Here is a 144,179-nt window from a genome sequence, read left to right on the forward strand (position 1 = left end):
TGCACACACGCTAGAAACTTAACCAACGAGAGGGGGGCAATATAGTTTACATTTTTGTTCATTTCAATCATTATTATTAAATATTTCTGTCACAATGGAACTAATTTTCTGTTTTTTTAAAGGAAGCTCGTAGTTGAAAGTGACTATGTTTATGACTTAATAACTCTTGAACCACCCGGTAGATCTAGATCAAATTTTAAACGAAGACAAGTTTCGGGCCTGGGATGTTTTTTATCATTTCACTTTGACGGGGAGAGATGTAACTTTGGGAAGAGGGAGGGTCAAATATTTAAAAATGATCGAAAATGTCATACATTAGTGTCGAAACAATAGTTTTCGGGGTCTCTGAGATGAACAGTGACATTTCCGATGGCGTTTAAATCCAAATTCATCCCCACAACTTTGGGGAGGGATATATATATAATTAAAATGACCGATATTAGTGCCGTATCCACAGTTTTCGGGTTCGCTGAGATGACACTTCCGATGTCGTTTAAATCCAAATTCAGCCCCGCAACTTGGGGGAGGGGAAGATATATAAATATGATGTAAAATAACAGATATTAATGTTTAGTCCATAGTTTCCGAGATCGCTGAGATGAACAGTGACACTTCCGATGTCGTTTAAACCCAAATTCAGCCCCCATTGCCCTTCATGTCCAAAATGAAACCTATTCTCCCCGTGTGAAGAACGGATAGTCTTCTAGTAAATAAATAAATAAATAAATATAAATAGTGTAAAAAACACAATAACTCGGTGATAGAGAAGATACAAAGCGAGATACAAAGCGAGTTATTATTTTTTTAAATCCTAGGTTTTGTGAGTTTGTGATGATTATGTCAATCTGTATACTTTTATATCGGTCCGCTTTGTCCCTTTGTCCAATTGGCAGTACACGGTAACAATTTTATTTCAGTATAATTTCCCCCTCACAACAAAGTTCTTGCTCCTACATTGTAGACTATTGACACTAAATTTACAAATAAAATAGAATGTAACTATATTTTTAAAATGCTTGGCAACATTGCTGTTTGGAACGCAACACTGACACTTTTAGTAAACTGTACAACAGCCGAATATGTAATCCTTGTCACTTCGCAAAGAAAAATAGAATTAAAAAAAAAAAAAAAGATTAAGGAAAAAATTGTAAAATAAAACACGGACAGCAATCGTGTATGGAATAGCTTCCAGTACAGGTAACTCTGTGTGGTGTACTCATGTACACACGTCCCATCTTCTAAATACGAATACAAAAATGCTAAAGTATTATTCTTAAAAGTAATACCAAAGAAAAAAGTAAAGAATATTTAGTTTCTATTTACCAGATAGCGACAGCAACTTTTCCAAGATTATAATCTGCATTCTAAATTTCAATAGAAATAAATGACTGTTAAATTTTGATTAATATTTGTTTTAAACCATATTCACAATGTTTCTTGTAAGCAGTGATGTCATATTCGGTTTACTTTCCTCAAAGACAACTCGTGAGGGAATTCACATCTGTAAAAATTATAGTTTTTTTTTTATCTCTTCAAACTAAGAGGAAAATGTTTTCTAATGTTCTACCTGTTATATACAACAATTTGTGTATGTATGAAGAGAGTTTTCGTCTTTTTGTTTGAAGTGAAAAAAAAAAACAACTTATTTTTACCAGCATGACTTCCCTCATGAGCCGTCTCTGGTTTAGAGCCCGGATTTCTATGCACAAACAAACCCCGAAATATACATGCAAATATACATTAAAATTTTTAACATATGCACTGAAATATATACTAAGAAAATAAAATTTCAATATCTTATTAAAATATATCACCTTAATGACCTCTGTTGCTTGAACTACGAACGTATTCCGTAGGTTTTCTTCTGTAAACCCTCGGCGTTTATCAGTGAGACCCGTTTTGTAGATAGAAAAGTTACTTTCTACAGCAGCACTGATGCATGTGAAAAACACCAAATGTCTTCTTGTGTTAGGACCTATTTTCATTTCAAGTTTTCACCATTAAGTATATTTGCAATGCAATGTCACAGATTGTTTTGTACCCGGGATTTTTGCCTAATACGTGGCTAAGTTTATCTGACACTATTTTCGCAACACCGTGAATTTCACTGGACGAAGTTTGCGATAATTCGCCCAACAAGGAGAATGAATGATGCGAAGCATTGTTACGGCATTCCAACTGTCTGATAATTTCAGATATTTTCGAGAAGTGAATGTGTATGGACTTAATTTTTTTCTCAATCCCACTTGTAGAGAAACATTTTTGTGACACACAAATAGCAGTTGCGTCATCAGAGTTTAGTGAGTTTACAACTGTCTTCATTTAATGTAAGTTTTCTGCATAATACGACACAGCTTCTAGTCACGAGCCTCATCGGGTTAAAACTGGTTGCGAAGGTAGCGGAACAGTTTTCGCAACTTCGCGAAAGATACGTACGCGCGATGGAGTTTTCACAAATACTTTCTTTTATATTTGATACAAGCGCGTCTACTTCCAGATATTTGCATCTAATTTTTACTGCTACACAGTGAAGACCGTGTGCAAGACAAGTCAGGTGGACTAATTTTGGATACAACATTTTATTCTATTATTCTATTTTACATCTGCGTTTACAAAGTGATTCAGTTCACTTTAAATATAACCAACTTTCTTGTGATACAGGCACGTAGCCAAGGGGTGGGTCTGGGGGGTCCGGACCCCCCCCTTCAGAACCAGAAATGTAAACATTAAGGAAGGATGAAACAAAAAGAAACGAGAAAAAGAAGAATCACCGGTAAAAATATAAAGCTACAGCAAGAGTTTGGCTACTTTTTCTTATGAGGAATTTTGTGTAGAGGAAACAGGGGGAAGTAAAATTGAAAATTGATATTATTGTAACGGAGCATTCCGAATTTCATCTAGCTCCATGCTAATTCTATGGACTACAAATGACGATCGATGAACAGGTTCGATTAGATAGATTCTCAGAAGAACTTAAGAAATGCCCACAATCACGAATAACATGAGATTGGTAACATACATTCCAGACACACTTGTTAAAGAAATTTTCAATTTTCAATTTCATGTCATTCCCCCTTCCCCCATTACGAAATCCTGGCTAAACGAACCCATATAGGTTTTCAGTTGAATGATCGAGCCTCTGTTGTAATAACCACAGTATTTCGTCACGGACCCCCCCTATTACGAAATCCTGGCTACGTGCCTGTTGTGATATAGTCTGAAATATGCTAGTATGCAGCAATAAAATTCGGAAATGTGCAGTATCCTGCAAAGTTTGCGAAATATGCATGCACATCGAAATTCACTCAAAATATGCACTTAGGCTATATGCGCTATCATATGCGTCTCTAACGAATCCTTCCAAGTCAGTCGAAAAGACAAAAATATTTTCCATATGTTCCTGCATGCTAATATAAACATGCATTTTGCATATAAATCCGGGCTGTATTCATCATATTTTCTTCCATTTTCTCAACTTCTATATGAGAAAGTCACTTTGCTTAGCTCCAAATTATCTTCGATTAAAACACGTCCTATCTCTTTGGACAACATTCTCTTTTTAGTTAGACAAAGAGTTAAAAGAGTTATTCATTAATATTTAATACAATTGGGCTATATTTCACTAAACATAATGTTTACTGACGTTTTGCTGGTGTCATAATGAAAAGATTAAATTAGTGTATCAGTTGGATCTTATTAGGTAGCACACGTAGCTATTACACAGCATCAATTCTTCGATTTACAGATTCATTCTTTTTTCTTGATCTTTTCTCAAAAATTACGCATGAGGATTTGCACTCATCCGTATAATTTTGTTCAGGTCAATAAAATCTATCGACTGGGATTTGTCTCAGCTTTGGACATGTTTTTCCTATAAAGTGTAATGCAAAGGATAGCGTAAAGCCACAAAAAGTTTGTTTTTGTGATAAGAGATGGCGTTGCTATCGCCCTATTTTTTCAATGTAAATTGATATGCACAAAAAATGACTAATAACTTCTACGCATACTGAATTATGTTCTTCGCGGTCAGTCTGTTTGAAGATAATGGCTATACGCAGCAACTGTTCGTGCAGATTTTCGAATTGTTGACTCGTTCATTGTTGAGTTCAACTAATTGTTGCAGAGGAATTCAATGCCTCTCCCCATACCATTTGTCCTAGGACTCTGGACAAATAGTAGGTAGCTCCTATAGTAGGTAGCTAGTTTTCGATAGTATTACTAGTGAGGACACGAAGTGAGTGAAAAACAACTAAGATAGAAATGGCGAAAGAAGCATTTTGGAGGAGGAGAAGTCTATTTTGTTGGTCCCTAAATAAAGACTTAACAAATACACATTTTTTATTTTATTATTATTATTATTATTATTTTAGTTTAACTTCCCGCGTTATGTACCGAGGCTAAGGGATACATTGATGGTGAGATGGATAATAATGGTAAAAGGCAAAAGTAGGAGGAAACGGGAAAATCCCAAGAAAACTCACGCTCATGGTATTTGTCCACTACAAAGCCCACTTGGCAAACGCTGGAATATAACCAGGGACTTCACACGCAGAGTGCGCTCTTCCATTGAATCACTGCGGCGCTATAGAATGTTAATTGGCATAATAGAAGGCACGGTGGAAAAACAAAAGGAGGATGGATTGATTTAGATTGTAGTTGATGGCAGGGTTCCCAAATGTCCCGGATTTTAAGGGACAGTCCCCCCTAGGGACAGTCCCCCCTTATTTTATGATTTTGTCCCGCGTACGGGGGAGCTTCCATACGGGACGGCAAAAGTCCCGTATTTTGTCCAAAAAGGCAATCCCCTGTATGTTCTAAGACTCTAAATCACAAGCTCCAACTTACCGACTTATCAACTATTGTTGAACAGTTGAAACTTGAAGACAAGGTATCATTACACGACTTACATGATGAATTTTCGGTAGGAGGGAAGATAAACGGGCCCTCGGATTTTCGGTTCAAAATTAATCACAAGGTCTTCCTTAGGTCCCAAATAGTGTTTCCTGAAAATTTCAGACCGCGGAAACTTCAAAAAGGTGCCCAAAATTACGACAGAATTTACCATATATGGGCAGGGAAGATAAACGGGCCCTCGGATTTTCGGTTCAAAATTGATCACAACGTCTTCCTTATTATTATTATTATTATTATTATTATTAATTATTATTATTATTATTATTATAACAACACTGTATAAACATGAAAGACAGGCGGTTTACATCTGAACACTAAAAAAGTAGTTGATTGCCAACCTCGGTAGTCGTGAAGTCTAGGAGTAAAAGACATTGTTCACGAACTTCTGAATTTGGGTTGAGGGTCTACAGGGGTGCCCACAAGGGGGGGCTATGACGCAAACTGCGTCATTGAAATATTTGGGGGGGGGGAATCTATATAAATATGTTTGATGGGGGGTAAAATTAATCGAAAAGAAGATTTTTTCATGGAAGAACACCTACGGATAGACAATTGGGGGGGTGCGTTATGGACATAAGGGGGGGTGGGCACCACTGGGGTCTAGGTTGAGTATTCGGGCTGGAGCCAAACGTTGTTAACAGTTATAGAGCACTGGTCAAATATCTTCAAAACTGCTCGGCCCGGGTTTAGAATTGTCAACGACTCGAGCAGCCGGCTCACAGCTCATTCACTATCGACTCAAACCGAGAAGTGAGCTGAGCCAACAACCCACCCAACCGAGTCGGCTAGAGCCCTTCGCTCAGTTGAGTCGAACCGAGCAGATGGCTTATCCCAATCAAGCCAGCTCGAGCCGATGGTTCACCCCAAGCGAGCCGGCTCGAGCCATCGGCTTAGTTAAGCTGAGCCGAGCTAAGCTTGTTATAAAAAATCTCTTGTGGTCTCGATATCGAGACGAGAAGAGATGCGAGCAGTGTTCTCTTTCGTGAGCAACACTAAATGTATTCCATATTACTGTTTAGCTTACATTCCTCGTGGTTTTCGCTTTCCAGTGTAATCAGCCCATGATTTCAAAACGAGTTAAAACGAGCGAGCTACTTATCAAACTCGACTCGACTCGAAATTCGACGCCAAAAACAGTGAATCGGTTCGGAACTCGACTCGAGAATATTACTTTTGACTCGACTCGAAACTCGACTTGGATTCGAGTCGAGTTTTAGCTTGACTCGTGCCCATCCCTATGCGTTAGAAAAAATGGTTGCTTATTATTATTCTGCTAAACTAATTATATAATAATAACAATGTTGCTATGTAAAATTAAAAATACAGAATACAGAGAAACATTACACTACAACTGACGAAATGAGAGCACATGAACTGGGGGTGAATCAAAATTACCAATAACTCTGAAATCGATACATGCTTTTTAAAGCTAGTTGTTCCAAACTCTATAATCAACGGAACTTTAGGATATGCAAACTGATCTAAAAGAACCCTAATATTACATACCATCAACATTACATCAATAAAGTAGGCCTGCTCATCAGAACACCGTTTATTCATATTAAACCCTTACTGAATGTCGTTCATTATGGCACCCTAATTGTTGATAAATATTTCCCGCCGGGGCACCACTTTACTTTTAAATTCTGTTCAGCAGTGGCGTACTTACGATTTTGTTTCGGTGGGGCTTTGCCTGAAAATGTGAAAATTCTGCAAGATATTTTATATACTTTACTATAGTAAGAAAGATTTCGGGGGGGGGGATCAAGCCCGGAAGCCCCACCCCGAAATACGCCACTGCTGTTTTACCATCATCAGCTTTTAAGAAAAAGTATTCTTTCAAATGTTCGAACGATAAAATATTTTCGTTGTCCATCTTTATAAAAACAACACCATTCAAAGTAAAATAGACTACCAGTACCATTGCACTCGTAGTTCACTCACTAAATGTATTGATTTGGAACTGTCAAAATCTAAGACAAAATCTTCCAGGTGCTTGCAATCAGTACACGTGATTTCCCTGAGGCTGTCCTCATCTTCCAAAAGCAGCAAGTGGCACTATATTTTGTTATGTAAATAAACAAATCAAATTGTATCTATGAATGTATTTGCAAGCCTACCAACGTAAAGTTCGTAAGGCGAAACGGGAAAATGCACATCGAGATTTCCCGTTCCGTCTTGCATTAAGATGAAAAGTGATAACAGGTTTTACATGCTAATTTCATTGCTAGAGGTCATAAGGCGAAACGGGAAAAGGCGAACAGTGCAGGAATTGTCGGTCAATGACATCGTTCATGCTTCATTGTTCTATTCTGAGAAATTCACTTACAGGAAAGAAACATTTGTTTCCGAAAAAAAATATATACATATATTGTAGTTACTCATCCGAAATGTAACGCGAAAAAAGTAACGCAAACTAGGTACGTTATTTAAAAATTTGTAACGCGTTACCGTTACAGTTACTTTGGAAAAAATGTAACGCGTTACTAGGAACGTTACTTAAAAAGTAACGCGTTACAAGTAACATGTTACTTGCGTTACGTTACTTCCCAAGACTGTCTGCGCTTCACAAGAAACATATGCAACATATGTAGTGTTAGGAGACTCAATCTTCTTACATGCAATATATTCTGGTAAAGGTAAATAGTGAAATACCATGCACCTTTTCTTAATATTATTAAATATAGAGAGGTAGACGCGAGTCTGATATTTTCTGAATTCAATACATTAACTAGGTTAGTTTATGGAAACATTCCACCTCAATATTCATTGTTTACATTGAATTGCAGTGCTGCCGCGCACACCTTTGAACATTCAAATCTTGATACTTCCGGCTGTATTATTGATAGAATATTTTCAAATACATCAAACGAAAGCTAATTAATAGAGACCGGATGTTAGGCAAAATGCCTATTCTTTAATATTAAAGATATGCTCAAAAATAACGTTTTAAAGTTTATATGGGGGGTTATAGTTTCGATTTAAGGCAATTTTATTTTGCCTATTTTGCCTATTTCGACCTTTACTGCCTAAATAATTGTTTTAGTGCCTAATATTGCCTATTCTATGCATTTTCTTCAAAAATAAGCCTTCATTGGGAAAATATATAATTTATGTAACATAATACACACATTTTTACGTATATTATGTGTTTGTAAACACAAGCATGTGGTACGTTGCTATATATAGCTATACAAGATGAACTTCAAAGATATGCACATACTTCGGGAGGTGATTCGTGACATGAAAAGAAGACAAAAGTCCTCTTGAATGTCACGAATCATCTCCTGAAGTATGTGCGCACCTTTATGTCCCTTTCCAATTGTCAGGATTCGATTTTCGATTCCAAGTTGGCATGCAACAGCACTTTTTGTCTTCTTTTCATGTCACGAATCACCTCCCGAAGTATGTGCACATCTTTCAGGTTCACCCAGTATGTGGAATGCATAACATGCCTCGTTTTTGTATATACAGTAAAAAAAAAAAAAAAAAGATATTCTTTAACAAACAAGTATATTTTTATATTCTTTGAACATTATCTATGACTTGAATCTATTTTTTAATGGTATTGAGTATTTATCTTTATTATTTCGAGTTACATTTTAGTGCCTATTTTACTGCCTATTTTTTAAGTTTTAAGTGCCTATTTGCCTGCCTATTTTCCAAGTTTTTAGTGCCTAAACATCCGGTCTCTACTAATTAATGTCTCTCTTCTTTTGCCCAAAGTATTTTTTCATAAAAGCTTTTGTTGTCACGATTATTATATATTAAATAAAACTTAAGGCGCTTCGAAATTCATTTTTTGTTACTTTCCTCATATATCGTCTAAGATACGGCAAAATGATGACAACACTACTTGTTGCAAATATAATGAGCTTTCTTTTAAAAGAAAGAGCGTTAAAATTCGATAATTAGGAGCCGAGATATTGCCAGTTTTATAAATCGACTCGGGTGCTATCTTTGATTCGACGCCATCTTGAAAAGCTATCGTTCCGAGACTGCCATCATAGTTTTTCGTAGTCCTCAGATACCAATACACTTGTGGTTTGAAGGAAACCTGGTACCCCCAAATTATACTCACCTTACCTATATTGGCCCAGAGACTCAGGCCGGTAGCCAGCCCAAAAATGTAGGAGGCGGTAAAAGTTTGGGGGGGGGGGCGACCCAATCATATTTAGTTTATCACCATATTATAGTTCATTTGCAAGCCTACCGTAAAAATTTTAAGAGGGGCAGTGAAAATTTAGGGGGGCCTGCCTCCTAGCCCCCCGTGGATACGGGCCTGCATAGACTAATAAGTATTCTGCCATTATTTGCTAATCACTTGCCACGAACTGAGAAGCTCCTTTGTTTCCACGTAGCTAGGATTTATCTGTTTTAATATTATCCATCAACCAGGGTTGCTAAATAAAATTAGTCAAAATAAGGGACGGGTTGACGAGTTTCAATAAGTATTAAGGGACGAGTTTTGAGAAACATGATAGAGTTGTAAAAAGTGAGCCAGGTATCAAATATAAAGATTAATCATTTTAGACTGAAAGAAATACAAAAGTATGACCTAATACAAAGAGTTATTATACGAAAAATTAGGTAAATCTTATTTTTAAAACATTGGATTTAGTTTAGTTAAACTTTCTTCAAAAAATCGTACTTTATGCTTGACTTATAATCTTAAAGTTTGGATTTTTCTTTAGGCTATTGAAAAACTCATTGCAACTTAAAGTTGAAGAGTTGATTGCTATTATACAGTAAGTTCAGCTTTCATCAGTTGGTCAGAACACTGATTCTTGTGTTAGTCATTCCAAATTCATATGTGAGAAATATCTTTCCAGAAATGAATTTGACAATGGGATGCTTAGAAAAAAGGAAATGAGCTTAAATAAATTTGGAAACTCAGACTTTTTCTGAAATAGCATTTGCTGTTTACTGCCCACATTCATGTCTTTTTCCTCCACCAAGATATCGATACAGTCTTTTACTGAAGAAAATTCGGTAGAAGGGAAGATAAACGGGCCCTCGGATTTTCGGTTCAAAATTGATCACAACGTCTTCCTTAGGTCCCAAATAGTGTTTCCTGAAAATTTCAGACCGCGGAAACTTCAAAAAGGTGCCCAAAATTACGACAGAATTTACCATATATGGGCAGGGAAGATAAACGGGCCCTCGGATTTTAGTGCAAATTGATCACAACGTCTTCCTTATGTCCCAAATGGGGTTTCCTAAAAATTTCAGACCGCGGAAACTTCAAAAAGGTGAACAAAATTACGACAGAATTTACCATATATGGGCAGGGAAGATAAACGGGCCCTCGGATTTTCGGTTCAAAATTGATCACAACGTCTTCCTTAGGTCCCAAATAGTGTTTCCTGAAAATTTCAGACCGCGGAAACTTCAAAAAGGTGCCCAAAATTACGACAGAATTTACCATATATGGGCAGGGAAGATAAACGGGCCCTCGGATTTTAGTGCAAATTGATCACAACGTCTTCCTTATGTCCCAAATGGGGTTTCCTAAAAATTTCAGACCGCGGAAACTTCAAAAAGGTGAACAAAGTTACGACAGAATTTACCAGATATGGGCAAAGAATATAAACGGACCCTTGGATTTTCGGTTCAAAATTGATCACGACGTCATTCTTAGGTCCTAAATAGTATCTCCTGAAAACTTTAGACCGCGGAAAGTTCATAAAGGTGCCCAAAATTACTATAGAATTTACCGTGTAAATTCTGTCGTAATTTTGGTCACCTTTTTGAAGTTTCAGCGGTCTGAAATTTTCAGGAAACACTATTTGGGACCTAAGGAAGACGTTGTGATCAATTTTGAACCGAAAATCCGAGGGCCCGTTTATCTTCCCTTCTACCGAATTTTCTTCAGTAAAAGACTGTATCGATATCTTGGTGGAGGAAAAAGACATGAATGTGGGCAGTAAACAGCAAATGCTATTTCAGAAAAAGTCTGAGTTTCCAAATTTATTTAAGCTCATTTCCTTTTTTCTAAGCATCCCATTGTCAAATTCATTTCTGGAAAGATATTTCTCACATATGAATTTGGAATGACTAACACAAGAATCAGTGTTCTGACCAACTGATGAAAGCTGAACTTACTGTATAATAGCAATCAACTCTTCAACTTTAAGTTGCAATGAGTTTTTCAATAGCCTAAAGAAAAATCCAAACTTTAAGATTATAAGTCAAGCATAAAGTACGATTTTTTGAAGAAAGTTTAACTAAACTAAATCCAATGTTTTAAAAATAAGATTTACCTAATTTTTCGTATAATAACTCTTTGTATTAGGTCATACTTTTGTATTTCTTTCAGTCTAAAATGATTAATCTTTATATTTGATACCTGGCTCACTTTTTACAACTCTATCATGTTTCTCAAAACTCGTCCCTTAATACTTATTGAAACTCGTCAACCCGTCCCTTATTTTGACTAATTTTATTTAGCAACCCTGGTTGATGGATAATATTAAAACAGATAAATCCTAGCTACGTGGAAACAAAGGAGCTTCTCAGTTCGTGGCAAGTGATTAGCAAATAATGGCAGAATACTTATTAGTCTATGCAGGCCCGTATCCACGGGGGGCTAGGAGGCAGGCCCCCCTAAATTTTCACTGCCCCTCTTAAAATTTTTACGGTAGGCTTGCAAATGAACTATAATATGGTGATAAACTAAATATGATTGGGTCGCCCCCCCCCCCAAACTTTTACCGCCTCCTACATTTTTGGGCTGGCTACCGGCCTGAGTCTCTGGGCCAATATAGGTAAGGTGAGTATAATTTGGGGGTACCAGGTTTCCTTCAAACCACAAGTGTATTGGTATCTGAGGACTACGAAAAACTATGATGGCAGTCTCGGAACGATAGCTTTTCAAGATGGCGTCGAATCAAAGATAGCACCCGAGTCGATTTATAAAACTGGCAATATCTCGGCTCCTAATTATCGAATTTTAACGCTCTTTCTTTTAAAAGAAAGCTCATTATATTTGCAACAAGTAGTGTTGTCATCATTTTGCCGTATCTTAGACGATATATGAGGAAAGTAACAAAAAATGAATTTCGAAGCGCCTTAAGTTTTATTTAATATATAATAATCGTGACAACAAAAGCTTTTATGAAAAAATACTTTGGGCAAAAGAAGAGAGACATTAATTAGTAGAGACCGGATGTTTAGGCACTAAAAACTTGGAAAATAGGCAGGCAAATAGGCACTTAAAACTTAAAAAATAGGCAGTAAAATAGGCACTAAAATGTAACTCGAAATAATAAAGATAAATACTCAATACCATTAAAAAATAGATTCAAGTCATAGATAATGTTCAAAGAATATAAAAATATACTTGTTTGTTAAAGAATATCTTTTTTTTTTTTTTTACTGTATATACAAAAACGAGGCATGTTATGCATTCCACATACTGGGTGAACCTGAAAGATGTGCACATACTTCGGGAGGTGATTCGTGACATGAAAAGAAGACAAAAAGTGCTGTTGCATGCCAACTTGGAATCGAAAATCGAATCCTGACAATTGGAAAGGGACATAAAGGTGCGCACATACTTCAGGAGATGATTCGTGACATTCAAGAGGACTTTTGTCTTCTTTTCATGTCACGAATCACCTCCCGAAGTATGTGCATATCTTTGAAGTTCATCTTGTATAGCTATATATAGCAACGTACCACATGCTTGTGTTTACAAACACATAATATACGTAAAAATGTGTGTATTATGTTACATAAATTATATATTTTCCCAATGAAGGCTTATTTTTGAAGAAAATGCATAGAATAGGCAATATTAGGCACTAAAACAATTATTTAGGCAGTAAAGGTCGAAATAGGCAAAATAGGCAAAATAAAATTGCCTTAAATCGAAACTATAACCCCCCATATAAACTTTAAAACGTTATTTTTGAGCATATCTTTAATATTAAAGAATAGGCATTTTGCCTAACATCCGGTCTCTATTAATTAGCTTTCGTTTGATGTATTTGAAAATATTCTATCAATAATACAGCCGGAAGTATCAAGATTTGAATGTTCAAAGGTGTGCGCGGCAGCACTGCAATTCAATGTAAACAATGAATATTGAGGTGGAATGTTTCCATAAACTAACCTAGTTAATGTATTGAATTCAGAAAATATCAGACTCGCGTCTACCTCTCTATATTTAATAATATTAAGAAAAGGTGCATGGTATTTCACTATTTACCTTTACCAGAATATATTGCATGTAAGAAGATTGAGTCTCCTAACACTACATATGTTGCATATGTTTCTTGTGAAGCGCAGACAGTCTTGGGAAGTAACGTAACGCAAGTAACATGTTACTTGTAACGCGTTACTTTTTAAGTAACGTTCCTAGTAACGCGTTACATTTTTTCCAAAGTAACTGTAACGGTAACGCGTTACAAATTTTTAAATAACGTACCTAGTTTGCGTTACTTTTTTCGCGTTACATTTCGGATGAGTAACTACAATATATGTATATATTTTTTTTCGGAAACAAATGTTTCTTTCCTGTAAGTGAATTTCTCAGAATAGAACAATGAAGCATGAACGATGTCATTGACCGACAATTCCTGCACTGTTCGCCTTTTCCCGTTTCGCCTTATGACCTCTAGCAATGAAATTAGCATGTAAAACCTGTTATCACTTTTCATCTTAATGCAAGACGGAACGGGAAATCTCGATGTGCATTTTCCCGTTTCGCCTTACGAACTTTACGTTGGTAGGCTTGCAAATACATTCATAGATACAATTTGATTTGTTTATTTACATAACAAAATATAGTGCCACTTGCTGCTTTTGGAAGATGAGGACAGCCTCAGGGAAATCACGTGTACTGATTGCAAGCACCTGGAAGATTTTGTCTTAGATTTTGACAGTTCCAAATCAATACATTTAGTGAGTGAACTACGAGTGCAATGGTACTGGTAGTCTATTTTACTTTGAATGGTGTTGTTTTTATAAAGATGGACAACGAAAATATTTTATCGTTCGAACATTTGAAAGAATACTTTTTCTTAAAAGCTGATGATGGTAAAACAGCAGTGGCGTATTTCGGGGTGGGGCTTCCGGGCTTGATCCCCCCCCCCGAAATCTTTCTTACTATAGTAAAGTATATAAAATATCTTGCAGAATTTTCACATTTTCAGGCAAAGCCCCACCGAAACAAAATCGTAAGTACGCCACTGCTGAACAGAATTTAAAAGTAAAGTGGTGCCCCGGCGGGAAATATTTATCAACAATTAGGGTGCCATAATGAACGACATTCAGTAAGGGTTTAATATGAATAAACGGTGTTCTGATGAGCAGGCCTACTTTATTGATGTAATGTTGATGGTATGTAATATTAGGGTTCTTTTAGATCAGTTTGCATATCCTAAAGTTCCGTTGATTATAGAGTTTGGAACAACTAGCTTTAAAAAGCATGTATCGATTTCAGAGTTATTGGTAATTTTGATTCACCCCCAGTTCATGTGCTCTCATTTCGTCAGTTGTAGTGTAATGTTTCTCTGTATTCTGTATTTTTAATTTTACATAGCAACATTGTTATTATTATATAATTAGTTTAGCAGAATAATAATAAGCAACCATTTTTTCTAACGCATAGGGATGGGCACGAGTCAAGCTAAAACTCGACTCGAATCCAAGTCGAGTTTCGAGTCGAGTCAAAAGTAATATTCTCGAGTCGAGTTCCGAACCGATTCACTGTTTTTGGCGTCGAATTTCGAGTCGAGTCGAGTTTGATAAGTAGCTCGCTCGTTTTAACTCGTTTTGAAATCATGGGCTGATTACACTGGAAAGCGAAAACCACGAGGAATGTAAGCTAAACAGTAATATGGAATACATTTAGTGTTGCTCACGAAAGAGAACACTGCTCGCATCTCTTCTCGTCTCGATATCGAGACCACAAGAGATTTTTTATAACAAGCTTAGCTCGGCTCAGCTTAACTAAGCCGATGGCTCGAGCCGGCTCGCTTGGGGTGAACCATCGGCTCGAGCTGGCTTGATTGGGATAAGCCATCTGCTCGGTTCGACTCAACTGAGCGAAGGGCTCTAGCCGACTCGGTTGGGTGGGTTGTTGGCTCAGCTCACTTCTCGGTTTGAGTCGATAGTGAATGAGCTGTGAGCCGGCTGCTCGAGTCGTTGACAATTCTAAACCCGGGCCGAGCAGTTTTGAAGATATTTGACCAGTGCTCTATAACTGTTAACAACGTTTGGCTCCAGCCCGAATACTCAACCTAGACCCCAGTGGTGCCCACCCCCCCTTATGTCCATAACGCACCCCCCCAATTGTCTATCCGTAGGTGTTCTTCCATGAAAAAATCTTCTTTTCGATTAATTTTACCCCCCATCAAACATATTTATATAGATTCCCCCCCCCCAAATATTTCAATGACGCAGTTTGCGTCATAGCCCCCCCTTGTGGGCACCCCTGTAGACCCTCAACCCAAATTCAGAAGTTCGTGAACAATGTCTTTTACTCCTAGACTTCACGACTACCGAGGTTGGCAATCAACTACTTTTTTAGTGTTCAGATGTAAACCGCCTGTCTTTCATGTTTATACAGTGTTGTTATAATAATAATAATAATAATAATTAATAATAATAATAATAATAATAATAATAATAATAATAATAATAATAATAATAATAATAACAATAATAATAATAATAATAACAATAATAATAATAATAATAATAATAATAATAATAATAATAATAATAATAATAATAATAGCGGTAGTAATAGCAGTACGGAAAACTGAAGTAATAAGATTTTTTCCACATATTCAAAGTTTCGGACCTAAAAGTAACGCGTTAGTAACACGTTACTTTCGAAGTAAAGTAACAGTTACTTTTTTGAGGCAAGTAACGCGTTACATTTTAAGAGAAAGTAAAGTAACTTGTAACGCGTTACATTTTTACAAGTAACTTACTCAAGACTGAGCGCAGATAATATGATAGTCCATCTTTCCTACCCGATCACGCCCAATTGAAATAATAAAATTGCGTTAGGCGAATTAAGATCAACTATGAGTCACAAACGTGAATTTCATTATGGAAAAACAAAGGTTAAAGCAACTCTCCTACGAAGTTCTGGATACACTTGAAGTTCAGATGGAAACAAGTTTTAGTGATTTATTCTCTTTGGAATCTGTAGAACTACTTGACTGTGAACAGTTTCAGGATCACAATAGTGATTTTCTTAGTAAGAAACTAGAGAATATTCTTAAACTCCATCCCACCTTCGACGGTAATCAGCTGCGGAATGAACTGACTATCATCTTTTACGACGAAAATCAGTCTCTTAGACCTATTAACTTACTTCAATACATCTCATTAAACGGCCTGCAAGAAGTGCACCTAGAATGTCTTCACTTGTTACATGTGTGCTTAAGTATTCCAATTACTACAACACCATATGAGACAAGCTCATTGGTACTCGGAAGAAAATTTAAACATTCCGGAGGAATATAATTAGTAACGACAGATATAGTACGTTAGCTTCAATCGCTACAAAAATGAACTCTGAAGGATATTAGCCAAGGATACGGCCCTCAAGAAGAAAATAATAGACATATATGATGAGAAGAAAAACTGGTATTTGGAATTAATTTACAAGATGACATAAGTAATAAGGCATTATTATTATTATTATGACATTGTGCCTACCCTCTTGAAACTATCATACTTCGCCACTGTCTATCAGTATACTCTCAGAGCAAATTACCAATCTGCAATTTGGAAACGATGCCTGGAGAACTTTCCTGAAATTCTCGAGCCTTAAAACCATGGCTAGACAAATGACGAGAGTGAACTGGACACGTATATGTTCAGTGGATGACCGATTACTAGCTCCAGAAATTGTCTTGTGACTTTTGAGCTTCCCTTGTTTTCGTTCCTGTAAGCTATCTAGCAGTTCTTGTTTGCTTAATAACGTGAAGTATACACCTGCTTGTAAGTTCACAGACTGTGACAACCTACCTCAAACAGATCCTGAGGACAGGATCTGTTTGAGGTAGGGTTTTCAGACAGTGAAGAAGACAACTAAAATTTACAAGATAAGTTCACATTTAAAGAGAGTAAAATAATATGAAATCTAGCTCATGTTACGCGCTTTTTACACAAGAGAAGTTTTATATTATTTTATTTATTATTATTATTATTATTATTATTATTATTATTATTATTATTATTATTATTATTATTATTATTATTATTATTTTGAGTTTTCTGAACGCCACGCACCTTTAAACATTCAAATCTTCCGACTGTATTATTCATAGAATGTTCACAAATTCATCAAACGAAAGCTAATTAATGTCTCTCTTCTTTTGCCCAAAGTATTTTTTCATAAAATCTTTTGTAGTCACGATTAATATAGATTAAATAAAACTTAAGGCGCTTCGAAACTCATTTTTTGTTATTTTCCTCATATATCGTCCAAGATACGACAAAATGATGTCAACGTCACTTGTTGCAAATATAATGAGCTTTCTTTTAAAAGAAAGAGCGTTAAAATTCGATAATTAGGAGCCGAGATATTGCCAGTTTTATAAATCGACTCGGGTGCTATCTTTGATTCGACGCCATCTTGAAAAGCTATCGTTCCGAGACTGCCATCATAGTTGTTCGTGGTCCTCAGGTACCAATACAATTGTGATTTGAAGGAAATCTGGTACCCCCAAATTATACTCAAATCTTTTTTTTTTTTTTTTACTGTAATAGGGTTAGGGATTTGGTAGGTGGTACTTTATTCATCAATTTGTAATTCCAAAACAAAAAATGTTTTTGCAGTATGTCTCCTAACCCTAGCCATTAGAGGGTTACGCCCTCTCTTTGGCACAGTATTTACGACATTGACGGATTAAATCATGTAGGATGGTCTAAGAGTAGTTTTATAAACAAACAGTGCTGAAAAATTACAATAAACAAAATATTAGATAATTGAATAAAGAGAAATGTGCATACAAAAAAGCAACAAACATCTAAATGGTGCAGGTATAAACAGGAAAAAAAAAACTTTGGTATAGAAACATTGTGTAGTGCTTTTATGAAATAAAGATGATGATGTAAAATGAAATGCAGTGCATACACGCCACAGTCACAAACACAGTGTTAGGTATACGAATGCAGGTTAGTTCTTCTGTCTCGGGGCGACTCGAGACTGATGGAAACAAGGGGGCAGCCCAAGGTTAATATGGAAATCAGACATTGTGCTACAATGGAAACAAATGAGGAAGATGATCGGGTATATGATATATATTAAAGATGTCGTGTTCTTCGGCTGTAGGATGTGTGGTTTCTAGATATAACGTGAGAAGAATATTTAACGCTGAATGTAAATATTTATACGGCGCGTCAGTTTCCGCATCAGCTTGTAGAGTATCGAGAAGTAATGGATGGGAGGCTGATAGGCGGCATAGTATGTATTTCAAACGAAGGTCGGCAATATGTTGAATAAGGTGAGGGAAATTGATATGTTCATATGTCAGGAAGTTCGGATATGGTAACTTTATACGATATGCAAGTCGGATGGCATGGCGTTCCAATATCGATAAACGGTCGTAGAACTTTGTTGGAGCATTGCACCAAGCAATGTGACCAAACGTTAAGATAGGCCTAAGGAACATTTTATATGTATTTAGTAGCAATGGGGCGTTTAATCCCCAAGTAGTTCCAGTTAGCCGACGTAGAAGATTGAGCCGTGTATTAGCCTTTTGTGATATTTTTTCAAGATGAGCCTTCCAGTTGAGTTTTGTGTCGAACACAACCCCGAGATATGTTGCCGTAGATGTTGTTTGCAGAGAATGTTCATTAAGCGTGACTTTGAGGTTTCGCGGATTGCGATGAACCTTGGAGCGGCGTTTCGGAGGTAAAAATACTAACGCTTGTGTTTTATCGCTATTGATAGTAAGTTTCCAGGTTTTACACCATTGCATAAATTCACTGAGAGTGGATTGTAATCTCATGCTAATCTGATGCATAGTTTTGCCAAGAGCAAGAAAGGCCGTGTCATCGGCATATTGAAATAAATACACGTTTTGCATAGGTTTAGGTATATCAGAGGCATACAGTATATATAAGAGTGGACTGAGAGCAGAGCCCTGTGGAACGCCACAATACGGAAAAATGGGATGTGAGATGGCAGATCCTATGTAGACATATCCTATTCGATTTGTTAAAAATGAATATATGAATCGTAAGTAGCAAATAGGGAGGTTTAGTTTCTGTAATTTTTGTATAAGCCCATAATGCCACACTTTATCAAAAGCCTTTTCAAGGTCCATTAATACAAGGCAAGATGGAAAGGCCTTGTTATATTGGTTTGTTATTAGTGTAGACAGTCGAAGTAACTGGTCGTTAATTGAAAACCCTGGTCGAAAACCTGCTTGGTGTATGGGCAGTAAGTTATGTTCTTGAATATGTAAATGGAGCCTATGGACAAGAATTTTCTCAAACAGTTTACTGAACACTGTTGTCAGTTGTATAGGGCGATAAGAAGACACAGCGTGCGCTGGTTTATGAGGCTTAAGAAACATGCAAATCTTTGATACCTTCCAATCCATTGGGTAAAAGCCGGTGCGCAAAATGAAGTTATAGAGAGCGACAAGTAGTGTAAGTAAAGTGAGTGGAGCTTCTTTTAGAAGTCGATAGGAAACTTGATCGATGCCTGGTGCAGTGTTTCGTTTCTTACGAAGTGCGCGTTGAAGTTCTTGAGTACTGATAGGTGCTGTAAGAGGATGGTCGTTGTCTATGACGTGTGAGAGTGATGGTTGAAGAGCTGGAATAGTACACAAATCTGCGCGGTTATGAGAAATATATGACATTGCAGGCGTAAAGACCGTTTGTAATTGTGTTGCGAATGCGTTAGCCTTATTTTGGTCGGTAAAAAGAGGGACATCATTGTCCAATAGCGGGTACGATAGTTTAGTGCTTTTTCCTGTGAGTCTATGAAAGGTTTTCCAATATCGGTTTGGTGAGGCTTCATCGGTTAGTTTATTACATGCGCTGATCCAATTGCGACGTTTATATGCTATGAGATAATTTGTAACAGTTCTTTGCCATTGTCTGTGTTGACGGAGACATTCTTGGTTGCCGGTTCGTTTATATTCTCGAAATTCTTGGCGTGATTTTTGTATTAGAGAAAGATATTGTGGAGGCAATTTTGGCTTAGATGGATAAATTTTCTCCACAGGAATAGCTTGTTGAGCACCAGTATGTAAAGCATCTGTGATGTGGTTTACAACATTGTACATTGCAGTTTCTGAAGTTGGTGGTTGAAAAGTGGAAGCACTGTTATTTACGGTCTGGCGAAATAGAGGCCAATCAGCTTTATCATAACGGTGGATAAGTTGTGGTTCTAGCTTTTGTAAAGATGGCCGAGTCTTCTTTATGGTTAGTTTGATTGGGCAGTGATCGCTTCCAATCGTATCAAGAACCTTCAACTCGCAGTCATTTATAAGTGCGAGAGACGTAATCACTACATCCGGGGTTGTTTGGCTGGCTGGTCGAGTAGGACCAGGGAGATTATGAATGTGAAGTTGTAGTGTAGTTGAAACAAAGTCTATAAACCGTTGTTTCTCCCTTGCACTTCTGCTATGAATATTTATATCAGCCATGATGATTATGTTTTTAAAGTTATGGGCTATATAATCGAAAAAGGTGAAAGGTATTGGGTGGCCAGGCCGTATATATATGGTTGCTATATTAACTGTAAGAGAAGGGTAGTATATAGAGAATAAGAGATGTTCAGGAAGTTTCGCAAATACAGTAGGATTGTATTGTCTATAAGGACGTTTGGGAGAAAAGCCAATCAACACCCCTCCTTGAGCGCGTGCTCGTACATCGTGGTAGTCGCAGCGTTGAAGTTGGTAACCAGAAAGTCGTGCAGAAGACGCTGGTTTTAAAGCTGTTTCGTTGAGAGCTACGATATCAATTTTTTCTTCTAACAGAAGAGGTTCTAGAAGTACTTTGTGTTGTTGAAATGATCTGATGTTAACGAATAGTAAAGTAAGGGCCATAATGTATACTGCCATATTGGTTTTAGACTTCTGTCTCTAGAGGTGCGATATGGAAGTGAACGAAAGATCCTGAATATGTGGCAGTGAAGTTAAGATTGAACAAAGATTTAGCTGTTGATATGGCTATACGGAGAATGTGCTCTCGTTGGAAAGGAAAAACATTTTGTAGTACTATGGTGATATAACGAAGAAGATCTTCGACAGTGAGAGGTTGAGCAACAGATTGTGAGGGTGGTGTGGTTTTGTCAAAACTTTGTACTGGCACTGTCAGTTCTGGACGTTCCGGTTGTGCCTGTGGTTTTCCCTTACAGCGGTAGCTGTATGTTGGATGATTTTCTTTGCAAGTAGAGCAATGTGGTTGTTGCTGCTGATTTTTGCAAGCTTTTGTGTCGTGAGATTCACCACAGTAGCCACATTTAGATGGATTTGGGCACTGGCGAGTAAAGTGTGAGTTATAAGTTTGGCATTTCTCACACCGAATTGGCAAAGGTCCTGGTGTCTTGGACGGCTCGACTCTATGGAGTTTCTTATAGATAGGAGCTCCATGTGCTAACAAATAGTCAAGTGTTGTCTGATCTTGGGACAAAACGCGTACCATGTAAGTAGGACCATTGTTATTTTTAATACGTATGCATTTGTTGACCTCAATGCCTTCTAGTTTGAGTTCTTCAAGAACTTCTTCATCGCTGATTTCAGGTATTACTCCACGGATAACAACGGAAAACATGGGTGGTTTTCGTGGAGGAGGCGGTTGTTTTGTCTTCCGATCAGCTTGTTTGGTTAATTTAGCCGTTTTCCCAAAGATCTCGTATGACGCTTTGTTCCGAAGTGTGATACCAAAGTTCGGGTCTTTTGAGCGGATGATAAAGCCATTTCTAGTTTTAACAATATTCTCTATACTGGCTCTAGGTAGATACTTGTTGATTTGTAGGAATATCATTTTAGGATGAGTATATTTGGTGTCAAAATCGGTGAGCAAAAAAGAAAAGATTGGTTCTTTAGCTGCATAGAAATTTGAACCTGAGCCAGAAGCAGTGTCCATTGCCGAGTCGATGTTAGTTGCTACAGGAGACCGAGATCTGTCACGAGGTCGTTTGCTTGAATGAGCGGAGTCACCAGAATCAGTTCGATCTCTGGGCCTAGTTGCTCGCGAACTGGTTTGACTGCCCCATGAAAGGTGCCTGGTACGACCGGAACGAGACAAAGTTTCACGGTCTAGTGGAGATGAACCAGGAGCCGGTGGCCCCACGTACGGGGGTAGGTTCTTGTGCATCGGTCCAAAGACCAGCACAACCTATCCGTGTAATGAAGCGATGATAAAGTGATGACAAAGATGATAATGATGATAATAATATTCCAAAAATATAAGCGACCCTCCGAAAGTGTCAACTTTCGTCAGTCCTCTAAATAGCGTATGTCTGTTTATGCTCACAAGTGCGTATGCTACACCTGGTCCTAGCTAACAGATTAACTGCTATAAGAGAGGCTGGGTTCTGCTCAAAGGTAAAGATGTCAAATCTTGTTTGTCCCATAGACTATATGATGTTCCTGACGATCTACACCAGTGCTATTTAACCTTTTTTTCTTGGGTACCCCTAGACACGGTTGGCCATCCGATTGTGTACCTCTGTAACTGTTTAAAATAAATTAAATCGAAAATGTACTCATTAAACTAAATACACATGTTCTGTTGATTAAAAAGGGGGCAAATTGAGACGTAATAAAAGGACAATCAGTGCCAATTAAAAAACTATTTACAGGGGGATGAACTGCACATCCGACAAAATTAACATGGGAAATTTCAAAATTTTCTTGAACCATGATCATTCAATAAATATTGGAAATATGCTTATTTTAGGATTACATACCCCCAGAAACATCTTCGCGTACCCTGGGGCCGCTGTGGGTCAGTGGTAGAGCGTTCACCTCTGGTGCTTGGGGTCCCGGGTTCGATCCCAGCCCCCGCCAAGTGAACTTTGTGGTGGACAAACACTGTGTGCGTGGGTTTCTTCGGGGTTCTCCCGTTTCCTCCCACTTTCTTCATTCCACCATTTCATTCATTACTCATCATCACCGTCTCCTTTAGCCTAACTGACATAACGTGGGACGTAAAACTCAAAGATTTCATTTCATTTCAATCGACAGTTGCCACTCTTGCATGATTTTGCGTGGTTTTTGCCACACCAAAAGTCTGTCGTTACATCAACAATGGATGCCACAAAATGGAGCTACTGTCACACTGCAAGTGAATCAGCTGTTTTTCTGCCCACGAGAGTTTGAACATCGCTTGATTTCCAGTGATACAGATTTTCTATATCCTTCCCACGTGACCTCACGGCTCCAGACACGTACATATGAAGTATGCTGAAGGAAACAATTTTGCAAACAGATAACCCCCTACCACTATTCCGAAGTTAAGAGACAAGATTCGACAACATTTTGAACACATGATGTACAGACGCTATTCCTCTTAAATTTACAATATGTGTTGAGTAACATTTCTCATGTTGAATAGCACTGATCTACACCACTAAACAGTGTTGCCACAGTCCTAACTCTGGAGTGGGCTGAAAAATAGTACCAAATTGAAACAAAAAGGGCTGAATTCATTATTTTATACCAGTGTAATATATGGCTCTATAACTCGAAACTAAAAGAGGTAAATTTCTAGAACAACCCCCTCCCCCCATCTTCCAAGAGCCCAAATCGAGAAAGTGCTTTTTAAAACATTTAGTATTAAAAAAACATCCAAATAGGAGGACCCCGAACAACCGTGGAAGTAGATGAAACGTTTCTCCACGTAGAAAGTATATCAGAGGTCGCCAATTACAAGAGAAAACAGTTGTCATCTTCGGTATGTATTGTAAGAAAACCAAACGCGCCTTTATTTCAAAATAACCAATAAACCAAAACAGTATTATGGACATAGCTATATGAAAAAAATATATATGACACCCCTCTAGCGTCATTTGTTTACCGGTATAGTTCTAGTTACAAATTTTCCACAGAAAGTTTGTAGCGTTATGCGGTGCAAATTCACAGAATTAATGTTCAACAGCATCTTTTAAGAGTCCAACAAACAGTATGAGTAACGTGAGATGTAGGAAAAGTCTTACTGACACTTGAAAAATGTGATTGTTAAATGGTGCTAAATTGGATAGAATTGTACCAACTTTTTCAGGTACCAACGGGTCGATGAATAACAAAAAGGGTTGAATTTGGTACAATTGTACCAAGTGTGGCAACACTGCCATTAAATGGAGTTCTGCTGCTCGTCACCGTTGTGATTATTTCCATTTGTGTTATCAGATGGCGGAAGCTGCTCACTACGAATTGAAGTTAAGGGCTACGAGTTCTCACACAGGACAATAGATGGCTCACTCTGCTACAGACAGATCCACAGCAAAAACTTACAAACGACTTTTACTATAGTTACAGAAATGTTTCCTAATATTTTGCGGCCTGTAAAGAAATACTTGTGAGCGTATGTGGTATATAGGGGAGAGAGGAACATGATGCCTCAATAACAGAGACCTTTATTCCTACATCTAACACGTGTCCAAGACTTGCTGATAAGTAAGCACATAAAATACTTGTCAGTTGATTTATTTAGAGTTGCCTACTTGTCGGTTTTACATTGGCCTGGCCGGAAATAGTGCTGTTATTTTGATTAAAGCCAGTGACCGGTACAAACTTCTTACCAACCCCTCTATGACTGTTTTTTTCAAATTTGTATCTAGTTTCAAGCAATTTCATCTAGTTCGAAGTATAGATTTACAAAGTAATGTTCATCCTGTAATTTCAAACTATCATCTTTCACCATCTATCAACGATTAATATATTTTGCTAATGTGTTTAGATAATTTTAAAGAGATGACAGGCTGTATCAGGGAAAATTTGAAATTTACTTATAAGGAATTTTATAGCCTACATTTATTGAGAGTAAAAAAGGACTAGCTACTTAAAGCAATTTCCTGCAGTTAAAGTATAATTTTAGAGAATAAATTTCATTTTAGAAATTCAAAATTGTCCCTTAAAGATTAATATACTTTCGATCATCTGTTTCGATAGTTTTAAAGAAGTGACAGTTACTGGTAAATACAATAAAATGATCAGTGCCGATTTCAGTTTCTCATTTATAGCACAATGTATCTATTAAGCTAATTAGTGAATGTACTAAGAATATGCAGAATACGGGTGCTAATGCACTTTTGTTCACGATAGTACATTTCCTTCCAATGGATGGCCCAAAACAGAGATACATCACACTTACACCTTGTTAGACCTGTTTCTCAGGGAATTTTGACGGGGTGCCGTTTTTTTTTTCAAAGTTGGCAGCCCTAGATTTATTTAGTGGATTTTCTCTCACATTTTTAGTTCAATACTTGCCTTTGGGTTTTAGTAATTAAACTTTAGGTGTATAACGTACCTTATTCGTACTAACACTCGTTGCAGCCCTAGATGTTCATCAAATCAGGGGTTCACACCATGGGCGTCCGAAGGGAAGGGTAGGGTGGGACCCGGACCCCTCCCTGGCTCACGAAAATGTATTTAATTTCTTAAAATTTTCTTAATACAAATAAAAAATACCAAACTCAACAGTGGCGGCTAATGTTAGTGTTGCAGCGTTGCGCAACGACCAAAATATTTCAAAAAAAAAAAAAAATATATATATATATATATATATATATATATATATATATATATATATATATATATATATATATATATATATATATTATCAATAGTAGTAAAGAACAGAAAAAATACTTTTTAATACTTGCATATATACACTTTAAATAACATATTTTTTACTTCTGTAACTGTCCGTTCCGTTAATCCGTTTTAAAAAGCGAAAAATAATCCGTCATAGAGTCTCTAATTTATATTGTGTTGCAGCGAGCATATAACGACCAGATTCCTTCAACGCGGCAATTGGAGCAAATGTTAAGTCTCCTTTCCCCTATCTCAGAAGTTAAAGGGACTGGTCGTTGCAGTGCTTCTGCAACACAGAACGGTTTCCAGTGAACGAGAAGGTTTTTCACGCTAACTAAGATTTCTGAATTTTCTTTCACTAGCAATTAACAAATGGAATTTGTTTTTATGCATTCATATTTTTAAATTATGGGACCATACTGAAGCAAATCAATATAATAACAATTGAAAAAAATGATTGCAGAATTACAAAATAAGAAAGAAAATATCTAGTAGAGGAGAAAACAAATGAAAGTAGACCCGCATTTACAAGTTAATTCTTAGCTTATATTGATAATGAGGGCTTCTTCTACAGTAATTTGTGAATCAAATACTAATAAATCAGTATGTAGAATCGCTCCCCCCCCCCTCTGTGGATAGTATTTTAGTATAAACATATTTCTTTTATAAAATAAGTACATTTTATACTCTTGATAATTTCCATATAAAACTGTATGATGGGGAACGCCACATTGAATTTGGGACTAGTTAGCAATGCTCAGGGGCGTAGCCACGAGGGGTGTCCACCGGGTCCGGACCTCCCAAAAATTTCGAAACTTGACTAACATTTGTAGACTTTCCTCACGAACTATACTTGTTTAACAGAGAAACGATTGATGTAGGCTAAATATTTTATTTTACGCCTCATCATGTACTCTTTCTTTTCTTATAAAAATAATCGTTCTATCATTTTTTCTAAAAATATAGGTGGCAGTAAGTAAGAATTACTTATCGCCTTTTCGGGTGCAGTATAAGACAGGTTCCATATTATGTAGACATATTGGACCTCCGTCAAATATTTTGGACTCCTCCCAGTTAACATTTCTGGGTGTAGAACTGGCAGTGGTGTTTGTTTTGATGTTCTTTGAGTTTTGGCTTCTGTTACATGCTGATCCTTCATCTGGCGGGTTTCGAGGTTTCCTTTTAAGAACGTACCACATTGGTAAGCATTGTTTCGCCTCATGTGGAAGTATATTGTGTTCATCGTGCATTGCGTAACAACCAAGACGGATGATTTGGAATGTATTTTTTTTCTTTTATGCACATGTGTGTGTGTTGATGTATAAATATGTGACATTCGGAATTCATATACCAGCACCTCTTTTGTATCAGCTGTTTTGATTTTTAATTATTAGGTTTAATTTTATTGTGTGTGCTTTAATTCTGTAAATAACCTACAAATTCTGAATGAATTGTATACCTGACTTCTGTAAATAACTTACAAAAAACATTGACCAGCTTTCAACTGAGGAAAAATTTGCAATTAAGGCTTAGACAAAACAAGCAAAGGGCAATTCAGGAGAGTGTTCAAAAAAGAAAATCCAGTTTAAATTTACAGGATATCTTATGGCAATATTGTTGTTTGCACCAGATGCATTTCCTCATTTTATTTTAAACTAGCAGCGTTCACCCCGCTTCGCTGCGGTCACCCCGGAACGCAATAAACTTTGTTACTTAGATAATTTTTACTTTTTCGCTTTCAAATTGCAGTAAATGTTAACATTATAGCGCCTGTCATTTATGTTAACCCGCCGAGTGACACGGTCATGCGGGTTGCATATAAATACGTTTATTTTTATACCTATGATGAACTAACAAAGGATTTGTACGTTATGGACACTTGAATGGTCAATTATCTCAAGACACTGGTAATTAAAAATTAAAGTGATATGATAAAAACCATCTAGGGTCCAAATCCTAATAACCCCCCAAAAATAAAAGAAATTGGTTCAGCCGTATTAGCGTGATGAGGGAACAAAGGATTTGTACGTTCTCTTTTATAATATAGATTTTCCTGGATAAACTGTAAAACAAAAAAACAAAAAAAAAGTGTGTTCAATATACATTTTTTAATAACATTAATCTCTGCTACGAACTCTCTTCAGTCTACACTGAAGAGGAATTCGGATCAGTCAGGGACTGAGTTTGCTAGAATGAATCGTTCACAATAATCTAGAAAAAATATTTAGTGAATCTACAAAGCTTCTGAAATTAATATTAACTGTACCAATGGCGTCAGCAAAAGACAGAAAGTTTTTTTCCACATGAAAAATAATTGACACTTTCAAGGAATTGAATGTCCCAAGAAAGGTTATCACCATTGGTTATGCTTTTGTAACCACCCGGGTCAAGTCGCTGTTCGGGATGCCATTTATTTATAACCAATTCGTGGTCTCTGTTCTCCGTGGTCCTGCCAATAAGTATTCTGCTGAGACCTGAACTTACCTGGATAGGACGACGAAGGAGCTCTCCAAGAAGGGGTTACAAATTGTTTCCAAATCGCTCGTCGGTTTCAATGATGAGATGAGCATTAGGCGCCGAAAGGTTCGGATGTCTCGTCTCGAAAACCTCACGGACGATCAGACGGTCATCCAGACCATAACGCACACAAACATCATTCACACAAACAACAAAAACACACTGGATTAAACACTATTAAATACACTGGACAAAACACTATTAAATAATACTATACTTATTTATTAGAATACTATTATATAAAAAAAAATAACGAAGAGAAATGATCACAACATTTAACACAGAATATGTGTAATAATTTTCATCACTAAAATCACACTTTGCCTTTTTAATGCAATGTAGCCCTATATATATATATATATATATATATATATATATATATATATATATATATATATATATATATATATATATATATATATATATATATATATATACTGTATATATATATGAGATTATATCTGAAATTTCACTATGAATGCTTCTCTCACACCATTGACGCACTTGGGGGACTAGCACTGGGGGAAAAGTTGCCGAGACAATCCCACGTAGAAATCCAGTTGCTGCGCCAAACAATCCTGAAGCGTTAAGATGAGTGTTCAGCAAATAAAAAAAAAGTCTCCAAAGTAGAATGCTAATGTTGGAGGGCGCGTTTATAACTTTGTAGGCGCACAAGGTTTGTGAACCAGGGACTTCACTAGTTGGGGGCTAGCCGTAAGAAAACGTCCTTCGCCGGCTAATAGCTTGTGCCCCTTAACACAAAATCATACTTAATTCCCGACGCAACGTGCGTGGTGGCTGCACACAATACCGGAGTCAAACTCCCCGAGCTCAAAAGTTCAGGATAAGAGCTGCAATGGTTGACTGAAGAGTGTTGGCAGTTCATTCCAAAAACCATTCAGTTAACTCACCTGTATGTGCATACAAACAGAATACGGAAAATAATTTATGTTAATATTAGTCTACTGGCCACGATGCACGAGACATTGCGAAAATTCGAGCGTGAGAAAGTACAGATAAGGAACTGCAAAAGCAATGTGACTGGCGTCACTTTGGTCACTTGAACATCTGGTCAGCTAGTATTTCTCTAAACTACTGCAATATTTCCATAAGCGATAAAAGAAAGCACTTAATTCAGTTCCAAATAACTGCAAAATATATACTGTGCATATAATAAGTCAGGGAGAAACACTGAAAAGATTCGTCACTCACTGAAATGTTCTCAGCAAAAAGCAATGTTTAAATATATATATGAAAAAACAATGAGAGACTTCTTTGTCCAGTTGCGTGGGAAGGAAACAATTCCCACCGAAGAAAGAATTAATTTGCGTCGCAGAATGTAGTATAATCGAAAAAAATTATCACTGTCTTTACGAAATATACAGAGCGTCCACAAAAAATATTTCTATAACCTGGTAGCGGTTATACTTTCCATCGAAAAAGACCTGACAATAAGAATACCAGAGTTCAAACAGCATGTATTAGACATAACTTACTAATTAATTAAGATGATTAATCGGATAAAATGTTCTGCATCTTTTTATTGTTTAAAAACAGAATTTTATTTAATTTAACATGTCACATAGCATTTGCATCTAAAGTTATTCTGATTAGTCAATGAGTCAATTTTATATCTTCTGTCTCTTATCGTTCGTACTGCAACACCCGAAACCATAATTTACCGGCCGCCACTGGAATGTAAACGAATAAAAGACTATGAATTGAATCATTTTTCATAATCATCAAAGTTTCAGAGTGAATAAGTTTGAAAATATTTATCACAATTCATAAACTCAAATATTTAAAATATGACAATACTAGAACAAGATAAATTCACACACTTTATAAAAAATTTCCCAAATAAATACATTTCGATGGGTAACAAAATTAATGAGAAGTATCACTACGCGTACATATAAGCTAGTTAAATAACAACACGAGTAACTCATTGATGTAGACGAAAACTTGGAAAAAAATAGGAACAAAACAAAATATAATAATATTTTTTTAAAAAACACGCTATAGGAAAATTTTAAAAATGAGATTTCTACAGTGTACGAAATTTTTACTCAATTTATTTGAGCAAATACCATCAAATAAAAGTTTAATACCAAATTTGATGAAAAGCTATGATAAGGTATAATCAGCTTAAAGAAAATACAAATAACTGAATTGAAATCAAAGAGAAAGGTTAAGCAAGGTAGGAATGGATTTGGAGAAAGGTGTTTTCGTTGTATCATCCACGGTTGCTCTGGTATCATCGGTGTAGAAACATTTTTGCAATATGCCATCGATCTGGTAACTCTGGTTCCCTGGTATCCTAGCAACCAATGTATACAAAATCGTACTGTGTACATATGGTACTACCAATAATTCTATTTCTGCGATAATTTACTGTACTCAAATAGTTGCAAAGGTGCCAATAATTAAAATGTTTGTCAAAAAGATATTTTACCAGAAGTGACAGTGTCGGATAGTAGTTGAAGGCAGTTCTTCTAACAATCGAAAGGAACTTTGAACTAACCTGGATATAATATTTCTTGTGGTAATAGCGTGAACATTTATTTTCAAAATGCATTCGATACCAAAAATGCCATCAGTGCGCGCTGTGCGTGATGGAGAAGCCCGTCACCTTTTATTAATACCAAATGAAGAAATGGAAAGATTGAAACATTGGATGAACCGCAAGCAGGAAAAAATAGAAGTTGCTAACAAAGCCAGGGAAGAGAGACTCAAAATAAAGGAGGGGTCTGTAGGCATTACTAAAACATGGAGCAATACAGTGGAGGTAAATATTTTAAAGATAATTTAGAACTATAGTTCGAAACATTAATATTTAATGTTTTGTGCTTTATAATAATATTAATTTTAGCAGCTCTGTAACACAATGTCAATTCTAAAAACTAACATCACGGAAAGCGGTTGTATTTTGTACATGGTGCGTGATAAATACAATACAATACAAACAGCCTTGTACTTATTCGTTCCATGTATAGTAAGGTGCGATTTGCACATGCATGCGAAACGCATTAAATACAATATAATACAATGCAAGCAGCGTTATACTTAAGTAATGCACGAGGAATATTTTTGGAATTAGGGGACCAGAATTTTTTGAGTTAAAATTTCTTACTTTTTTGGTATATTTTCTGTATTTTTTGTTGGTCCAAGTTAGTTTAGGTTATATTTGATTATTAGGTTAGGTTAACTTTGCATTGGCCTCCCCAGTTCCAAAATTATCCCATGCACGATTGTGTGTGGGCAAAAGTGTTACAGAAAGGGATAGAAAGAATATAACCTAACCTAACTTGTGAGTTAAGCCAACGTACTAGGTAAAAATTTGATATTTGTAGGTACCCTCCTTCCGTAACACATTGGCTCATTTATGGGGTTAAGTTTAGAGTTACCCCTCCGCTTTTTATAAAAATCAGGAAAATTTACAGGAGAAATGAGGTATGAAATGATAATTTGAAGTTTTTATTTGATGTTTAGGAATGTAAGTTCGGCAGGAGAGTTATGTTTAATACGAGAAAAGCTATGTGGAAGTTAGTACTATTTGCCGAATGCGGAAGCATTCGCGGAAGGATTCAGCAGCATGGTAGTTGTAAAATATGGCGAGCAGGTGTAACGGATGCTGAAAAATAATGAAAACCTTTTAAATTTTTATGAAGCCCATGGAGTAGGACTAAAGTTAAGTGAAATGTAACAATTTGTAGTACTTTAAGCACTGTTTTTGTATGTTGCAAAGTCCAAGGGCACCTTCAGACTGGAGGGGCAACTCTAAACTTAAGCCCATTTATGTATTGCGTTGTTGGTAAGGAAAAGTTAAGATACGTTTTATCTTATTCTTGTTAACTTCTATAAGGAGGAGTATTTTAAATACATATATGGTTTAACTTTCCATGACCCACTCCAATTGCTATTCTTACACAAACATGAATAATGACACTACTACCAACGGGTTAATTCTAATTGCGGAGGGCCAATACAAAAAATGAAGGTAAATACGGGCTCCAGAACCAAGTACCTTGTTTTTGCCTAAATTGTGATAAAGGCAGGGGTCAAAGTGAGTGGGGATACCGTTCCCCCACTTCCAGAAACTAAGTATGGCGTCCCCCCAGTTCCTAAAAAATACAATGGGCAAAGATAGGCACGGGGAACGGTGTGACGACGTCCGTCCGCCTATCTTCTCAGTTCAAAGGATTACACCGAAGAGTTTACAGAAATAAAAATAAGCTTTTCATTGTTGTATTGTTATGTTCTCAAAAGTTTTGCACTGTAATTATTGATTTTTAAAAATATTAATACAGTATGTTAAACTTACAGTTAAACAGAATTTTCCAAGAAATGTGCTATATATTTTAAAATTATTTCAAAATTATATGCTTTATGCTTTATTTTCCAAAATTATGCTTTATTATGCTTTTAAAATTACTTTTTGCTGGACCCTTAGACAACAACAACCATGTTGAAGGTACTAACCATATGTGTAAACTGTTGTTATGCTTTTTATGCTTTTGGGTTGCCCTAATAATAAGTGTATCTTTTCGCCAAATAGTCCCTTCCACCTTTATATATAGTGCCGCTTACACATATATAGTGACAACATCAAAAACAATTAACAACAACAAGTATTTTCGTAACTTCAACAGTTCCTCTCACTTGACTTTCATTCACTCTTCCTCACAAACCGAAATAAATTCTCCAGTTCATCTGATAAATTTTCTGAAATTGATCCGGCGATACAGCAGTTAATCCCCAGAGTCCGCTATAATGTGACAAACTAAAAAAAATATGTTAAAGTGCGTTCCTATGTCAGTGTGTGTCATTTTGGGATTTATCAAAGACGTAGTGTACTGTTGTTTTATGTGAAATTAAAATCTAGCTTCACACGTAAAAATATTTAAGATTTTCGAGTAGAGTGACGATTTTTGATAGTCGGAACATTTGTGCGTCCTGAGAATTGTTCTCGGGACATCGGGATAGCTAGCGGAGAACCAGAAGTTTTCTGGTAAATCTGGGACGTCTTATCAGTCTGTATGATGTAAACTAATTGAAAACAAGAATCAACAAGCCAATTACCACTGTCAATGACATGAAGATATGAAGGATGATGGAAATTTTCGTGCTGTGGTACTAATTGGAAGCTGTGGTCTGCATGTTATACATGGAGCATTTCGTTTTGCGTTCAAGAAAGTACAAATGGGAAATAGAGGAGTTCTTATTTGCATTGTACAACTCTTCAAGGATTCACCTGTAAGAAGAGGAGACTATGTTGATTGTTCTGGTTCAAATATTTTTCCTAAGAAGTTTTGCAGGACATGCTGGCTGGAAAGTTTATCTGCAGCCAGTCGAGTACTTGAAATATTACCTAACATTAGAAAGTATTGCAGCCAGTACAAGCCAACATGTAACAGCTACAAAATTGTAACACTTACCTTGGAATCACAATTTCTTGAAGCAAAGTTGGGCTTCTTTATTTCTGTGGCTGTACAGTTGGAACCTTTGTTGCTTGCTCTTCAGACAGACAAACCAGTAGTACCTTTTTCATATACAGACCTGATGTGTGTGATGAAGAATTTAATGATGAGGTTCATGAAGTCATCTGTTATTAGTGAACCTGTTGCAAAAATAGATGTGGTGAATAAAGAAATCCATCTTCTTTACCATGAGTGTGATATCGGATTTGCTGCAAAAGCTGCCCTGAAGAAAGCGAAAGTAAATGAATGGGAACATATAGAATTCCGTAAGGAATACGGCACCATTTTGGCAGCTCTGATTCGCAAGATTAAGGATCGTAGTCCCCTGAAATATGCGTTAGCCAAAGGACTCAATGCTTTGAATCCTGAAATTATCGTTACCCAACCAGCATTGTCAGTACGAAGATTGTCTGTTGCTCTTGAAGTTTTCGTTTCAAAAAAGCAAATTACAGCAGATGAAGTAAAGAGGCAATACACATCTTTGTAGAGTCCCCAACCTTGAAAGTTAATTTAGAGTCCTTTTTAAGAAAAGCAGATAGGTTAGATCAGTTATACTCACAACTACTCAAAGGCAAAGAGGAATATAAACAACTGTATCGTTTTGTGAAGAAATGCCTTATTATATCTCATAGAAACGCCTATGTTGAGTGTGTCTTCTCAGTAAACAAAGATATCTTATTACCTAGTCTTCAAGAAGTGTCACTTATTGCACAACGATAGTGTTCTGAAATTGGGACACATTCTGAACATCGATATTACGAAGCCCATTATACATTATGTGCGAAATGCATCACAAAAAAGAAAGGAAGCATTAGCAGAAAGTCATCTTCAGAAGCAACAACTGAAAAACGAACAATCAGAGCGAAAACGAATGGCTCAAAAAATCAAAGAACTTAAAGCTAAGAAACCAAACTTCAAGGAAACACTGACTAGGTTACTAAATTAGACAGCCAGATAGAAGTGTTGCAGAAATTGTAAAGAGTCTGACTAACATTGTGAAGTGGATATAAATACAGTTTTAAGGTTGTATATTTGTTTGTGAACCTTTAATATTACTCAGTGTAAGTTACGTATGTATGTGGAAAATTGTATAACGTCTGTGATAATGGTCTGAGTTAACCATCTGTGTAAACAAAAAAGTTATTGTATAGGAAAGCCCATTTCCAAAGTTTTTGCATTTAAATTCTATCATAGTGTGATGACTAAATAATAAAAGTAAATAGGAGTGGAAAGGGTGGCTGTGAGAGATGAAGGCAGGTCACTAAAATAGTCATAAATCACAGATAAATGAATTGGTTCGTTCGTACGTTTGTAGAATGTTATGTAAGTTATTTTTCATGAGTTATACTAAGAAAAAAGATAGCAACAGAGTCAGGGAAAATTATAATTTTGTTAGGGAAAGTAAGGGAATTTGATTATGCTTGCTTGGTAGACATCCTGGTCACCCCCGTCAGAGTCTGGTGTGCAACTGATTATCGCCTGATTGCACTTTAACATGATTCTGTTTCACATTATAGTGAATCCTTGAAACAGTGCATTTATTTTTTCCACTGAATAAACTATTCGAATCACCATAGAAAAAGGGAGCATCGTCCAATCTCTCAAGTGCTATTACTCCTGCACACCAGCCCCACGAAATGTCCCGTTCTTTTTCGAATACCTTATATTTTTAAATTCAAATCTTGCGAAGAAGAATAAAGTTACGAGATGAGGATGTTACCTTTCTCGTTTTGCAAGCTGTCGTCTAAAAGAAAGTGATGTTTTCTTTGATAAAATTATTATGTACTTTCAGAATAACGCTTATTCTATTGATGCATACATATTTTTTTAAACCTAGTTTCGCATAATTGTTAGAAAGATACCGTGCTCCAAAGGCTCTGGACGATGATTGGTTGACGGGGTCATACACTTTTTGCTTCTCAATAGCACTTGTTGTGGATTAATACTTATGTACAGTCATGTCCAAAATTATTGTCGCATGTGTATAAATATGTTGTTGTAGGAATATAATTTGATACCGTAACAAGCTCGCCCGTATTTCTTATAATGTTAGTATGTGTATAATCGGCAAAGACATGTGTGGAAAATTTCATGTCAAAAGAGCAGTAAATAAGATTAATAAAACGAAAATAAAACTGTCTTGTCCATTTAGCAACATTTTGTTTTACTCATTCTAATTTTCGTATTTATAATTACCTGTATTTTCCTATGAAGTTTACCACAAATATATATTTCCCCATTATACACATAGTATCAGTATTAAAAGTACCCTGCAAAATCATTGTCAAATTATATTCTTACAAGAATACAGTTATAGATATGCGACAATCATTTTCGACATAAGTGTACACTTACCTTGTTGTTGTACGCAATTTCTTCGGTAATTCTTAGAATTAGCACTTCTTTATTATAACAATAGCAAAAATTTTTAGAATCATATTCCCTTACTGCATAATGGCTTTTATTACAATGTTAGATTTTCATGTGATATGTGCAGTATGTATTTTAGCCGTATTTTTCTATTTAATAGTTTAGGCTTACTTGTTAAGCCTAATTACACATTAATATTATCAATAAGATATACAATAGCTGCACAGCAATCATTGCAATACTAAATGCGTACTTCAATGCCATTAATAATTTCCCTTGGAAGCTGATCTAAATATAATTATAAAATGTAAATGTCTAAGAAATAATACTTGCATTAGAAACTACTAAAACTGAACACATCAATCACACGCCATCCGATGTCCTTTATCTTCTTTTCTATCGTTGAAAAGAACAAGTAACGCACGTAAGATTAGTCTGTATTCATTTGATTATTGTAACCTTGTAGTTCATACTTCCTGTTGACCTCATGAAAATCTTATGTGATTTTACTGATTGATGCTAGCCCTACAGACAGTAAAAATAACATTGGTTTCTCGGAGCTCAGTGGTAAAACAATCAGTCGTGCGAGTGATCGTGGTTCGGTCGTAGGTCGGGTGAGTTTGTGATGAATAACATCTTGTATGTAGGTTTTCTCTGGGTTCCTCTATTTTCTTCTAAATTTTCCTTCCACTATTTTTTTACTGTTCATTTTTATTTTATTTTATTTATTTATTTCACTGTTCACTTTTATTAATCACTTGTCTCCTTTACCAAACAGGTCTCAATCTTTTTAGTTCCCGGTGTCAGCATACGGGAGCTTTTAGTTTCACTCCATGTGTATGTGTGTATGTGGTACTTTTTTTCTCGGAAACTACTGGCTGGATCTAAATCAAATTTGGTGGACGAGTAGCTCATCGTTTGAGAAATAAAGATTGCTTTATTTGATGCCGAGCTCAGCCAGAGGCAGGCTCGGGTCGGATCCCTTATATACTTTACTTTATATGTTGGTAACTACTAGCAGGATCTGAGCCAAATTTGGTGAGCAAATAGCCCATCGTCTAAGAAATAAAGATCGTTATATTTGCTGACGAAGCTCGGCTAGGGACAGACTTGGTTCTACTCGACTTGCCTTCCCATATCTGAATTCAATGTGGTAGACAAATATCCCATCGTCTAAGGAGTAAAGATCTCTATATTTGGTGGACAGGCTTGGCTCAGCTTGTGTGTAGTTATTATACGGGAACCACTGGCCGGATCTATACTTGCCTGCCCAGATCTGAATTAAATTCGGCGGACAGCTTCGGCAAAGCTAGTGTGTGGTAATTTATTACACGGAACTACTGACCGGATCTGAACGAAATTGCGTAAAGTAGTCCAACATCTAAGGAATGAAGATCGCTATATATAGTGGCCGAGCTCGACCAGGGACAGGGTCGGCTCGGTTACAGAGACTGTGTTCTTCAGCTTTGCACGCCGGGAGCTTCTGAAATCGATTTAGCCCGGCTTGTTTCAAGTAGGGACTACTTTTAGTAGCCAAAATGTTGTACGGACTACTTTGCTCTTGTACCCTTCTGAGCATATACTAGTATCTTTATGCCTTTGAAATAGTATTAATGAAATTCCCTTAGTTGTATATTGGTATAATAGAAGGTAATATATATATGTTTGTTCTTTTTGTTTTTAAAAATAATTGAAGGCTTTCAAGAATATTTTTTTAGTAAAGAATACATGCAAATAAGCTATAAAAAATTCAATAATCTTTAATTTATTAAAGTGTACAATCAATTATTTGCATAATCTATACCTGTTTGAGATTCTCAACTAAAGTATGTGATATGCAGTTAATTTGAATTTTATTTTTTTCTGTATGTTTTGGACTAACGTTCAATCTAAGTAGATCGTAAGGTCAGAACTCGAGGATCACTTATGATGTACAGGCCACAGTTCGAGAAACGTTGATGTATTTATTGAAATATGCCCAATATAGTACAAAATAAAATTTAATATAGCATTTAACGATAATTTCAGGTATAAATTATTACATGAAATTAGAAATATTACATAATACCATGTTTTAGAAAGCAAGTGAATCGAAGTAAGCTGTAAAGAGCATGGACTGAAAATTGGAGAAGTTAACATTTAAAATGTATTCTTTCTCGCAAATATGAAACCTGTTTTGCTTCTGTTTTATTATTATTTCTGTAAAGATTAACAAAATTTACTGATGCAAAATTTACTGATTTGAACCCTCTCGCATTTTGTTTAATATTGTCTGGTGACATGTGCCAGTTGAAATTTAATATCTGGAATCAATTCTACAATGCGAATGTTGTAATGAATTTCTGAAATTTATTTTATAGAAACTGAGGCAACAAAAGATAGAGGATATGCGCAGACGGCAAGAAACCATAGAGGCTCATAAGTGTGAAATATTGAAGGAACTGTATGTAGAATTAGAGCAAGAGAGGCAACAGACACTTGATAATGCAAAACAACAACTTTTGTATCAAAATGATTCTCTGAAGAAGATAAACTCGGCGTATAAATTAACTGAGGTATGTGTTAAATTATTGGCTTGTTGTGCAAGTTACTTCCACAGAATATGTTTTATAAATAAGGTTATTGTGTATTTTGTACCTTCAATATTTATTTATTTATTACTTTGGGAAACTGTTATCGGTCAAATATCGAAAAAAGAGGTCTTGATAAGGTTGCAGTTAAGTGTAACAACCATTGGATCTCTTTCTCATAATGGCTTAAATTGCCATTTAATCTCAATAAAATTGCTTGCTGTTAAAAAGTTCGAAAATAATTTTACGTCAATGGCTCAAATCTCGTTGGAGTTTATCAGGCAACTGTCAATATGACGGTACCTATATTGGCGTGACCAAGAGAAACACAGGAGCAAGAACAAAGCAGCATGTTACAGATGCGAAGGATCAAGATTGTGCGGTTTCAGGCTTATCAAAACACCTAGTTATTTCAAATCATAAGAATCAAGCAACCCAAAATTGTCCTTAAAACCCTTTCTCATATTCAAAGAACATTCCTCAGTCATTTTATACTAGAACTAAAAATCCAATGATGAACTTAGATTAGGGTAATTTGGGCAAAGACTGGTTTACTACAGTATTACTGATTGCCTGCTAGTTGTAAAGTACAGTGCCGTTCGTTTGCCGTTATTTTGCTCAGAAGCGTTCTAAGCAATAGTTTTGTTTGGTTAGGATCTGTCAACTAATCTATACGACTCAAACTCAAGCGTAAGTTACGTCGAGTTTCAGTGAATGTGAAAATATGTACATAATTGATAGTTTGTAACGAGATTCTGGATGCTATTGACAATGATAACACTTTTGCACAACGCATCGTGTTCAGTGATGAAACGATTTTCCGTGTTAGTGGTCAGGAAAACAAACAAAATGTTCGAATTTCGGGCGTATAGAACCCACATGCAGTCATTGAACATGTTCGAGATTCGCCCAAGTCAATGTGTTTTGTACGGCCCATTCTTCTTTAATGGAAACACGGTTAACAGTCAGCAGTATCTCGCTATGTTACAAAACTGGTTGTTTCCGAGGCTGCACGAAGACAACTTCATTTTTCAACAAGACGGGGCACCCCATCACTGGAGTCGCCAAATGCGTGAATATCTAAATGCAACTCTACCGAACCGTTGAATTGGTCGTCAAGGAGCTGGCGAATTAGCATGTCTCAGCTGACCTCCACGGTCACCGGATTTTATACCCTGTGACTTCTTCCTGTGAGGTTTCGTTAAAGACAACGTTTACCACCACTCCCACAGAACCTAGAAGAGTTGAAGAACTGGATCCGTACTGCCATAACATCAGTGACGCAGGACATGCTTGCCCGAGTATGGGAGGAATGTGAGTATTGATGTGATATTGTTCGTGTCGCTGATGGAGGACATATTAAACATCTGTAATTTAAACTTTGAACTGTAATTTGAACTTGAGAGGTTCGTAAATATGTGTGTGTAAAATTTCATATTCGTATGTCTTAAAGTTTAATATATATCTGTATTCGAAATACGTATATTCTTTTTGAAACAGGGTGTATATCGATATATATATAATATCAAACTATCAATTATGTACATATTTTCACATTCACTGAAACTCGACATAACATATGCTTGAGAGCATATAACATAACATAACATATATATATATAAACCTCCATGATTATGCACCAACGCTATAAGAAACGGTGATGAGATGGATGATAATGATGGAATGGAAAAACAAAAATAAAAAAAAAGGGAAGATCTCGCGAAAACCCATGCATACGGAGTTTGTTCACCACAAAGTAGTGCTTTATATGTATTGGTACATATGCATATATAGTACAATTTCAGTAGTTTCTGACATTGAAATAACATAAATCAAGATAGCAGTACATGTTTCAAGACAGTATGTAGTGGTATTACAAATTAAATCATGTTCAATACAATTTTGGGACTAAAAATGAGTGTTCATTCTCTTCCATACGAAGGGATAAAAATAACATATAGAGAAGAGAAATTTAAAATTTAACCTAAAAAAATTCATTTCTCCAAGAAAACTTACATAAGCAAGAGGGAGCGAAATGTTAGAAAGATAATGAAGACCACACAACTGTTTTTTAATAAATTTATGTTTGGTACCTATATCTATTTTATCTACATTTGACCGATGGGAAGAGCCGCAGTCTCCTAAAATATGTCAAGAAATAAATATTAAAATACCTTACACCATAGATAAGTACCTTGTTTATTTATTAAAAGATGTACTAGGTTATATTATACATTCTATATATTATCAATAACCTTGATACTTTAGTATTTGTGTTTATCCATAAATAAACAAAACTAGGTTTAAATTCCTAGGAAAAGCAATTATCTAAGAATTTTAATAAAATTTAGCATTCTAGTAAGATTTGAAGAACTTCTAATATGATTTGACAGAGCATCCACTGCTAGTAATTCATACATTCATAAAAACTGAATTTACACAAGTTTAATTAACACCAATGTCAGAATTAATTTATTTTTAAGATGTTTTATATTAGTAATCGCTGCTGAAGGCTTTAACTAAGAAATTAATATTATATTCGAAGCGGTAAAGTTCTCGTTTCTCTAAAGAATTCAATCATTTGACGAATGTAAAGGTATAAATCCCTTAGTTCAAATATGCAGCCAATTCAAACAGCCACAGATTTTTTGAAAAATTCAGTCCTTCAACAAATGTAAAGGCATAAATTCCGCAGTTAAAATATGCACCCAATTCAAAGAGACTCCAATTCCCTAAAGAGTTCGATCGTATACCGAGTGTGAAGCTACAAATTCGCAGTTCAAATATGCATCCAATTTAAAAAGTCCCAAAATCTCTAAAGAATTCAGTCCTTCAACGAATTCAAAGCTACAGATCCTGCAGTTCAAAATGTGCATTCAGTTCTAACCTAATTGTAATATAAAACTTCTAAAGAAAGTGTGTATAAATACGGTACTGCATACATAACTACTCATTGTTGTTAAAATATATAACAACTCCTGTATTGAAATAAAACGTGAACTGGGAACAGTAGCGAAACCATGAGGCCGAGCTCTAAATCTTGTACTTCTACCGGATCCAAGACTGACGCTCTCAATGTTTTACCGCTTAGCACACAGATTAGATCGAAAATATGGCTGTGATGTTCTGCTTTAAAGAAAGTAGCATTTATAAGCTCAAAAATAAAATTAAAAAAAAAAAAGTTGAGAATGATGATCATAAACGGAATTTTTTCCGTTATTTCCATGCGTACTCTTCAGAAACTTACAAAAAAAAAAAAAAAAAAAAGTATACTTCAAACTAAGTCTAAAGTATCCCATAAGTAAGAGAAGGGCTCTGTATGATATAAAAACTACTTTGTAGATCAAAATTCATACGCCAATATATATGACTAAGTGTAGCATCGACACTAGAATCCAGTGTGCGAATTAGATAATCTATATTGGGGGGGATAAAATTAGGCCAAAGGACATAGTCTGAAGGTTCAAATTTCAAAATGAGACAATAAATGCCTTACCCCCATATATATATATATATATATATATATATATATATATATATATATATATATATATATATATATATATATATATATATATATATATATATATATGTGTGTGTGTGTGTGTGTGTGTGTGTGTGTGTGTGTGACATATGTAATAAATAAGAGATTTATTAATTTAATAAATCTACTGAACGTGTTTTAATGTTGTACTCACTCTTGTCCCCGAAGCTCTCTAAGGTTTATTTAGTTAATAATTCGGCTCGAGCGATAGCCATGATCACAAGCATATGTTAATTTTTCCACTCATATTGAAAGCTTCCACTTTGCATTAATACATATAGGTTGCGAAAAGAAACCTACTTCAGTCTTGTGAAAACCACTAAAATTATCAGTTAAACCGGACATATCTTTTTTTTTTTCTTTTTTTTTAAAAGAAAATCTAGATATTAGCCTATCAAATAAGAAATGGATTGTTGCTGGTCCCCATTTCTCACATCAAGGTCAAATCGAAGGCCAAATATTTAAAATCTCTCAATTCAAATTTCGAGCTTGTGCTCCTACTTCCCGCTAAAGCTGTGCTCATCACGACTTTTTTCTCCAAATATCGATTCCGTGATGGGCACAGAAAGTCAACACGTAAAAATTACTTTACTGTTAGGTTGAAGATGAGTTGATTCACTATGGGCTACGTTATTCAAATAAAGCAAAACATTACACTGAAGTTTTTCAGATAACATTAATTGCGTGGACAGCAAACTGTACAGCGAAAAGATGAAAAAATGAAGGGTTAACTTTAAAAAAAAAACCGCTCCAGCTGAAATGCTTATACAGACACGGACAATGACACAGACAACCAGTCGTATTAACAAATGCTGAAACAAATCTTGAATTATTCGCTTATTCACCTAAAAATCACCTTCATTAAAATGTCTGCTCACTAGGAGCGTATCCCCCAGCGTGTACGTTAACATATACTTACGAGAGAATACCTATATCTCAGATTTTGAGTACAGTTTCAAAAGTTCATTTCCGTAAACTGTAAAAGCAGTGATTACTATGCTAATTATCACAAATTAAATGCAACTTTTGAGTTGCATACACACAACCTACTAGGGAATGAAGACCATGTGCTAACAAAGAGTACACTGGAAAATGAAATAACATGTTATAACAAAAATTAAAATAAGATGATAATCGACACAATTATAGAGGATGAATATGACATATCCGAACTTCGCCAAGTATGGTAGAAGAAGCTATTTGTTTACTTCTTCTTGGCCAACCGCTAAGAACATTTATAAATCTATATGTGGCTTTGTTATACGCAATTAGTACATTCAAATTCACAAACGATGACGAACTGAAGGGTACGAAGGTACAGTTGCAAGTAACAACCGTAGTCATAATAATATAGTTCTACTAAACAACGTTGAAAATAGTGGGTAATTAGGTGGTAAGTAGAAATGACCAAAACTGAACAGTTTACATCGATCATTTCGAAATACAGCTAGAAGATTAAATTTACAAGAAATAACAAAAATCAGTGAACTTTGGAGTTATACTAAGCATAGTTTGAGGGGGAAAGCGAGCATCCCCGGTGGGGATACTTCAGCTGACTTCTTTGGGGGGGAACAAAATGTGATTGAGGGGGAAAATCCCCCTCATCCCCCCCGGTAATTCGCACCCTGCTAGAATCTATTAATATTTAGAGATTCCAAAGTAAATAATACATCTAATTTTCGCTCGACGAAACATTTCATACTACAGCCACAATATAGGATGAGTTCAAATAATGCATAAAGTTTCTTTACAAACAGATAAACCCTTTTTCTGCAAAGTATAAAAAAAAAAAAAATAAATAACCCCAGCGTAATAACATTCTTGTCAGTGTTGACAGGAATAAAGTCAACGAAATATCGCGATTTTTTCAAACTTCACGACATACTACTCAGATAGGCAAACTTTAACTTTTACAGGAAAATAGTGTACTTGAATCATGTTTCATTAGAACAAAACATTTAAGATTGAATATGGATAAAGGAAGTTTAGGCAAGGAATGAAAATTCTTGATAAGCAATTTCATTAACTTGAATGAATAATATTGCATCATTCATTTGCCTACATAAATGTATATCTACACCAACACTTCCACTTGAGTTGATTCGAAAACACTGAAAAACAGTTGAAGGTAGTTGTCATCACTATATATATTTGTGAAACTAATTTCAGTTTTGGATCGCAAGTTATAAATTTTGTACCGGTATCGCATTTTCGACAGCAATTGAAATGGAAATTATCTATTTTACTGTTTTACATGTTTTACTGCATTATTATTCTACATTTGATAATTTAAAGCAGCATAGAGGAAAAGATTCTGCATAAAATAGTATATACCTAAAGAATGTGGCAATTACTACATTGCTACTGGTACCAATTGCCTAAAATGATATCTGATATTGAATGTGTCCACAATGTGTGTAATATTGAATGAAGCTTTGCTGAATCCGTAATGCCATCAAGAAACGAAAATTGTTATTACGCAGCGCACAAGATGAGTCTATGTTTTTATGACAAAAGCACAACAACCCAATTTCCTAATTTATAAAGTAGCCAAATTATGCCCAGTTTGATTTTCCATTGTTTTAAAACTATAAGTCGAACACTATTTTTCGTTCTCCATTTCAGTGGAAAACAAAGAGGACATGCCAAGAGAATATTTCTGAGCCAACGGTATGAAATAACTATAAGTTATGTCATTTATGAACTTTTTACCCCAAGCTTGAAACAACAGAACGGCCGAGTACTGATAAAGGCCCGTATATTCGCTAATTATCTGATTTCCGAAAAGTGAACTGAGCTCTTGCATTTCAAAAGCCTATTGATGTATTTTATTTCCATATGCTTTAAAATGTCGAAGTGCACATGGTCTCTTTGTTGTGAATTTTACGGCCAGCTCTCCAGTAGTATGATGTCTAGGCCCTAATGGTGCTTTTGGTCCCGGGTTTGATCCCAGCCCCCGCCAAGTGAACTTTGTGGACAAACACCATGTGCGTAGCTTTTCTTGGGGTTCTCCCGTTTCCTCTCACTTTCTTCATTCGACCATTTCATTCATTACTCATCATAATCGTCTCCTTTAGCCTAACCGGCATAACCGTGGGACGTAACACTCAAAGATTTCATTTCATTTTTCCCCTTTCGTACACCAATTGGCTGGTTCCAGTGAATAACTCCGGAAAAGTCGCGGAAAGTAGATTTATAGGGAAGAAGTTTGAAGTTTCTAATGATTCCCGTAATAACGGAATACAATTAAATCAGCACAGTTTCGTGATGATATCCTCACGGATTTTCTCAGACTTTTTCCATATTCTCTTTCCACCGATTCTTTCATAATTGTTCGCTTTCATTAATCATCCGTCTTCTTTAGCTTAAACCGCATAACCGTCGAACGTTAATTAAACATTCGTATCAAGTGAATTTATTAGGTATCGTATCACAAATAGGTGGCAGCACGTTCTCGTATATTTCGGATGTATTTTTTGACGGAGGGAGAATATTCAGAATAATGGATTCGAATTCAATATAGTGAAACTTTCACCAAAGACAAATTGAATCAATTTTCAGAGAATAGTCTCTTTTTTTCTTTTAATTTTATTTTATTTATTATTTTGAACACTTTTATTTACACTGAGACAAATATTTACAATAAAACTTCTGCAGAAGGTAAAAATATCAAAGGAATGCTCGGATTAATATCTTATTATTGACTTAATTTGGCTTTAGATGAAGTTTCCTAATTGAATTTGACTGAATTGTTGTGAGGATTTGTTACTCCGTTAGAAATATATTGGAAAGATAAAAGAAACATGCGTCAACTAATGACAATAGGTGTGCCTTTACACACACCTTCATTTCATGAAGCCTGTACATCAAACTCAAATGTTATAAGCATTGGACTACTCCATGGGACTACATTATTCAGTTTCATGTATTTATCTAATTCTTCAAAGTAGTTTTATACATTGGATTGGTGCGATTGAAATGTCTGATTTACGTCTGGTGGGAAATAACCTTCTACAGTATAACGCAACCAATGAATTGGCCTACTAATCGTAATCGTAAAGGATTAGAATCGTGATCAACGTCCAGGATAGTTTCCTAAACCACCTCTTCACATGCAGAAAGTATTATTTCTGATATAGTGATATGTGATGGAGGTGATCCGTCATGTATTTTTCCATTGAACAAAAATCATCATTGCGGATCGTTACAGTGCTGAACTCATTGAAATGCGCAAATTTGTCCTCAAGCATCCAGCAGATATTTTATTTATTTATTCAACGTAACAGGCTTTAGGCCCAGTTACAGCGTTGTTCTTTTATAAATATATATTTTATCAAGATTATACCTTTATGTATTTCCCTTATCATATTGTAAGGATTCCCACCTTACAGCGTGAGCACATATTATTCAACCAACATGTGCTATTGTTTATAAGCATCAGATCAGCAGACGATACACAAAACCATGAAGACACGAAGAACAGCACGACAGGAACCGAAGAGGAACGAGCCATCCAGAAATGGCGTATAAAAGTGGACCCGAAAAAGACGGAGGCATCAGTTGACCACTGATCGCTTAACTTACGTCTGCTCCGGAGGACGTAGGAGTACTATCTTGCCTAGTGTTGTGAAGGCCTGGAAAAACGGAAATTTTGGGTAAAAAACCAGTGTTTTACCGCTTTTTTTTTTCCCGAGGTTGGAAAAAAAACAACGGAAAATTTGGGAAAATTGAAATTTTCGATATTTTACTACTTTATGTTTTAAAAATAAAAACTATTTTATATTTATTAGTTTACAGTTAAGATTATTGAATACTTGTGTTTATTGTATTAGAATAGGGAAAATTTGTGGCAACAAGTACGTAAATGTGCAACACTCATCCAAACACTTTAAAGCTAAAACTGTGATACATAGAAAGGAGTTACGCCTACAAAAGATACTAAAATATAGTCCTAGTTAGATTAATTAATATAGATGCATTTAAATTATCTTAAGCAATCTTATGAAGTTCCTGCTTTATGGCAGGAAGTGTTAAAATGACGGAGCCAGAATCATTTTAGTTACTATCGGTATGTTAAAATCAAGTATATATTTTATGGAGATCCGTATCTTCCTTGTGCTGTGTAAAATTCCCGGAAATTTTGAACCCATTAGAAAAATCTTTTGTTCGGAAATATTGGCAGAAACCGGAAAATATAATTTAAAACCTATTTCTTCGTCTGATGCTAATCTTATTTGCTGTAACGTGTCTGCAGCATATATACAATGTATTTCGCTAACAGAAAAAAATATTTAAAGCAACAGGTTTTAATTTTACTTTTTAGTTTTCTCTTTTCTGGTAAAAATCCCCCTTTATTATTTGTATCTTTTTCGAACAACTCAAAAAGAGATATGATCTTATTTACACATGCACACACACATCGTTCAAGTGCTTAAATTTGAGCAGCGAGAAATGTATTAAAGAGTTTAACATGTGAAATTTCCGTTCGTTATTATGAAAGACTAGCAGAATACCCATTTTTCACATGGGGAGAATACGTTTCGTTTTCGACATAAAGGGCACCAAAAATATCAATAATAAACTTAGGGACCTCTAAAACTGTGAATTCGACACTAATATCGGCCATTTTCAATTACTTTCACATGTCACCCTCCCCCTTTAGGAGTACTAATGGGGCTCAATTTGAATTTAAACAGCATCGGAAGTGTCACTGTTCATATCAGGGATCCCGAAAACTATGGCTTCGACACTAATATCGCCCATTTTCGATCATTTTTCTATATACCACTCCCTTTCTTCTCCCTGACGTTACGTCTGAATTTGTATTTAAACAACATCGGAAGTGTCATTGTTCATTTCAGCGACCCGAAAAATATGTTTTCAGCACTAATATCGGTCATATTTGATCATTTGTATTTAGTTCTTCTTATCCAAGTTGCAGACCTGAATATCGGTCATTTTCGATCATTTTTATATATCTCCCCTCTCCCCCGCCACCAAGTTACGGCGCTGAATTTGGATTTAAACGGTATCACAGGTGTCACTGTTCATCTCAGCGATCCCGAAAACTATGGATTCGACAATAATATCGGTCATTTTTAAGATATATATATATATCCCACCCCCTTCCTTTCTCCAAGTTACACCTTCAAAATAAAATGATAAAAACCATCCGAGGCCCGAACCTCATCTATGTTGAAAGTTTTATCGAGATCGGTCTGGTAGTTCAAGAGTTAAGTTACAAATATAGTCGCATTCATTTTTATATATATAGATAATTTGTCGCACTAGAAAACAGGTATTTGTTTACACACAAAAAAAATGAAATGAAATCTTTAAGTTTTACGTCCCACGCTTATGCCGGTTAGGCTAAAGGAGACGGTGATGATGAGAGATGAGTGAAATGATGGAATGAAGAAAGTGGGAGGAAACGGGAGAACCCCGAGAAAACTCACGAGCACGATGTTTGTCCACCACAAAGTTCACTTGGCGGGGCTGGGATCGAACCCGGGACCCCAAGCACCAGAGGTGAACGCTCTACCACTGAGCCACCGCGCCCCCCTACACACAAAATTTTGTACATAAAGTTTATATAAAAGTCTATATTAAAATATACAATAATAGTAATTATATGTTTCAGTGCATGAGTATTAGTGAAATTTACCGGCTGCTCTTTCTTTTAAGAAGTAATTTAGTTAAAATTAACAAAGTTTTATCTGATCAAAAAGCACATTAAGAATTCAGTTTCATTCAAGAGCCCTATTTGTTGCAGCAGAAACGCTTCATGATGATAGATGTGTATGCAACTGTATAAGTTCTGTAATTAATGCACAACCACGAATAAACGACTAAAAAGCACATAAAGAAAATGAGTGCTGATTATTAATTTTCAAAAATAATTACAACAGTTTTATTTTTGAATGCTTCTTTTTTAAATATTCGTAATATTGAAATTTCTCAACTTACATTTTTCACGCGTTCGAAAAAAAAAAGAAAAGAAAAGAAAGCGGTTCCATTACTAGTTAAATTAACTTAATATAAAGATTTTTATTTTCCCAATTTTTCGGAAAGGAACCGGAAAAAAAAACTTTTTTATACCAACAGGTTCAAAATTTCCGGAAATTTTACAACACTAATCCTGCCTAAAATTCCTGGAGGCTACCTTGAGCAAAGGGGATTCCTAACCACAAACCGAGCCTCAGGAGGCTGCCATGAGCTAAGGGGGTTACCAAAAGGACCATATTCTGAAGTAGCTGCAAGACGCCCTGGAGATTGCCATGAGCTAAAGGGGTTCCCGTATAAAACATTTCCTTCATTCACCTCTCTGGTAATAAGGAAGATTTAAGGTATTCATTTTGTAGACACAAGACTATTTTGTAAAATAAATTAGGAGAAGGGCTGGAACCCCGAACTGTCATTGTCTCTACCCACACAAATATTACAGTATATATTTTGAAGTGTATTCTTATATACTGTCTCGGACATTCCAAAAACATCTATACCAGACATCCTTTCAATTGCATTTTAGGAAACACCCATCCTCCATATAGGAGACTTAGCGAGAATATTAGTTCTTGCCTTTTTTTTCAATAAAATCTACTGTTATTTCTTACGCGGGTTTTACCTGACGGAACATGCAATTGAATATGGTGTCCTCATGTTGCATGACAATGTAGCCCAAACGTCATTCAGAGAACGATACGTACTCTCCGTGAATTTCAATATGAAACCTTGTCCATCGTATTCTTCTTACGTTCCTTCCATCAACTACCACCCCTTTAGACGTCTCGATCAAATCTTTGCATGGAAGAACGTTCTTGATGACCGGGCAGTGCGAAATTCTGTTGAGAGCTTCTCCGCATAACAGACTCCAGATGTTCTTCGTCAGGGAATCCAATTATTGGTTGAGCCAAGAGAAAAATGCGTCCCTAGCTGAACAATTAGAAAAATGTGTATCTATAACCGGAGAGTACTTTGATTCGCCTGCTATTGTAGGTTCTTTCCCTCCTTTTTTCTTCTTTTCCCTTTGAAAATGACTCACGTTAGTCGGACATTTCAATCGCCGCAAACCAATAGAATGGTTCGCATTCAGAGATAAATTACCTGGCTCTTTGCGGAGGGATGTATTTATGAATTTTCTGTCTATCTGTAGATATCATTAACAGGTTATAAAAGAGCAACAAGCTCAGATAGAATTTAAGAAGAAGCTGAAAGAAATCGATGATAACATCAAAAAGAAAGAACATGAAGCTATGCTAGCCGATGTAGCTGCGTGGGAAAGAGAGAATGAAGAGCGTGCAGCACGCGAAAGAGAGAAACAAGAACAGCTCAAAGAATTTAGAAGAGAACAGTAAGTCTCTGTTTCCATTTGTTCATAAAAACATGTAATAATAATAATAATAATAATAATAATAATAATAATAATAATAATAATAATAATAATAATAATTTGCTCTTACTTCATAAGTTCTTGAAGTATGCTTTATACACTGAAATTCCATTTTGTTCTCATTTTTTATAATTTTGAAAAGAATTATCATATTTATTTAGTTTTCAGTAAGTTGGATATCTTGAATAGAAATAGAAAAAAACAAAATATCAGACTTCTAGTGAGTGTAAAGTTTGCAAAGATAAATTGTAAATGGTCATTATAAGTGGAGCTTTATTCAGAATTTCACAGTTTATTTTTGTCACTAGCTTCGTGTCTCAATTTCGGAACCACTGATATGAAGGGTTATCAATAAAAACGTTAGAACTTTGAATTTGTGGTCTAATGTAGTGCCAACACTAACTAAGGGATTGCGGAGGTTTTGTGAAAAAGCGCTCATTTCTGGCACATGGGTCCGTCGTTTGATCCTTACTTCCGCCAAATGGGCTTTGTAATGGACAAACACCGTGTGCGTGGGTTTTATGGGGTTCTCCCGTTTCCTCCCACTTTCGTCATTCCACTATTAACACTCATCTAATCATCATCTCCCTTTACCTTGGTGTATAATCGTGGGACGTTAAACTAAAAATAATGTGAAAAAAATTAACTGGATAGGCGAAATTAAACTCTGATAGCCATGCGCAGTGGTCTGTGCCAAATTATTATGGAGAAATAGACAATTCTACAATAATCAAAGAAATAATTCGAATTTATCATATTACTCTGAACATATTACACAAAAAGTTACCTGGATGCGTTAAATAGTACTGCGAAAATACAGATAACCAAAGTTGAGCACGATAGAAGATATGCCTCGGTAAAAATAAGGGAGGGGATCCCACTGAAACCATCATTGCGTTTGGATTATTTTTATGGGGTAGTCTCAGGTCCATGAGAATATTATCATCATAGGTATTCTGCTTTATTGGCAGGTCACTTGCTGCAACTGAGAAGCTTCCGTGCTTCACGGTCTTTCGCTAAGCTCTTCGTCTTGTACGATTTCTCTGTTTTGATATTGTCCGTTAATTGTAGTCTCCTTCGTCCTATCTGTCTCTTTCCTGGCACCATACCCACTAGCACGTCCCTCATTATACAGTTCCTTCTCAACCAATATCCCAACCAGTTTCTCTTTCTCTTTTTAATAATATCTAAAATCGTTCTTTTCTTCCCCACCATTTCTAACACCTTCTCATTCGTTTTCCGCTCGACCCAGCTAATACTTTCCATTCTTTTCCACACCCACATTTCGAAGGCTTCTAGTCGTTTCTCATCATTTTTACGTAATGTCCATATTTCTGCCCCCATTCAGCACAATACTCCACACGAAGCATTTTATGACTCTTTTTCTCAACTCTTTATTCAAGGTCCCACAAAATAGTATTTTCTTGAGAATTAGCAACGAAATCTTGCTATGAAAATAAGCAACGAAAATTTCGTGAACTTGAAGAGGACATCGAAAACAGCATCGCCAATGTACCACGTAATATATGTACAAAAGTGATGCAGAAGGGGGTTATTTCTAGGATACGTGTGGGGGGGAAACGATCAGAATTACTTAGAGAGCTTGAGATCCTTCCCCCCCCCAAAATAAGCTTTTTTTTCGTTGTCATTTGATATATAATACATAATGTTATAATAAAACCATTTATTGCTTTGTTGGTTAACATCAAATATATTTTGATGTTGACTCCGAAACAAAATCTTAAAGACGATACTGGTGTTACTGTTTCAAAATAATGAAGTTGATAAGTTTTTTTTTATTTATTTATTTTTCGGATACTCCATAAAATACAAGTTTAAAAAGTCGTTACAATTTTTACTCTTTTGTTTTTCCGTATTTAAGAAACGAAGAATATGCACCCGTGTTCAAGCGATTACTAAATAAAATTGTTAGTAGTAAGTAAAAAATCTTATTATGATGCAGAAATACCTGAGCCAAGCATATATTTACCATGATTTTAAAACTACATTCTCTTTTCTAGTTCACTTGGGATTTCCCTAAATGGATAGCAAGCAAAGAAATTTTAGTTTAAACTAGACCATAACATCAAAAACTTTTTAAAGTATCTCTTGCTTACAGAAATTCAAATTAGAGTAATCAGTGACATAAGTATTTGCAACTTCTTACGTATAGAACTTAGCTGGGTATCTACATACATTTTATTGCAAATATCTAACTTATTAAACTTAATACCAATCGATTTTTATACCAGGGAACTAAATGTAGCAAAACGGTAATTATTTTATTTATAATACATTATTAATTGTGTTGCATTAATTCTTGCAAATACATTCATTATTTAAAACAAACGAATGGTCCTTCTTTCTCTTTTGGATACATACTGCTCAAGAACTTGAATTATAAGTTCGTCACTTGAAACACCTTTTCATTTAATAGAAGTTCTCATGCAGTGGTCCAATAATGGGCCTCCGAGACGATTTCTTAGTGGTGTCATTCAGAGGTAAAAGTGAGGGGGAACATGGGGTGACGCCGTCTACCCCACCTCCAAAATATATATGAACGGCATCACGCAGTTCCTAAAAAATTACAATGGGCAAAGATAGGCAGAGGGAACGGCGTGGCGTCATGCCGCTACCTACCGTCCCCCCACCTTTTCAGATCCACTTTCATCCCTGATGTCATTCTGTTATTTGTGCTGAAATACCTTTCAGTGGTAGCTATGACACAGGTTCAGTTAATATTTTCACACATAAAGTAAGTTTTAGTCCATCATAACCTAGAGTTGAACACAGAATATATTTTAATGTTGACATAGTCGTTTACACTTTTTGCCAAAAGTTTGAAGGATTTTACATCTGCTTACAAATGATCTTAATTTATTTATGTCATAAAAACTGACGAAAATTTTTGACATTGAATTTTTTATCATTTGAATACGATCTAAAGTTTCAAACAAGGAACACAAGGAGGTTAAACGTACTACATCTGTGTCAGCTGTTACTGGGGTGGTGTATTCAAGATGTATTTCCAAACATTTTTCTTCTTCTACATGGTCTTCTTGTGCTATACCGATTATAGATTTAACAATTTTCTTGGGTGTAAATCCCGAAGTCTGGAGTGATATATCTCCCTGGTTATTCACCTGAACACTCGGTGTAAAAAGTGGAAAAGTTTTTTCAGATCAGCCACCCTAAATGAGACTTTTCTCATTCACACCAGGCAAATGTCGGGGTGATACCTAACTTAAAGATCCCAGGCCGCTTCCTTCCTTCCCCAGTTCTTTCTTCCTTCCCTTTCCCCGGATAGTATGCTTGCCGAGGGACATCATCCATCAAACGTGACGGGCTGATGTCCTTAGATGCCGAAAGCCCAGAAATCTAAATCCTAATCCTAAATCCTATTCATTCACTGAAAGAAACACTGCTTCAGAATTCGTTCCACCTATTGAAGCAGAAGGTAACAGTTAAATGACATTATTTTTAACACATAATGATACTTTTAACTGAAAAAAAGTATATTCTACCTTATTTTAAAGTTCTGACGTTTTTATTGATAAACTTTATATAAAAACCAAACAGAATATATGACAAAGACTGTATATTGAGTATTAAAGAGTTTCCTACATTTTATTCATAGAGCAGCAGAAATTGAAGAGAAACGTCGTCTGATAGAGGAGGAGAAAGTGAAAGAAGCTGAAGATGTTAAGAGGATGATGGAAGAGAACAAGAAAATAGAAAAACAGAAAGAGGAAGAAGTGAGTAAAATTTTCTTTTGTATATCGGGTGTTTTAAAAATGGCGCCCATGGGCTGTAGAACACTGTTCTACAAGTGGGGGGAAAAAAATATCGAAAAATGTATAATTGTATACCTTTCAGGTCTTCGTGTGAAGATGCGAATTGCACTCTGACAACGTCACAGATAAAGAAATATAGAGTAGATCTACCAATCTATCAAATAGTCATCGATTCTTCCCAGATGGAAATTAAAGTCGATAGACGTTGTCACTAGCACCGCACATTAGCCTAACAATCAATCTAACTGCTTGATGGATTCTTGCTAATGATTCCAAGTTAATTTACGACGTTACCACATAGTGAAATTTTTGATTTCCAATAGCGGCTGAAGGAGGCCCCGAAGGGTATACCATTTATAGTATTTTAACGCTACCAGTCAAATACGTTTCGAACACAACTCTGTATCCAATATTAGGAGGAAAGAAAGTAAAAACCATTATCAGAAGAAAGGGAGATAGGGTAAGACTACATTAAGCCATTAAACGATAATACAATGATAAATATAAAACTAATAACCTAAATCGCTAGGACCTAACTACTTTTTTCTTTTTTTTTCTTTTTTTTTTTTGACATAACTACCGTGCTTTTCTAAAACTATGAAACTATTTCTCCAACAAATCAACTTTTTTTTTCACTTACAATTATACGGGCGCATGAGAGGATGATTCAAATAAACAAAAAAAAAAAAAAAAAAAAAAAGGCTACTTACCAATGGATCTTCCCTTAGAAAGTAGCCATTTTTTGTAATTTAAATCAACTTTTTATTTTTTAATTTGATACAAGGTGTTCAGAAAGTCTGACCCCGGACCATTTTTTCAGAACCGGTTCGGGGTTGGAGGTTTCTGCTAATACTTAGTGCATATATTGCGAATACCCACTGTTTGAAGTGCTATTGATAAGTGGATGATGCCCGGGGACCATAAAAGTGAGACAATTTAATAAATTCAAATAAACAAGTACGTCAAATTGAATGGTATTCGAAAGTAAAAAAAAAAAAAGAAAAAAAGAAAAAGAAAGAAAAGAAAAAAATCGACGTAAAGAACCACACAGTAGATTCTAACCAACAGAAACCGTTACTCATAAAGTAGTGAACGAATCGCATCCACAATTTTCTAGGTCCCATGTACGCACCAACGAAATGATACCTACTAAGTATAGGAAATTGTAGAGTCCGAATCCGGTCGTAAATTTAACGATAATTTAATTTCGTGGTAGGCTAAACATTTCGAATTTTTGACGGAATAGGCAACTAACACAAAAGTAAAAATTATTGAGAGCAGTGTGTCGACAACATGCTTTGGCAAACTCTTGTACTTGGTAGGTATCATTCCGTTGGTTCTTATATGGGACCTAGGAAATTGTGGATACGATTTATTCATACTTCCTGAGTAGAGATTTCTGATGGTTAGAATGAATTGTGTGGTACTTTACTCCAACATTTTTCTGCGAACTTTCGAATGCCATCCAATTTGATATACTTTTCCATTTGAAATTTTTGGGCTGATCCTCTGCCCTTGGCGATCAACCACTTATCACGAACACTTCAAATAGTGGGCTCGCATAGTATATTCGCAACGTGTTAGCAGAAATGTCCAACTCCGAACTGTTTCTGAGGAAGTGGCCCGGGATCAGACTTTCTGGACACCTGTATATACTTTTCTAAGAATAAAGTTAAGTTTGTCCTTCAAATTGTCAATTTGCATATGTAAAAGTTTTCCTGAGCGGCTTCGGCCATTCTTTCATATCCTCATCTTGATCGTCCTACATGTCCATTTAGATCTGCTAGGACAAGCTTCTCATACTGACACACAATCATAGTCATACGTCTTGCTAATAAAATCAGAAAAATAAACACACTGCTGAACAAGACTGCACTTATTTAGTTTAAAAACACATTTACACGTGACGTTTCAATCTTCTAGTCAAGATCCTCATCAGACGTACACTTAGTAATACAAAAAACTACTCAAGTATATATGCGCAATTCATCTCCCTATCTGCTCTCTCATTGGCCCTTCAAACAGCCAATCAGAAGCGTGGAAATCTATCTGAACTGACCAATGGGAAAACAACATTCTACCGGAAAGAAACAACAAGGAGCAAACAATCATTGAATACAATAATTCACATACATTTTTCTGTATTTATCAATAATATTTCTCCATTATTTATTAATGCTGATACCTTTGGTCCAATTCATTAAGTTTACATCCCCTTCCTTTTCTATCCACCAAGCCTCTTTACACTTTCTCGGCCACAACCACACAAAAATTAGAAGTAGAATGTGTAGATTAGATTTAGCATCTTTTTTTGTAAGAGACTGGTTAGTACAATATTTAAGAGAATGGGAAATGTGTTTTAGTGGCAAAGTAGAACAAAGACTTAAAAAGAAATTAATAGCGTTGGGCATAAGCGAGAAGACCAAAGAAAGGGTAGTGGTGATAGGAGAAGTGCAAGTGTCAGAAGAAGAGAAGTCTTTTCTTTCATTGGGTTGTAAATTTAAAGTGAAAGACGGAACAAGCAGGGTCGATGACATAGTCTATTCTATAGAAGAAACGTTGAACGAGGTTAAAGAAGAAGAGGACAGAGATAGGTTAAGAAGGAAGGCAATGGTTTTAGTAAAGAAAGAAATCTACAGAAGATCTTCGAATTTGACAAAAGAAGAAAGAAGAGGATATGATAGCATTAGGAAAAGGAAGGACAGTGGTAGAGAGAGCTGACAAAGAAGGGGCGACAGTGGTAATGAATAAATCGTGGTATGAGGACAAGGTGAAGGATTTAGTAGATGGACAGTATGAATTAATTGACAAGAAGAAAGAAGAAATGGGAGAAGGATGTGGTAGAAAAGAGGAAAGAAAAGATTCGATATTTATGTAGATATGTTGATGATTGTTTTGGGATACGGGAAGGATCAAAAGAAGAGTTGATAGAGTTCGTTGGTAGTATTGAAGATAAGGAGAAGGGAATAGAATTAGAACTAGAGACAGAGCAGGGAGGTGTATTATGTTATCTTGACGTTTTAATGAGTAAGGAAGGGAAGAGCATTATTACTCAATGGTATCTAAAAGAATGTGATGTTGGTATTTATTGTAAAGAAATATGTTGGAAAGAATTACCAAAATTTGTAACAAAAATGTAGAAGAGAATGTGGAAATCTTTAAAGAATAGCTGTAAAAGGGATACCGTTAAAACATCAGTGGTCTCTGGGAAAGGTAAAAGTGGGGAGGAAAATGAGGGGGGTATGGAAAGGCATTGTAGGGCTAGGAGAAGATACCGAGACTTTAAAAAAGATGTTAAGAAAGCAAGGGGTCAAGGTGTATAGAAAAGGTAGCAGAACGTTGTTGGACATGATCGAAAGCAAAGGTAGGAAAAAAGAAAAAAGTGATCAGACAGATGTCATTTATTGTATAAATTGTAAGGATTGTGATATGATATATATTGGGGAGATGGGGAAATTATTGAAAGAAAGAATTAAACAACATAAAAATGATGTGAAATCTGGCAGAGAAACTAACGCAATCTTTAAACACATAAAAGAAAAAGGACATGATGTGAACTGGAAGAAGTTATTGTGCTGGAAAGGGAAAAAAGGTTGTGGCCGAGAAAGTGGAAAGAGGCTTGGTGGATAGAAAAGGAAGGGGATGTAAACTTAATGAATTGGACCAAAGGTATCAGCATTAATAAGGAATGGATAAATATTATTGATACAGAAAAATGTATGTGAATGAATGTATTCAATGGTTGTTTGCTCCTTGTTGTTTCTTTCTGGTAGAATGTTATTTTCCCATTGGTCAGTTCAAATAGATTTTCACGCTTCTGATTAGCTGTTTGAACAGGCTAATGAGAGAGCAGTTAGGGAGATGAATTGTGTATATATACTTGAATAGTTTTTTGTATCACTAAGTGTACGTCTGATGAGAATCTTGACTAGAAGATTGAAACGTCACGTGTCAATTTTTTTTTATATTAAATAAATGCAGTCTTGTTCAGCAGTGTGTTTATTTTTCTGATTTTATTTGCAAGACGTATGACTATGATTGTGTGTCAGTATGAGAAGCTTGTCCTAGCAGATCTAAATGGACAGTAGGACGATCAAGATGAGGATATGAAAGAATACATTGAGGATATGGATTGGAAAATAAAAATAAGGAAGGCGAGAACATGCTACAAGTGGTAGAAGCATACGATCTGGCTATCCTGAATACCTTCTACAAGAAGAAAGAACACATTATTACATATAAGAGTGTACATTATTACATATAAGAGTTGAGCAAGGTCTTAGACCGACTTCATTTTATGGACGAGACAAACCTACATAATGCAAAGGACTGCAAAGTAATAGCAGACGAGAGTTTAACGGAGCAATATCTCCTCGTAGGCGATATCTTCATCAAAGAAAAGTAGAAGAAAGCAACAAAATGTTACTGTTTGGACAAAATGGTTTAAACTAGATAGAACAAGTGCTGAAAAGATTCAAAAGAAATTACCACATCCCAAGTACTGCAAATTAGAGTAGAAGAGTTACTTGTGGAAGATGAGTGTACTAGAGTATCAGTAGCACTCAGGGAAACAACAAGAAAAGTTGTGGGTGGAACAAAGGGAAGAGGCCTTATTAATACAGAAACAAGGTGATGGAATAAAGAAGTTCAAACAGCTGTGAAGGAGGAGGAGGAACGATACAAAAAATGGCAGAACTCTGTCAATTAAATAGATCTGATGGATTACAAGGAAGCAAAGAAGAACGCCAAGAAGGTAGTTAGTATAGCAAAAGGTAATGGTTATGATGAGTTGTACACCAACCTGGAGGCAAACAGGAACAAATAATGATGCACAAGCTTTTGAAGATAAGCGAGAGGCAAAAGAAAGATATTTCGCATGTGCGCTGTATCAAGGACGAAAATAACGAGGTTCTGACAAGTGAGGAGAAGATAAAGAAAAGGTAGAAGGCGTATTTCTAGAAACTTCTCAATGAAGGAAACCCAATGGAATCTTGCAAAAATCTATCCATGAATCAGGGACTAGTTTCGGCCTATGACAATGGTAGATGTAGAAAATGTCATGAAAAAGTGCTGAAGCTCCAGGAATGGACAATCTCCATATCGAAGCATTGAAAAGTTTAGCTAAAGAAGGAATGCAATGGTTTGCTCGACTTTTTAATATGCCAAAAGAATGTAGAAGCAGCTACATTGTACCGGTTTTTAAAAACTAAAGAGATGTTGAAGAATGTGTCAACTACAGAGGAATAAAACATAAGCATGCAATAAAGCTCTGGGGGAGAATGATAGAAGCAAGATTGAGGGAAGAGACCGAAATAACAGAGAACGAATAGCCTCCTGTTCCAAGATGACAACGCCAATTTAGAAATAACAGAGAACCAACTTAGTCGTCAACAACTTATTAATTACTTAAAAAATATGTAACTTCTCTATTTCTTATTAGATACTATATTTTTCTTTCTTTTTTCTTTTCATTTTTTTAGATTGTCTGGTTACTTCAGTCTTATCGTCGATTTTGCTGAATTATTCATGCTTTTTGTCGTCCCAGTATACAGTTTATCATAATTTATATACAAGGTGTCTCAAAAGTCCCCTGGCATACGGTAACTGTGTTATTATCAGAGTTACAATAAAATGTAAGAGAGGAAAACTGTCTCCAAATATAATGTTTTCAATCTAAAGTGAAGGATTTTTTTTTTTTTAATCAGACGAGCCGTTTGGGCTGTACACTCTTTATGCGCCCAGTGTTAAATGGAAATGCAACGTTACCATTTACCTTGGGCTGAGAGAGGAAACGTTGGGACGGGAGGTGGACAGATTTTATAAGAATATGGTAAATACGGGCATGTTTGAAATCAGGACTGGCTATTGACACGTTGGCATAATAAATAGTAACTTCATTCACTTATGTTGTGGATCCAGATAAATAATTACTTTTCGTTTTCATTAATAACATTGAGGGCAAAAGAGTGTACAGCCCAAACGGCTCATCCGATTTAAAAAATGCTCCTACTTTAGATTGAAAACGCCATATTTGGAGACGGTTTCCGCTCTTACATTTTGCTGTGGCTCTGATAATAACAGTTATCATATGTAAGAGGACTTTCAAGACACCCTGTTTTTCGATGGATGTATTACCAACTTATGTATTTTACCTTTTTTTTATTGTTATTTATTTATTTATTTATTTATTTATTGGTTTATTGACAGGATGTCTATAACCTTTAAGTGTTTTACTTCATACTATTCTCTGTATTACCAGCAGGTCTTCCTTGAATGTTTTTTTCTTTCTACTATTTTCTTTTTCAATGATTTTCATTGTTCATTTTAATTAGTAATTGTTGAACGTTGACACTTTTATTTTTTACTGTACTTGATCATATTATTTGTATTTTTGATTTATATTACCTTTCTGTTGCCATTTGAATTAATTTGTAATATTGTTTATATTCGTTTGCCACAGTAGCTGCCACTAGGTGTTTGTGCAAATAAACATATTAAATTAAATTATTATTATTATCATTATAGGCTCTTGCATTGAAAATGAGGTCCATTGAGTTCGTGAAGAAAGCAGCACAAGAAAAGAAAGAGGTAGAAGAGGAGGCAAAATTAATCAACCAAGAAGAAGAAGAGGAACTTGAAGCTCATGCGGCGTTCAACAGACGAATAACCCAAATGATGAAAGATAAAGCACTTGCCGTAAGTGTTTGGATCTTTCATTTGCTGTTAATTAATGCCTTCACGTGATATTGAATACAATAATTTGTAACTTCTCCCCTGCATCCTGCATATTGGATTCGTGAACTGAATGACACATTCATATGTCTGAAAGAAAAAAAAAAAAAAAAAAAAAAATTCCAAATTTCGTGTTTATACGTCTAATCGTCCAAAAGAAGCACCCAACAATATTATTTTTCTCCCTTTTGTGCTGGAACTTCGAAAAATGCTATACAATACAAATCACCCATGATGTAAACATGTAATCTTACAAAGAAATCACTACAATCCACAAAGTAGTTTTTCCATGGTAATTCAATTTTCAAAGTTATTTTTTCATATTTTCAATAAGAATTTTCAGCCCCTTCTCCTGTTTGTAGCTGAATTTTAAAAGTTCCAAATGATAGAAACTGACTGCAATTCGTGACCTGTCATATTCAGTGTTTCTTTCAAACATACTATCGGGAGAGAGGGTTGGCGGAATCATTGTGTAGAGTTGGCAGCTACCTCCAAGAGCTAAGGCAAATTAAATTGCTCCCGATGGGGGTACTCGGTCGAAAAAAATATAAAAAGCTTTTTCAGACCAGTCATCCTGAATTAGATTTTCCTGGGTTTTCCTTATTCATACCAGGCAAATGCCGGGGTGGTAGCTAACATATAGGTCCCAGCCCGCATCCTTCCTTCCCTTTCCACGGATAGTGTGCTCGCCGAAGGACGTCATCCCTCAAACATGACGGACCAACATGGCCATCGATGACGAAAGCCCAGAAATCTAAATCTTAAATCCTAATCCTAAATTAAATTGCGATTACATGTCACTGAATACATTCTTTAGCAAATAGTGTCCCTGATCTGCCCCCTCATATTTTGATTGTCCCTCTGGACGAAATTTTTTGAAAGGAAACCTGATCATAATACAAAAGGGGTCACGTGGTGCACAAAAAATCATGTTAGCGACAATCAAGGCTAATAGAAATACATCTTCTATTCCACTGTGTCCACCATATTGAATTCACTCTAGTAAATGACATATTCGTATTGTGTATCAGAAAACCTTCAAGCATAAAATTTTGTACTTTGCGTTCAGAAGCTAAAAAGAGAAGAAGGAAAAAAGCTTGCTCTATTTCAGCGAGTTAGGACTCTCTGGTGGATATCTGCTTCAAGTCTTAATCTAGTATCATCGTAACAAAAATTATCTTTAGCCAGTGATTGGTTAACGCACTTATTTAGAAGTTACTCTAACAAAAATTATCTTTGGCCAATGATTGGTTAATGCACTTATTTAGAAGTTACTCTATAATCCATATTTTAAGGCTTTTATTTTTTTAGGACACAGTAAGAAGTTCTTTGGATAATAATGATAATAATAATAATTAAATGAAATGATCATTACTTAAATTTAGAATAGTTTCTACGTAATAGTTTATTTCTCAAAATCTCAGTTTGTACTTTGTTATACAATTCGTTTTTATGTAATAAGTCTAAACTAAGTTAAGTGATTGTCATTTCATTTAATTATTATTATTACCCTTATCTTTTATAGTTTCCGCTAAACCAAGGTTAATGAAAACATTGTTTAGTTGTTCCCTATTCTATCCTTCTGCCACTTCCTTCTGTTTGGGCTACTACGAAATTATTGTTTCTCCCCTTTCATAGTAGAATTTTACCTGTTTCAGTAATACGGAAGATATTTATCTCAAATACATGTATATAGGAAGAAAACTTAGATAAACAACTACTTGGAGATTTCATGCCATTGTTTGATGTTTTAATTTCAGTTGAAAATTTTTACTTGGTTGATCTCTTACTAGCACTTTAACCCTTTAACGCACCATTTTTTCGATCAAATTGATTTTTTTAAAATTTGGAGTTTTTTGTGTGTAGGAAACAAGGGATTTAAAAAAAAAACGATTAATGCAAATAATATGTGATCTATGGGGTATTTTATAGTGTTTGCATATAGGGTCTATGCAAAGTTGCGCATTGACATCTGCAAAGTCCATTAAAACCTGATAGAACCAATAAAATGCGATGAATATCAACGTACTTGCACTTTTGCAATCATTACACTTCTGTCTAACATAGAAAAGATCAACAGTTCAAAACGAGTCCACCTAAACGTGCAAAGAAAGCTCAAAGATGACAAGATGACAACTCCGCGTGCAGCAAGTAATACAAAGAGACCAACGCTGACTTACTATGACATCTAGCGGGAAATTCAGAACTTCATTAGTGAAAGGGCATCTTAGCTGATACGCAAAGCTGCTTTTCTATGTCCGAACTAGAAACTATATGGTGCAATACAATTTCAAAGTAAACTTTGCATATATGCAAAGCTGCGTGCTACAGGATTAAGAGAAACCGGCTCGAAAACATAAGAAAGATAATTTCTCGTTTTGCAAATAGGACTCTAACATCATATAATTTGTATTACTCAAAGTGTGTAGTTTAAAGTATGCTTCAGTCCAAGGGAAGGGCAAATATATTTCCGAGTAATCTAAGTACTGTTTCTTGTTGTGTGAAGAGTGAAAAAATTCTCTATTGAACTGAAAATCGAACCCGAGTCTCCGATTTAAGGTTGCGTTAATCACTTCGCTACCCAGTCTGTTTCCATACATTTAATCACTTGTGAGGTTTTTTTTTCCTTTTTTTTTTTTTAATTATCTTTCATGTATCCTTGAATTCTCAGCTATGGAGATAAAATCAGTTGTTACGTATTTCCGCCATTTATCCAATATAATGATATTCCTTGCGTTATAAGACGGAATTACTTTATGGCTAGGGGGAAGGTACACCATACCCACATACCCAATCTTTCACTTCGAACACTGAGGATAAAGAAAGAAAGAAAAAAGCGAAACCATCGAAACAATTTAGTTCTGTTTTTTAAAAGAATGATTTCTAGTTAATTGACAACAAGACAGAAGATCAAGTATTAGGTAATTAAGAACTTCTTACTTTGTCCTGATAAAATAAAAGCTTTAAAATATGGGTTCCAGAGTAACTTCTAAATAAGTGTGTTAACCAATTACTGGACTAAAAAAGCATATATTTGAGATTACTAAGCTTGAGACACTTCTTTTTGTAACTGGCCAAAATGTATATTCCTGTATTATGAGGAAGGTACGAATCACCAAGAGAGATGGGAGATTTTCCTCTTAATTTACATTTTGATCTCCCTCCGAAAAACTAACTGAAACATCCCTGCCGGAGAGATTGCTTCCTCTCCCTCCTCCCAAACCATGTTTGGTGAAAAAAGTTTGAGTATATTGTCAAATTCCACTGGTTTTTATCCTTTCATATAATTTTAATTTATTACATGTATTCCGAAATGAAAATGTAAACTATTCACTTTTACCTGCTTCTAATTTTATATCCACAACTACCGGGTCTATACACATTCTTTTCCCTCGTTGTTCAGTTTCGCTACTTTACTGTGACAACTTGCAATTGTATCCCTATACTAGAGGTCTGCACGAGCCTAAATTTTTAGCCCGGGCCCGTCCCGGCCTGTGAATTTATAATTTGGGGCCCGACCCGAGTCCGAAATATGCTTTACTTTTTAGACCCGAGCTCGTGTGATACAGAAACTTCAACAATTAAAGGTTTAATTTTGATGTTTAAAAGCTTATGTCATTCAAAGCGAATAACGAAATAAATGGTATAATTTATACTTACTAACTGTATGAATTCTCTAAAAGAGTATGGTCATTTATATAAATTCCGTCTCCCTTAGCCTCGGTGCTTAATAGTGGGGCGTTAAACTAAATATTTCATTTCATTTCATTTACATACATTCTCTAAAATGAATACTCCAAATATTTAAAACAAACTGTTGATGATGTGTGCAAATTCCTATGCAAATGGATGTGTACTGAACTCACTCAGATAATCCTCAAAGCAGTCATTGTCAATTGCTGTGAAGAAAAAGAATGAATTCACACTCAGGCTGTTCAAACTTTCACTCACAGATAAGCTAAGCATGTTTATTTCTGGTACTTTTAGTTTTTCTCTCCACTACAAATTAGCTTTACTTTCAATTGTACAGTAATAATCAGATTTTTAGTGTGGACGTCTCAAGTTACAAATTTAGATGTGCTTTAAAAGTTATCCAGAAAGAATGGTCCGATAAATATCGTTGTACAGTGTATTTACGAAGTTAGGCCCGACAAATATGGGGGCTGTGTATTTAAAAATTTACGCGAGTCCGGCCCAAACCCGAAGTGATCTATGCTTTGTAAGCCAAGTCTCTGCAGACCTCTACCCTATACCCTCCAGTGAAATCAGATAACGACATTATACAAACCATGTATAACGAAGTCATCTATGAACATGCAAATGTCTTACGTTGTACAATCGGAAAGATTAAATAGGAGTATCTCAAGAAATATGTAATTGGTTTAGTTATGCATATTGATTTAATAATTTCTTCTTCTGATAATCATATTTGTGTGTGTGTTCGTGGGAAGTGAGTGGGGAGGCGTCATTGTCTTACTTTGAATTCCTGTACCTTCAGATCTCTGTATCCTGTTGGATCCTTTTACCCTGCCTCCTTCAATATCAATAAGCTAATTGGTGCACTGATTATAGGGATACTTCGGAAACTATCATATTTATAAGTGTACGAAACAATATACAAAATAATAAATGTGCTCTCTGTTTTTAGTTGCAAGAGGAACGTGTGAAAATGATGCAGAAAATAAGCGCAGCTGTGTTTAAAGAGCAAGCAAACCGGTTTGGGTTCTTGGAAAATTCTATAAAGAGAGCAGTAGAAGAGAAAGAAGCCAAGTAAGCATCAACATACGTCATTTTTAATAATAAAGCTGTTGAAAAATTAAGTTAGAAACTAAAAACTGCGTTGGGCCTAATACAGAGTGATATTTTTAATGTAAAATATTTTTGTAACATATATTGTAGTCGCAGCCTAATTCTTGATAAAGAAGCTTAATAGTTTTAGAAATTATGATTAATAAGATTGTTAGTTTTGAATTTTACCTTTAGTTTTTGAACATATCGTTACTGATGGTGTTTATACACAGTACACTTGTTCATGAGTGACATAATTCTTAATAGTGATTGTATCCTTAGATAGAATGTTCTTATTATTTCATCGGAAAATAGGGAATCTGTGTCCAATATTTCAGCAAGTTAATATGGCTGTCTTTGTGATAGTCAACAGCTCATTAAGGTCTACATTTTGTAGATTATAATTGGAAACAGTTAACAAAATATGTTAAGACGTTATTTGAAATACTGTCTGTATCTATCCGTGAACTATCCCTTGATAACTGTCCCACTGTACTACATTCAGTCCGTTTTTCGTGCTCCTATTTTTATATTTTCTGCCTGTAGTGTTAGTTTTTATTTTTAATGTTTCCTTCTACACTGTTTTTTGACACATTTTTCCTCCATAATTTTCTTATAATCTCTCATTATTAATATTAGTTTATATATATATATATAATATTTCCTATTATGGTAGATAGCCAACACGTAACTGCACTGGAGTACTGCTTCTTGTGAGATTAGCGAGGTCAACCAATGCCGAATCTAATCAGAGGAAAGATAGTTGACCTCTTGTACTCAATAGATGGTGTTGGCATTGCGGTGTTCACCTAGCATTCTGAGCACAACTGCAAACTCTTGTCTAGAAAGTCAGCATAAACGATGAGGGAAGCCAATGTACTGACCAGAAGCAAGATTCCCATAAGTTGGCTGGTAGGCTCTTGCCCCTTAAGAGCTCTTTCACCAGGAATTTAGTTTTCATGTAATTCATGTAAATACATACGTAAATAGCTCTAGTCATTGACTATTCCTTCTCCTACCTATAATTTTACGGACTACCTGTTCCATTTTTTGTCTAGTAAACTCTTTTTCATGTTCAACCGTCAAAACTATCGCGTCAACCCATTATGACGATCAACTGAACACTTCACAACTTCTCTGTTCTTCACTATTTTTTTCTCCTACTTCTTTCCCTTCTTATTTGATAAAGCATTTAGAGAAAGTGCTAATAATAGTTTTGTTTTGTGTGATAAATGTTTTTACTGTTTCTTTGTAAATATATATTACTACTATAATAAGTGGAACAGTGCATAAATTACTCTTAATTTGCTGGTGCGTTTAATCCTGATATAGCAATCCTGCATATTAAATGTTGTTGAATATTAATATTATTACAGGGACAAAGCTGCTATTGAAGAGAAAGAAAGAAAGCAAGCTGCACTTTTGGAAGAAATAAAAGCATCTCGAATGAAACAGTTGGAAGAAGCAGAGCAGAAGAGAAAAGACGAATTAGAAATGAAAAAATGGGAGACACTCCAAAGATATAAGAAAGATGAAGTCTACGCAGAAGCTGATCTACGCAAAATAGAAAAATACAGAGAAAGTCAACGAAAGTTTAAAGCAGAATTAGACAAACAATGTGTAAGCGTCATATTGATTTGTTTTATTTTAGACTCACATTGCATCTCTAACGTAATAGCTAAAGGCAAACTGCCATTTTAAATATAAGGTTATGAACTTAATTTGATCCATAATGCTGTTCGTAAACAAAACTTATTTTTTTCCATTGAAATTAATGCAAATACAATTAATCCGTTCTAGCCACAAAAATATCGTACTGTTACTATGTTAGATTTTCACATAATTGCTGCAACATATACTTCAGCCATTGAGCCATCTCTTTCTATTTACTAGATTAGTATTATTGGTTAGGCCTCATGACTTATGAACATCTTTATATAAAATAAGCTGTATACTCTGACATCAAACAGTTTATTATAATCGACATAAATCGACAAAAATTCAACGTATTCTTGCAAAGCATAACATATCTGCTTCCAGTATCTCCCCGAAAAGTATGGAAAGTCCCCCGAAGAGTCCAATATCTTCATGGATTTAAAAGTTATTTTGGTGATCCACTAAATAAGCAGGGAATTTATCGTACTCAATGCGAATGTGATTCTTCATATATAGGTCAAACGAAACGCAATATTAACACTCAAATTAAAGAACATATTAGACAACCAAAAAAGTTACAAGAAGAGGACATGTCGGGATTGGCACTTCCCTCAAAACAACATTTACACAATATAAAGCAGCTTAATGTGATAGGTTCAGCAAAAACAAACAAACAAGGAGATTAAAGAATCATTCTTTATTCACGAATATAAACGAACTTTAAATCTGGATTTTGGCAATATTGATAGAATCTGGTTATCTACCTTTGATGTATATTTTGGGTCTGGCAATAGTGACGTAACATAGACATCGTACTTCCTTCAACTCAGCTCATTCTTTCGCGCTGTGTTTTGCTCGTGGTATTTTTGACATCCTTCACATTATATTCATCTACGATCGTATTTTGTGGTATCTGTTCCTTTCTTCAAACCTTTTTTCTCTCATCCGTTTTTATCCTTGTTACCATTGAAGACGGAACTAGCTTGGTGTTCCGATACGAGTGGAGAGTGCTTAGTTTCTTCATTGGAGGATTTATTGGTAAGTAACCAATTTTTTTGCTAATCATCCTCTCATGCGCCTACATAAGAATTTTATTAGATCTTTCCTTTAGTAATTATGACAGCTGATATAAATAGAGTTACAAAATGTAAACACCTTAATAAATAATAATTTCAGTAGAAGCTACCAAAACTAAACATATCAACTACACATCATCCAGTGTCCTATATTTTCTTTTATTCCTGCTGTTTACATTCCAATAAGCACCCATTAACACATACTTATCTTCCAACACCTTTCCCTGGTCTCCACATAAGAAAAAAAAAATCGTACGTCCTTTCTTCCTTACCTCCTTCTTGGACTTATCAACCGTCGACCTTTTACTATTTCCATTCTTGTTCTGCGATTATCTTAATATTCATGTTTGAGTACGAAGTATCCATGGGACGCCACTCCCTATTTCTTTCAATGGGACACCACTTCTTATTTCTGAGAGGGCCGCGGTGGCTCAGTGGTAGAGCGTTCACCTCTGGTGCTTGGGGTCCCGGGTTCGATCCCAGCTCCCGCCAAGTAAACTTTGTGGTGGACAAACACCGTGTGCGTGGGTTTTCTCGGGGTTCTCCCGTTTCCTCCCACTATCTTCATTCCACCATTCCATTCATTACTCATCAGCACCGTCTCCTTTAGCCTAACCGGCATAACCGTGGGACGTAAAACTCAAAGATTTCATTTCATTTCATTTTTTTACTTCTTGTTTCTGCATGGGACGCCACTCTCGAGTTCAGGCTCTGGGATGCCACTCCCAATTTCAGGATCTATTTAAACATTTCAGCATCACGCCTCTTCTAACATCTAACACTAAGCTCCCAGAGCACCAAGCTCTCTTCTTTTTGAGCACAAAGCTCCCTTTGAAACTTTTTTAACATTAAGCTCCTGCTTAACACATAGTTCCACCAAGTTCCCGATAACATCTTATTATACTCTTCATGTGGCCAACCTAAACGTTCTTTATGCCTACTTTTGATTTTATTTAGGAGCCACATTTCCGTTTCTGTGGCAGTGTTACTATGTTAGATTTTCGTGTGATTACTGCAATATATATTTTAATCTTATCTTTCCACTTAGTAGGTTAGGCTTACTGGTTAGGCCTAATGACCCATGGACATATTCATATAAAATAAGCTATATATCCCAACACCAAAAAAATTATTATCAACTAGCATATATATTATTTGCTTCGCTGGGTTGAAATGAAAGTTTAAATGCGTAACTCCGTATCTCATGTGTTTAGTACCCATGAAATATGCTGTTTTCGTTTTTAATGGCATCGATTTAAACATCGGAAAGATCATTGCTCATCTCGGCGACCCCGAAAACTATGGATTCGACACTAATATTGATTATTTTCGATCATTTTATTATCTCCCCCTCTCCCAAGTTGCGGGGATGAATTTGGTTTTAAACGGGATCGGAAGTATCACTCTTCATCTCAGCGACCTTAACAACTACGGATCAGACACTAATATCGGCCATTTTTGAATATTTTTATATATCTCCCCCCCTCTTCCATGTTGGGGGCACGGCATCGGAATTATCACCGGTCATCTCAGCGATCCCGGAAACTATAGATTCGACACTAATATGGGTTATTTTTGATCAGTTTTATGTATTTCTCTTTCCCCCTCCCCCAAGATGCGTGCCTGAATTTGGATTTAAACAGCATCAGAAGTGTCACTGTTCACCTCGACGACCCCAAGAACTATAGATTCAACACTAATATCGGTATTTTCGACCATATAATTTCCCCCTCCCCATTGTTGCTGCCTTTGGCTTCGGAAGTGTTACCGTTCATCTCAGCGACCCCTAAAAAATGTGGATTCAGCACTAGTATCAGTCATTTTCGATCATTGTTAAATACCTCTTCCTCCCCCAAGTTGCGGGTTTGAATTTGAATTTAAACCGGACGAAAGTATCACTGTTCATCTAAGCGACCCAGAAAACTATAAATTCGACACTGGTAGTGGCCATTTTCGATCATTTTTATATATCCCTTTCTCCCCCTCCCCCAAGTGGCGGGGCTGATTTTGGATTTAAACCGGATCGGAAATGTTACTGTTCATCTGAATGATCCCGAAAACTATGGATTACACACTTATATGTGTCATTTTCGATCATTATTATATATATAAATAGCTCCACCTCCCCCTCCTCCGTGCTGCGGCACACGGCATCAGAATTGTCACTGTTAATCTCAGCTACTCCTAAAACTATGGATTCGACACTAATATTATCATTTTCGATCATTTTTAAAAGTTTATTCGCCTCCCCAACTATCAGGGCTGAACTTGGATTGAAACAGCATCAGAGGTGTCACTGTTTCACTCATCGATCCCGAAAACTATTGATTTAACAGTAATATCGGTCATTTTGACCATTTTTATATTTCTCTCCCCTCCTCCTCCCCTACATTGCATCGTCAAAGTGAATAACCTAAAGTAATCCCTGCCCCTAAACTATGTATGTTAAAAATTTGATTGAGATCGGTCGGGAGGTTCAAGAGTGATGAAGTCACAAAGGTAGTCATTTTTTTTTTTACATATATCTCCCCTCTCCCTCCTCTAGGTTGGTTCGACAAAGTAAAATGATAAAAAACACCCAAGGCCCGATCCTTATATATGTTGAAAATTTAATCGAGATTGGTTGGGCGGTTCAAAAGTTATTAGGTTTTAATAGTTTTTATTTATACATCCCCTTCCCCTCCCCTCCCCTAGGATCTACCGTTAAAGTGAAATTACTAAAATGTTTCCAGATCCGAACCTCATGTATCTTGAAAATTTGATTGAGGTCAGTCGGATAATTCAAGAGTTATTAAGTTACAAAAATAGTCTCTTTCAGTCTTATATAAATTAATTTATATATATATCCCCTTCCTTCTCCTCCCCTACGTTGCTCCGTCAAATTTAAATCATAAAAAACGATCCCAGGCCTGAACCTCATCTATTTGAAAATTTGATCAAGATTGGTCGAGTGGTTCAGGAGTTATTAAGTTTTATTTATTTTTTATACCCTCTATTCCTCCCTTTATTTTTTATATCCCCTATCCCCCCACCCATCACTTCTACCATCAAAGTGAATAGCCTAAAACCAGCCCAGCCTCGAACCTCATCCATGTCAAATTTGATCGAGATCGGCCGGGCGGTTCAGGAGATTTAGAGTCACAAACATAGTGATTTTCAATTTTGTATATATATATATATATATATATATATAGATTGGTAAATACAAGGTCTGTACTTTAATACTAATAATAATTTCACAAGGAAGCTGATATAAATAGAACTATAGAATGTAAACGTCACAGCAAACAATACTTCCAATAAAAGCTACCAAAACTGAACATACCAATCACACATCATCTATTGTCCTTTATCTTTTATTTTTGCTGTTTGCATTGTCATAAGCCGTTGCACATTAACGCAAACTTATCTCCCAACGGGCACTGAAGGTATTCTTTTACATCTTTAAGTCTTTTCTGTGATTTGAAAAATACACAATAAAAATAACATTACCCTTTTAAAAGACAAATAAGTAACAGTAAATTAAAGAAAACAGTGGCGAGTAGAATAATGGATACACGCATATAGTGCAATCGTACCTTGAAATATTGTTCATAAACCGAACGAAAAATTGTTCACAAAACTAGTTCAAAAACTAATTTGTTCGCGACCGAGGTGTTCGTAATCCACGGGTCCACTGTATTATCCAGGTTTGGATATAATTATCTGCTATAAGATACTATAGGATACATACAGTGAGTGCTCCCTGAATTTCGACCATCCGATCACACAAGAAAGTGTGGCCAGCAGCCGAGCTGATTATATGGCCATCCCCACTGGCAATATTGCAGAGAAAGAACACACTTGAGGCTACATGTTGGCAGGCAACACACTGTTATAATGGGAGGTGGGCAGGATTTATTCACATTCCAGTAGGGCATGATTGTGGATACTCGGCCAGTACAGGGGTGGACTGACCATAATAAGGTACCGGCCCGATGGCCGCTGCGCCCTCCTCACATCAGTGCCCTTGCGCCCTCCTCGGGAGAGGCTAAGACCCGTCTTAGCCTCGTGAAGGCGCACAGTTTCCTCTCTGAACACATTTTTTTTTTAAAAAAAGCAAAGCTACATAATTATTTTATAAATTCGCTAGCGTTTGGCCAGCTAGGGCTCCACCCCAGACCCCGGTATTTGCTCGGCCTGCGGCCTCGCTCTTTCTGTTTTCGGCGTGGGAATGCTATTAATGATATTAGATTTACCCCTAAATATATAGATTTGACTCTAATATCGGTCATTTTGAACGATTTTTACATATCACCCTTACAACCCCATGCTCCGCCCAAAATCCCAGTATTTGCTCGGCCTGCGGCCTCGCTCTTTCTGTTTTTGGCTTTGGGAATGTTATTATAATGATCTTAGGGACCCTGAAATTTATAGATTTGACTCTAATATCGGTCATTTTGGATGATTTTTATATATCAACCCTCCCACCCCTACTGCTCCGCACCCAGATCCCGTCTTTACTCGGCCTACGGCCTTGCCCTTTCTGTTTTAGGTTTTGGTGGTACAGTCACGAACATTAATAAATGGAGGCTGAAGTCATTATTTTTTATGGCTCCAACCTCCATTTATTAATGTTCGTGACTGTACCATTAATGATCTCAGCGACTTCGAAATATGTTGATTTGACTCTAACTCGGTCATTTTGGATCATTTTTACATATCTCTCTCCTTCCCACTCCCGCCGTTAGAGGCGCTAGTGGCGTTACATAAAAACAAGACTCCGTTCAAGACTTACAGATGAACATCTGGAATCGTTGTTCTTGATGAACTCAGAAAGAGGAGCAAAATAGACATAAATCTTATTATTGGCAAAATGTGTGAAAAAAACAAGGAAATGCGAAAGCTGCTTCAAGCATAAAGCAATGACTTTACTTTCATTTTTCAGTTTTGTTTTTGAATTTCTTTTTTCGCTAGGTAGGTATATAATTCTAAATTTACTTTTGTTAATTTGTAGTAAATGTTGCATGTATACTTTTTATTAACGGTTTTAAAAATAGATGAAAAATAAGTTAATGTTATGATGAACATAAGTTTAAAAGGACAGAAGTATGAAAAATAGCAACTCAAATCTTCAGTTATAATTAGGCTGTTAACAAATGTAGCCGAAGAATTTAAACAACTGGTGTGATTTTTGTAGTCTCAGTTAAACTGTGCAGATTTATGTAGGCCTAATATACGAGGCGTGTTTTTTTAAGTAAGGCCGTTTGAACATAAGTACACAACGAAAGGTTATTTCAAAAAAGTAAATGTATTTTCAAAAAGTACATACTTTACTCTATTTTTCGACATAGTTGTCAAGTTTGTTTAAACTCTTATCATACCTCTCAACCAATTTCAAAATACCCTCTTCATAAAAACTTGCTGCCTGCTCCGATAACCAAGAGTTCACTGCCGTTTTCACATCGTCGTCTTCATTGTAACGGTTGCCACTGAGGTGTTGTTTGAGGTGGAGGAACAGATGGTAATCTCTCGGCGCAAGATCAGGACTGTAGAGTGGGTGGTCTAAAACTTCCCAGCCAAAACTGTCAAACAAATCGCGGGTCTGACCTGCAGTCTGAGGTCTTGCATTGTCATGGAGAAGAACAATGCCCTTTGTCGGCATGCCGCGTCGTTAGTTTTGGATCGCTCTGCGTAGTTTTGACAGGGTTTGGCAGTATGCTTCTGCATTGATAGTGGTTCCTCGTTGCATGAAGTCGACCAACAAAACACCATGCCTATCCCAAAATACCGACGCCATGATTTTGCCCTGGGACAGAGTCTGTTTGGCCTTCATCTTTACAGGCGAGTGTGTGTGTCTCCATTCCATGCTCTGTTGCTTCGATTCGGGCGTGATATGCGAAACCCATGTTTCGTCTCCAGTTACGATCTGACTCAAGAAGCCGTCATCTTCTTCGTGATAACGAGTCAAGAACTTCATGGCACACTCAAATCTTTGGTTTTTGTGGTTCTGTTTAGGAGTTTCGGGACCCAACGGGAGCACAGTTTCCTAAACTTTATGTGTTCAGAAACAATTTTGTAAAGCACTGATCTCGACACGTCAGGAAATTCGTTTGAGAGACCTGTTATTGTGAAGCGCCTGTTCTCACGAACCCTCGCTTCAACTGAAGCCACCAAATAGTCTGTAATCGAAGAAGGGCGACCGGAGCGGTCCTCATCATGGACGTTGTCACGGCCATTTTTGAATTCTTTTACCCACTTACGCACTTTGCTTGCACTCATAACAGTATCACCGTACACTTCGCAAATCTTTCGATGAATTTCTGCAGCAGACAGGTTACTTGCTGACAAAACCCGTATCACTGAGCGAACCTCACACGCGGCGGGTGACTAGATAGTCTTAAACATTGTGAAAGCACAGAACACAACCGTACAGGTCAGCTACAGAGTTGAAACTGAGCACAGTTGTTCCCGAGGCATGCCGGTACACGACGCACACGCTAGTTGCGATATGCGTGCGAACTACTAGTGTCTACAACAAAACGGACCTTACTTAAAAAACACGCCTGATATTTAGTACTCAAAGTCTCTTTGTTTATGAAAATATTGAATTTGTATAATTCTATCGTGATTAACTGCAATAGCCAGTTAATCTTTTGTTGTTTTTTGTGTACTAATTTTCCGAGGGAAGCCCCCCGGCACTTTCTTTTATTAGGAGAGGGTATTCCATACAAGCGAAAGCCTCAGATGGACGGCGCCCTCCCAGAGTATGTGACCGCGCCCTTTTTATATAGCCAGTCCACCCCTGGGCCAGTAGGTGCATCAATAACCCAGATAGCAACACTTGTAGGATGCGCCCGTTCCTGTGTAGTGAAGGGTACAAGAAGTGGGAAGCAAATGGAGTAATGGTCTGTAAGAGACGGCACTGCAGGAGCGCACGGAAGTTCAAAACATGGAACGAACGTCGCGTCAAACAGCTTGTGACAGCCAAACGAACCATCAGTGTCCGGAAATTACGTGACCAATATAATGGTGGATGCACAACACCTATATCCCACGCAACTATACAGCGTACACTGACACGCATGAAATTCCACAGCAGACGACCCACTCCTTACGACTCATCACCCCAACTTCGTCGCGCTTGGGCACAAGAACAGGCTAATTGGACCGTGGATGATTGGAAAAGGGTGCGTTGGTCCGATAAATCACAGTTCGTGCTACTCCTCTTGGACGAGCGTGTGCATATGTGGCGCCAAAAGCACGAAGCTGTGGATCCCTCATGCATGGTGCATGGTGTAGAGGCAGCTGGGGGAGGCTGTATGGTTTGTGGATGCTTCTGTTGGTATGGACTGGGACCGTTGGAGTGCATGAACTAAAGCGAGACATCCATTGCATACTTGAAGGTGTTAGAGAATCACGTAAACTACAATGCAACACTTATACCCACACGAAAACGGCATTTTCCAGGACGACAATGCACGATGCTACCAAGTCAGTATTATACTTGCTTGACTTAAGGAACATTCCATGGAACTGTAGCATATGAATTGGCCCCCTGACTCACCGGATCTTAATCCTGTAGAACATTTATGAAATGTTGTGGAACAAATTTTTTCGCACCATGACTCGTGTACCGACATCTGTGAGCTCATTGTAGGATGCCATCAGGAATATATGGTGTCAGATTCCCGTGGAAGCATATTAGCAACTACCAGAATCATGCCACACCATGTCCAGGCAGTTCTCTGAGCAAAAGGTGGACCAACAAAGTATTAAGTAGGTGGCCACAATTCAGTGAGCACTCAGTGTAATTGAAATATAAAATTCTTTATAATTACAAATAAAACGTAAGGAACCCTATGTAATACATATATATTATAAATTACTAATCTTCTTAATATTCCTATGTAGTAACAAAGGGAAGTTAAGAATTTCTATATATAAAATTATAACTTCGTATTTCAAATTGATTTCCTTAAACTGTTTCAGTGTGCCATGTGGACAGCTTCTTAAAATTGATAAACTGGACACATTGTTATATTGTAAAGTTTCCGGGGATTAATGTTCCGCTGATTCTTCTAGGATAGTTTGTAGCAAGGAAAAACCAAATACTATGTCCGTTTTAGCAATTTTTAAGAAGTTACTGAAGAAAGTGACCGAGCACACTGAAAAAAGTCTAAAGAAAAATTAAATGGAATCTTTGAGTTTTACGTCCCAAAAGTCTAAAGAAATCACATAACTTGAGATACAAGGTAAGAACTTAATATTTAAATATAATTACTTACAAGGGCAGTAGGTGAGTCGAACTAATGCTTGCAGTCAATAGAACTAATACATATTGTAAAAGAAAGAAAAAAAGAAAAAAAAATCTTGATTGTTTTTTAAAAAATCGCTATCAAGCATTTTTCTTTCCTTGTGAGTCCCTCCATGAGAACCGGCTATTGGGTTTTTGTGACAGGGATATAGCTTTGCCGCTGATGTACTCACTCATACTAGAGACCGGATATTTAGGCATTAAAAACCTGGAAAATAGGCAGGCAAATAGACACTAAAATGGAACTCGAAATAATGAAGATAAATACCCAGTACAATTAAAAAATAAATTCAAGTCATAGACGATGTTCAAAGAATATAGAAACATACCTGTTTGTTAATATCTTCTTTTACTGTATATATAAAAACGAAGCTTGGCGTATATTCCATATATATTTCGTAAATACATTCTCTACAGCACTTTATCACTACACATAACAGTCCAAGTTTTATACACTTTATCAGTACACACATACCAGTCCAAAGTTATACAGCACTTTATCAGTACACATAGCAGTCCAAAGTTATACAACACTATCAGTACACATAGCAGTCCAAAGTTTTGCGACATCTTTTCATTAAAAACAGCACTTATATTTCTCGAAAGAGGCAAAACCCCTTCTTGAAATACAAATTATATATTTTTCCCAATAAAGTCTTATTTTGAAGAAAATGCGTAGAATAGGCAGCATTAGGCATTAAAGCAATTATTTAGGCAGGAATGGGCGAAATTGGCAAAATAGGCTAAATAAAATTAGCTTAAATTGAAACTCTAACCCTCCACATATAAACTTTAAAACGTTATTTTTGATCATATCTTTAATATTAAAGAATAGGCATTTTGCCTAACATCCGGTCTCTACTCATTACATACCCCAATCAATTATAAAATAAAAATACTTAATCTAATTTTCACTCTTACATCATTACTATAATTTTCACAATTCCACTTTCAGGAGCAAAATGCAGAGCGTAGACTAAAGGAGGCACGAAATTTCGACTTCGTCAACTACCAGGTGCAAAAGCTGGAGGAACTGGATAAATTTGTTTTGGATTACGCTGAGAAATTAGCTGAGGAAGAGGAAAAGAAAGGAAGGAACCCAGCTCTAATAAAGAGAGCACACGACGTAAGTAGTCATGTTCTTTGATTTTCAAGATATGCAGTAACAATAACTAACTAACTCTATGGTCTATAGATTCGGAGTTTCAATGCCGCGTTCACAAAAGCTCTCCACTGAATTCTACCCTTAACCAACTGGATCCAGTTTCTACTTTGTATTCCTATTTCTGCGAGATCCATCTTAATATTGTCCTCCCATCCGCGCTTAGATCTTCCTAATGGTCGTTTTCCGATTGGTCTTCCAGTTAAGACTTTGAAAACGTTCCTACTTTCTTCCATTCTGGGTATATGACCTGCCCACCTAAGCCTCCTAGACTTGATGACTTTAACAATTTTTGGTAAATCGTATAAATTATGTAGTTCCTCGATATAAAGTTTCCGCCATTCTCCTGTTACCACGGCATGGTGCGTCCTCAGGTTGCGGATCGAGGAGAAGGCCTCTAGATATAGAGGTTAGCTGCGAATATATTGAATAAGCAGTCGCGGACAGACGACAAGGAGCGGTCCTCCAGCTTGGAGGTTTGGGTGAGGCTAACAACCTCATCCTGTAAAAAAAGGCACTTGTTCAGAAACATTTACAGAAGCCTCGGACCAGGACTGATAACTTAGCACGACCTCAGCAAAAGAAAATGGAAGAGATTTGGAACATGCAGTAACAATATGCTCACGTAAGATTTTTTAAACAATCCTTTTCTAACAGGATAGAGGATACGAATCTGCAAAATTATTGTATGTTGATTATATGAAGGTGTGCTATATTTGTTATGGAAACTATGTAGTTTATATGTGAAATTTACCATTTTCTCTCTTCTATTTTTCTAATTCGTAGGTGGCTAAAAGTAGAACGTATTGAAATTGTAGAAGTAGGCGATTCTGCATTGAATTCTGTTTTCTTGTTCTTCCTTATTTCGTGTTATCAAAAGTTATGACTTCACTTCCTTCCATTTACAATTGATCTAAAGAGGTAAATAAAATATTAATGCAGATTTCCATCCGCCGAAAAGCACTAAAAAGCCATGTCTTCAGTTGTCTAACCAGATTTTCAGTAAATGATGAATAGTTTCTTCAGATTTTCCGTAGTTTTGTTCTCTCTATTTTGTAGCAATAATTTATGATCAGGAAGATCTTTCTACGATGTAAGCCATGTTATGGTTTTGCACAGAAAATAGCAGAATATCTTCACTAGGGTTTTGAATATGTATAAGGATATCTCAGCCATAGCCACCAAAATAACTACTGTGAGTTCAATGGAACTTAATTTGAGTCTCACTGAAAAAAAAAAAAAAATAGTTCTTTCCCTTTGTCCCTTTTCTCTAAATAGAAATTCTGCAATTTTATTAGCCTATAACAGAAAACAAAATGTCCAAACATGAGAGATTACCAATATATAGATCTCGACTGATATAAGTGAGTATAAACTCTCATACATAGTTTTCGAGAAAATTCTCACAGAGCTTTTTAATTATGACATTATCAATATAGAAGATGAAATAACAGAGGAGACAGTTGGAAAGGGAGTTCGACAAGGATACTGTCTCTCGCCTACATTATTTAATATCTATCTAGGGGAGATAGTGGAAAAGAGCCTACAAAATATAAAGACGGGATTTCAGTAGGAGGTAGAATGATTAGGTGTATACGGTTTGCAGATGATATGACGCTTGTTGCAGAATCTGAATAGAAGACTTGAAGAAGGGCTGAGAAGAATATGGGATGAAAATAAATGTTAGAAAGACAAAAGCCTGGTGATTGGAACGAAGGAATCGGTGTCAAATATAGAAATAGTAGGAGAGAAAATTGAACAGGTGAGTAGTTTTCGATACCTGGGTAGTATTATTAGTGATGATAATAAGTGAAATAAAAGCAAGGATAGGAATGGCCAAAGATGCCTTTAGGATAACGCAAATACTATTTTGTGGAACCTTGAACAAAGATTGAGAAAAAAAATCGTGAAGTGCTTCGAGTGGAGTGTCGTGCTGTATGGTTCAGAAATACGGACATTACGAAAAAATTATGAAAAATGACTGGAAGCTTTCGAAAGGTGGGTCTTTAGAAGAATGCAGAAAATTAGCTGGGTCGAGCGGAAAACGAATGAGAGAGTTAGAAATGGTTAGGGAGAAAAGAACAATTTTGGATGTTATTAAGAAGAGGAAGAGAAACTGGTTAGGACATTGGCTAAGAAGGAACTGTATCATGAGGAACGTTTAAGAAGGTATGGTGGCAGGAAAGAGAGGGAGGGGCCGAAGGAGACTATAATTAATAGACAATATCAAAACAGAGAAATGGTACCTGAAGAAGAAGAAGAGGTTAGTGGAAGACCGTGGAGAATGAAAGCTTCTCAGTTGCAGAAAATGACCTGCCAATAATGGCATAATAATAATAATAATAATAATAATAATAATAATAATAATAATAATAATAATAATAATAATAATAATAATAATAATAATAATAATAATGATTATGATGATGATGATGATGAAGAAGAAGAAGAAGAAGAAAAATATAACAGCACTGATGGTTCATGAGATATAGCCCAAAATTATGATTAACTCTTCAACTTTAACTGTAACATTGTTAACGGTGAGAAATATTTAATCGTTGGATGGCACAAAGTTAAACAAAATGACGTGCCTGATGGCAAATTGACTTGCGTAGTTTTCGAGAAAATGAATTTTTATGACGCTAAAAGGTTATGTCGTTCGTTGCCAGTAGAACTTCTAGTTTTTATTCTGCTGGAACTGATTGTCTACTTATCTACTGTATACGTAAAAGAAAATGCGTTCCTAAATGGCAGATTTTTTTCTGTTGTCTTCTCCTAACATTGACACACAAATACTCCTGAAGTGTCCCTTTTCAGCATCAAGGCTATGATGGAATGAGAACCACCATAATGCGTTTAAATGTAAAGGATTTCCGACCGCGAATTGAACCCAGGACTTCGTGCACCAATGGCAAACGCACGCCACTATACTAACAGGGAGGACTGCAAATACTACTTGGAACTAACTAACTAACTAACTAACTCTATGGCCTATGGAACCCGGAGGTTCAATGCCGCGTTCACAAAAGCTCTCCACTGACTTCTATCCTTAGCCAATTGGATCCAGTTTCTACTTTGTATTCCAATCTCTGCGAGATCCATCTTAATATTGTCCTCCCATCTGCGCCTAGGTCTTCCTAATGGTCGTCTTCCGATTGGTCTTCCAGTCAAGACTTTGAAAGCGTTTCTACTTTCTTCCATTCTAGCTACATGACCCGCCCACCTAAGCCTTCTAGACTTGACGACCCTAACAGTGTTGGGTAAACCATATAACTTATGTAGTTCCTCATTATGAAGTTTCCGCCATTCCCCATTCCCGTTCCTCTTGGGTCCGAATATTCGTCTCAGGATCTTGTTCTCAAATACTTTGTCTATGTTCTTCCCTACTACTACTTGGAACTGTAGTAATAAATGGACGTTCATTTTAAATGTTAAATAAATTGGATAAATTGTTGAGGTTGCGTCATCAATGTTCGGTAGCATTTTATGGTTTCAAGCTCTACTGCTTTTAGTTTTTTCAATGAAGCTTTCCTTTTTAAGAGATGATGAGAACAGAAGACATATAAATTAAAAATACAGTACACGTAATTTCGCGGAAAAAATCATGGATATCCCTGTAGTTATCTTTTCGTATTTAATTTGATGAAGACCGTTGTGTTAGCATGAACATTAGAGATATAACCATGCTACAGTAAATTAATTCATAAGTAAGTTTTTATGAAAAGAATATTGTACTTAGATTTCCCAATTTAGAGCAATTAAGAACAAGAAATTAATTGGATGAAAAAGATGTGTACGAAAACAAACGCCAAATCTACTCCATCAAATTGCTACAAAAACCAAAATAAAAAATAGAAAGATCAACTTTCGATACGTGTTTAGTCAAAACTGTATATAATATTAATAAAAACGGATTAGGGAAGTCTATAATTAAAACTTCCTGATATTATTATAACTCAGAAGGGTTGTGTATGGTCAGATAATATGTGTTCAAGTGACTGATGCGCTGTCAATGTATCTGTTCCCAATGCGTTTAATTAAGGACACTCACTAACCAACACAGAAAGTTGTGTGTCACTATCGGAAATTGATACCTATTCATTCCGTATAGAAGCTATATGGCGTCAGCCGCGAATTTTCTACTAGACGTCGTATGCTAGTACACAGACACACACATATAAGAAAAAAGGAATCATTCCAATTTGAATCTGAAAGCTGAAACAGGAGAGTGACATATATTCTTGAGTTTTCAATAAAAGGTTGAATTCCCCCATTGAAGTAGGTAGTTGATTGCAATCGAGAAATTATCTTCTAACCTGTCTGTGCGTGTTCTATTTGCTTCCGCATCTTTCCTCTGCTCACAGAAATGTTATAATTTCTTTTATTTATTAAAATAGAATAATCGTTGTTTGTGTGTCATGTTTAAAATGTTCAGATGTAGTCAACTAAATTTTATATTACTGTTATGAATATTTTTCCCGTGATAACGAATTAAAGAAATGAATTATGTTGGTAGATGTGACTTCCTAAACTCTGATGACATGCGTCTGTCTTAATAATGGAAGTAACCCCTTATAGTATCATTGTTTCTGTGCCTGATAATTGATTCAGAGTTGTATACCCTTGTTCATGAGTTTTCTTTGTTTCCAATGCAGGAACATGCTAAATTGGCTGAGCGTTTTAAGCCGTCTGCGCTGTTGCCAGTGTTTCATGAACATGTTGTTGATGAAGAAGAGCGTGAAAGGCAAAAGCAGCACAGAGAAAAGATGCTGACAAAGTATAAGATGGTTGGAGACCCTAAAACTAAGTGGATTTGTCCTTGCAAAAGGGACAAGCAAATGGCTGTAAAAGGAAGTTAGATTTACTTTAAGTGTCGCTCTTGTTGTGATATCATTCTAAGTTATTAGACTGAACAAAATATTTTAATTATAAGCATATGTGAAATTTTCTCGTTTATAAGTGATGTAAGTAACATAACATCTTGTACAAAATAGAAGAAATTGTGTAGCTGTACCATGAATTTGTTGTAATGAAAGTTTTTATATTATTTATTAAAAAACACATTTACTCTTTTTATAATAATGAAATTGAAATAAATATTATATTTTCCACAAGTTGCATGAGAGTTTGAGATTGTTTTTAATATTGTTGGTAGAACGTTTTATATGAAAGTAAAAGAAAAATTGTATAGACTAATCTAAGAAAGAAAGAAGAAAAGGCATATTAATGCTGCCTTGTGAATATTCGTATCATTTTCTAGAAGTTTATAACTAGGTGCAGGTGCGGTACATTCTCCATTAGAAGACGGTAAAATAAATGAATAAACTTTCGATGCAATGTAATTAACGCATACTGTTAAATAATTACTAACTTACCAGAAAATACATAAGTATCATTAGGCCTAGCTTTGTATTTTGGCTTCAATCAGTAAATATAAAGCGAATTGATGCACTTTATTTCAGTCAGTTTTGACAACAGCTTCCGTCAATTTCTTGCTAAATCTCCTTATATTCCATAATTGTGTGTTGTTCTGTGTATTATAATAGCGAATTGGGACTGGTTATAGATTTGCGTCACCAGAAGATTACAAGTTCACAGTTAAACCTGGTAACATTGACGCATGAAACTTGTCTTCACGAATATCTGGCTGCTGTTCACATCGTAAATTACAAGATTTTAATTTGTTGTTTCAGCACTTTTTTATTATAATCTAGAAATCAGTATTTACTATAATTAATCATTAATAATTTATCATCTAGTAAGGGCATTAGTTGTTAGTACATTAAAGAAGCATTCGTCGAAAAGCTGTCTGTACATGTTTTTAAAGGTTACCATTCATAATCAGGAACAAGTGTCAACCTGCTGTTGTAATACTGAGCAGTGTCATGCCGTGGAAAATCAGCGCCCAGGGCGAGAGTACACAACGGCGGTCCCGTACACATCAGTAAGGTCGACAGACCAGTCGTGAAGCGCTACCATGGCTGCCGCAAAGCGTAAGAGAATGTTCAAAAATAAACCCAGCTTTTACTTGATTTTGAGCATTTTTTATTACTTTTTTCTTCCATTTTATATATGTGCACATGCAAATTAAATATTAGATTGAAAAATACTGCGTTTGATCTGAAATATTCCAAGTAATTTTTCCAGTCTCTTTTCTTGTTTCCTTCTTTTTTTCTCTTTTTCGTCTCGAAGTTTGCGCCCCTTACTTCGGTGACCGGGACCATCGCCCGGCTCTCTCTCCACGGCACGGCACTGATTCTGAGAACAATTTTGGCGTATGAGTTATTCAGCAAGAAATTTTCTATCCACTGATGTTGATGGAATATTCCGATGAAACTGTCTGGACTGGAAGTATGTCCATAAAGATGTATTCATAAGTAACTCCACAATACTGTTTGTAGGTATGTTCATTGATTGGTTTTGTTAACGAACCTATGAAAGTGCCGATATAATTCTTTTCTTTGAGATGAATGGGAGCTAAGTGCTACTTCACAGAGGAACAAAACAAGTGTTGAGGATTTTCAAAAAAATGAAATGTTGAGGAAAATATGCAAGGCTAAAATAGACAGACCAGTGGATGTGTACGGGAAGTTTCAGCAGATTTTTATAGTAGCTGCAGTCACCTAATATCGTACACTAAGATGGATATGCCTAAGATGGGCAGAACATATTGCTCGATATGCAAATTACACGCGAATAGCACAGAGTTATAATTGTGAAGCCTGTGGGAAAGAGACCTATTGGTAGGTCAAGAAAGTGGGAATATATGAAATACAATCTTAGGTAGATGTTCGTTCGAAATTTCCAGTCTGTATCCTAGTTCAAAAACCATTCCGATATAACGAACTTCCCAATTTCATCGTTTACGCCATATTGAATTTACTCCTTCGGAGTGGACCTTCTATAGTTTGGCAGATGGTAGAAGTGAATGAAGTGTACGTGTATCGTTTATCAAAAAACTACCAGAACATGATATATGGTAGTATCGTATAAACCAACGATAATAATAATAAAAAAAAATAAAAAAAACTTATAGAAGCGTAATAATAATAATAATAAAATTCCTCGTTCGTCTTTCCAAGATGGAACTACCGAAATGAAAGTGGATCAGATGTTCGTATTTTCTTTACCAAAATATCTCTCTCGTAGTTTCTTGTCTGTACATTCAGTGTTCAAGAGATGCATATCTTTCTTGAGAGCTTCATATTAAACTCGTGCATGTGAATTATAAATTTGACTTCTAGCCGATGAGTATGATATAGATGGTTGTGTGACATTGCAGTAAAACAAGTGACACCATGGTCCGCAAACGTATTGTGAGAAACTGACGGAATTTACCCGAGGTGGCACAATTTGGCATTGGGATGTAACAAAAGTCAGCACATCATCAGTACTGTATTACTTGGTAACAACTGTTAACATGATCATAGGTCAGTTCAAACGGGACAGAAGGACATGTGTAAATCTAAGATCGGATCGATCTGGGACTAACTCCATGCCTGAAATGTGTGAAATGTGTTGCAACAAGCCAACTATCCAAATCTGCTAATAATTTCACAACCGAAGTTGACAGATCAGCACGAATCGTCCAACTCTATTGCGTAGTTAGGAAATGTACCTACTCGTCAGCGAAAAGAAGACTCTGCTTACAAAATCACAAATGACACGGAAAGACACTTGGACTCCACCATGTACAATAAGCCACGATACTTTTGAAACCGTGCGGGTTTTCAAAACAATTGACAGACCATTCACCACGATACGGTGAAATACGGTGGCGAAAATGTCATGGGGTGCAGTTTTGAAAGGTAGTGGTAATAACCTTTTTTAGCGATGAGCGCGTCATTGTTGCAAAATACATCGAGGCATCGCAAGATGGAATACTACTTATTTCATACAGGTGAACTGTGTTGTGATGACGGAACGCAGTCATAGAGCAAAGCTGACTACCCGCTTTAAAAGACAGAATTGGGGTTCAAATTGTGTCGTAGTTTGGATATGTGTACTATAGAAGATGTTTGGCTTCTCCTACGATTGAAATTGCACAAATAACCACAAAGACCCGGAGAGAAACAATAATTGTTTGAGATACTCTATGGCAAGTGGTACCATGTGTTATAGGATTGTCACCGATGACTTACCGCACAAGGTTGAAGCTGTACTTGCTACGAAAGGGAACTACACCAACTGCCAACTTGAGATTTACGATTATTTCCTTCTGTGCACTAGTATAAAACAATGACCACAGGGTCATTTTTGGATGCCTGGGGGACCAACAAGGTATAAAATACACTCAATTTCTTTCCTTCTGTATGTTAGAGTAGCGTACGAAGTATTTTAATTTTACGTCTCATGTTTATGCCGGTTAGGTTAACAGACGGTGATGATGAGAAATGAAGGAAATGTTGAATGAAGAAAGTAGGAGGAAACGGGAGAAGCCCGAGAAAACCCACGAAGTAGTGTAATAGAATGTATAAATAATTCATTGTACACTCTATGTACATGTTATCTAAGTCTCTTCAAATGTAATCAAATGGTATTCAAAACTGTCATTCCTACATTTTCAAATAAGAATCAAGGCACGAATAAAGATGATCTGAATTATAAACAATTGCAATCAATAAATTTTGATAAACATCAAACATCATTTATTTACAATACTTTTGCTTAAAGCAATAAGTAAATTAATTGACAAAATAGATAAAATGCCTGCGTCATTCTAAAGTATCTCATTCGAGATTTTGAACTATTCGATAGAAAGGTAAACTCTTCTTCAAAAATACCTGATCACGCACTTCTCTTTAAGAGGGTGTGTCATATCTCACAACTATATGTAGAATATTTTAATATTTTATCTTGTAATGTAGATGTTGAACAACCAAAGAAGATTCATATTTTAATAAATAAGACTTTTGGTATTCATCTGCGTTTACGAGTATTTCATTTGACTGGCGTTTCAAACACACTGACTGCTTTTATCTTCAGAGTTGTCCTAATTCAGAAAAATTGTTGTACAATTATTGTGGTATAATTTCAATTGTACATTGTTATAATTTTATATTGTTGGTTTTCGAAAAGAATCGCCATACGTAACACCTCTGGTTTCGAAGCACTTAAGGAGAATCACCCTTCACATTCAGACACCTTTGTTTTACCAGACCTTCCTAAAGATCAGCCTAACATATCAAGAGTTACAATTTCTAAATTACGATATGCTATAAAATCCTTCGCATCCGGATCAGCTGGAAGTATTGATGGTCTCCGTCCTATTCAAAGGAAAGATTAACCACAGTGATTCTAGAATGACTTCATTTAATCCTTTCGTGTAACGTACCCCCCGAAATAAGGCGAGTAATCTATATATATATATATATATATATATATATAGAGAGAGAGAGAGAGAGAGAGAGAGAGAGAGAGAGCATTACTTATTGTACTCAATAAGAAGAGTGGTGGAATTCGCGTAATTGCAGTGGGCAACATTTGGAGAAGGATATTAGTAAAACTTATATGTTCCAGAATTAAAGAATCCATCATAATTTTCCTTTATCCTCATCAATTGGAGGTATACGTCCCCAATGGAGCCAAAACCGCAGCACATGCAGCTCGCATTTAATTTTCTACTCCTCATTCACAACAAAAGGTTTTTTGAAAATTAAACTTCCGTAACGCTTTCAATGAGCTGAACCGAGGCGCAATGCTACTCACTGAACCGAGGCGCAATAATTTTCCATCGATTTAATCACCATGTCTATCAATGCTATGCGCAACCAAGCAACCTATTTCTAGGTGATAACATTATACTTTCGTAACGTAGAGTACAACAGGCGATCCTTTAGGTCCCGCTTTGTTGACAATGATAATTCAATTCATAGTGCCTAGTATTAACACTGAATTAAATATCTGGTACTTAGATTATAGTACTATAGCAGTTGATTGATCCTGCCACAGTTATACGTGAACTACACAATATTCAAACAATGGCAGCAAACATTGGACTACACTTAATTTTATGAAATGTGAAGTAGAATTCTTAGAAATTCCGCAAGATCAAATGGAATTGTTATATCACAAATTAAAAACTTAGCACCAGGAGTACAACTTATCACAACCTTTTCAGTCTTCCTACTTGGTGCTGCCCTTTCACCTGAGGCAACACATAATTTGCTAATCGAAAAAACTAAAATAAATAAAAATAGAATTTTTCTTATCAAGTCTGGCCCTAGTCTCAGCACATTCTGCTTTTTTATCGTCTTCATGCGTCATTCTCCATGCCAAGACTTGTCTATTTTTTACACTGTTCTTCTTCTTGGCGTGAAATCGATTTACTAAAGAAAGTTTGACTTTGTTTTGTAAACTAGACTGGAATCATTACTTAACTGTAACCTAAATAGTAACGAATGGATACAGGCCTCCCTTCCAGTTGATTCTGAAGATCTTGGTATTCGTCGGGTTGTCGATTTGGCGCATACTACATTTTTAGCATCATTCTATGGATCTTGGCATACCATTGAGATACTCGTCAATCGGGAAGATGAGCTTCACATAGAATCTGGTATCCAAGACTATATCTGGCTGGTTTAAGTCCTTCTGAAGTAAAGGGCAAAAGTTCACAATCATTTTGGGACAACCTGATCATCAAATGACACCAATCAGTGTTACTACAAGAAGCAGACAGTGAAGACGACAAGACCAGATTTCTTGCATCCTCATCTCCAATTTCAAGTGCTAACTACAGCTCCAGATAACTACAGGCATTACCATCACACACCTGAGGACTGACACCTGTAGTTGCACTTCGCCTTGGGGCAAACATCTGTGAATCATACAACTGCTCTAAATGTGGTGTGCCAGTCAAACAGAATGGTCTACACGGTCTCTCTTGCATAAGTAGCACTTGTGAAACATTCCAACGTGAATGGCATTATCTGGAGAGTACGTATATTGACGGAAGTGCCATTTGTTTGTGAAACAGTGGGATGTAACAGATCTGGTGGCAAAAGACCAGATGACGACGCTGGTACCATAGAAGAGGGGAAAGATTATTCTCTTGGATTTTACCTGCTTTGATACTTTCGTGCCATCTAACTTTACTGTTTCTTCATCAAGAGAAGGAGCTATTGCAGCCCGCAGAGAATGCGAGAAAAAAAAAAAAAAAAAAGAAAATATAAAAATCTACTCGATAGATACAAGTTTATGACAGTAGCCACTGAATCGAGCGGCACTTGTGTCTCGAAGGTCTCAATTTCATCAAAGAAGTAGGCCAACGTATTGCACAGATTGCTGGGAACAATTGGGCTACTGCCTTTCTTATACAACATATCAACATAACAGTTCAGCAAGGCAATGTGGCTTCCATTTTAGGTACATTACCTCCAGGCAAATTATTAGAAGAGGTTTTTCTTTTATAAGTAACTTGCAGAGTCAATTGCTGTATTCTCATATCATTTTTGGTTCTGTTTTTTCTACTCATAGCTAAATTAATTGTAACTTTTCTACAGATCTATTTAAACTTCGAATAAATTTTCTGGAAAGTATATATCAATATTTTACTAGTACATATTGTTACAAATTTCAGTAAAGGTGAGATCGGTAGAAAAAAAACTGCGAGAACGTAGATGAGATGATTTTGGCATGTAAGAAGACCTTTGGAACACATAGGTCACCGAGTAGCTATAGAACTGAATGGAAAACGACCCTGAGGCCGGTCAAAGAAGAAATGGAGAGATTGTGTTAAGATATGGTGCAATGTAATATCAAAGCGGATATGACACAGGGTAGAAACAGATAGAAGACAGCGATCCGAAAAGCTAACTCCAGCTAACTGAAAAAAAAGGGTTATAGGAAAAAGAAGAAGAAGAAGGCATGCCGAAAGTTTTTAGATACTAAATTCAAATCGCAAATTTTGGAATAAAAATTCATGTTATCAATTATGTGTAAATTCTCATTGCTTATCATTAATTAACCTAAAGCACACCGGTTACAGTAATTTTATGACAACAGTGTTGCCAAAAGCTGCGTTTCTGTCCAAAAAAAAAAAAAAAAAACATCAGTTTTACGGACTTGCATTAAATAGTCTTTTTATATGGCAACACTGCATCAACCATGTCACATTTTCGAACCAATGGATAAATATTGATGCATACTGTACATATACACAGGAATTCGCCCGCAGGAAATAAGTTTTCTGCAACTGAATATTGATTGTCTTTATTTTGCACATTTTCTATTTTACACTTACGGTAATTTGTTTCGCTACTACAGAGAAACGTTACAGGTGTGGTTATGCTATGAGTTATCTATGATCTACATAGGACGGGACGTATGCAAGAGGTGTCATAGCAATAACCAAACTTACTTAATAATCTAGACATCGATAATTTTGTGCACCAATAAATTCGTGATTAATCATTTTGGTAGAAATAAAAGAATAGAATCTGTGGGGAATGTTTTTAATGTGTGTAATTTTGATCAGTAGTGTCTATTTGAAACTTCTCAAGCACTGACAAATATGAAACAGGTACATACCTTTTACTTATTGATGTATAGTAGAACAATATGATCCACACTAGCAACAAGGCGTTCCTCCTGATAGGTTTTCGATGCTACTACTACCTGACTTTGGAAAAGCCCAGTAGTTTTGTTACTCGACTCGAGACGAGGTTATGGAACTTCCTGTATTCGTGGTGAAATACGTAAAGACGTGAACCTCTGAAATTCACTTCTGTCATCATATTTGTCAATATATGAAACTTACACGTTGAATTCTGAAAGCCAGCTGACTTCAGTGCTTGGCAACGATTCCAAAGACGGAATTACATCGCAGTTTTATAAAGAATTCATTAATTAACCACAATTTAGTTTTGAAATATCCATCATTTCCTTTCGCTGTTCGTTGAATGTCCTTTGAAGAATATTAAACTAAAAGTACGATCACGGACAAAGTTTAACGATGATATCGATGAGTGTCCGTGACACAAGTTCCAACATTGGTCATGATCTCGAAAATATCTACACAGAACATGCTTACATTTGTTTCAAGTCTCAGGTCTTTATCGTTCTTAGATCAAAAGATATACGCAATCAAGCTTTGGGTTGCGCAACTTTACGGACACACTGTAGTATCGTCACAGGTGACAAAACATGAATTTATAAGTATGATCTCGAAACAAAACAGCAGTCGACAGCATGGCATTTTAAAAATGAAACTCCCCCTTCGGAAGTTAAACGAGCACGGAGCATGGGTAAAATTATGGTGATATCTTTTTCTCTAAGACCGCCCATGTAGCAACTATACAATTAGATGATCGACGTACAGTGACAGTAGAGTGGTACATTACTTACTGCCTTCCAAGTTTCATTGAAGCTTGAAAATTTGCCCACTGAAAGTTTCTACTGTCTCACTTTCTTTTGCATCACGACAATGGACGGCTACACACAGCAGTGAAAACTTTGGAATTTCTACAAGAAAGTGGAGTCTGTGTTTTATCGCATCCGGCTTATTCTCCAGATTTAGCACCGTGTGACTTTGCCTTCTTTCCAAATCTAAAAAAAAAAAGTTTCGAAGAAGCCGCTTTCAAACAAATGAAGGGCTACCTATAAAACTTCGACATTCTCCATGTATTTTTGGGATTCAAAATATCTAGAGATGAACTATCATTTTGTAAGACATTTTTACAATTACATACTATTAATTGATTGGGCGAAGTTTAGCGTCCCTTTCAGAACCGTGGTTAGTTGTAGGGGCTATCATTCAGCTTCTTCGCCCGAACCGGTTATTAAATTTTCTCAGATTTCCGGAACCGGTTGTTAAAAGTACCTTTTCACCTCTAGTTTCAGTACTTACCTAAATATGAACTCTAGTACTCTCTTTGAAAATCAATACAGGGCTTGACAAAAAAAAATCACTAATAGGGAAGAGTTCAATATGATATGACTTTTGCGTTCATTTCAGCAGTGAGGCTATATGAGACGTGGACCTACAGCTTAATGTGGGATCCGAACCACATGAGCTTCCGCCGGGAATCGAACTCGGATCTCCTACATCACAGACGCTTAAGCTAACAGCTTAGCCACGGAAGAGTTTGAAACACATACACATTCATTATAATATAGGCCTTACCTCTTGAACCTGTAAAACTGAAGTGTCGACCATTGAGTCCATGATCGGGTATCAGCACAGAAATTCTGTTGAAAGTCGTATATCTCGCGGTTTTGTTGCGTACACATGTTTCTTTATCATTCCCCATAACCAGAAATCACACTGACTGAGGCCTGTTGATCTTGGTACCCATGGTAGTTTTAATTAATTAATTTACTCCACCTAACCAATACAGAGTGGCCTAAAAGTAGGTACACAATACCGTACTGATCAACTCATTGTATTTTATATCATTTCTTATTGTTATCCATCAGGTTGACTTAACTTCTTTATCATTTGTTCTTAATGCCTTTTTACTTATCTTAAATTCGGGACAGCCGAAACAAATAAACCCATAAACTAGAATGTTATACTTGATTAATGCAGGAGTGTACACCTTCTTTTGGACCACCCTGTACATGGAATTTGGAGGGTTCAGTTCACATGTACATCGTATTGATGTGAGATTATAAAACAAACATACAGAATGATTTACAGAAGTGATTATACATATAGATAAAATATTTTACATTGTTATACATATATTTCTAGGTATCCTTTAATACTATATAAGTCTTTCTCTATTAGATACGTTTTTAAGTTTTGTTTAAATTTATTTAAGTTTTTCTCCATTTTATGTGATTGGGCAAAGCATTGAATATGTTATTTGCCATATGTCTGGGGCCCTGTTGTACCAGTGATAATCTAGTAAAGTACGACTTTTTGTTTTGATCTCTAGTGTCATAATGATGATCTTTAAGCTCATCTTCATTTTGCGTTAGACTGAAAACGGATGCTTCATATATATAAATAAATGGAACTGCTAATATCTTTAACTTTATAAATGCGATTTGCAGCTTGTAGTGTAATGTAAGTTTGCAATGGTACGAATGGCCTGTTTTTGATTAATAATTAAAGATTTGCTTTCAGTTGCATTGCCCCAAAATAGGATGCCATACTTTATGATAGAGTATATGGACCCATAGTACATTTGTATTAAGCCTTTTAGAGTTAAAGTGTCTTATAGCACTCTTAGGGCATATGGCCTTGGATTTAGTTTATGTATAGTTGCTTCACTATGACTACTCCATCTGAAATGCTCGTTTATTATAATACCTAAAAATTTTGTTTCGTTGACTAGCTGTATGGATGGGTCGTTTAGATTTATTGTGGATTTATCGATATTTTTAGCGTGTGCTGAGTGAAAAAGTATATATTGTGTTTTTGTATTGTTTAAAACCAACTGATTACTATCAAACAAAAAACTAAGTTTTTTTTCTTTTTGTTATATCATGTACATTGTTGACAAGAGGTTTTGTATCTTTTCCTTTGATAATCACTGAAGTATCGTCAACATAGAGTATAATTTTGGTGTTTATATTGCTAGGTAGGTCGTTTATATGTAGTAGGAACAGGAGTGGACCTTGAACCGAGCCTTGTAGCACTCCATATTTTGTTTCTCGATAATTCGATTTGTATTTCATTTGAGTATCACCTGCAGGCTCTTTCTTATAATTTCAACTGATTGCTTCCTATTTTCCACGTATGCCGTAATGTTCTAGTTTTTTTTCAGTAATATCATGGTTTATTACATCAAAAGCCTTACTCAGATCGTAAAAAATACCGAGTACTAAATTTTTTTCATGTATTTCTTTTAGTATATGATCTATTAAGCTATAGGTAGCGGTTTGGGTGCTTTTGTTGGGCACAAAGCCGTGTTGTTCGTTCTTTATAATATTCTGCCATATGATAAAAGTCCAATAGTGGACCACGCCGGCCATTCATTATCGATGAAATGTCTTGTTCAGCTAACTACGAACATCCACGTGGAAGTGTGTGAGCGCACCATGTTGTTGAAAGTAACCACGTGAGAGAATAGTTATTGGAAGGTTGATTTTCACGTAATGAGTTAACATTCAAATAGGAGGCGACAGCTATCGTTGCAGTGTTAGAAAGGAAAGAGACCCATTATTTGCAAGTTAGAAACACCACACCATGCGTTTATCTCCCGGGAATCCCGTATATGTTTCCTCACTTTATGTGGATATTCAGTAGTCCAAACCACACGGCTATGTTTGTTCACACGACCACTGACATGAAACATTGTCTCGTCAGAAAAAAAAAAAAGCACAGATTGATCAATTCTCGTAATTTTTGCTAACACTTTTGCCATTTTGCATTGAAAAATGAAACGAAATCTTTAAGTTTTATGTCCCACGCATATGCTGCGTAGACTAAAGGAGACGGTGACGATGAGAAATAAATGAAATGGTGGAATGAAGAAAGTGGGAGGATAGAGAAGGGCCCCGAGAAAACCCACGCACACGGTATTTGTTCACTATTAAGTTCACTTAGCATGAGCGGTAATCGAACCAGGGATACCACGCACTAGTGGTGGACGCTTTACTACTGAGCCACCACGATCCTTCTGCCATTTTTGTCTCATTGTTATCAAGCAAGAAAATAAAATTTAATTCACTCTCAGCTGAGAATTATTGAATACTGTCAAATTCTTTGTGTTTATTATTCACAGAAAATATTAGTTTCTGCGTAGAGTAGCTTATTCGCAGTAAATTACCCTTGGGACTAATCTGACACAGATTTATATGATGACTACAGAACAATATTGAGGAAAAACTGTGAAATAATATGAACAGGAGCAGATTAAGGGCGGAGCCAATGGGGCCCAGGCTCCGGAGGCCCCTAAAAATCCCTCTTTTATAATAAAATATAGCAATCAACTTATTATATTATAGGCTTCAGACCCATGCCCACCAGCATTTTCCCCGCTCGCTACGCTCGCCCACCAGCATCTTCACGGTACTTATTTTGTGACGGAGGAGTGAGCTATTTTGGGCCTCTATTACAAACCAAATTATTAGTTTGTGGTGACAATTGCTTTGAAATATCTCTATCATTACTTAGAGCAAATATAGGAGGTTTTCCAAAACTCCTTAACATTAAAACGTTCTCATTCAAATCAATTTGGGTTCTCTGAGATACTAAAAAGTCTTTCCCCAACAACGTGTCTGGTAAAAATTAGGCTACTTAACACGCGAACAGCATGATGAAATTTCCTCCCATTCATTTTGAAACGTACAATTGCTATCTTGTTTATAAAAAGATAATTCTGAATAATTCCTTTTATTCGTGTGTCGATATTCAATATATTAGCCTTAGGTGAAACTAAATCCTCTCTAATTATTGATATATGCGAAGCAGAATCTAATGCAGCATTAGCATTCTTTTTCTTCAATCAATAATGGAGGATTTTTACAATATGACCCTTATTTCCTAATACTGTGTTATCTGTAAATGTACTTCCCACAACACAGCAAAGAAAATTTACGCTTTGGAATTATTCGTAACATAAGGTCCCCTTGAAATAGTCGGTTCAAGAGCCCCAAAAGCTTTAATCCGCCCCTGAATATGAAGCTTGAAAAGTGAAATTTACGGCAGCACCTTCGCATTACGAGCCCGTTAGTTACGCCACTGTTTGAGAACGCAATTGTTTATTGAAAATAGCACAATCAAAACTAGAGAATTTGGACGAAATCGGAAATTTAAGAGGAAGAATGGTAACTTTGGGGAAGAAAGGTAAAATTGTGGTTGAGTGATAAATTTCAGGGGAAAGAATAGTACATTTAGGGGGTTGTGCCCAAGTTCTTGCGGGATGAGAACCCTGGGAAGTGAGCTCATCCGTGGCTAAGCGGTTAGCGTACGCGTCTTTGGCGTGGGAGACCCGGGTTCGATTCCCGGCGGGAGCTCATGTGGTTCGGATTCCACGTTAATCAGTAGGTCCACGTCTCATATAGCCTCGCTGCTGAACGGGATGTTAAACTCAAAATCATCTGATCATCATCATCTCAACCCTGGGAAGTGACGATTTCAGAGGTGATCCAGAGGGAATTTCTCCCCGAAGCTAGGCAATTTCAGATTATCAGTATTTTTGGAATATTTTTCAGCCCCGTATATTAAATTCCCTCAGGGAAACTCCTCTGATACCAATTTAAGTGATGAATATGATATTTCCTGTAGAGTTTTAGATACCTCTCCCTCCGAAAGCGAGAAGATTGATAGACCACTGACATTGGCGTATTTATGATTTTGTTTCGGAGGGCTTTCCTAACTTTCGGGGTAGGGGTTTTGCCTGAAAATGTGAAAATTTTGCAAGATATTTCATATACTTTACTATAGTAAGTAAGATTTCGTGGGGGCTTAAGCCCTGAATCTCCTCCTAAATACGCCACTGACCACTGGGAATATCAGCGAAATCTAATTTTGAAGAATATAGAATAATTTTTAATTTCCTTTTAAACTTGAGATGGCACAATCAAAATTTTCTAATTAATTATTTCACAATGAAATATAATTGAAAAAATGTCATGTACGTTCATATTTTGGTAAATGTAAAGGTAATTATTACACTATAACACCAGAGACGTCATTTCAGACTTCGCTTGAGGGGGGGCAAGAGCACCACCGACATAAGACTTTCACGTTTTGTTCTAGTATATTAGTAAACAATCTATTAATGTATATGTATTCCTCAAACTCTTGGGGGGCAATTGCCCCCTCCTGACCCCTCTAAATGACGCCCCCGTATAACACATCTCTTGTTTAATTGAAGTTATGATAAGCTTGACTGCACCCAAGTCGACGCTTAGCGCTGTGCATCTGGCGGAAAAACAGTACAACTTCAACCATAAGGCTCGTTGCCGGACCGGAAGTAGTCTGTTTATAACCTAACGTCTTGTGTGTGTGAACCCAATTTGTTCCTTTAGCGTAGTTGATGAATTAACTTTACTACGTAGTGATTTTCTAGTATGATTACCTTTTTAACTTTTGTGAGTGTTTTATAGTACTAACCAGACTTGTGTAAAACAAGGAATGTATTCAGTTTTGGTGTATATGTGAAATGGAAAAGGAGGAAAGACGGCAGAAAGTTGAAGCTGGACGAAAGAAGGTAAGACAAACGAGTGTTATTTTTGTTAGCTGCTTAACATCTGGATAAAAATCAGTAACGTATTTGATAATATATCATAGGAATTTTGATTGGCTAGTAGTTGCGAAAATTGAAATAACTACATTAATTTAATTTAAATTTGAGCATACGTAAATTAAAATAGAGGTTGCACCCTATGGAATTCCTCCCAAGATAACTAAAATAAAACATTAATAGTGTTTTTATAACTAATGAACATATTATGTTACTGACGTGCTTATATTGTCTGTAACTTGTCCATAATGTAGGCCTACCAAGTTAGTTAACGCGATTAACTTCTTATTCGAACTTGATTTATTATTAGAAGAGTTAGTACTCATAATTGCTGTTTTAATCATTGCGCGCGTACTACAATACTTAATTTGGTAATAGTTAAGAACAGCTACTTCTCATCTCCCGTGCACGAGGATACATCTTACTGTTGCACTACCTAAACACCCTAAGTACAAGGGCAAGAACTCAGTCTATTACCTACTTTTTAACATCCTAGATAGTCAATTAATAATTCCTGAAAGTATGGCGTTTCTCGTCCTTCCCTAAATGGGAAGTACGGCTCCTTAACTATAACCCTTAATTTTTTAAATTGTAAATGTTTGTGACTCAAGGGTGAATACTAAAATTCTATCCAGAGTGCTCCTTTTGCTATGAAACCAACTTTATGTTCACAGGACAATCCTCTTTCATATGTAGCCACTCATTGTAATCGTAAAATTATAATTTTTATGCCGAACTATTGTAAACTTGCGCCGTGAAACTCTTATCTTGAAGTAAGATACGGTAGTGTTCTAGACAATTTATTTCATAAAAGTTCACAGTAAAAGCGCTTTGTAAGTCCTGTTGGGTTCACTCGAGCAGACGGTTCTACCAAATAGAAAATTTATAGGTAAAATACGATGTGAAATATTGTTCGTGAAGGAAGAAAAGTGTGTATATAAGTAATTACTGTCAGTGCACAACATATTGAAATGAAGTTCGAATGATAGTGGAAGTATTGTAGCTATGTGTAAGTGTGCTCTTCCACTATCCTCGTTTATGCGTATACTCCCCGTCGCTGTCGCGCCTTTTCCTTACGGATGCAACCCTCGGTACGGCTTGGGCCCTCTTGCTGCGTTCCTTCCCTGACTTGGTTAAATAGGATTCTTGCTTTTTAGTGGCCACCTAGCACAAGTTGGGGCATTTATTCCGAAGTTGGGCGTCCGCTTTCGCAACGTTTTTTCGCTGTTGTCTCCTTTCTGCAATTTGTTACTAGGTTCATTAATCCGTGCTCTTCTCAAACTTTTAAAATATTTTGTTCGTTATCAACGTATTGCTTCACAAATGTTAAAACTGTTACTTCACTGCCCTTGTACATTCGCCATGTTGATAACATATATGCTAGTTTCTTTCCCACAATGCAACTGTTTTGTTACCTTGCGCCAAGTAGTTCCTCCGCTCGCTGTATAGTCCCATGTTTATAACCGCTTATATATAACAAATAAACAGATTTTTCGAGACTCTTACATATTATCAAGCACACAAACGATCAAATTATCCATATATTTCCTGTAAATTTTAAAAATTTTGCTAAAAACGGACGCCCAACTTTGGAACTTAACCCCAAGTGTGAATATAAGTAATTGCTGTCAGTGCACAACATATTGAAATGAAGTTTGAATGATAGTGGAAGTATTGTGGATCATGTTTTATGCTTTGTAGTTTTTATATCATACGTACACACTGTATTTATATTAAGCCCTCCTGAAGTCAATTTGAAAATAGTAATAGAGCTCCTTATTTAGTGCATGCTGTGCTAAAAGAAATCAAAGATCTAACCTAACCTGATGATGTAAGAAATGTCAAAATTTGGTAGAACCATCTGCTCGAGTAATGCCCCTAAGTTACTACCCTTGCACTAAATTTACTTTTCGCCTACTGTTGGAGTGTGCATGGCATCTATCTCTATTCTCCTTAATTACGTAACCACTTGCCACAATATTATGTGCCGAAGTAGACCCTATTCTTAAGAAGCCTCATTTAAGTAATTTTAAAAATAGTCACTCTCTTCATACATTATTTCAGTTATTTTCGTGAGTGTCAAGTTAATTAACATGATTTCAGTACATTGATTAGAACAGCGTATTTTTAACTGTAAAGTTTCTGAGTTACGTCCCTCTACTTTGAGTCAGAAAATTAGTTGATGAAGCGAAATTCAAACTAAAAATTAATGAAGATATTTCAAGAAATAATTTGTCTTGCATCTTAACACCCAGAGATTTTTTTTTTTTCCGCAGCCCGTTTCGAAGTAGGGCTTACGTCTTTATCAGTGTACAATTGTGGAAGACTATTCTGCTTAAACACTTTCCATTGTGAAGTACATGTATCTTGTTGTTGGACGATTTTACAAGACAGCTTAAAATTACTTGAACCTTAGATGAGACTGTTATGCGGAAGACACTTTTTTGGATGCTAGGATGTAAGAGAAGTGACCTTTTTAACTATTTTATGTGTATCGTCGTTTCTCTGATCAATGACGATATATTAGAAATACAGAGATAATTTCAAGATTGTGGTGACTAATTTGACGCCCGTATCAGCTTAAGAACTACCACAATCCACCAGCGGTTGTGGTCGATCTGTAAGTCCTGTGTGTTAGGTATCGCTGCTTCTCAATTCGTTAGTGCAAAATTTGATCAAGTCCGTTTAATTCCTCTGGAAACTATCCGCGAAGATCGTCGGGTGTGTGCGGCTGTCAACGGCTCAACACTTGTTTCGACAACGGGTCATTCCATCCACGGTTAGCTTTTTTTTTCCACCTCAAATTTTTATGGAATTTCTGTCACTTGTTAATAGTACAAAGGTCATAACATGTGTGAAGTTTTTCTTCATTAGACCAAATAGTTTGGAGTTAGAGGAGATCAAAATTTGGAAAAATAGCACATGTACACAGCTTCTCTAGATTCTGCTTTGAGACTGCACTTTAAATTGAACATGTTATAGATCTAACAAACATAGCAGCGTGAGGATTTCTCAGAGAAGCACCAAGGTTGTTAGATTTCAGGGGGAAAAAATGCATCAATTCCTGCCTTTGTTAAAAATAAAATAACGAATACAAAAAAAAAAAAAAAAAAAAAAAAACACATAGGAAAGGTATAAGTGGATTTCACAGAAATATCTGTAAAAGGGTTTAACTATTAATAGGTTTGTGGAAGACATTTTACGATATAAAATTATACTAAGCTTCAAAAACTCAGAATCTTGCCCTGACCCATAACTTTCATTTGTATTTAAGTCATTATTCTACTTACACAATATTTCTATTTTCGCTGAAGTCCTTGTCAACTGCTGATGTATCACAAGCAGGAATCTATTTATGATTACATTAGTGTCTCTCCAAACATATAAGTAAAAAAAATCCGCACCAAGTATTCAGTTGACAACTCCTGTCAACTCTATTTACAATGTCTATTTTAAGTCAAACTAGTTATCTTAACTTCTTCGACTAAATCTTTGTCTAATCGCGTTTGATTGATTTCTAGTTTTAAAGCATGCATAATTATAGAATGTATAAGCGCTTACCCCTTGTGCACTCAGATCTCTAAAATATCAATTGAGTAATTCTTTGTTTGAAGGGGACATGATGGCTCAGTGGAAGAGCGCATACCCCTGGCACGTGGGGTCCCTGATTCGATCCGCGGCCAAGTAAGTTTGTGGTGGAAAACTAGGATGGAAAAAGATTATGATTTTTTTTTTTTAATATTTTTTGTTAATTTTTTTGATTTTAAATCAAATCTTTCTCCTCGTATAGGTCGCGAACTGAAAAAAAAAAAAGTTAGTAATTAGTATTAAATGTTAATTATGCAATTTAAGTAAAAGTATTGGGGTTGAATTTTGAATTAATGCCTAATCGTTAACCTATTTCAATCCCAAACAATGTTTCTTAAGCATTAAGAAAAAAGTACAGCAACGTTTATCAACATGACTATTTTTTCACAAAAGTTACTGGTATTTGGCAGGGGCGTATTTTTAAATAATTAGAACTAGCTTGCGGCACGAAATACATAAATTTCGCCTAAAGTTATAAAATCTAAAAAGGAAATTTAAGTTTCGGAGTGGAAATCGGACCCCTCTAAATACGCCTCTATTATCTGGGAACAAACAAACGGACGCGCACCCAAAGGAATTTTCATCTTAAATGTCGATGGTGATTTCCCCATTGGGATAGTTAACAATTTAAAGACCCTATGTTACGAAGAGAAGAAAGCAGGATTCCCCCGTTACCCGTTCAAAACGGAATTTTCCCTAATCATCCTTTGCATGACGCTCTTTTCATACTGTGTTGTACATACATTTGTATTATGATTATTATCTTCCATAATCGAAATAACAGAACAGATAGGAATTAACTTGTTTTTACCTTAAATTGATTTGTTTCGAAATTTCATTTAAATGAACGATTTTTATTTTAAAAAATCAAGCAATTTAAATCAGACTGATTTAGATCAATCCACCCTGTGAAGAACATCGTGTTTTGTGGGTTTTTCTGGGTACTCCCGTTTCTTTTCACTTTCATATTTCACCAATTTTCCCATCACTATTCACTTGCCTTAATTATAGTCTTCCTTAGCTTAAAGGGCATAGCCGTGGGACGTTGAACTGAAAGATTTCATTTTTATATTTGAAAACTCATATGCACAATATTCACACTCGTTTATAGGAAAGAAATAGCTTTGGGACTTTTTTTATTCATAAAGCTATTCATATTCCAACCTCATTAAAGCCAACATCTGGAAGAATTTCTTTCTACAAGTTTTTAGTAAGTTTTTAGATATTCCAGAAATAAAAAGGACATAGGAAGTTATTTATAGCAATTACTTTACCTGGGAAAGAAAAATCAGATTCTATAATTACACTCTCAATAAATGTAAAAATGCTGTGTGGGAACAACATACAAGACTGGAAAATAAGAATGAAAAGGAATACAAGTTTGTCCTCATACCTCATACCTTGAATTTCTGAAAGGATGAGAAAAATTGGCAATAAGTTAGTTTTAGCATAAAATTTTCAGTCAAATTTGGGACGAATTTTGAAAACTTGTTTCTAGCTTACACAAATCATTATAAAGATCCGTCGTCTTCCGCAGAGATGTATGCATCATCATATTGCTCTTGCTACGAACTCTACATAATCATGACCAAAAGAAACGTCAAGACAGGGGTTAGGGAACATGTAAGGGATGCGAGATGTGACCCTCTTGTTATGGATGTAACCACGGATGTATAGATAGATTTGAATGCTGTTTTTGTAAGATATAAGGAAATGTGTTCTCTTTACATCAAAGGAAACCGTGCCCAAGTTTATCAGCTTCGTTACTAATAAAAGAACATATGGATTGGGTATATATATATATGTTGGTGATTGTGCAAATCGTCTTATTTCGCAATCTGAAAAATCTAGAATTGACAGTGAGTTGAATGTGCTTCAGAATAACTTACGTTCCTGTTCAATAATATAATCTTCCGTTGTCAGTCAATAATGATATTCAATGATATACTGTATATTTCTTTCTTCCTGCAGGTTTAATTCATCCAATGATAAAAGTATTTTAGTAGTAAAAAGAACGAGAGGAAGCGGCTTTAATACTTTTTAAAGAGGGCAGCTTTCGTAATGCGTGGATAAGTTGATGCAAGAAAATTTTCAAGCTGTCGCAGAGTATAATCAGTCTCCGTTGCAATGTTTAGCGAAGGGGTAAAAGCTTATATTTACCAATCCCAATTTCTGTCCCATTTGTGACTCTCTCTTAATCGTCTCTTCTAGATATTACTAACCATTTATGTAGCTACTGTTGTGACAAACTAACCTATATGTAAACAGGATGTTTCGCGGATATTTCTGTAAACTTTGCAGAGGAATTCTATAAGTCATAAGAGACGGTTTCTCGCGATATGTTGAAAGTTCTGTTATTCTGGAGTTGGGAGATTCCTAAAGTTAGGATTGCGTATTAAGCAATAAATTCTCTTCTCGCTTTTTGGTTTCGATCCTAAAATAGAGTAAAACTCCAAATAACTAATCTTCCTTTCAGCACTACTTGAAACTAATACTAGTGGGCATAGTGATGAATGCATCGGCGCGGTGGTCCCGGTCCAGTCTTGCACTCTTTGTGTGTTTTAGAATTCGCTCCTATAGAGGATTCTGATGCGTAAAAAAATCGCTTGTTTCTTCCTTTTATTAATATATATAATACTTACCTCTGTGTGTGCCTTACAGAGAACTCTTAAATAATTAATGTGTAGTCAGCAGTTTGATTTCCATTCCTATTACTTCTGACATTGTAGACAAAAGTTCTCGAGCTCTTAATTCATGTAACTCTCCCTTCCCCCAGTTTCCTCAACATCAGAAATCTAACTTGGAACAATGCGACTAAACGTGTTAAGTTGTATTAACAAGAATAAGCTCTAAAATGACTTGTGATTGCGTGAGATAAACCCTCAAAGGAAATGACAGGAAAGTCTACTTCCATAAATAGAGTAGTTAGTTTCAGAATGTTTTAAAATTGGAATTGTTTAGGAATCTACATGGGTAGGAGAGGCGGTGGTTCGGTAGTAGAGCGCTCACCTCTGGTGCGAGGCGTCCCTGGTTCGATATCCGGACGCACTGTTTTGTGGTGGACATCATGTGCGTGAGTTTTCTCGGGAGTTCTACCGCTTTCTCATTCCACCAATTCTTTCAGAAACATTCACTTTCATTAATCATCCCTCTTCTTTACTCTGAAGGGCATAATGTTAGGGCTTTAAACAAGAAATTTCATTTAATGGGTATAAGGATATTCCATTAAGCGCTATGATCCACTGAAGGATTATTTTTTTCTTAAAATACCTAGATGCATTTCGCAATTGTTACTTCTAGTCTTATAGATAACTGTCTAATGGTTATTATTGACATAATTATTGTGGACTGTGAGTGTAGAATCTGTCTGCAAAGTTTGTAGGGACGTTGCTTAAAACTCGGTGTAACTAGTTTACCTAATAATCTTCTTTCACGGTAACAAACCTGTTTACATTTGTTTTCTTTGACTCAAGATAAAAAGTTCATATATATTCAACATATTTGGCGCCTAGAGCACATTATGCATGTGAGGAACCTTGACTTACCTTTTTGTTCCAAAATAAAAGTTTGTTCTCTATAATGTTATGTCGGATCTTGAAATATCAGTACTGGTACTTCTGTACTTCTGTCTACTGCGGTGGCCCCCTTTCTCTTTGAAATTTGAAAATTAAGTTCATAATTTGTAACAACGCTTCTCCCGTTAATTGTTCAAGTTACCTGAAACTATCCAAATAGATAATATTGGTAGATATTGGTGGTTAAGACTCTTGACACAATGGAATTTATAGGAAAAGATTTTCTGATCTTTCGAGATCCGACTGATGAAGACTGAAAGACTCACCGAAAATAATCGGAAATAGAATTTTTTTTAGTGTGGAACACAAAGATGAGTAAAAGTGACTTAGTTACATATTTATAAGTTTATTTTGTTGTTATCTGAACAAGTTGATTAATATAAAACTAATGCGGATAATACGGGTTGATGATCTCATATGAAGTAATCAAAAATAATGTGGATATTCTGGTTACGCACACTACCTCCTCGTATTTATGTTTCTCATTTTAATCGAATATTTAGCGCACACAATTTGTGTTATTTCTGATGGACGCGCATGTTTTTAGGATCTTACTCTTAAACCATATAGGACTATATTTCTCACATAGCTCTGGCTCAAAAGAAACATTTCATCTCTAAACAACCAGCTTGGAACTTCCTCACATATTCTGAAAGGTAATAAATAAATGAATAGATAAAATCTTTAGTAACTTTTTAAATGTTAATCGTACGTACAATGTGCTATAAAACTGAGAGAGAGACTTTTCGAAATTTTCATTATTACTGAGCATTTTGTCACATAGTCAATTATAATGTTATAGAATCAGGAGAAAGTGTACAGCAAACTCGAAGAAGTCCAGGTGATGACCTCGAACTTTTCCTTATGCAATTAATATTTTTCGAGAGTTTTGTTTAAATTCAATTATAATTGTAAACTTCGCAGTGATTGAATTCAGTATATTTTAGTCTTTGATCAAGAAAGTGACGTTAAGTAAACTTGAGGAGATTGCAGAAACAATGCGCTCGAAGTGTGGATTAGTGCTATGAATAAAATAATATATATTTCCTAAACATGAAAGACTACCGTACTGTATTGTTTTTATCTTACTTGTTTATAAACTGAAGTAATATCGTTTTGAAATGAATAGGAATTTTGCGACTTTATTGATTGCATCTTGCTGTATATTTTAATCTTCGTTTTGTAAATGCTTATTCATGTTTTATTTGACATTATAATTAAGGATGAGTTATATTTTTGCAGAAATACAATAGCTGGCAAAGTGTATCCCTCCTATTTGTTCCTTTGAACCAATTGAATGAGTTTGAGTACAGTACCTTTTGGTGCGTCCGAAGTTATTGATGAAAGAGTACGTAGGGGCAAGTGTGCACTTCTGTCAGCAACTGTGCAACCAAATAGTACACATAAGTCAAAATGGTATAGTAGTTTGCGTCATTAATTTGCATATCATACTCAGTACTTTTTTTTTTTAATAATAAAAAAAAAAGCTGATTCATGTTAACACTGCGCACAGTATTTTAGTAATCCGGTCGTTGTAAACAAATTCCAAGGGTAACGTTACAAGATTTTTTTAACAACATGAGCCCATTAATATAATTTAAGAAGTGATAATAGTAATATGAAAAGATTTTATAATTGGTGGGTAATGTTTTGATTCTTTACTTTTAATGCAGTTTGCTGCCCTGATGAAAAAGAAACATGGCTCTCACACACAGAAGTCAAGAGGAAAGTTTGAAGGTGGAGGAGATGCAGATTGCGGAAGTAGCACCGCTTCTGGGGAGAGCGTGTCCACTCATGAATTGGAAAGAACTAGTTTGGAAATGGAATCACAAGAAGTTGTAAGTAGTACTTTGTATTTTACTTATTCAGAGTTCCCACAGATTAGCAATCCTGATTTGATAGACGGCATGCCACTAAATAGGTTTCTCTCATAGACTTGTGTTTCTGCAGCGTTGCTCTTTAGTCATAGGGTCTAGGGTTTGTCAGTATCCAGTATTGTAGCAATAGTAAGTAAATAAGTTGGCACCCGTGTTTGGACTTGTTGAGTGCAGGTATGTCTGTAATCGTACAGTTGAGTCTGTGGTGGACGGACACGTTTTCTGGGTACTCCCTTTCTGTCCACTTGCTTTTTCCATGAATTTTATGTGACACATTTTAAATTTGACAGAGATTTCCTTTCAAACGATCTTCTTGTGAAATAAGTGCCTATAATTAGTATGCATTTGGTAACACTGGAATTCCACGCTGACAGGACTTTTTTTTTTTTTTTTTTTCATTGAAGAAAGAAAGTGGCGAACGAATATTGGCGGCCTCGTGTGACAGCGATTGATCGTCAAATTCCTGTACAAGGAAGACGTGAATGGCGGTGAAATTTACCAGAAGCTTAATGCTCAATTCCTATCTCAGTCATAAATATTTTAAAAATGACAGATAATACGTTCATAGCGGGTTGCCAATCATGGTTTGTGTGCTGTCCTTTATTTCCATGTCTGCTGTGCCTAATGCCTTACAGAATTGACGTATGAAAGGGGTAGATAAGTTTCAGTAAACTGGTTTAAGTTTGGTGAATTTCATGGTCATTCAGACTTGTGTTGCACAGGAACTTGATAATTATTCGCTGTTATGTAGAGGTCTGTACATATTATGCCGTTGCACTATTATATTGCAGTGCGAAAATTGACATTCATATAAGTTAATGCTCACATTATAAAGGAGTATTTGTATTTCTTTAAATGCATTAACATGTAATTTTTAATGTCATTCCCCAGTATTAGTGATCAGTAACATCAGAATTGTGACAATTTCTAACCTTTTAGAGAAGTTCTGAAGGGGAGTGGATTCTATTGTTTTCTAAGCTTGTGTAGCTATTGCTCTAAGCTTGTGTATCTATTCATGTAGCTCTTATGGCCTTTTTCTTTCCATATGTTTTAGTACTCATATATAGTGGTACTAGTTTTAGGATACTTACTGTACATTAATCTGGAATACTTCATTTGTTGAATATTGTGTAATTTGCCACTGTCTATATTTTAAAAATGTAGAAACTTTTCAGTTGTCAAATGTTGAAGTCTCAAATGTGAGAATCAGATACGAAGTTATAGTGGATTGCAATTTAATATTCTAATTCTATCACTAAAATAATTAGAGGTTAATATTATTTTGTCTTCTGAAAACATGTCCGAAGAGAGATTTTTTCATGTAGATTTGAAATTTGAAATGGTTACTAGTGAAGCCTCTAATTATAATAAATTTTATCGTAACAGGGCAATTTAGCAGATGCTTCCGCTACTCTCAAAGGGTTAGGGGGTGGAGATTCTGAAGAAATACAAAAGTTACGGTGTAGAGTGAAGGAGCTTGAAGACATGTTGGCAGGTAAGTAGTTTGTAGATTTCGTAACACATTTGAAAAGTGTCCTGCTTTGTGTGTCGCACTAACCTCTTCTTGTTAATGTTGGGATTATGAACTTCAGAACAGTTCATCAAATGCAAAATGTTTTTCTTCTTTTTCTTTTCTTTTTGTTCTTTTGTTTGGTGCCATATCTGTTATTTTAACGTTTTCTTTTCTGACACATTTGGAGATTACAAAACCCTTCTTGCATAATACAATTTCACAATTAATGAAAATATTATATTACATCATACCATGCAAAAAATAGTATAAATGTTATTATAAATTCGCCAAGCATACTTTCTAGCGTCTAACTGCCGGCCGTCTACGGGACGACAGCTACAATAATGACACTGAATTCTTCAGTAAAATAGTTTTTAAAAATTCGTAATGTTTTAACGAGCTTTTTCTTACATTTTGAGTTGAAAATAAGCTATTTCGTCGGCCATGGGTGAATAACTTACTTAAGGCTCGTCTATACGCTACGTACCCAATTTTTAAATGTATTCAATAACATAAAAGCACTGAAAACATCTGAAATTTAGAAAATAATCTGCTCATTGTTAACAGAGTGTTGTTAATTAAACTAATACACACGTATTTCCAAGACTTCCCTTACAGAAATCGTTCGGCACAGATGCAAATTTATGCATTAATTGACAGTCTATGAAATAACTACAGTTTAAACGTACAACGTTGCTCACCTAAAATCTTTATTTTAAAAATGCTGCTTAACTTTTCGATAGCTGGTGCTCTGCCGTCTTCATCGGATAGTTTGGAAAATACTTAAAATTGGGGATAGGTTATATTTTCACTTCAGATGATACGATGTTAATACGTTGAAAATATGTGGGAAAGAAGCTAGGGAATCATTATCAACAAAATAGAATTCATCATCGATAATAACCGTGAATCGATAGCTTTACATGAGATGCTAATTACATGAGCTCCCAGCTGGAATCAAACCCAGGTCTTCCGGACCAGATGCGCATATGCTAACTATATAGCCATAAGAAAGCTTAAATTTCACTTACAAATCTGTCATTCATTAGCACAAATTCATTGTAGAAGACATAGGAAAAGGAAGCGAAATGTTGTTATTGGTAATGTACAGGAGCATTTTCTAGTATTTACAAGAGACAACTAAATGCGTGAGAAGCTGTGATGTGAGTCCAAGCAAAAAGCAATAATTTGTATATGTTAGAGTCCTGGTTTAATGGTGGAGTCTTATGAAGAATATACGTGCAAGAGTTACAGTACTGATTTTGTAATAAAGTTTCCACAGATTATATCAAATTCAATTTAAAAGATACTAAATTAACGCGAGAAACGCTTTTATGTAACTGATTTGCAGTACGTGTAAATTCTGACTTAGTGACAAGACTTAACAAGAATCCATGCTTGTATCTTACCCAGAAGCCTCCCGAATTATGTTGAAAGCTTAGTAATAATTCAAGAAATCCGTCACACATTTGTAGGTATATTTTGTTACTTTAGTGCTTTGTATTTTTATATGGAGATAGAATCACTGTGTACTTTATGGAACTATTATGTGGTTTACTAAATGAACTGATAGAACGCATTTTCGGTAATGAAATACTGACCTTGAACTCCACTTAAGGATCTGTTACAATATATTTGATTGTATACATTTGTTTCGAATTTCATTAAGTGTAGTTAGAAATTCACATTAAAGATGCTCCATTAGTTTTAGAAAACACCGTTGACCCCTCGTACATTAATGAAGAAGTTAAAAATAATAAGAATAAAAGATCATCGGGAATGAAGGAACGAGTTTTAAATTGAAAATGAAATGAAATCTTTCGGTTTAACCTCCTACGATTATACCTGTTAGGCTAAGAGAGACGGAAGATTAAGGCAAATTGAATGAAGATGGAAGAGTTAGTGGAATAAGAATGTGGGAATACCCCGAGAGAACCCACGGACACGATGTTGTCCACCGCTTGTTCGGGGATCGAACCAGAGTCACCAGACATCAGAGGTAAGCGCTTCACCACTGAGCCATCATGCCTCTTCCCCCCTGAGTTTTAAATTGAGAAAATTTTTGATTTTGATAACATAATTTCTGCACAACACACAGAATACCAAGATATTCTTACAGAGGAAAATTCTTATAGTATAGGTTTAAGAATTGTTATTGAAGCAGGGAAAATTTGAATTTTTAAAAATTAGTGTAAATTCTTCGAATAATGGACCTTTTAAAATTAAAGAATTTAAAATTAATTTCTCATATGTTATTTCGGTAATTCAGCTCCAGGCAAGCATTTAGATCATGGGTACAATACTAAAGCAAGTTGGTTCTTCATTCACGAATTACACCAAAGTAGTAAACAGTAGGCTACATATTGTTTGACGCCGAAGTTAATCAATTTTTCAAGTGTTATTGAAGTAATAAACACTCGGTTGTGTTTTTTTGCTGTTAATGAGACGGTGTTTTTTCCAAAAGACAGAAAAATGTATCATTGTACGTGACTACGAACAAATGTAAAGTAGCTTAGTAGTCACGTACCGATGATGATGTCTAGGAGTAATCGAAACGTATACGTTTAATTTAATAAAACGGGCGCGTAAGTGGCATTCAAGGTTAGTATTTCATTATATGATGTCTTGCTGATGAAGGTTATCTCGTTTCATGTATAATTTCAAATACTGGCAGTTGTCAGGAGACAATGTTTTGTTACTTACAGCTAAAATGGTAACTGTAGAAGCGATGCAGCTGGAGTTGGAAACCTTGCGCGACGAGTCTTCCAGTAGCCTGAATGCGTCACAAGGAAATGAAAACGAATATAAATCTCGTTTAGAGGAGTGCCATCAGAAGGTAATGCCATATCTTTTTTCCTACTTCTATTTCGTTTTTGAGTTATACAGTGAAACCTCTCTAAAGCGGACAGCCGTGGGGAATCAAAAATTGTCCGCTATAGAGAGGTGTCCGCCTTAGAGATGTTTCAATATTTTCTTACGTAAATTAATAAACAAGGTAATATGCAATTAGAAAAAAAATATTTTTGCATGAATCACGTATTTATAAATATTACCAAAATTTTACTGTACCTGCATTATCTTGCGCCATCCAATTCGAGGCACAGCATGGGAATAAGATGTTATAGTTCTCTGCACTTTACAGTTATCGCTACTTACTACGTTTTTGGTGTGTTGCTTTAATTCGTGAGTTAATTGCAGTCCAGTAATGTTTTTTAAAGACAACATGGGTACCCGTGGTCAAAACTACCAAACTTGTCTTCTTTTGGTTAGAGACTGTCCGTTTCCGTACTAGAGAGTATCCGCTTTAGAGAGGTTTGCCATTATGTTTTTTCCTACGTCTCACATAGCCTCGCAGCTAAAACGGACGTTAAACTCAAAATCAACTCAACTCAACATGATCCATCATGTCTCTCCGTTGAGGCAAAAGCGTTACTGCAGATTGTTACAGTGCTGAAGTCCAAAATGCATTCCAAACTTGTCCACAAGCATCACGAATAGTCAGGAGGCACGGTGTTCTCATTTTAGACGATAAAGCGCTTCGAGGTGTCACTCAAAGGGCGGCGCAGATTTCTTATGACTATCAGTAGGAGATCCATCCTTCCTCGCGGTTTTTTTCTGTCGTCCCTCCCACCGACCACCACCTTTTCCGGCATCTCAATCATTTGTCGGCAGGGAATAACTTCCCTGATGACCAGGCGGTGCAACGTGTGTTTAAATACTTATTCAAATTGCAGATTCCAGACTTCTTTCGAGCTCCTCCGTGGCTAAGCGGTTAGCGTACGCGCCTTTGGCGTCGGAGACCCGGGTTCGATTCCCGGCGGGAGCTCATATGGTTCGGATTCCACGTTAATCAGTAGGTCCACGTCTCATATAGCCTCGCTGCTGAAAGGGACGCTAAACTAAAATCAACTCAACTCAACTCTAGACTTCTTTCGTCATTGAATCTAGTCGGTGAGTGAGCGATGACAAAAATTGTGTGGCTGCAGCTATAAACTACTTTGACTAACCACTTTTCATTTTTTTAACCTTCGAAACGCACACGTCTTTTGACATTTCAGTTGTGCCAATCCAGTATATTACAATATCTATCGTTAACAGTATTTTGCTACATATAATATAAATAAATAACAACTTCTTCGAGCTAAATAAATCTGTCCGTTATTATTGGCAACAAACGACGTAGTTTTTTGCGCTACAAAACTTTGATTTTTTCGATTTTCTTGAAAACTGAACACGAGATTTTACACACACGCATATAATTTTGTTTAACTTAATAAGATCTATCATTTGGTATCTGACTCATCTTTGGGCATTTTTATTCTGCTGAACGCTAATAATTTAGATTTTCCGTTAGGAAACGTATAGTGGCCTATCTTGGTATGAGGGATAATCGAAAAAGAAAAGTTATAAAGGTTATTATTACTTACGTGTGAGACATAGCTGGAAGATAACATCTGGTGATAGATGGAACTCAATACTAGTCCTGGATGTAACCACCTTTTCTGTTCAAGCACTTATCACAACGGTAGATATGCTTTTCCATACCGGTTGCACAGAAATCCGTATAAAGTTCTCGTAGCCACCGTGAGGAAGCGGTTTTTGACATAATCTCATGTCAGATAATGGTGGTCAGCCATGTTCTGGTTTAGAACAGACTAAAGACGAAAGTCACTGAATGATAGGTCAGGTCTTGTAGGGTAGGTGAGTGGTGGGGTGCTCTAGTCGTTCGCAGCATAAACTTTGAATACACTTAGGAAGCTTATTGTGGTGGTGGGTCTCGCATTATCATCCAGAAGTATCATACCACGACGGAGGAGACCAGGATGTTTTCATCTGATTTCATCCCACAACTTGTGTCCTCCAATGCCTTTCAGTATTCACGGTTTCTCCCTGTTCCAAATAATCAATCAGTAGCACACCTAATACGTTCCAAAATATAGTGCACAAAACTTTCTGGACAAAGCAACCTCTTCGAATTTCTTCTTGCGTGGAGATGCTTGCTTCCATTCCATGAATGCTTGCTTCTTTGATTGAGGCCCTGGATGCTCTGTTCAGTATTCAATATTGTTTCACCAATCATTACCCGGTAAAGAAAATTTTTCTCCTCGCTGCGTAATGCTGTAGGATATACAGTAACGTCACCATTCTGGCTGTCTTATGGTTCTCAGATAGTGCACATGGCACTCATTTCGCGCACACTTTCTCATAACTAAGGACATCAACCACAATATTCTGCGCATCATCATATATTAGTCCCAGCCCAGCTGATATTGAACGTAATGTTCTTTTGTCCATAGGTATATATTTATTCACAAGCACAGCTCACATCAGTGATTGAAGTACTGGGTCTGCCGCTGTGTCCAGGGTTGTCATTAACAACACTGGTTCGTACTTTGAAGGCACGACGCCACTTCGCTACATGTCTTGAAATCGAGACCCATATATTTCTACAATCTGCCTATGAATGTTAGCAGGTGTAGTGGTTTTGGTCCTCAGGAATAACTTCTTCGTTAGACTAATATTCCAGATAAGTCACCATTTTAAATGTCCGCTTGTTAGGTGTACATAGTCAGAATCCGAAGAAACCTTCAACGAGACAATCATTTTATTAATCTACAAATAAATTTTTGTTAAGTAACACTGAATAACATAAAAGTTATAGGACTTTTTTTCGATCGTCCTTCATAGTACGGATCTATTTCAATAAATAGAAATGGATGGAAACTCAGAATTTGGAAGGCTCAGCTTCGCAGAAAATGGCTTTGAGAAATTGGTGGTTGACAGTCATATGTAAGTGCATGTGTACGGATTTGATGTTTTTATTGTAATAGTTTTCATGACTAAGTTGTAATAATGCTGTTGAAATGTTACTGAAAATAATTTTCTTGCAGTTATTGGACTTCCAAGCAGCTGTAGACCAAAGGGATAACATAATTAAGCAGCTAACAGAGTCCTTACAACAAACTTTAAAGAATCGGGACTCTTTGCAGCATCAGGCAGATCACTTAGCTAGTGAAATTGCGATTTTACAGCGTCAGCTGATGACAACCAGTGAATTAGTCCAAAGTCGTCATTGGGAAACTGGAGTAAACCCACAGGACTACTTAAATCTTAGAAATGAGGTAGGTAGAAAGCAAATTGCTCAGTTTTTCGTCAAATGGTAACATCATTGTGTCCAGTCATTTTGCTGATTTCTTGGATAATCTTTTGAGGAGGGATTCAATGTAACAATGCTTCAGACTAAGTTGGGCGCTAACATTCTGTCAGTGCTACATTTTTTCCACGGAATTATGCTATCTTTGCGGTTTGTAACCTACGGATTCCAAAGCCAATTGAAACAAAATACTATTGTTTCAACATTATTTTTTTTTTTTTTTTTATTTTTATTTTTTTAAAAATTTATTTTGGTTGACTTAATTGAATTTCAAAATAGTATCAATTTTGACATTTAAGTTAAGCATGAATTCGTTGAATTTAAATTATATTTTATTATGAGAATCGTGTAACATGAGTAGAATATCGACCAACTAAACAAACTAGCTAAAATCTGCCAAGAATTATCTTACTTGGTTTTGGAACCCAATTCGTAAATTGTTTTAGTGATAACGGTTAATAGATTTTATTTTACAAACATTTATTTTATTTCATTTATGTTAAGTCACCAGTGGAGTAGCTTATGAATGAATTAGCTATTGGTAAAACATGCTACTTGAAATCTAAGAGTTGCAGTGAATATGAGTATAAATCACGAGGTTCTGTTTGGGAAAAATCGAAAATAAACGAATAAATAGAGAACATAGAGGTAGAAAGATAAGCACATTAAAGGAGATTGATTGATTTGTTTGAGTTTAACGTCCCACGATTATGTCTGGACGGCTAAGGGAGACGGGACCTACTGATTATAGTGGAATCCAAACCACTTTTTTCGTTCAACTGTACCCTCACCAGGAATCGAACCCGGGACGCACATCAAAGGCAAGCGTGTACACTGAAGGACAGTAATTAATTCTAATATCATTCTATTATCCTTTTAATATAATTATTTTACCTACACGAAAACTACTAATGCAGATGGTTACTAAAGTTCTATTGCTTTGTTTTATTGGTATATATACATACATACATACATATATATATATATATATATATATATATATATATATATGCTGTTGCAAAATACCGTTTACAACACTTCAGTGTGAATCTATGCATGAAAACAAGCCAGAAAATCTATGTACAAAAGTGCTGCAGAGTGCGTCCTTTCTGAGATATTAGATGCCAAAATATCGGCAAAATGAACTTTAGGGCCCCATAACGCAGTGATGGATTTTACAGGATGTCATACCTTCAGTTTTAAAAAGTGCCAAAACCAAAAACCAGGATGAGTGGGAATGTGCGCAAGGGATTCCCTAAAAGAAAGAGGGGATTCCCGAATATCCTGAAAATAAAAGTAGGGGATTCCTATCAGCTTTGTTACTTATTTTTGCAGTACAGTTTTAAGGCGAGTTTAGACATTTATTAAATTCATTTGTTTGCTATATACGATATATTTTCTTCTAGATGTTGGCTTTAGACGATGCATTGAAAACCCATCAAGCATTAGTGGAGAGGATGAAGTCCGAATCCAGAGAAAAAGAGAATGCGTATAGATTAACGGAAGAAGAGTTGGAGAGGAAATCTGAAGAACTGAAAGAACATAAAATCAGAGCATCCGAAGAGGTATGAATTCTTTTTTTCCTTTTTTTTTCCTTCTCCCTTCCCCCATCGTCATAGCATATTGATCGGTTTTAGCCAGGGTTGTAAAAGCTCACTTCTAAAGGTTTTTTTGCTTACTTGCTAACAAAACTGAAGTCCACTCACTCAAACTCGAAAATGAACGCGTCAACTGAAAATCTTAATTTTCTTAATTTGATCCACGCTCAGTATATGAAAATTACAACTGAGATTTGAAATTTTAATAGTAATGAAAAACTTCAAGAAACGTAAATATTCAGTATTTTCAATTGACGATCGTGTAATACAACTAAAAAACAAGAACAGAATTTTAAAAAAAAAGTAAGCTTTCTATCTAGGTATACGGAGGCAATGTTAAACATTCTAACTAAAATTTTAAAGTTCTTGTCTGGTGCGCGGGGGTCACTGGTTCGATCTCAACTCTCACCAAGTGGACTTTGTGGTACACAAACACCATGTTCATGGATTTTCTCTGTTTTTTCCACTTTCATCATTCCACTATTTAGTTACCGTCTATCTTAACCTCGGTGCGTAATCGTAGAGCGTTAAAAAAATAATTGACTTTATATCACATCTGTTCCTCTTTAGGTACGAATCTAATGATATACAAAGATTGATAAATGCACGTCAGGATCGGAATTCAAACTCGAGTCTCCAGCGCACCTTACCGATGTGTTAACCATTACGCTACCTAGTATGCTCACTGAAGAGTTATATATTCTTCTATTTTTGGCTGAGCACCAACACCCAGGAGGGGAAGAATGTATGGCTATTCAGAGAGCGGGCTGGGTAACATAATGGTTAGCGTATCTTCAAGGAAACCGAAGACCTGGGTTCGATTCCTGATCTATGTCGTACATTTTTTCACTCCGTATATCATCTCAATTAGAGGTTGGTATTCAACGTTGAAGGATTAATTTTCTGTCTACGAGCATTTAGTTTAAATTGGTTGATGCTGATTAGTCATCCTATATTGACATTTTTCAGATATTCCGTTGAATTTTGTGCTCCAGTTCTGCTTTGAACTTCTCCTTCTAATCAAGAAGTATGCTAGTCAATTTCGAGTGACGAATTGAGTGTTTTTTTTTCTTTCTTTCAGAATGCATAGGTTTTAGTTTGTATAGTTTGTATATATATAAAACTGTTCCATTACTACATTAGTTTGTCTACGAGTATCATTCTCTAAAACATCTGGAACACCTCTCATTTTTATTTTTTTAAAACTTTTTTTATTTTATTTATTTATTTATTTATTTTTTTTTTATTTCGAGGTGTCCAAGTTTTTGATCCGTAAAGAGAAATACTCCATTCGAAGTTTTGAATAACTCTTTTTCCATACTTCTATCGACACAGTTTGCGTTGTCACTAGTTATTTCTATTTGCTAAGTGTCTTCCTTGCCTTTACTTTCTCTTTCATTTTATTCATTCGAGGCTATCATGCGAGGTAAATTTGAAAAATCGTCCTCGGCTGAACAAGGACAAAAGAAATCTAATCTTTTGAGTGCGTAGTTTCCTACAAAATTTATGCGATAATCAACATTGTTGTTGTAAAGAAGTCCAAGAGAGTAGTTAGCATATGGCCTGCCACCTTTTGGTAAACCTAAAACTGGACACACTTATCGAACATGGCAAATTTGTACATGGGATAATTTATTAAGAATAGTATATACATATACTGAACCAAGCAAAAATGACAAATATACCAAGAACTAGAAAAAACTGCAGAAGTAGAAGACCTCAAAGTAAATAAAAAAGACAGAGTACATGTACAGGGTGTCTATCGGTCACGAAAGTCACGAATGTCACGAAAAAGTCACGAAATCAGAAAACGGTCATGAAAGTCACGAAAAAGTCAAGAATTTTAGCTTTTGGGTCACGATTTTTTTTTTTTTTTTTTTTTTTTAATTGTGCAAATGTAAGTACAGATTGGAAAATTTCGTTCTATAAAACATCAGAATTCAACATCAAAAATGTATATGGTCAGCTTTAGACGCTACCAAATCGGAAGCAAAGTACGTTTGTATCGCATGGGTGAAAATTCAGCCTAATTCGCACCCAAATTCGCTCTTGAAAATGTTAGGAAATTTTATGATTTGGTAAAGAAAAGGTCACGAAAAAGTCACGAAATTTCATTGTGGAATTTTAGTAGACACGTAGTATCAAATAAGGAAGGTAAATGAAGGAGAAAAGACGTAGAAATAGGGAACAAAACATTAGAAGGAGTGAAGACATTCAAATATCTAGGAAGGGGCCACGGTGGCTCAGTGGTAGAGCGTTCACCTCTGGTGCTTGGATTCCCGGGTTCGATTCCAGTCCCCGCCAAGTGAACTTTGTGGTGGACAAACACCGTGTGCGTGGGTTTCCTCGGGATTCTCCCGTTTCCTCCCACTTTCTTTCCACCATTTCATTCATTACTCATCACCGTCTCCTTTAGCCTCACCGGCATAATCGTGGGACGTAAAACTCAAAGATTTCATTTCATTTATTTTTTTTCAAATATCTAGGAAGCATACAGCAGTGAAAAGTGCCTACAAGAGCAAATACAGAAAGGAAATAAGGCATACTTCGCAAACGCCCGACTACTAAGAAGCAAGCTGATATCAAGGGGAACTAAACTGAAAATATACGAAACACTCATAAGACTAGTAGCCATCTATGGATGTGAAACGTTGGTACTGACAAAGAAAGGGGAAAATGCATTAAAGACATGCGAGAGAAAAATATTGCGGCGGATATACGGACCAGTGATGGATAAAGGAGAATGGAGAACGTGGTACAATCAGGAATTAGGTGACCTGGTAAAAGGTAAAAATATTGTACGCTACATAAAGCACAACGGTTAAGATGGAGAGGTACATAGAAAGAAAGGAAGTGCAAGGCATGCCAAAAAGAATACTCCAAGAAAGTTATACGCAAAGAGGAAAAGAGAAGGACCAAAGAAAAGGAGAAGTTCATATATTGAAGACGATCTGAGGAAACTCAAGATAAAAGGATGGAAATGGAAGATGAACAACCGGAGAAAATGGAGGCTGATTGTGGAAAAGGCCAAGGCTCAAAGAGCTGTAGCGCCTGCTGGTAGTTAAGTAGGTACACTCATGTCCAAAATGATTGTCGCATATCCATAACCGTCTTCTTGGAAGAATATAATTTGATAATGATTTTGCAGGATACTTTTAATACTGATACTAGGTGTATAATCGGGAAATGTATATTTGTGATGAATTTCATAGGAAAAGAATTATAAATACGAAAATTATAATGAGTAAAACAAAACGTTGCTAAATGAACAAGAAATAATTATTTTCGTTTTATTGTTTTTATTTATTGCTCTTTTGACATGAAATTTTCCACATACATGTCCTTGCCGATTATACACATACTAACATTATGAGAAATACCGGGCGAATTCATTATCAAATTATATTCGTACAACAACATATTTATAGACATGCGACAATAATTTTGAACATGCGTGTACATACATATACTACAAAATACATATATTAATGAATGAAAATTGCAATAAAAATTTAAAACCAAAAGCACGCGAAACAGAAAATTCATAGCGTCAATTTATTGGCGTGAGCTGAACAGATAATGTGAGGTATTGAACTAGTACAAAGAATAAAATCATTATCAGTGATTTCATTGCTGTCAACACGAAAAGTTTGAGCGATAGAAATCATCAAGAAGTTGTGTCGCATATTTTATAAATGTTCTGAATAGTTTGGCTTCCCGCCATTCAATGCGTCCATCTTAGGCGTAAATCGGGACACTTGAGATTTTACCTTTAAATTTCGGATTTCCCGCCTGATTCGGGACAGTTGGCAACACTACAAAGTTGTTTAGTTTTTCAGACATTGTGGTATTGGGTATATTAATCGTGTTTTTGAGTTACATATTAATTTTACTAATTTGCGTAAGTTAAAAGAATATTGTTAATTTATTGCTAGTGTTTGCTTCTCATAAGGACTGTCAATACGAACAGAATTACTATAAGAGCTCCTTCGTGGCTAAGCGGTTAGCGTACGCGCCTTTGGCGTGGGAGACCCGGGATCAATTCCCGGCGGGAGCTCATGTGGTTCGGATTCCACGTTAATCAGTAGGTCCACGTCTCATATAGCCTCGCTGCTGAAAGGGACGCTAAACTAAAATCAACTAAACAAGAATTACTATAAGTTGTCTCAGTAAAATTTAAAACTCTCCCCTCCCCCACTCAAAAAAGGAAAACGCACTCAGCAGATATCCTGAAGATGGAATCACAGTGCATTCTGAAATATCAGCAGAGTAATATTCATCACTTTTGTTTGTGTGTTTGTTTAGTTAGAACGTGTTAAAAATGTAGGTTAAAAATATTGGAACTGAAAAGAATCTTCAGAAATTTTTGTGTCAGTTGTAATATGAATATTCTTTTGTTTCATAGGTGCAGAGGCTAATGAAGACTATAGAAGAACTTCATCAAAAGAATTCAGAGACTGACAATATTTTATCGTCTATGAAAGCTCAACAAGAGGAGGAGTTAAGGAAATTAAGGGCGGAATTGGAAGAAAACTTTGGTTTGCAGCTTGTTCAGATAAAAGAGGAGTTCAGGTACTAGTCTATTAAGAATTCGAAACTTATCTGTGAAAGGTTTATAATTCATTAGTCGTCTTCTATTTTGTGTTTTCATTTCAGGAACTTTATCAATTTTTCGTAAGCTTTTCGTAGTGTTCGAGTCATTATAGTTTGCTTACTAGTATGTGGATTAGTGTTGTCATATAAGATAGTATTATGTAACACATAGGATAGTAATATTGAGGCATGTTTGGCGATCTGTAAATGTATCACGTTTTTCCAATGTAATGGAGAGAGAGGCAAAGTATGAAGAAATAAATAAAGAAAAAATAAACTCGAACGTGCAAAATATGAAAATAATGTGAGGTTTTAATTATATACTTTCGAAAACGTAAACCATATGTGTATACGTCACCTTTCATTTAAGTTACTCTTCATTAATCTTTTAAAAACGAGTCAGACGAAGGTTTACACCGTAATTTCAATAATTAAAGCTTACGATTAGCAATTCACTAATCGTATTAATCGCATGTTAATGTGCTCTATTCTTTAAAGTAGGGATGACCAATTAATGGGCTATGGACTAGGACAAGTTAAGAACTGTTCTTGGATTTGTTTTCCGTATACCCCTGAAGTGAAAGTTCGTTGAATATGTATATTTTCTGAGTCTTTATACTATTCATTGTATCCTACTTCTTGTTCCATGTGTCTAGGCCAATCAGGACATACTTTAAATTTACACAGTATGTAGGTAAACGCTGAAAATTGAATATACACACTGCTTGTTTATTTCGTGATCAATGTTGATTTCGTGAAAGTAAATTCTTAGCTAAACTACTGATTATAAATAAGAATTCATCCGAGGAGCCCCTAAATTTTACGTATATGGAATTTTTAAATCCGGAAATTCAATGTGAGAATAGTCTAGCCTCCAACAACCTTCGACTGGATCAAAATGGGTTCTCCCTTTTAATCTGTGGCACTATCGTGTGCGCTAAACTTGTATTTTATTTCAATTCAGTGGCAGAATTCTACTCTTTAGCGTTTCTTCATCGATCACCCATATCCTATTCTTAGAAATTATAATATACATATATATTTTAAGACTTGAAGTAAGTACAACATCGTGCCTGTGGGTTTTCCCGGGGTACTTCCGTTTCCTTCCCTTTATCATTCCACCAATTATTCTATCATCATTCACTTGCCTTAAACATCGTCTCCCTTAGCCTAACGGGCGTAATTGTGGGACGTGAAGCTGAAAGATTTCATTTTTTCATTTCATTATTTGTAGTAATTAATCCATGAGAGTGATGCTTCCGACATAAATTTATCATCTATAAAATTAGATGCATACGGTGTATACCCACTCAGATCACGATACGAACAGGCAATGATTGAAGAAGAACAAAGTGACAAAAATATTATATAGGATTTAATTTTAATTTTATTTATTTATTTAATTAATTAATTAATTAATTTTTGTTAGTATATACTATATTTTTGAAAACAGTTGAGAGTATGCCGGTACCCACTAAAAATTTTATTATATTACTCCTTCAAGGTAATACAAGGTCACTGGCTCAATCGAAGTAGAATCTGTTTAGTTGAATTGAGTTGATTTTGAGTTTAACGTCTCTTTCAGCAGCGAGGCTATATGAGACGGGACCTACTGATTAACGTGAAATCCGAACAACATGAACTCCCGCCGGGAATCGAACCCCGGTCTCCCACACCAAAGGCACGTACGCTAACCGCTTAACCATAAAGGAGTTCTAGAGTCTGTTTATACACACGAAACATACAGAACGTGAAGAAATATTACAATTTTAACCAAATATGTAAATTTTCTCAATATTATAAGTATGAAAATTTGAAACACACTATTTCGATTCGATATATCATAAAACATTAAGATCGTTCTTCCCATTGCCGTACGAGGCATGGTTTTGCCTCTCTCTCTCTAATAAAGTTCTTTTTTAATTGATTTAATTATAGACAATGTCTTAATACATCACTTGTATATTTTTCCAGTTCAATGATAGATTATCGCTTTTATTTAAAAATTGTATAAGTTTAGGAAGTGAAAAATCAGGGAAAAATGTATTCATACTTTTAGTAAATATGCTTTTTAAACACTTTCTGGAGATAGAAATGACACTTTTTCATTTTAATGCACCCATACAAAGTTGGAAATAACATCTATAAACTTTGTGTTTATAAAACAGTATATATATGTGACCCTGATTTGTGGTCAATCAACAATACATATTCTGCAATGCTGTTGTGTTTTCGATTTTTTTAAGTTAGAAACACTGTTTAACTGAGGGCTGCTTTCACTTAATGGAACTGTCAGAGGTATTAAATCATTGTAAAGAAACAAAGTTGTCATGGAGTGTCTTAACTTTACTTCTCTTGACTCAGAAGGTGGGAAATTGGGTACCAGAGAAGAGGTGTGTCGTTTCAGCAAACTGCATCGCACTTTTACGGCTCTCCGTGGGCTAAAAATGTAAAAAATAGAATTTATTGTCTTAACACACGCCTACTTTTCTAAAAACCAATATTACGTAGTATTCCGATTGTGATTTCGGATTCAACTCTAAATAAAGAAAATAAAAATAGATAACCAAAATCTTTTTTAAAACAATAAGATAAAAAGAATAGCCGTAATTTGGAGACATGAATTCTATTATTGTAGATTTCAACAATTTAAGTAAAATTCCGGCTTCTGGTCGGGTATATTACCACTTAACTTTAATTATTTCCCTAGAATCATGATCATGGTAAAAAGTGAGGAAAGATTCCTAAGAAATGTAAAGGTAATTCTAAAAGATTTAAATGAAGATATCTGATTATAGAAGAATTTTTCAAGGAATCTTATATGTCATAGGCGATGTGTTATTGAAAAACGTACCAGCGAGTGTCGAAATTACAAATTTGAGTAAGAAGTTGGGACATATTTATTTATTTAATAAATTAAATTTTATTAATTTATTTAAATATATTCTATAGCATCCATAAGTAAATAAATTGTGACAAGTCTGACTAGAAACTGGAATACTATTATGCTCATAGCTTTGAATTTGATTATTCTTTCGTGCTGTGAGTTTTATTGTGTATATGTTTAAGCGTAGCGAACCTTTTCAGCGCCGTGACTGTATGAGAAATAGGCCTACAGTTAAAGGCGAAATCCGATGCGTAATGCGTTCAATGCTTTACCATTGGGAATCGTACCTGGAACCACGTGAAAAAGCCCCACGCAATAGGCACTAGACCAGTTCGGAGTGCTGAGAGTTTTAATGATAAGTTACAGTGCAAAATAGTTACACTTAAAAAACAAATAAGCATTTATTTAGGTATATACTGGACGTGTTGAACATCTTTCGTTTTGCTTAAGATAAAAACTTACAAAGTTCACATTATAAATTTTGTTGCTCTTTAGATCACAAAATATTTTGAAACGTGGGGCGGGAATATTAATGAATATCGTTAAGTTAATAGTGTAAATACTTTTTGATGTATGTTTATTTACATATTCTTCCTTGTTAATTTTAGACGTCAAGCTGAATTGGAGAAAGAAGATCTAATTCGCCGCCATACCGAGGAAGTGTGTTCTAGTCAGAAATCGTTCGAGGAGAAGTTAGCAGAGTACAAAAATCAAGCGGAATCTTTACCTAAGTTGAAAAGTGATTTTGACACGTCCATTGAAAAATATAAAAATGAACTAAGTGACCTTCATGAAGAAGTGAAGCATTTAACTAACATCAATATAAACTTAAGTCATCAAGTGAAGTCATTAACTGAGGATGTCAGCGCCAAGGAGACTGAATTAATAGAATATAAGAAAAATATGGAAGAATTAACTGTTCAGTGTTTGAAATTTCAGAGTTTATACTCAGCAAAAGAAGAAGTGGAACAGCAATTGCAAGATCAACTAAAAACATTAGAAGTAGAACTTCAAAAATCCAGTGTAATTACCAGTGAATTAGAACAGCTAAGAACTTCACAAACGGAACTTAAATCGGAGTTAGATCGCGCGAAGGGTGATCTTGAAAAAGTGTCTGCGGAAAGGAGCAGTATTGCTGCTAAATTTAGTGAATTAAAGTCTCATTGTGATCTTCTAGAAGCGGAAAAGAGAGAATTTGTATCAGAGAAAAAAGATATGGAAGTTGAAATCGAACATTTGTATTCTCAAATCCAAAACTTAAAGCAGGAGTTAGCGAATAATAAATTAGTTCTAGCGAAAGAACGACCAAGTTCCTCAGGTAGTACAGATGAAAGTAGTGCATCGAAAAAGGAAGTTCCTGCTCAAAGTCAAGTTCCTTGTAAGGTTGAAGAAGTAGTGTCCCCAGTGAATGAAGAGGAAATTTCGATAGATTTTGAGGATGAAATAGACGTGATTGAACGTGGATTATATTCACCAAAACGACGACGAATCGATTATAAAGTATCGGCTTCTAATTCTAAAAACATTTTCGTTTGGATGGAGCGATGCGAAGCTCTTGAAAAAGAAAAGAAGGAATTACAAAATGAAATTGATTCACTTAATGAAAAGGTGGAAGAATACGAAGTTTCTGCAGAAATTCTGAGTTCTGAGAACTTTACGTATGAACAACATTGTAAGAACTTACAGAAGAAATGCATGGAACTGAGTGAATCTTTGAAAAAATTCAGTGAAGTAGAAAAGCAAAATGCAGATATAAAGGCTGAACTTAATAATGTAAGACAGGAAAATAATACGCTGCGTGTAGCTATAGAGGAGCTGCAGTCAGATTTAACAAGAGAACGTATGAAAGCAGAAGAGAAATTAGAATCTTTGCAGAAACAGCTCTGTAGCACATTAGATATTAAGACTGATAATTTAGAAACTCTAATTTTAGATTTATGTTCTAAAGCTAAAGAACTGATTGTAGCTAAAGAACAGATAAAATCGCTGGAGCATAATAATCAGATGCTAGAACACAAGTTACAGTACTCCAGGGAACTTTGTGATAATTTCGAAAATCGTTATATCTGTTCGCAAGAAGAGCTTACAAGAATTCGAGAACAGCTTGAAGATATGTGGAGACAACATGAAGAAACCAGTGAAGAATTAGCACAAGCAAAGAAAGACCTAGCACTTACTAAATTACATGAAGACCAATTAGAATACAAGTTAAGGCTAAGTACGTCTAATGCTAGTTTGAATGAAAGCTCTATTGCGATTCCACAGGAGGTACAAGAAGTTGTTGATGATATGGTGCATGAAGTTAGTCTCCTCAAAAGAGCTCTTGAACAGGAGAAAGTTCGGAGTGAAAAATTCCTAATCGAGTTGCAGCAGAAAGAAAGAGGTTTGCAGCGCGAGCACATGCTGGAATTTCAACAGAAAGTAGAACTTATTTTGAAGAGTAATAGCGAACTGGTGGCTGAAAAGGAAACTCTTCTACAGAAGATTAAGGAGCAGCAAGAAATTATTGAAAGCATGAAGGTAAGTTCTGTATTTTACAACAAAAATTTTCAAGGGTAAATAAGTAATAGGTGCAATCTATTTCAAAACACAAGGTATCCATGATATATATATATATCATGGATACCTTGAGATATATATATATATATATATATATATATATATAGGGCCGGATTTAGGGGAGTTGCACCGGTGCACGTGCAACCCCCCTTCGTTGTATATATACACTATCTAAAATGAGAAGCTAGGAGTGAAAATAGCAACACTTTCCGAAACTTTCTGCCGTTATTTTTCCGTTTGGGGCTTAAGAGAAAGCAGAGATTTGCAAAAGCAATAGTTTAAGTCAATTTTCTTAACGTTGAAGAAAAAGGATTTACCAATCAAAACAATATAACATTTTTCAAATAGGGGAAGAAAACAGAAGCCAGGAGAAGAGAACAACATTTTTTGTGCATATCACTTGCAACTTTTTTTTAAAATGCTACCCCCCCCTTTTTTATGTATCAACGTTGTCAGGGATAAACAATATTGTCGCATGCCACTTTGAAGAGATGTTGGTGCACCCCCCCCCTCAGAAAATCCTTAATCCGACCCTATATATATATATATATATATATATATATATATATATATTGACGTGAATGAATTCTCACTTTATTTGTGCGTAGTTCAGCAACAGATAAAAATTTATTATGTATGTATGTATTTATTTATTGTATCAACTGTGTTCCTTGGTTGCAATCATCTATGTTGCATGCGAAATTAAGCTTGCAACCTCAATTCCACTGTTTAGTTGCCAACATCGTGTCCGTGGGTTGCTCCGTTTTCTCCCAAATTCTTATTTCGCTAATTCCTTAAAGATAATTCACTTCCATTAATCAGCCATCTCCTATAGCCTACAGGCATAACTCTGGAACGTAAGTTTAGAAATTTCATTTCTTTGCATTTTCAGCGATCCCTTTGTTGGAAGAATGCTATCAGAAAAAAGAGAGTTACTGCTTTAAAAGATCAGATTCTGGTTAAACTGATTATTTTTACTGTCTGCCTAAAGAACAGATATGACTCTACTAATGTACATTTTCTCCTTCCTTCAATTTGCTTTCAAGATCTGGACTTGTAAGAGCTTCGAATTTATTTACAACTAAATGTTGTTGTCTGTATCGTGATAGAAACTGGACATAGATCGGGAGGTTTAGCTCGTAAAGGCTTCATGTGTTTGCCTAAATCCCACCAAATAAATACCCAGATACCTACAGACTTGAGACTTAATTTGACCTTGATATTAAAATTAAAAAAAAAAAATATATATAAAAAAAATGGAAGTTGGCTTCTCATTTATGATGAGAAATCGTAATAGAGGAAATTGAAGAAGCTGAAGTTGTAATAAGTCATGTTAGAGGCCTGATTGTGAGGTAGACTAGTTTTCACTGTAAAGGAGTTTCCAGATGGTCTAAATGACGTACGTAGTGAAAGTAATGTAGTGGTGGTAAATGCATGTAAATATTTCGAGATACCATTAATATATAAGGAGAGAGACAACGAAGAGAAAGAAAATCAGATAGAAAAAAATGTGTTGCCACTTAGTACGAACCCTGTATCTATGGAACTAATACCGGATACATTAAAAAAAAAAAAAAAATCTATGAAAGTGTACTTCTACGCGTTGTAGTGTATGTATGTAAAAGTTGTTCACGGGCATAGAGGTTAAGATTTTCGAAAACAAAGTTTGAGAAAAATATTTCATGCTAAAATGGACGAACAAACACCTTAAATAGAGACAGTTACACAATGAGAAACTTGGCAATAGCTGAGCTGTTGTATCACACAAATAGTAAAATCGAGACGTATGAAATTGGGTTGTGTGTGTAGTACGTGCGGATGTAGTTAGGACGTCTCTGTAAAAGACACCGAAGATGGTAAGAGAATAATATAAAGCGTGATCTTAAGAAGAAGAGTAACAGAAATTCTCACTGAATTGGCATGGCACAGAAAGGGCCAAATGCCACGCTTTTGCTTCTGCGGCGATGAATCTTCGGGACGCTAAGCTCACTCCTATTTTTCTTTTTTTAATTTTTGTAAATAACTACGACAAAGCATACCAATAACTTAGAAAATAAGGCAGGTAGTATGTGCAAATGCTATGAAATAAATTGACAATTGTTTCCAATCATTTTCGTATAGATCCAGGGTTATGAAATTTCATGAAGTTAAAAAAAAAGAAGTATAAATACCCTTTTGTCTATTAAATGCCATTTTCTTTACTGCTTTACACAACTTGAAACATATTTTCAACAACGATCATCAGTTTTCGTTATACCAATCCAGTGATATTATTGGTGAGCAAATTATAACTCTCCCTTTCCTGCGCAGTATTAGCAGACGACCGTCTTCCGAGCTGTGTTGGACTGTACACACTTCTTTTGTGGTCGGTAGATAAATATTTGCAAGAATCGAGATGAAGCTATTATTTCAGCGTTCTATTTCTCTCGTATTGTTAAAAAGCACGAACAATATCTGCCCAAGACGCATATTTTTTACTCTTAAAGAAGAGGACATGTCTGAGTAAAAGAGAAACGTTTGGGAGGAAGCCCTGTATTGACTAGAAAATTGGGTTTACAGTTTGACTTACTGGGCACCCAAATTTATACATTTTACGAAATTGTTTAGAGAGTTATTAGTTTATTTAAATCATGTTGTACATGGTATCGGGATTACTTTTTACATTTTTGAAATTCTTTATTGTTTTTGAGTTACTAAATTCTAACTAATGGGAGTGAGCGTAGGAAAGAGCATTAAGCTATATAGTAGTTAATGTAATAATAATAATAATAATAATAATAATAATAATAATAATAATAATAATCATAATCATAATCATCATCATCCTTCTTATGGGGCCGCGGTGGCTCAGTGGTAGAGCGTTCACCTCTGGTGCTTGGGGTCCCGGGTTCGATCCCAGCCCCTGCCAAGTGAAATTTGTGGTGGACAAACACCGTGTACGTGGGTTTCCTCGGGGTTCTATCGTTTCCTCCTACTTTCTTCATTCCACCATTTCATTCATTTCTCATCATCACCGTCTCCTTTAGCTTATCCGGCATAATCGTGGGACGTAAAAGTCAAAGATTTAATTTCATTTTCCTAACAACTACGAAACTTAACAATTCGAATAGGAAGAAATAACGTTAAAAAATATATATATATAGGTGAAGGGAAATTTTTAGCCAGTTGTATTCAGTTAAGCAAAGTTTATATGTTCTTTTTGTGTATTAGTGCAGTGGTTGGATCTAGCCCAGGGCCGGGGACCAATCTTTTTGAATGACAAAAATATTTGAAGTTGCTATGTATGTTTTTGAAAGTTTTATAGTAAACTCATTATATACCAAATCATAGCCTGTGTTGTGGTTGCCCCCTCCTCCCTCCCGTAATTTTTAGCTTCTGTGTCTGCCTCTGTATTAGTGTGATTTTTGTCGAATCATTCACATAACACAACATGTATTCTAGAAGAGTTAACAAAGAATAAATAATAAGTTTCATAGTATGAACTTGCCTTGTATACGTATACTCATTCAGAGTTAATAAATGTATTTCTTGCGACCAAGTCATCAGTGGAAGTTATTATTTACAGAGTTACCCGGAAACAGAAGTGTGGTTATCCAAACTTGGCCAGTATCAGGATCAGCTAATGGGAGAATTGTCTGCGTACAGAGAGCAGCATGCGAATCTGACTGACGTGTTGGGGACTACTGCAGTATTACAGGAAACACTTCGAGTACAGAAAGAGCAATTACTCCAGAAGCTTAAGGTACTTTGTATTTATTTTATACCGTGTCATATGCTTATGTCTAACAGATTCAGTAAAAATAAATCAGTCTGCCTTTCAGTTATGTTAGAACGTTAAATACTTAACGGTGTTGAGTTCGTATGCTATCTATAATTTTAACCCATTGATTTATATGGGGAATTATTTTTGTTTTCTTCGAAATAAACTGGAATTTTTATGATGTGGTTTTACTGATTTCTTATTAAAGTCTAGGTAAATGTCCATTTCTTTTCCAATATGACAGACAGGCCCCGAATTAAGTAAATTGATACTTACATAAGAGATTTACGATATTGAACGGTACTTACATCTGCAATAAGTAGTAGTATTAAATTTCTATTTTGAGAGCCATCTAGTGAATGAGGAATGATTTAATTAGGTAATTAACTATTTTTTTTAACTATCGGCGTAAGAATGTAAGGTTCTGTACCCAATTTATAAAGCATATTGCGTATGCAGTTGAGTTTTTGCTTTACAGTGTTGTTAAACAATGTTCTTTTTTCGTATTCATACATATTAATGAGAAATCCTATGTTAATTTAAAAATTCGACTTAACGTATATTTCGATTTACGAAAAAGAAAGAAAAAAATCCCAGTGGAAGCTCTGCGGCTCGCATTCCACGCTAAACTGTAGGTCCACAAGTCATGCAGCCTCACAGTTGAAACGGGATGTTAAAATCCAAACAAACAACTAACAACACACCAATTACATAAATGTGCATACGCAAACACCTCACAAACGTATGCATACGTACCAAAAGACACATCAATAGACTTAATCAGATTTTTTAAAATGTAACTAGTTTCGTGAAAAGCAAAATATTCTCTGAATGATTTGCATAGATGCCTATTCTCTTCTATTTTTTAAAAATAAAATTTGGATGATTTGTAAAGTCATGAATCAGTTTCATCCTTTATATAACGAAAAATATTTGGCTCTAACTGACAATTTAGTTTAAACTTGCCATGTCTATGAAGAGTGATGCCCCTCGAGGACTCAACCGGAGGAAAGTCTATGGAAGGTAACGATGAAAATCATTTACTCAAGGTATTATTCCATTATTCGACTGGTGATAGTGAGGAAATATCTGTATTCTTTACCGCAAACTTGGTTCAAGTAAAGATTTCAGCTGATTTTTAGAATAATAAAATTAGTCTGTCACTTCGAATGATTCAGCGATGCGTCTAGGAAGTGATAAATAAACAGACCTATGAAGCTCATTGTATTTGTTAATTCATTGATGATGTCGTTCTTAATATTCGCTTTGGCCTCGAGACATCAATGCTTGTTTAATCAGGTGCACAATAAGTGTACACGTTCATTACCTGCCTAGCATTGTTTACTGGACAGGTTCAACTATGTAATACAAGACTACTGAAAAAAAAGTTGAATACTGTTTATTGTCCCACGACACAAACGGCTCGTTCGCAGTAAAGGTTCCCATTGTTTAAAGAAAAACAATACTAGAGAAAATACTCCAATGGACACAGTGTACAGAGTTTAATGCAGTGTTTCTTTTATGAAAAAAGGTTCCTCTGTTAATTCGTATGTTGTGATTTACTATTGAGAAGTGACTGCCGTGCTGCAAAACATGTTAAATCTTAACTAAAATGACTTACCTGACTTTGAACACCCTTAAGATAGCGCGTATCTTAAACATAGTAAGTCCAATCGTGTAGGACTTAACTGCTTTTGCATACACGTACATAATTATGTCTGAAATGTCTTGACAATGTACAGCATGCTACTATCCTTGTAAAATGTGTTAGGACTTAGCGGACCAGACACAATTTCAGAGAGTCTTAATCAGGGAGTGTCATAACCTCATTGTTAGCATTTGTTGGCTTAACCGCCTTTGCACACCCACCCTATAAATATATATATAATATAGGGTGTTAATGAACTATACCGACAAACTGAAAGAAGTGATTTCTTACATCAAAATAAGTGAAAAAGTTCATATGGGCTTATAGGGAAAAGTGCATAGTTTCAGAGCTAGGGCCGTCCAAAATCGCAAAAAAGCTAAATCTCAACAGGCCCTATTTCGAATTCGAGAAACTATGGATAGTGGTAGTTATCAGGGTAAAAAGAGTCTCGCAAACGCAATCCAAAAACGCATATTTCATCAATGTTCAATAGATGTACAGTGTGTTCCCTGCAGGATGTAATTCCCAGACATGCCGCCAACCGAACTTTCAGATGTGCTCTAACTTTGATTGGTTCAAAGTAGGCAAACGATAAGATTTGACAGCAGTGAACACGAAACCCTTTGGCGGGATGTGGGAGGTGTTAAGGACCGTCAGCAGGACGGTCTCCCGTATTCGGGAAAGAGCGTACTGCGATGTTCTCTTTCACGCTTATAAGAGCAAAAAACGTGAAATATACCGTGACAAATTACATCGTAGCACACGTTATTCCGAACACAGAAATCGTAGAGCTGCCGGTTCCTAAAACTTCCGACTTCCCGTCGAAGCATTGGGTGCCCATTGTTGTTTAGGCTAACATCTTGCCTACTTTGGACTTGCCTTGTAGTCAGAGCATATCTGAAAACACTGTTGAGAGTATATTTGAAAATTGCACCCTGTAGAGAATACACACCTATTGAACATTGATGATATATGCATTTTTGTATTCCGCATAAGCGTGACTTCCCTTACGTTGATAAGGATCACCATCCGCAGGTTCCCGAATTCGAAATAGGGCCTGTTGAAATTAAGCTTTTTCGCGATTTTGGACAGCCCTAGCTCTGAAACTATACAATTTTCCCCATAGGTCCACATGAACTTTTTATAGTATATGTATAAGGACGAGCTGTTCTCAACTGTTTTTGTTTCCGATTTGCAGAGGGCCGCGGTGGCTCAGTGGTAGAGCGTTCATCTCTGGTGCATGGGGTCCTTGGTTCGGTCCCAGCTCACGCCAAGTGAACTTTGTGGTAGACAAACACCGTGTGCGTGGGCTTTCTTGGGGTTCTCCCATTCCTCTCACTTTCTTCATTTCATTCATTTCTTATAATCGCCGTCTCCTTTAGCCTATCCGGCATAACCGTGGAACGTAAAACTTAAAGATTTCATTTCATTTTTTCATTTTTTTAAAGGATACTATAAAGGCTCGTATTCTTGGCCTCTTTTGGAATTCTAGTTAAGAAAAAGTGGTTAGCTTGAATTCAAACAACAAATACCACATCATGCTTAACTTCTTGATCCTTCGAATCTCTAGAGAAAAAGCTTAGCATAAGAAGTATAGATCGTGTTTTTAAGCAAATATTGTAATTGTCACTCACCTATTTGAATCAAACTTTGCATACTTATAGAACATCGAAAAATAATCGACACATATATTTTTTTTTTTTTTTTATTTCGGCAGTGGTGAGGGTTTAAGGGTAGAAACCGTCCTTTGAACAGTAGGGGTGCTTTCCAAGCATAGACAGAAAACCATCATTTAATGTAGAAGAAAACATACTGCCAAGGGGTTTTTTTTAGAAAAAAAAAAAAAAAAACATACTGCCTGCGGGGTTTTAGGACAGCTGATGCAGAATCTGATGTCAAAATTACAAAATTCAAAATGGCGGATCCAATATGGTGATTACAGTTACAAAAAGTCTTCTGGTTTGAAATGCTCCGTAGTTAGACAAGAACAATCATAGTTGGCAGGGGTTATTTCGAGAAGGTTGCTGACCGATTTAAAACTCTTTTCTGTACGTACTTTAACGGAATGCTTGATTAAAATGCGTCTCTGCGCCTCTCACTATTAGGAGCGCTTATTTATAGTGAACCCCTTGTCTCTCACTATTCGAGCTCGTTATTGAAAGTGAGTCCTTTCGCCTCTCACTAGTCGGTGTGTTTATTTAAAGCGAGTCCCCTCGTCTCTCACTACGTCAGAACTTCATATATCCTCAATTGTTATAATTATTAATTTATTGAGAAAACGTTTTACAGTGATGATATTCCGAAAAAAAAAAAAAGTGTGTGGTGTATAAACATCGTTTACACCACGCACTCTTATTACGGAAATAACTGTAAACAAATCGCAAAATGCTGCAGAATCTTTGAAACAAAATGTTATGGGATTTTCAAACGGAGGTGTTTTTTCTTTTAAATAACCGCTTTTGTACCACGCATACCTAATAAGATCTGCAAATCTGGGAGAAGAAACCTGATTATGAATCAGTGATTGAATCTTTGTTATATTATTACAAAGCTGTAAATTTGTTATATTTGTAGAGGACAGTGTCAGAAAAATGTCTCAAGAAGTTTTTCCACGACCTAAAGAAGAACAAATCAAGAGGCTGAATCCTACCAGTTGTTCATGCGGGAAGAGATTCTATTTTGAGGTACTCTTTTGTTCTTAAAATAGGTTCAAAAGTTGATGAATTGTGATTACTCCACGAATCAAATAACAAAATGGACTCTACATTGGGTGCTGGAAGAAAAATCTCTTCAAATCATCATCTCACAAGACTTGTTAATTTTGTCTAATTTGATTCTTTCACAAGGGCATTTTCAGATTTAAAGAAGTTGTTTTGGACTATAGTGAGAGGTGAGGGGGTCTCACTTTCAATAAGCACCCCGAATAGTGAGAGGCGCAGAGACGCATTTTAATCAAGCAACCCGTTAAAATACGTACAGAAAGGGTTTCAAATCGGTCAGCAACCTTCTCGCAGTAACCCCTGCTAACTATGATTGTTCTTGCCTGACTACAGAGTATTTCAAACCAGAAGACTTTTTGTAAATGTAATCACCATATTGGATTCGCCATTTTGAATTTTGTAATTTTGACGTCAAATTCTGTATCAGCTGTTCTACCCCCCACCCCCTTGGCAAGTATGTTTTCTTTAACATTAAATGATTGTTTCATGTCTATGCTTGGAGACCACCCCTACCGTTCAAGGGGTGGTTTCTACCGTTAAACCATAACCATTGCCGAAATAAAAAAAAAAAAAAATACATGTCGATTATTTTTCGATGTTCTACAAGTATGCAAAGTTTCATTCAAATCGGTGAATGATATTTCCGTAAATCTCCTTGTCAGTGTTAAAAGAAAACGTTCATATCGTACATGATGTAATAGTTTTAAAAAACGTTTCAGAGATTATTATCAATTTGCAAGTAATGATTACTGATATTTCTCTACAGGAAAAAGCTGAAATTGAAAGTCTTTTAGAGGAAGAAAGAACGACATTGAAACATACTCAGATGAAGTTACAAATGATGGAGAGTCAAGTTATGGAAAAGGATAGAATTTACCAGGTCAGTACTACTCTTACACTAGTAATTCATAGCGTAATAAGAATTATGAACTCATTATATTATGACAATTATGAAAATCTTAACGTAAGAAGTATAAATGACTTATTAGGCAATATTCTGTAGTTGTAAAAGTTGTGGAAATATCGATTTAGGATACTGAAAATTTTACTGGATTTGCTGAGTAATAAAAGATTTTGATTAACTTGATTTCGACTTTGGCTGCAACAGTGAAATTCCCTACATTTCGGTAACAGATTTAGTATTTTTTTATTCGTTACGCTGTTCATAAGTTAAGAATTTGATTAAGGTTAATAATGAAACTGATATTGTTATGCCTGTATATTTATCCAGTGATATAATTTCAAGAACTTCATTCCTTCGTGTGTCACAATGCACGTTAAAAAAAAAATCCACGTTGCCAAAAACTCGCATTCCTAACAACTCAATATTAAATGCAGAGAAATGATATGATCTTCACAAGATTATGAAGTATAATCACTGTGTGTAGGAAGAAATGATGTGGCTAGATTGTATAAAACAGGATCATTTGAGTACAGTTTTCAATAAATTAAAAAGAACATACAAAACAGCCATACCTCCGTTATTCCCAAAATTTTAGAAGTGCGATTGGTCTCATTCGCGATTCCCAGTGGAGGCACTCAATCGAAGAAAGTGTAAAAGCTTCTTTAGGGCAGCCATCCTGAATGAAGTTTTCCTGGGTTTTCCTAATTTACACCAGGCAAATGCCGGGGTGGTACGTAACATATATAGGTCCCAGGCCGCTTCCTTCCTTCCCTTTCCCCGGATAGTATGGTCGCGAGAGACGTCATCCCTCATACGTGACGGGCTAGCATGGACATCGATGCCGAAGCCGATGAAATCCAGATCCTAAATCCTAATAAATTTTACCAAACGGAAAGAACTTCTGTCGCTGACTGTACAAGCATAGGCCACACACTATCTTGCCTTCAGCATAATTGGATTACAGGACCACCTGTTCCGTTGAGGATTTTTCTGTTTCGTGACCAAATAGGATGGACAAATTATCAATTGTTTAATTTTCACTCATACCAATGTGTATGAAATAGACATTAAAGAGGAAAAAAGAAAATAAACTAATTGCTGAACTGATGTGGAATGAAATCAAGGTGATCTGCATCGCGGTTAAATTGCTAGTGTTTTCGTTTTCGGTATTGAGGACCTGGGTTAGATTCCCGGTTCAAGTTTATAATTTCGATTCTCTGTTAAGCTGTAGGGGTCCATATGTGGTGACAGGAATTATTAAAAGCAAGTAAACAAATTAAATTGAATTCTGATTTTCTGATTTTTATAGTAGATTGATATTATCAAAGTGTACTTTGAAGTATCTGAAGGTACAAATAAAAGATGTAATTATGTAGAAAATTTAGAAGTTAGACTAGCGGAAACTCAAATCCCATTTTTTTTCATACCGAACTGTAGATTTCATGTTTTATGATTCGAAAATTTTTGTATATATGCTAAACCTATTTGTCAGTACAATAGATTTTATGTATGTGTTTGGTGATTTGCTAGGAGTTGAGTCGTCAGAAGAGGATGCTGGAAATGAATCTACAAGAGATTGAAGATAAATTGAGAGATAAAGAAGATCTATTACTTCAGCAGAAATTAACTTTAGAGGCAGAATTGCGAAATCGTGAATTAGAAATTCAGCGGTGGGAAGTGGATTTCCATAAGAAAGAGGTATTTTTATTTTAATATTGTATGAGACTTTTAGTCGTATATTTTAGTATTAATATTGCATTATAGTACTTTCGTTGTTTGTGTTTGATTTTAGAGAGTGGGGTAGGATGGTACGTAAGAAATCCATATACTTTACTTCACTGGTGTTTGAAGGAAATAATGAACTGCCAGAAATATGATTCGTAAATTTGTTTAAACAATCCTTTAGGTTTAAGGAAAACAAGTTACTACGGTGTCTCTGAATCTTATTGCTGTAAAGAATAAATTCCAAAATAAATTAAGATACATCTAAATTTATATTGTAATACTGTATTTCAACTGTTTTTATTTTAAACTCTTTTATCAGTAGTATATTCAATTTCCTGAGTAATTTATTTTGTTTATTTGTGTGTTTTACGTTCCGTAGTTGTGCCCTTCAGGCTAAAGGAGACTATGAGAAATGAATGATAATAAAATTAAAGGAGAAATGAATGCTTATGTCCATATCTTGAGTGGGATTCAAACACGCGACTGACAAGTCTTGAAACCTTTTAGCCTTATGTCTTAGAATATCTAGCCATGCCAGCTGGCTTTCCAGTCATGTGTGTATGGTAGATATATTTGATGTATTCAACATGTGTATATAAAAATTAAATTGACTTTGTTACATATTTACGGAAAAAGACAACCTTTTTGAAATAAATTTTTAAACATAGATAGCACTTGGGTTTCTATAAATTTATTTTGAGAAACACCCTAAGGAGGGAACAGAATTCATTTATCCCTTTCAGATGTTTTCCAAAAAACCTTTGTTCTTCCCATGAGAAGAACGAGCATTTCAGCTTGTTTGAATTTATTTGTAAAATTATTCAAATTATGTTGTCAATAAATAATTTTTGAATATTATTTATAGGCACGCACATTTTATTTTTATTAAAGTAAAGGTGTAAGATGCAAACTTCGGTTTTCTGACGTTGCTTTTGTTTGATTGTGGAATGGATGTTTTGGATTCTAAGTTTTTAAAACTTATTATTATTATTATTATTATTATTATTATTATTATTATTATTATTATTTTGAAAAATGAGTTTGTCGTGCGAGTAACTATCCAGTACTGGAAGAATAAGTTGATTAATTTCGACTCGATCTTGCCTATTTAGAAGTGTGTAAGTTTTCTTTTGGTTAGTTTCCAGAATACGGGATTGTCAAAACGTCCGAAATTAATTTGTTATAGTGTAAATTTGTTGTACTGAGTTGAGTGTGTTCTTAAGAACTCGTCAATTATTATTTTCACTGCAGGATCTACATTATTTCAACATGAATTTAAAGACAAAAGAAGCCTCATATTTATTAGATAAGAGAAAAATTAAGATTTGCACACGAAGTAATATGGAAACTCCGTCGTGACTAAGTGGTTAGCGTATGCGCCTTTGGCGTGGGACCTAGGTTCGATCTCCGATGGGAGCTCATGTGGTTCGGATCCTACGTTAAGCTGTAGGTCCACGTCTTCATATAGCATCGCTGCTGAAAGGGGAACCTAAACCCCAAAAAATCAAATCAAATCGAGTCACGAAGTAAATGGGTAGAATAATTTCATGAAATATTTCTGTAATTCTTACATTGTACACAATGTTCTAAACTTGTTTTCTGTGAAAAAGTCTATGACCTTCTTTTGAACACTATCACAGAAGGCCGTTCAAGATAGTCACCAACCACTGCACATGAATTTAACACAGATTCTGACACATCACTTCGTGACCGAAGTCTTTTACACTGACTGTTCCAGGCATGCTGATTCTGTTGGATTTTTTTTTTATTACACCTTCACGTACTTAGAGTTTTAAAATTCATTTTCTTCACTACTGTTGAACTGGTTGCAATTGCAACAAATTTTACGCTATGTCTGGACACATCATTTACACAGGACATTATTCTGTTGACACTCAAAAGTGCTTTGAGAAGCCTGCTTATCGTCCAGCAAATCCTTCTGTCATAGATTATTAACACAGGGAAGATAGGCTGTGTTGGATCCCAAGCCATGTTGGGATGGCTGGTAATGAAGAGGCAGACGGTGCAGCAAAGGCTGGTGCCCATGAATGAAGAGAGCTTTCTTCCTTATTCTAGCACAGATCTGCGTTCGCTATTCACAGCTCAGTTCCATCAATACTGACAGCTTAAAGGAATCAGGCTGTTAATCACCAACTTAAGATCTTCTCGATAGGAGGAACAAATTCTAATCGACTTGTCATCGGACATTCTCACGTAACGCATGGATTTCTACTTCGTGGCGACGACCCACTATTGTGTGCGTCCTAATGGCAAATATTGAACATCTATTTGTGGATTATTCTCATTATGCTGAGCTCCGAGGTGACGTTGCCTCACCAGCTGACTTACCAACAACGCTCGCTGTTGATCAGCAAACCATCTCCCAAGTTCTTATATTTTTCCGTCGCCTCTATCTCCTAGCTGTATTGTGATTATCATAGTGTTTCTACGTAACTTATTTCTCAATCAGTCTTATGTATTTATCTCCCTTCCTATTGTTACTTAATAGGTTCTTCATTTCAAGTTTAAATAACAGTCCTGATATGTATTTGACTTTTATCTTTCGCACTAACTCGAGCCTGTTTTATCCGTAGCATAGCCCCGACAAAAGGAAATTAATATTCCACAATATTACTAATTTACCTTGTACTTTTCTCACTGTGGTTACATGTTTTCTATATAATATTGACTTTCATGGCAGACTTGTTACTGGATTTTATCCATTGATAGGTGCAAAAAGAGCTTTACAGTATAACGCACTCAATCCCAATATCCTACTCCTCGTGACAGAAGAATATCTTCGTGCCATGTTCTTTGCCTCCACAAGTGTTAAACTCTGCTGGTCACTTTGAGATGCTTCCTTCATTTGTATCTTACTATTACATGGATTTCTATCACTCATAATGTCTGCCACAGTTTCTCATTAGTGATTTATTTTTGCATTACACTGTCACTTTTAAATCGGTATCCTGTTCAACCGATTACGGGCATGAATGGAAAATGGCTACCATATCATCTGAATAATAATATAATAAGAGAAATATTTATATTATAAAACAGGATTAATTTCATATTTTAATAAAGTAAAGTTAAATATGCGACATTCGTTATGTTGAAAGTTCGAAATTCGCTAAAATGAAATGTTTTAACACACATTAAATAAGGAAAAGGGCCTAAAATAATCTCTTAGTTCTGAACATTTTGTTATACTGACATTCGTTAAACGGACATTTTACTGTATATGTGTACTTTTTGTTCATTTAAGGTGGAATTCTTAAGTCAGCAAACCAGTTGGCAGATTCACCAGCGCACAAGTGATGCATCTTCAGCAGAAATCAGCAAGACTTCTACAGAGGAGCAACTGGAATCCTTAAAATCGCAGTTTGATGAAGCTCATTCGAATGCTGTGGCAAGATTGAAGCTTCATTTACAGGAGCAGTTCGCACTTAGGGAATCGCAGATTGAAGAGAAATTTGCCAAAGAGATATGCACTTTGAAACAGAAACATCAGGAGCAGGTGAATCCCATATCAGTTTTATGACACGTCGTTATTATGTTAGTTATATTTCTATCGAAAGTCAATTCTTAGTGCATGAGATGATGCGTCTATCACGTTCTCTATAACAGGGCAAGAATGAGTTTCTTAGAAGTAGATTAAAAAATTACATTTAACAGTCAAATTTCAGGTTGGCTGAAAGAATTCCTATATTACTGAGTTCTTTATTTCAGTAGTAGGAAAAAATATAGTATCATCCAAAGTGTATGATGTTTCGATTCCTTTGTGTTTTTTAACTTGAAAAAAAGGGGAAAGAATTACAGAATTTACTTGTTTTTCAGTATGCTTTGCTAGATATTTTATATATGAACCCAGTACAATTTTTCATAGTAAATAAATTTCCTTAAATCTCTCTTATTTGTGGGTCCAGATAGTTTTGCATTTCGAGTATGTTTTTTTTTTCTTTCTTTTTCTTTTCTATCTCGTGAAGTTGAGTAATAACGTCTTCTGTAGGCTTTGTTGTATATTTAACGGTATGATCCGATTTTTTTTTTTTTTTTTTTAATGAAGTAGTTCCAAAATGAATTTTCATATAATTGTTCATTACTAGCAGTAAGAAGACTTTTGTCTTGGATGTGGGATACCTGGTTTCAGTTTCTAGTGGAATTTCATGTGGTTGCGATTTATGTCGTTATATGTTAATGTTAAACTGTAAATTCACGTTTTATCTGGGCTCAATGGTGACAAACAATGTTCAAGCCCCAAGAAATGAAGGGTGGTTCAGTGTTACAGCGTTTATCTTTGGTGAGAGGTGTCACTTCTTCGATCCCACGCCACGTGATCTAGTGAAAACCGTGTTTTGTATTTTCTTCCTGTTTTCCTCATACATTCTCAATCCACTAGTTCTTCCATAATCATTATCTTGAATTTAACACCTATTACTTTAGGCTTAAAATCATAACGGTGGGACATTATACTGAATATTCTTTCATTTTGTTCTCCCCCCTCCCTCCCAAAAATAACAAAATATTAACTGTTACTGACTATTGTTTTCGTAATATGACTTGACTAAAAAATGTTTGCTTTCAGTTTCGACGTGTTTTCTCTGCTTCTGTATATTTTTTGAAATGCGTTGGTTAATCTGGAGTTTATCGTCCCTTTTCAGCACCAAGGCTAAGTGAAACGTGGCCCTACAGTTTAAGGTGGAATCCGAACCAGCGTAATGCATTCAAAATTTGAAAGCTCTCCTATCAGGAATCGAATCTTTTACCTCTTACACTAAAGACGTTCACACTAGACACTAGACCAGCGGGGCGGGCTTATTGATAGTTGTATTGTCTGTCTGATCGATAGAAAGAATATCGCATAAAGACACCTTATATTATAATTTTCCTTGACGTTCTTTAGCTCCTTCCACTTTCTAAACAAATTTCTTAAATTTTTATTTTCATACGTGATAAACGTAGAAGGTTAACACTAAAATTCACAACAATTTTTCTTTGTGTACATGTATGTAACCCCTCTTACTTTGTTGTGTTCTCTAATCTGATTCGGATCCAACGTAAAAATGCATGTCCATGTCTCAAGTAGGCTCAGTCCTGAAACGAAACTTCAAATAAATAAGCTAGGGAGGTTTGTGTCTGTGTTGACTACTATGTAGTCATGTTAAAAATCGAGCTATCTGCATTTCTAGTTACACTCAATGTAGTGCAACGAAAAACCTTTGATCACAATGAAGTTTCTTGTACGGATGGAAATATAGGACAACTTTGTTATTAATAATAATAATTTTAAAAAGACTTAGTTCTGAAGACTTATATATGAAATTTGTAATTTTTCATACTCATATTATTTCGTATTTTTCGTATTATTTCTTTTAAGGAAGATAATTTATAACATCAATTTTATACGATGAAAGCTGATTTAAAGATGCACGAAGTACATATTTAAATACTTTATGTATTTTATACGTATATCCAGCTAAAATGCTTGTGGCAGGATTGTGTATGCATACTTTGAGAATTGCTCGAGTGTATAGAATTTGCATGAGTCATAAAGTTCTTAGTTAATTCGATAGAGATAATGCTATGAGAAAATCAATACGCTCTCTTGTATTCATATTCCAATAGGTGGTAATAATAGAAAGTTACAAAAACTTATTTTTCACTTCGGCTATATGACATACATGTGATTGGAATAGGTTGTTTTAAGTTGTTCATTAAATAGAAATTATTACCATTCTGAGGGCTTCCTACATATCTGAACTATTAAATATGGCCTTAAAAACACGGGTCGTGGTGATAATGCTGAACAGCAATGTCCATTAGTTTCTTAGGGGTCTCACCTTTCCTCCAACTATTTTCATGAAGTCATAACAGTAGGATAAAGATTTAATTTAATTTCCATCTTTTGACAATCATAAGTGTATGTAATATTTGCATATATCAGTTCTTAATGCATTTTTGTTGGTTGGTCAAAGAATTGTGCATTTATTTTCTCCTTTAAAAAGTTCCATTCCCACCAACTATTTGTACATTCCAGTTTTTGTATTTTTTCTTAGTTCCTTTATTTAACAAAAATCCTGTATTTATTTGAATTATTTATTGGGATGATTTTTGTTTAATTTTTCACAAAAATGATAATTTATTTAGGAATATTTTTAAAATACCTCGCAGTTGAGTTATACATTTCGAATTAGTATACGTACGTACGTAATAAATCTGAAAGGAGTTACTAGATACTGTAAAACAATCATTTTGCGTTATTATTATTTAATCAGTTTTTTTGTTATTTAATTATGAATCATTCATAAATTTATATGGATTTATCTTACTAAATGTAAGAAATACGCACTGAAATAGGAAACGGTTGTGAATAACTGATTAGTTCCTACATGTGATGTGTATCGTCCTGGTATCAGTTCCGTATAGGTGCGCAGTCCTATTTAATCTGTAGGGTTAAGCTAAACGATTAGCAATAGTATTATGACAATAGTTACCATGCAGAATGTTAGTCAGCCCCGATGTAAAGACTGATTATAATTTCGGTTATTAAGTTTAATGTTACTGGCTAGTTGCTTTTATTTGGAGTAACAAATACTTAGGTAGTTTGGCTTATTTGTTGGCCTTTTTGAAATAAAAGGTAATTCAGTAGTTTAGTTTGGTATTATTTATTGGCCAGTTTGAGGTTTTTGAAAGTAATCTATAATTTCGATGATGGCGTAATTTGGTATTCTTTATCGGTCGATTGAAATGTTTGAAAGTAACAATATGTTACAGGGGTTGGAGTCACTATCTTTGTTTTGTCCGCAATTTTCGGGAGTGGGATTTTGATTTTTACTGTAGCCGAATCATTTATTATGAATAGACATCGGATTTTTATGCACTTAAAATTTATGAAATATGCATGCAAATATGCTATTAAACATGTTAAAATAATGCACTTAATATGCACTAACAATATAATAAAAAGCATTTTCAAACATGCAAAGTTTTGGTAAAATTCTGTAGGTGAAATATAACGTCGAAGGTGTACTTGCGGGCGACCTTTCAGCGACTTCATTTCAGAATTTATTTTTATGATATCTACAGTTTATATACTGCTAACTTTTTAAAACACACACAGATTATGAGATTAAAAGAACAATGATACGAGAACACGATCTCTAGTTTTTCTTCACAATTGTATTTTAGAGATTATTTACACGAATTAATACGAGACTAACTTTTCTATATATTAAAAAAAAAGTTTTAGTTTTTAAGGATTCCCTTCCTCCCGTAATTAGCGTTACAGTATATCAGGGGATGTTCCTCTACAGTTTTGGTGTCAAGTTGTGACATTTGTAGTCAGAAAATGACCTCTCTACATCAACAGATGTTACTGGACAATATTTTTAGAGAAGAGCAAATTAAGTTTCTTTATTTTCTGGCAAGATAATCTGTGAATTTCTTTTCCACAGAGCGCCCGAATTTACCAGGAACAGACTTGAGCTCGTGCTGAACTATTATCAATTAGAGCTTAATATTGACTGAGCAGCAGTCCTCGGGTATCTTGTTTCTGAATTGATGTCGACACGATATTACAATGAGTCTCTATTATTATCAGATATCTCTTAAGTCATGGCAATTGTAAGCGTCTTTGTTCTGCAGATCGGTTGCTGACAATATTGGTCCTCCATGAACTAGGCATTCTTCCATCCTTTCACGTGAAAAAACATTGTTTTTAAATGCATTAAAAATACAAACTAAAACAATGTTTATTGCATGCTATAAGCATATATTTGAAATAAAAACTTATAGAATATGCTGAATAAGCTCTTAAGCCTTAATATATGCTTTAGTGTTTGAAATATGCATTCATATGCACTATAAAACTTCAAATTCGATTTTATTGTTGTTAGAAACCC

At 35.7% G+C, this 144,179-nt stretch overlaps 2 protein-coding genes across 3 annotated transcripts in view; both read left to right on the forward strand.

Annotated features, from left to right (window-relative positions):
• Positions 1–30,484: 30,484 nt before the first annotated feature.
• On the forward strand, positions 30,485–83,152 carry LOC145668684 (uncharacterized). The gene is made up of 9 exons (XM_081736753.1): positions 30,485–30,969; positions 38,392–38,586; positions 50,311–50,495; positions 54,172–54,289; positions 60,854–61,024; positions 65,709–65,830; positions 67,225–67,468; positions 77,832–78,002; positions 82,694–83,152. Exons 1-9 carry the CDS (start codon positions 30,754–30,756, stop codon positions 82,895–82,897), a joined length of 1,626 nt encoding a protein of 541 aa, XP_081592879.1. The 5' UTR covers positions 30,485–30,753; the 3' UTR covers positions 82,898–83,152.
• Positions 83,153–96,834: 13,682 nt separating this feature from the next.
• LOC145668685 (uncharacterized) overlaps positions 96,835–144,179 on the forward strand; it is a 742,633-nt gene continuing 695,288 nt past the window's right edge. The window contains exons 1-12 of one of the 2 annotated variants that reach the window (XM_081736754.1): positions 96,835–97,144; positions 106,014–106,178; positions 107,604–107,712; positions 110,436–110,566; positions 113,622–113,852; positions 115,291–115,449; positions 119,888–120,054; positions 123,571–125,482; positions 129,087–129,263; positions 134,416–134,529; positions 136,084–136,251; positions 139,544–139,795. In XM_081736754.1, coding sequence (XP_081592880.1) covers positions 97,097–97,144; positions 106,014–106,178; positions 107,604–107,712; positions 110,436–110,566; positions 113,622–113,852; positions 115,291–115,449; positions 119,888–120,054; positions 123,571–125,482; positions 129,087–129,263; positions 134,416–134,529; positions 136,084–136,251; positions 139,544–139,795 — 3,633 coding nt within the window. In that variant the 5' untranslated portion in view covers positions 96,835–97,096. The remainder of the gene's footprint in view (positions 97,145–106,013; positions 106,179–107,603; positions 107,713–110,435; positions 110,567–113,621; positions 113,853–115,290; positions 115,450–119,887; positions 120,055–123,570; positions 125,483–129,086; positions 129,264–134,415; positions 134,530–136,083; positions 136,252–139,543; positions 139,796–144,179) is intronic. The other variant, XM_081736755.1, reaches the window with a different exon arrangement.

Source organism: Thermobia domestica, chromosome 13, assembly GCF_964235325.1.
Source record: "Thermobia domestica chromosome 13, izTheDome1.hap1.1, whole genome shotgun sequence".
NCBI classification, from domain to species: domain Eukaryota; kingdom Metazoa; phylum Arthropoda; class Insecta; order Zygentoma; family Lepismatidae; genus Thermobia; species Thermobia domestica.

Excerpts from the sequence above, each read along its gene's own strand:
- LOC145668684 (XM_081736753.1), top strand. The coding sequence starts at position 30,754 with ATGCATTCGATACCAAAAATGCCATCAGTGCGCGCTGTGCGTGATGGA. Across the intron at positions 61,025-65,708 it reads TGAAAGATAAAGCACTTGCC|TTGCAAGAGGAACGTGTGAA; the intron begins GTAAGTGTTTGG and ends CTCTGTTTTTAG. Across the intron at positions 67,469-77,831 it reads CAGAATTAGACAAACAATGT|GAGCAAAATGCAGAGCGTAG; the intron begins GTAAGCGTCATA and ends TTCCACTTTCAG.